Source organism: Melospiza melodia, chromosome 16 (assembly GCF_035770615.1).
Source record: "Melospiza melodia melodia isolate bMelMel2 chromosome 16, bMelMel2.pri, whole genome shotgun sequence".
Classification (NCBI taxonomy): domain Eukaryota; kingdom Metazoa; phylum Chordata; class Aves; order Passeriformes; family Passerellidae; genus Melospiza; species Melospiza melodia.
The window spans coordinates 5,020,852-5,154,283 of NC_086209.1; the positions used below are offsets into that span (position 1 = coordinate 5,020,852).

Below are 133,432 nucleotides of genomic sequence, written 5' to 3' on the forward strand. Positions count from 1 at the left end.
AGGCAGAACGCCCTGCCATGATCCCTGGCCTGGCTCCTCAGGCACCACTCATCCCCCTCTTCCTCGCAGCACTGACTGGCAGCACCATCCCCTGAGCCCCACAGAGCCACATGCACCCATTCCAAGATGGGGCAAGCAGAGAACTGGCCCCAGGCCACCCCATGAGGGGACAGAGGGACCCACAAGGACAGGCTGAGCCAGCTCCATCCCATTGCCAGCCCCGTGCATGCCCCCCCTGCCATGGGGCTCCCTATGGGTTCCCACTGTGTGTCCAGGCCAGACTTGCTTTGGGGAGCCCCATTTGGAGGCACCCTGGGCTCCCCAGCACCCGAGGCAATGCCAGTCAGGGAGGTACCAGCGTCTGAGCAGCAGCCACAGGCACTGGGTGGCCATGCCAGCCTCCTGCAGTGGTGGGTTTTTAAACAGCATCGACCTTCCTACGCAAATAAACCTTTCTGGGATTTTCGTGCTGTGTGCTGGGGATTTGTCTCTGCCAAGAACACTGCAGCCAGCTCCCACTCACAGCGTGGGGAGGGGACAAGGGCACAATGCCCTGTGGGGACAGGAGCCCTGACCCACCATTATACCCATACAGATATCATTACTCTCCACGGGTGATTTTTCTGACACAACTGATCACTGTCACATTTAACTCCCACGTGGGAGATGCCAGGAGTGCTGGGCAGGAGCCCCCTGCAAGCCCTCAGCCCCAAACCTCCTCACTTTCTGTCCCCACCCCAGCTCTGTGGGGTGCTCCCCACAGTCACCCCAGCCCTTTTCACCCACCTAGGCTTGGCCAGGGGACAGGACCCAAGATGAGGCGGAGCTGGGGGGGTCCCAGCTCTGTGGTGGAGCTCAGATACCCGAGCATGTGCAGCATCCCCAAGCAAACCTCCCTGCGTGGCCCCTGAGCCCCTTCACTCGGCTCCCTGGGCAGGAGCCAAGCTTACAGAGCTGCCAGCTGTCCTGGGGGGCTTACGCCAGCCCTGCAGTGCCACCCGGGGCCGGGGCTTTTGTCCCCAGCTGGTGCAGGGGTGGGCAGAGCCCGCAGCTGAGGGCTGAGCGCCCGAGCAAGCATCAATCTCCCTCTGTGCTCCCGGCCAAGTCTCACAGAGCAGCTCTGTTGGTACCTCGCAGCCCCATCGCCCTTCTGGGGCAGGGAGGAGAGAAAGCAAGCTGCACCACGCTGCTTTGGGGCTGGGGCTGCTCTTTAGGTGGGACAAATGAAGCTTCCCCAGGGTCTTGCTGCTGTTCCCACCCCAAACTGAGAGAGGACACAGCCAAGGGGAGACCTGTGAGGTATTTCACATCAGCACGGTGTCCCAGTTCCTTCACTCCCTGCTCTGGAGTCAGGACATCACATCTGAGCACTCAGTGTCTGTTTGGAGACAAACAATGCAGTCAGCCCTGAGCCATTCAGCTCCAGGAATTACCAAAAAAAAAAAGAAGAATGTAAAAACCCAACACATCCCTCCCAAGACAAAGCCCCCAGGTCCCAGGCACTGCTCGAGCAAGGGAAGCTCATTTCTGGCATCACACTTGGAAAGGCATAAGGGCAGCACCACCCCATGGCTCTGCAGGTATTTGTGGTTCAGTGTCCCTGGGGGCAGCTGCAGAGTCGGGAGCAGCACTCAGGCCCTGCCCTCGGTGCTCCCAGCAGCCCAGTTTGAACTGGGAGTCACTGGGACACCCTCACAGCTGCAGGGCTGCCACTGCCCTCCAGCACAAAGCTCCAGTGGGTGCCTCACATCTTGGGATGGGGGTTCTGAGCCCCATGTCCTCTCACAGCATGGCCAGGGACCAGCCCAGGTGGCTCAGCCCCTCAGCAAAGCCCACAGTCTTTGGACAGAATCAGTTTTTTATTTCCTGTTCAAGGCTGTGCATTGGTGGTGCACCCCAGTCACCACAGACAGCAGCTGTGGGCACAGCACCAACAGCCATGGCCATGTTAATTGCTGGTTTAAAAGGAAGTTAATGAAGTTAACACCAGGTTAATGGAACTCCCAGACAGCAAAATGAGCATCAGCAGCACTGGCAGCTTCCCAGCTCCTGCTTGCAGCAGGGCCAGGAGCACACACACACAGGTTGGGGACAGCTCAGCCCCTTGCCAGCCCCAGGGGACCATGTGGGGCCAAGGAAATGTGCCTTGGGCTGGGCACTGCAGTGACATGCCAGCCTGGCCCCTGCCCCACAACCACAGACAGCCTGACCCTGCTGGCACTGAGCTCTGCTGCTGTCCCTGGCAGCATCAGGGTGTCAAACCTTCCCTTCCCGCCCTCTCCCTCACCAGGGCCTCTCCCCACATCCCCAGCCTGGAGCTCCTGTGGGGCAGCTCCAAGTGCCAGAGGTTCAGCAAAGCATCCTGTGCACACAAAGCTGTGCCTGCAGGACAGCCTGTGCCAGCTGATCCCAGCCCCAAGGCCAGGGCAGTGCCACAGGAACAGGTGACAGCTCTCCTGGGGCTCTGAGCAACCTTTGCACATGGCCTGAGCACAGAATTCTTTTAAAGAAAATAGAAAGCTCCAAAAATCACCCAGGCAGCCCTGAGCAGGCCAGGGCTGCCCCTTTACAAGGGGGAAAACGGACACAAGTGGGAAAATGGACACAAGAGGAAATCACCAGGAGCTGGACTGGCATTGTGCCCTGCTGGGATTGGCCATGCCACGGGCACAGGGCCGTAACAGGACCTCCATGGCACAGGAGCCTGCTGGCACAGGTGCAGGGTGCTCTGGCAGTGTGGCTGTGCCAGCACCCCAGCCTTCAGCACAGCCCTGCAAGAGCTGTGCCCCCAACAGAGCATCCCCTGCCACTCCAGCTGTGGCATCACACCACAGCCTGTCACCTCCAGCTGCTCTGAGGGGCTGCACCATGGCCCTGCCAAACTGTCACAGACACCTTTTATGAAAAATCCTTTCCCGAGGGTTTTTCCTCCTGAGAAGCTGAGAGGCCTCAGGAACAAAATGTAAACAATGGTTATCTGCTGCTGTGGAATGCAACAGGTGCATCTGGGATTGGTCTCATTGGTTGTTTCTAATTAATGGCCAACCACAGTCCAGCTATCCAGACTGTCTTAGTCAGCCACAAGCCTTTGTTATCATTCCTCTTCTATTCTATTCTTTCTGATGAAATCCTTTCTTCTATTCTTTTAGTACAGTTTTAATATAATACATATAATAAAATAATAAATCAAGCTTTCTGAAACATGGAGTCAAGATTCTCATCTCTTCCCTCATCCTGGAACCCCTGTGAACACCAAACCCCACAGCACGGCTTGGGGACCAGCCTGCCCCACCCTGGGGACACCAGCCAGCACATGCAGCCCACACTGCACCCCAGAGCTCCCATCCCAAGGGGTGTGGGGTGCCAGGTTCTCCTGGGGACAGGCAGGACACCTGGGAAGCAGCAGGGAGGGAGTGCTTGGGCACAGAAAGCAGCAGGGATCAGCCCTGCAGCATCCAAGCTCTGGCAGTAGGGGATAACTGCCCAGCCCTGGAGAATCATTCAGCACAAGAGAAAACAAAGCCAGGAGGTTTTCCAGCCCCCAGAGTGTCTTGTTTTGCCCCACTTTGAGAGATGTCTGCGCTTCAGCTCCCCGAGGGACAAGGGGAGGACCCCAGCACTGAAACAAGGAGTGATTATCAGCCCGCGGGCTCTGAGGAGCTTTTGTTCCCTGGCTGTGGCAGAGCAGGGATGGGAGGACACCTAGCGAGCTGCCTCGGTGGCACCCTGAGCTCTGTGCCCTGCTGTGCCCTGCTGTGCTCCCATCCTGCCCTGGTGGGACCCACAAGAGCTCCAGGGGGCTCCAGGGCTGGTCCAGGGGGAGAGCTGGCTCCTCACATCCCATTTCCCACTGTGCCTTGGCAGCAGGAGCCTCCAGACTCCTTGACAGGCCACACGTGCAACCAAGGCTGCTCATGGCTGTGTCAGTCCTGCAAAAACAGGGATCGAATGCAGGGCTCAGCTCAGAGATGCTGGCTGGCACACAGGTGCCCTTTGCAGCTCTCCAGGTCCTGCTGACACCAGCACTGCCCCTTTCCAGAGGTTCTCATAGCAGTCACATGTAACTGGTGCAAATAGGGTGATGCCCAGTGACCATGACTTATTCTTGTGGCTGAACTTGTTGAAGAGAGACCAAAACCTTTGATTGCAAAGATCTGGATGGGCCCAAGTATCCCAAGCAGAAACAGACTGGATTCGACAGCACAGAGTCAACACAAGGAAGCAGAGAGGCAGCAAACAGCCAGGCCATAACACTCTGGATCAGGCTGGATCTGATCAAAGAGCACAGGGAGAGGTGCTCGGGAGGAGCTTCTCACAGTTTTTAAAGCAGACCTGAAAGGCCAGGGCCAAAACCAAGCCCTGAGCCCATGGGGTACAACCTCTCTTCCTCAGGACCCTGTACTGACAGAACACACACAGACCCACACTCTGCACCCACAGCAGCCCCCAGCCCCTCAGGCTGAGCACACAGAATCACTGAGGTTGGAAAAGATCTTTGAGTCTAACATATGCCAGAGCATGGCACGGATTGTCATGTCCAGTCCTTGAACACCTCCAGGGACAGTGAATCCACTTCTCTGGGCAGCCCATTCACCCTTTCTGTGAAGAAATTACTCCAGATGTGCACCCTGAACCTCCCCCGGCACAGCCTGTCCCTGAGATCCCGTCCCCATGACCCTGTCCCTGAGATCCTGTCCCTGTGATCTGTCCCTGTGACCCTGTCCCTGAGATCCCATCCCTGTGACCCTGTCCCTGAGATCCGTCCCTGAGATCCTGTCCTGTGATCCTGTCCCTGAGATCCATCCCTGAGATCCTGTCCCTGTGACCCTGTCCCTGAGATCCTGTCCCTGAGATCCTGTCCCTGTGACCCTGTCCCTGAGATCCGTCCCTGAGATCCATCCCTGAGATCCATCCCTGAGATCCTGTCCCTGTGATCCTGTCCCTGAGATCCTGTCCCTGTGATCCATCCCTGAGATCCATCTCTGTGATCCTGTCCCTGTGATCCATCCCTGTCCCCCGGGAGCAGAGCCTGTCCCCACCCAGCTCCCTCTCCTGCCACGGAGTTGTGCAGAGCCATAAGGACCCCCCTGAGCCTCCTTTCCTCCAGGCTGAGCCCCCACACCTCCCTCAGCCTCTCCTCACGGGATTTGTGCCCCAGACCCTTCCCCAGCTTTATTCCTTCAGCAGCTCCATGTCCTTCCTTGGCTGAGGGGCCAGAGCTGGGTCCGGGTGTGGCCTCAGCAGCGCCGAGCACAGGGGGACAAACACTGCCCTGGCCCTGGTCCACTCTATTGCGGTGCCGGCCGGGTGCCAGCGGTCTCTCGGCCAGCCGGGCCCCTGCACAGGGCCGGTGCCGCCCCGGGCGCGGCTCCCCCGGCACCTCCGGGCAGCAGCTCCGGCACAGCCCGACCGCGCCGCCATGGGCCCCTCACAGCGCTCACGTGACACCGCCACACCTGACCCGCGATAGGGGGCGGGCCGCTGCGCGCTCCGCAGCCCGGGATTGGCGGAGGGGCGGGCGGTTCCGCGAGGCGATTGGTTCCGCGGTCAGCCCTGCCCGCCGACTCCCTGAGGATTGGGCATGCGGGCTGTCAATCAGCGGCAGTCGGCGGCGCGGCGGGGCGATGGCGGCCGCGCGGTGGATGCTGCGCTGGGTCGCGGCGGCGGTGGCCGCGGTGGCGGCGGCGCTGGCGCTGGACAACGGCCTGGCGCGGACACCGCCCATGGGCTGGCTGCACTGGGAGCGCTTCCTCTGCGCCACCGACTGCGCCGCCGAGCCGCGCCGCTGCGTCAGGTACCGCCGCAGGGGCACGGGGAGCACGGGGCAGCGCAGTCACGGACAGCCGGCCCGGTGCCCGGCAGCCGCTGTGCCTTCCCGGGTAGCGGAGAGCCAGTCCCCGGCAGCCGCTGTGCCTTCCTGGGTACCGGACAGCCGGCCCGGTGTCCCGGCTCCCGCTGTGCCTTCCCAGGTAGCGGAGAGCCGGCCCGGTGCCCGGCAGCCGCTGTGCCTTCTCCGGTAGCGGGCAGCCGGCCCGGTTCTCCGGTCCCCGCTGTGCCTTCCCGGGTAGCAGAGAGCCGGCCCGGTGCCCCGGCAGCCGCTGTGCCATCCCCGGTAGCGGGCAGCCAGCCCCTGGCAGCCGCTGTGCCCTCCCCGCGCTGCCCCCGGCCGCTGTGCCCGGGGCTGTGCCGGTGGTTCACAGCTGACGTTCTCCGCTTTCTTTGCCGGTGGTGCCGTGGCCAGCGAGCAGCTGTTCGTGGAGATGGCTGACAGGATGGCTGCCGAGGGCTGGAGGGACGCCGGGTACGAGTTCATCTGCATCGACGACTGCTGGATGGCCCCGACGCGGGACAAGCAGGGCAGGCTGCAGGCGGACCCCAAGCGCTTCCCCGGGGGCATCCGCAAGCTGGCCGACTACGTGAGTGCCACCCGGTGTCACCCGGCGGGGAGCAGGGGAGGGCTGGCTGGGTGTCACTGCTGAGATAAGGCCCTGCCTGCCACTGTGGGGTTTTGCTTCCCTCGCTGCCCTAAATCCCCCTGCCTTGAGGCTGCCCCATGCCAGGGTCTGTTTCTGTCTGCAGGTTCACTCCAAGGGTCTGAAGTTGGGAATCTACAGCGATGTTGGGAGCAAGACCTGTGCTGGCTTCCCTGGCAGCTACAACCACTATGACCTGGATGCCCAGACATTTGCTTCCTGGGGTGTGGACCTGCTCAAGTTTGATGGCTGCAATTCTGAGTCACTGGATCTGCTGGCAGAAGGTGGGCACGGGCTCAAGGCAGCTATTCCCATGGCTGGGAATATTCTGCAGGCAGCAGCAATTCTAGGCCCAGCATCAGGCTCCAGGGATTTTCCCTTAGCATACTCATTTAAGGGACTTGCTTACAAAAGCAAATCTGAGGCTCTGTTCTCAAGGCCAAGGTGTTGAGTGTTGCTGTGTTAAGTGTTTTTACCTGCTCAGTCTCCTGGAGCTGCCCTTCAAACTCAGCTCAGAAAAGGAGCTGTGAGCCCAGAGCCTGGATCAGGCTGAGCACAGACCCATCAGCTGTGGGCTCTGGGAGGGCTGTGCTCCCTCCTCTTAACTCAGCACAGGCTTTGCCCTTCTCCAGGGCCTGTACTGCAGAGCCCAGAGCATCTCACACACTTAACCCTCAATCCCTGTGGTGGGGCCTTGTCAATGTGAATCAGCCTGAAGCTAGAAAAGTTTGTGTCAGCCACTAAAGGAGCAGTTAGGAGGGCTTTTAACAGATAAAAATGAAGGGAATTATGGCATAAAAATCCTACTGGGGTTTTCCTCTTAAAGCACACCAGTGTAAATACCACTTCAGAAGTGATTTGCACAAAGGCTGAAAGCTCAGCAGCTCCCTGTGCTGAGGCAACTTGGCCACAAGCCTCTTCTGAAGCACAGGCAAATCCCAGTGCCACAGGAGTGGATTTATGGGAAGAACACTTTAACTTAGAAAGCTTTTTCCTCTTGACTATGCTCTCTGACTGCTGGCACAGTCTGCACCACCACATTTGACAGCAGGAGCCCTGCACAAAGTCCTGTCTCTGGCTGGCAGGGAGAACCTGCCCAAGTGACAATGCCATCAGAGCCAGATGGTGGGGCATATGCCAACTGCCACAGACAGGAGCACAGCTCAGCACCCTGAGTGACAGCTGAGCTGAGAGCTCCTGCTGGATCATATGTGTAACCCAGATACAATGCAGTTGTACTGAAGCAGTTCCAGAGGAGAGAACAGACTTTTCATTCCCTCTCTGCCAATTGGAAGGGACTGAACAGGGCTGTTTGGGGACAAGGACAGGAAAAACTCGAGCTCTTGCATTCCTGCCCAGTCCATATGGCGCAAGGGCCTCGTGAGAACCTACTCCTACATCACCCAGCAAAGCTGCACTGCCTGATAGATACTGACTCGTGTTTCCTGGCTATCTAGAGGAAAAATGGCATACAGGAATGCTTTTAACCTCTTCCTCTGGCTGTATGTACAAAGGGATCAGCAGTCTTGGAGCAACAGCCTGCCCAAGCAAAGCTCCTGTCCCTGGGAGGCAGGTGACCAGCTGCAGACTTTAAATTCTCCTGTTCCCTCTGTGGTGTCTCAACCACAAAAATGTGTTCAATCTTAATTTTGCAAGAGTTGAACTGAAACCTGAACCTGTGACATTGGCTTAGTTCTGCTGTGTGACCAGGGAGGTTGTGTAAGCTCTGTCTGTGCTCCTCCTCTAGGGTACAGGCGCATGTCTGTGGCCCTGAACAGGACTGGAAGAAGCATTGTGTACTCCTGTGAGTGGCCTTTCTACCTCAGGCCTGTGCAGCAGGTAAGGAGTGCCTGCAAGGTTTATCCTGGGGCTCAAGTGGGAAGAGAAGAACATTTAACATTGCAAAACAGCACCCTGAGAAACTTGCTGCTCTCTGTTCTGACAGAGAACAAGGCTGTAAAATGGAAGAAAAAACCTTTTCTTCCAGAGCCTTGAAGCATTACTGAAGCAGTAGGATTCTGCAGCATGAAAGCACAGCCCAGATGGAGCATGCCAAAAAAACCACAGCATCCATCTGCTTCCTCTCTCCAAGGAGCCAAGCAGCAAACCACTGGCAGTGCAGACACACAGCCTAGCAGATAGCTCAGGGCAATTCCTCCTGGACACAGTGCTGCAGGCTCAGCCTTACAGACAGCTCTGGGGACCACCAGAGAGGCTTTGTGACATCCCCCACATTGTTCAGTGACAAATTTCTGCCAGCCAGGGTCTGGGATTGACACACTGCCCTCCACCCACACCTGGAATTAAATGCATTACTCATGAAAGGGTGTAAACCCAAGAAATAGCAATAATTACTGGGATATTACAGTTTGATCCCACGGGCCTTGTCACACCTTCAGTAAAATAAGGAAGGAATTTTCTAACAGAGCTGGTGGTCACAACTGTTCTCCCAAGGGGAGCAATAGTGTTGTCTGGACCATGTCAGAGTGGAGTTACTGGGCACAAAGCATCCAAGGGAATCAACATGCACTGCATCATTCAGATAGCTGGTGATGGAAGGTTCTCCCCCCTAAGCTACCTCTGGTCCAGTCTAGCCTTGCTGACACTTCTGTTGTACAGCCAGGTGCTCTGTCTAATCACACTCATTGTTCTGGCAGCCCAATTACACGGAGATCAAACAGTACTGCAACCACTGGAGGAACTTCTATGATGTCTATGACTCCTGGAGCAGCATCAAGAGTATCTTAGACTGGACAGCACTTCACCAGGACACCATTGTGAAGATAGCTGGGCCAGGGGGCTGGAATGATCCTGACATGGCAAGTACAGCAGCAACCACCCCACTTGAAGCATCAACAAAAAAACCTTCCCTCAGCTGCAGGCTGAGAATGGGAGGGGAGAGAACTGGGGGAGAAACACTGAGGGGAAGGGCTCTGATGGGACCTTAGGATCAGGATCTTGGTGAGAAGGTCCAGGGTGGAAAGGGAAAGAGAACTGCAGCTCTGGGTGGTACCAAGGAAGCACCATCTTTGTGTCACAGCCTCCACAAGCAGCACCAGCTCAGGACACAGGTGTGACATTGGGGGACAGTCTCCAAAGTGCTGATGTCCCACCACAGTGAAAACCCTTGGGTGCCAGCACTGCAAGAATCTGGATCCAAAAGCATTCTCAAACACTGCCTAGCCACTTAAAAGAGTTCCCTTCACTTCCAGCAGGGACTCAGCCTAAACTGCCACGCAGTCAGGCCTTGCTTTTCCCAACCGGCTGGTCCTGCTCCTGGCCCTCAGCCTATCTAGCCAGGCTCCAAAGAGAGGTCCCACCCTGTGATTTCCTGGTGCTGGTGGCCCAGATTGTCCCCAGCAGTTAGTGTTACCAGGCCCTTTTTGTTTGCTTGTCATAGCTGGTGATTGGAAACTTTGGGCTGAGCTGGGACCAGTCGGTGACTCAGATGGCCATGTGGGCCATCATGGCCGCCCCCCTGTTCATGTCCAACGACCTGCGGCACATCAGCCCCGAGGCCAAGTGGCTGCTCCAGAACAAAGAGGTGATTGCCATCAACCAGGACCCCCTGGGCAAGCAGGGATACCAGCTTTTCAAGGTACAGCAGGAGGGGGGCAGGGAGGGATGGAGAGGTGCTCAGGGTTTGGGAAAGGAGCCTATGTGTTCCTGAAGCCTGCTGGAACAGACAGGCACGAAGATCACCACTTCAGCCCTCCCACAGCCCTGGGTTTGTTTTGTTTTCTCCTTGGCAGGACAAGAACTTTCAGCTGTGGGAGCGGCCCCTGTCTGACCGAGCCTACGCTGTGGCAGTGCTGAACCAGCAGGAGATTGGAGGGCCCCAGAAATTCACCTTCTCCCTCACCTTCCTCGGCAATGGGCTGGCCTGCAACCCAGCCTGCTCCATCCAACAGGTGCTGCCAGCCAGCAGGGACTGTGGTGTGTACAGCTGGATGTCCTCCCTGAGCCTGGAGGTGAACCCCACAGGCACCGTGCTGCTCAAAGTCCTGCCACTCTAGGCAGCACAAAGACAATCTTTTCCTAAGCCTTAGGCTCTGTTTGAACTTGAGGCAGGAAATTGTTCTCCTCCTTCCGAGCAGGTGCCTTTCATCTCAGGCATTCATTATCTGAACCTTCCGCTGAATGTGACAAATTGCCATCACTCCATCATCAAGAGGTGACAGAGAAAGGGTGAAAGCAGAGCAGGGCCCCTTTCCCTGGCATCTCACCCAGCTCCTCCTCCAAGGGGCTGGAAGGGCTCCAGCAGGGCGGCAGCTCCTGTTTACACCCACTGCCACTACCGAGCAAGGAAAGGCAAGGGATGCACAGGCAGCACCTTACAGCTGTCCTGGAGCATTTTAGGGACAATAGGGAAACATACCTTGGCCACCTTGCTCTCTTTTCCAGACCAGGACACACAGTCCAAGAAAAGCTGCTTCCATCCCCACTAAAGAAACCAAACACTTGACTCAGAGCATGGACCTGGCACTTCCATCTTCTGACAACTCAGGGACTGACATGAACAGTTGCACTTCTCAGCAACTTCCTTGACAGCTGCTATCAGGCCTTAGGACTCAAGTTTTTGAGGGTTTCCCCTCACTCCAGGAATCTCTCACCAGTGGCTGTCACTTCCCTTTAGATGACAACTCCCTCTCTACCCCTTCCTATGGCCACTGGAGTCCCCTTGCTCCATGAATCCTGCCTCCCAGAAATCCCTGAGTGCTTGCTTCCCACTGCTGGCAGCAGCCTTTAGGTTGAATAACACGGGCTCTCCAAGACAGGAGATGAATAATCACTTAAGCAAACATCATGTGCAAATATATTTTCTGATTACAATACAATCAGGATTTCTTGATTTGTTCTTCTGTGATTAAGCACTTTGATTAAAATCCCTTTAAAATCTAAGCTTTTTCTTACTTGCAGTGTACAAGAGTACAGCATGGTATCTGAAATTAAATAATGATTTAGAAAACAGGCCAGTTTGTTCCAGTCATGTAAGCTTTTGTGACATTTGTAACCAGAAACAGCACTCAGTGAAACTGATGTAATACAGCTGTACAGTCCAACCCACAGGCCAATGCCACCACTGCCTACACAAATCTGACAATGCCATCACATCAGCCAATATTTAAATGGGCAAAACCACAGATTCCCTTACAGCTCAGTAACTGAGTGCTCTCAATCATGAGGAAGATGTGAAGAGGCATCTACCCATCCTCCAGCTCCATTTTCACTACAAGAAGTTGCCCGTAAGGGTGAACTCTGCATTGCATTCCCAGCACCTGCTAACAGCAGACTTCCTACTCACAGAAATGTTCCTCTCTAAGGGGAACTAAGCTGTCCTGGAGGCTGTCCCCACAATCTACCACACTCTGCTTGTTGCCCATTTGAAACTTCACTGCTGTGCTTGGCCTTCTTCCTTCAAGGAAGATGCAAAGGGAAGCCAGCAGCAGTTGGCACAGGGGAAGGCAGCTGAGGCCAGTTACACCCTGTGCCAGGGGCAACCACAGGCATGGAGCTGTCCCCCACCTCTCTGAGCTGCCACAGCTAATGGCACCTGCCTCATTACCTAGTTAAGGACCTGCCTAATGGTGCAGGTATCAAACCCACTGGCTGCTCCAAGGCCTTTGCTGCTCAGGGCAGTACAGCTGTCTGTAAAAAGGGGCCTACAGCCAAGTGCAGGGGCTGTTCAGGACAGTTCATCAACGAGCCTGCACCATGTTCATACACAGAAGTCACTGGCACTCATTACAGAACACCTCTTGAAAACACAGTAAAGAGATACCAGCTACTGGCAGGGAATTTTCAAAAGCCAGCTTAAAAACTGCTCTGTTAAATGGTTTTGCAAGCTCCTTGCTGAGCTGATGTACTCACAGCTCCCACCCCAAGAGAAAACACATGAAGAAAAGCAAGGGATCAATCTAATTACTTTAATACGGTCCGTAACGATGAGCAGGACGATGCTCAGAACTGGATCACCTGTCCCTGTAAGAAACAAGAGACAAGAGTGAGTTTATTCACCACTGAGTATTGCCCCCCTTTCTCAGCCACTCACAGAATACAAACTCACCTTTCTCTTCTTGTCTCCTCCCAGCTCAAAGTGCTTGCACCTCTTAATTGCCAGCATCCTCTTGGACCTGCAGTTGGGCTCCACACACTCCAGCCTCAGCACAATCTTCTTGGTGGTCTTGGCCTGGGAGGAGGAGCAGGGTGTTTCAATGAACCACACATCCCCAAGCAGACAAACTCTCAGGGAGAGCTTGTTCCCTGCACTCCTGAACATTCAGTTTGTTCCCAAAGCACAGAGGGAGAGTACAAACACAGGTAGGCTCCCTCCACTGAAAAGGATCAGTACAGGAGTGAAGTGGATTGGTATCTTCACAAAAAGGGCACTGGCAAAAGCATTCAGTGGGGCAGGGCTGGTTCCTGCAGGGATCAGCCATGCTGGAGAAATTTGTTCCACTGAACAGAGCAAGAAATTCACACTTTTACAGTGTGGAAGCACAGACCAGCAATGCTCAAGAGAAATCCAGAAGAAAATTGGACAGAAGAAACACCTGGAAGCAACACCACTGGCAAATTTCTCTGAAGGAGCAGTGACACAACAGGCTCAGTGCACACCTGCAGCTACTCAGAAGCTGGATGGAACCTAAAAGACTGCAGAGAGGAGAATCCAAAGCTGGGAGGCTGCTGTAGCAGCTGGACAGGGCTGTAACCAGCAGCTAAAAACCTCAGCCAAGCATCCATACAATGCTGACTGGGAAAAAACAGAAATGAGAATTGCAATGTACAGGTAGAGAGTGCCAGCAGTGCAGCTGCTTGGTGTACCCTGCTTGCAGAAGCATTTTCTGTGAGGTCTCCCCACTTCCTGGCACAAAGTCAACTTGAAACCCGCTGCCTCATTTTTCCTTCTTGCTGGAAGGCTTCCTGTGCACCTCCAGCAGGACACCAGGGCTTCCCAGCAAGGAGCCAAGCAGCATTATGAGCACAACTAAATAATTCACACAAACTAACAAACCCACCCACTGGGGTTTGCTTCTCTGCTGTAAATACCACACCAACCAAGCAGACAGCTCCTTTCCCTTTGGCAAGCCCTTCCCCTGGGGCAAGCAGTGAAGGAAACGTTCCTTTCACTGCAAATATCCCACTCCCCTGCAGCACCAAAGCTGAGAACCTGCTCTGCAAACACAGCCCAAGTCACCCTGCAAATGAGGAGCATCTCCATGAGACAGCACAGCAAGGAGACGAGCTGTGTTCTTGATGGGAGCTTACAAGGGAGATGGAGGATTTTACACGAGCACAGAGTGACAGGGCAGTGGGAAATGGCTTCACACTGACAGAGTAGGAAGAAATTCCTCCCTGCGAGGGTGGGGTTGCCCTTGCACAGGTTACCCAGAGAAGCTGTGGCTGCCCCTGGATCCCTGGCAGTGTCCAAGGCCAGGCTGGGACAGTGGAAGGTGGTCCTGCCATGGCAGGGGGCTGGAATACGATGGTCCCTTCCAACCCAAGGCATTCTGTGATGAGGAGGGGACACCTGCAGTGCCAGCACAGCACTGCCCTAGCACAGCCAGAGCAGAGAATGAGGAACCTCCCTCAGCTGGGCATGGGCTGCCAGGGAAGTTCCTATTCCTGAGGAGCAAACTCACTCACCTTTTTACGGAAGATGGGCTTTGTCTGGCCCCCGTACCCGCTCTGCTTCCGATCATAGCGCCTTTTTCCTGTGGGGAAAACAGCTCTGGTCAGGCAACAACCCAGGAGATGCTCCAGGCACAGCTGGCACTGCCTAAATCCCAGTACAGCCCAGCAGAACCAGTGCCACGGCTCTTGTGCTGTCCCCAAAAGTGGAACCTTCCCCTCACTGTGCGCCCAACAGACACACAAGGTCTAGGCACTTGATTTGTTCACAGTTCTGTGCAAAGAGTGATTCATGTTAATTCCTCAAAGCCAGCACACAAAGGGTTTAAAATATTTATACAGTCCTTTTCAGGTGATATTCGCATAATTAATCCACATCAGTACTGGCAGAGCTACCACTGGATTCACTTTCTTTCACATTTTAAACTCACAGCAGGGCTCTCCCTCGGGCTGGCCGGCCTGGGCTCCAGTTGCGCTTTCCCAGCCAGCTAGATTTACCCAGAGCACATTCCCTAATTAGTTAAACATTTCTATACGACAACCATCTGAAACCGCCTTGGGCTGACACGTCCTTAGTCTTTCTCCCTTTCTCATATTTTTATAGTTCCCTTTATTGTACAGCACATCCTTTAGGCCAAGCTGTCCTCCCCAGCCATACAAATGTTCCCAATGTACACCAGCCGTGCAGGGCACGCCACACCCGGCCCGCACTCAGCTCCCCTGGGCCCGGAGCGAGCCCGCGCTCACCCTGCGCGTAGAGCGAGTCCTTCCCCTTCTTGTACTGCGTGACCTTGTGCGGCTGGTGCTTCCCGCACTTCTTGCAGTACGTCCGGCGGGTTTTCGGCACGTTCACCTGGAGGAGAAGGAGAGAAGCCGGTCACGGCCGCTGCGCATACGCCACATCCCGCTCCCAAGGCCCCGCTCCCGCCCTCCCCCTTCCCTCGGGCCCTGCGCTGCCATCCGGGGATGGGTAAGCCCCGGCACCGGCCTGGCCGCCCAGCACGCACCCATGGCAGCGGAGGGAGCCCGGCCCGGCACAGCCGCGGGGCGGATGGTGGAGGATAGAGCCCGGCCCAGCCCCGGCACTCACCATTTTGACGGCGGCGGCCCGGAGAGGAGGAGCTGACCGGAAGCGGAAGTGAATGCGAGATGGGGACCATAGAGAGGAGCGCGCAGGGGCGCGCAGGGCACGGCGCCCCCTGGCGGCGGGAGGAGAGCAGCCATGGGCGGGAGGGCGGGTGTGGGACGGGGGTGTGAGCGTGGGGAACTGTGGGGTCCGCCGGGTGCAGGTGACATCCAGGTGTTCGAAACACAAACTGTGTGTCAAGAGTTCATTGTTAATGTTTAGGGCTTGACATGTTTCAGAGATCTCAGACCTGGGTGGAAGTTCACAAGGCTTGGGAAAAAGGATTTACCATTACAAAGAATGCAGAATTTAGGAGCACAAGAACAGTTAGCAGAGCTCTCAAGACAAGGATGCAACTAGCAAAGCTAACTGAACAACTGTGCTGAATCAGATCTGAGTGGATAAGAGAGATTCCAGATCACAGCACCAACTCTGGACCACCAATCCAAGAAACCCACTGACCCAAATGAAGGCTGAACATGTGGCCTAATTAATAAAGGATTTGAGGGAATCATTTAACATTACAAGAGAGCATACTAATGAATGATGTAATGTAGCTAATGAAGATTAATGTAGCCAATGAAGATTAATGTTTTCATATGCTAAAACGTTTAAACAGTAAAAGCTTTTGATAGTCGCTCTGCTGGCTTTGTGAATTTACCACCAAAACCTCTTTCCACACAGAACTCTAAATAAAAATACCTTGTTTCTATGTGGGGATCAGCTCCATCGGGTGAAAGAACCCGTTTTGGGGCAACATCCAACTCATCCAACACCCAGCACTGCCCAGAGCCCGGGGCAGGCTCCCGGCCTGGCGCCCCACGGCAATGACCCGGCTGTCTGCAGGAGGAAACACAAACGCTGCCTTTGAGTCACAAAACGAAAAAAGGGGAACCGAAAGGGTGGGGTTGGCCGGCCCCGTCCTTCCTCCCTGCGCACCCTGCCGTCTCTGCGGGTCCCTGCCGCCACAGGCACCCCGAGCGGCCGGGTGGGCGCGGCGGGCCCGGCGGGCCGGAGCGGCGGCGGCACGGGCGGTGAGTGAGGGACCGGGAGCCGTGGAGGGCAGCGCTGCCTCGGGCTCCTGGGCACCGATGGGCCCTGCTGATGTGCCTGAGGGGCAGCCGGGGTGGTGGGAGGCTCCATGTGGCTGTGCCGGTGGCCTCACACCTCTGCTGGGCTCCGTGAGGGCAGGGGAGCCGTGCTGGGCACAGCGCACACGGGGCGGGTGAGCCCAGCGGGCAGGGCAGGGCTCTGCCTGGTCCCACAGCCTGGCCAGTTCCAAGCGGGGGGCACCTGACCCTGTCACCCGGCCGGGGCTGTGGGGTGCAGGCAGGTAGAGGGGGTGCCAGGGGCTGCAGGCTGGCCTGGAGCAGGGAATCACAGTGGTGTGAGGCTGCCAAGGCTGCCAAGAGCAGGGTTGAGGCTCTGCCAGTGTCTTTGGCCATTGCTCTCCTGTGCTTTCCGCAGTGGGCACTGCTGGGGCGCAGCTCTGCCTTTGCTCTCAAGTCTCTCCCATGCAGGTTTCCACCTCTGTCCTTCCCACCTATGGTTTTTGACACCCTCAGCGCTGAACCTGAAACATGAGGGCTGTGAAGTTAACATGAGGGTGTGAAGTTTGTCACTCTGTCACCCTTCCCTCTTGTCCCAGGCATGCCAGCCCCACACCAGAGCTTGCCTGTGCAGGAGGGGTGGCCCTGGGACCATGGTGGGACACAGTGCGCGGTTGCATGAGGCCAGCAGCATGTGCCAGGCTGGTGGTGGTCTCAGAGCACGCTGGGCAGAGGTGTGAGCATGGCAGGAAGTCACACTGGCTGGAGGGGGGGACACAGGACATGCTCCCACACGCCCACTCATCCCGCACAGCAGTGCTGGCGGTGGGGCTGAGCCCTGCGGGGCACCCACAGGGACACAGTGGGTCTGGTGGCCCTGCTGAGGACAGGGAGGCTGTGCCATGATGGGGCACAACAGCCCTCTGAGACACTCATTGTCCTTTCCCCTCTGGCAGTTCCATCCAGAGGACACAGTGAGGACGTGTCCCACCTGCCTGGCACTGCTGGCCATGACCCCGCTGCTGTGACTGCAGGTAAAGCTCCAGGGAGCTGGAACTGCAGCTGGGATGGGATGGAGCCCAGGGCCCCTGTGCTCAGCCCCGTGTCTGTGCCAGGGAGGGCAGTGGGACCCTCCTGCTCTTGGGACACAGGATCAGCAGCCACACTTGATAAGGAGGGAAAATGAGGCTCAGGGCTACACGGTGGTTCTGGGGTCACTCTGCTCATCCACCACCCTGCCAGCAGTCTGGGGGCCAGGGGGGCCACACCAGCCACCTGCAGGGACCCCAGATCCCTCCTCCTGAGGCCTCAGTCAGCACACTGCTGTTTGTTCCAAAAGACTCCAAAATGCCTAATTTTTTAAGTTGGGCTTTTTTTGACCACCCAAACAAGCTGGGAAGGTCTGAGCCATAAGAGGCACAAGGAGGGAAGAGGGAAGCCTGGCAGAGGGAATCCTCCTGCTTGTCCCCAGCCTCTCTGGGTGCTGTGGGGCAGGGTCAGTACTGCAGCAGCAGGGGCTGTGCTGGGAGGGTCTGGGCATTGCCAGCAGATGGGAGGACACCTCTGCTCCTTGTCCCCAAGCTGGGGCTTGCCCTGGAGGGAGGCACAGTGTGTGGGATTGCGTCCTGGCATCTTTGTTCCCCACCTGACCGTGTTGTGAGTGAGCCAATGCCCGTCTCCTGTGTGTGGTGAATGGATGGAATACTCAGCTGGGGAATGGGGGCTGAACCCCTGTTTCTGGTCTACCTCTGAGCCTCCCCCTGAGGAGATGGGCTGTGGGGAGCAGGGGAGAAAAACAGCTTCTCCCAGGTTACTTTCCAAAGCTGTGCTTATAGGAGGAAAAAGGGGAACAAGGTGAGGGTGAAGGGGAAGCAGGGACTGTAGGTGGTCAGGCAGGAGACAGGAGCTGGGCTCCAGGGGCTCCCAGCTCAGCAGGGGCTGCACACAGCTCACCCATCAGCTCTCAGACTGCAGTCAGGTGCTGGTCACAGCCCACAGCTCCAGCCGCGTGGCTCTGGGGGTGCTGGGCCCACCTGGGGGTCACAGTTCTGAGTACAGCATGGAAATGGGCCAGGGAAATTTCCAGTCCCTAAAGGCTGGGCAGCAGTGGGATGCAGGGCTCTCATGAGCCCGTTCCTGCACTGCCCTTCCCTGGAAAGGCTCAGGGGAGCTTTGCTGATGGCTGGGGGAGGATTTAACCCCTCTGCCTGCTGGCTGGAGGCAGCCCTTCAAGCCTGGCCACTGACAAGTGCTGCTCAGAGGGGAGGAAGGGGAGTTGAGCTCCATCCCTGCACTCCTGCAGGTTCTGTGGACACACAGGGGAAGGATGACTTTGGGGCTACTCCGTGCTCTTGGCAGCACTGTGGCTTTTCAGGGCCAGGCCCTACCCACAGCTTTTTAGGGACTGGTCTCCCGTGACCAGCCCTTGCACGCTGCCAAGTCAGCACATCCCCAGCACGGAGAGGCTGCGGTGGGGCAGGAGGAAACGGGCCCACACAGGCTCACATGCACAGAGCCCGAGGGGAGGAGCTCCTGCGGGGTGTCACAGCCGCCCCGCTCCTCCCCGGGGCTCCGAGCTTCCCCCGTTTCTCTCTGTCTCCAGCTCTCTGTCCATCTTGCATATCGTGGGGGCCTCTTCAGCAGGAGAAGGAGCCATCCGGGTGGTGGCTTGGTCTGCAGGTTGGTGTGGGAGACGTCACATCACCAACAACCCACACTGACCTGCCCTCACCCCTCTGTGGCTGCTCCCCTCTGCTGTGGGGGTCCCAGCACCCCCTGTCTGCCCTTGCGGCGAGGGGCAGAGTGCACTGAGTGAGGTCCAGCAGGTTTTGGGCTGAGCAAACACCGTGTCAGCATTGTCTTACCCACAGCCAGCCTGTGAGCACAGCACGGGGGACACCAGGGGTTGACATGGCCAGTGTCATCCTGGAGAGCATCTTCCTGAAGCGCTCGCAGCAGAAGAAGAAAACATCTCCCCTCAACTTCAAGAAGCGCCTGTTCCTGCTGACAGAGAGCAAGCTGTCCTACTACGAGTATGACTTTGAGCGGGGGGTGAGTCTGCAGCCACAGGGGCTGGGCCAGTGTCCAGGGGTCACAGCTGTCCCTTGCCAGCACGTAGGCCAGGGGGTGGTTGGACAGGGAGAGGGGCTGGTTTGAGTCTCTCCAGGTCTCCACTTGGTGGCTGTTTGAACCAAGACTGTCTCTTGCAGCGCCGGGGCAGCAAGAAGGGCTCTGTGGACATTGAGAAGATCACCTGTGTGGAGACAGTGGCACCTGAAAACAACCCTCCCCCTGAGCGACAGGTCCCGGTGAGGAGGGTCCCTGGGGTGCTGGCAGTGGGGGACAGCCCTGCTTGGCATGGGGGGCTCTGTCCACACCATACCAGGGGTATAGCTTGATGCAGAACAAGGGGATGCCAAAAGCTGTGGGCCTGCTTCAGAGGAGATGCCAGCAGCTGAGTAAAAGGATGCCAGCATCCATCTTTGCATCTCTCTTCCAGAGGAAAGGGGAGGATTACAACAACATGGAGCAGATCTCAATCATCGAACGGTTCCCCTACCCCTTCCAGGTGAGTTTTCACTGCACCCTCTTTGCTGGCCCACTCTGCCTGGGGCAGGTCCTGAGGGAAGGACCCCACAGGGGCCTGGGGTCAAACATGGCATCACTGCCCTGGTGCCAGGTGTCGCTCAGCTGCTTGGAGACACTCTGCTGCTGTCCACACTGCTGGGACAGCCAGGTGAGCCTGTTTGAGCCCCGAGCCAGCTCTGTTTAAGATGGACACTTGCTTCTGGGCTCTATCCTGCCCCTTTCAGTCCCCTGGCTGATGCTGGAGGGATGCTGGCTGCACACTCAGCCCCCAGCCCAGCTGCCTGCCCTGCTGGCACCCAGGCACACCGAAAGTCAGAGAAGGAAGTGGAAAGTCTCGGGGGAGGGGGCTTATTTTTAACCTCTTTGTCACGGTCCCGCGAGCACCGAGCGGGGCCAGCAGACACCGGCGGGGCTGCCTCGGGGTGGCCCCAGGGCTCGGCTCCGCCCGTGCCTGCCTGAGAGCCCTGCCCGCGGCGCTGAGCTCAATGTTCCTGCAGGTGGTCTATGACGAGGGGCCCCTGTACATCTTCTCCCCGACGGAGGAGCTGCGCAAGCGCTGGATCCATCAGCTGAAGAGCGGTGAGTGCGGGGGCTCTGCAGCTCCCTGGGGAACCAGCAGGGCACAGCTGTGCCTGTGCCTGACCCTCAGTGCAGCCTCCCAGGGCTGCCTGGCTCATGGGTACCTGTCCCATGGCTGAGGAAGGAAGAGCAAGCTGATCCTGCCTGGGGCAGGTGAATGCTGTCATCCTCTGCAGCAGCACGGCTGAGGCTCCTTATGCCTTCTCACAAACCTGCTCCAAAGCAGCTCAAGCAGGCTCAGAAATGTTGAAGGCAAGAGGAAATAGCAGATGTGGCCATAGAGCTGTGCTGCCTTGACATGGGAGGGTTGGGTGCCCAGTGCTTTAGGAAACATGGACCACAAGCCTGCTGGGAGCCAGGGAGTATCATCCCCAAACCACCTCAAGACTTCCTCAGCGATGCTGAGCTAATGCTCAGCTGGGTGGGTGCTCCCTCCTCAAGTGTGTTCCAGCAGCACTGTGCCAAGGGGCTCCAACCACCCAAAATCTGCTGGAGCTGCCTGTGTGTGCCTCCTGGCACATGTGTGTGTGTGTTTCTGTGGCTTTGTGCTGGCAGGGTGGGATCAGCTGCTTGAGTTGACACGGGGAAGTTGGCTCGCGCGGGGCGGAAGAGGGGCAGGCTGATAACGGGGAAGTCGGTTATCTCACAGGAGCCCCAGCAGAGCAGCCAGTCCTCTCCCCACTTCCCTGCTGAGGGAGGAGGGTTGCTCTGCCAGCTCAAGCCAGTGTAGAATCCACAGGGAAAGGAGAGAAAATGCTGCCTTTTTCCTGACAGGATGTCCTCCTCTTACTCCACCAGAGAACGGGCTCTCTGCAGCCTGTGCAGCTGCTGGGCCAGCCCCAGGCTGTTGGCAGTGTTTAGGCACATCCAGTTGTCCCTCTAACCTGGGGAGAAGTGTGAGGAAGCTGGTCAGCCTGCCTGGCAAGGGAATATTCTCCCTGTCAGGGAAGTCTCTGAGCAGGCACAGGGTGGTGGCAGTGCCCTCCTCTTCCCATGGAAAAGCCAGGCACAGGTCTGGCCTCCTACCCCACTTCTGGGAAAAAAAGGGCTCAAAAGAGCTGTGAACCGTGGGCCAGAGCAGTCTGGGGGTTATTGGATATTTTGGCTGGCAGAAGGGCCAGGTCCTTCTGTGACTGGCTCCAAGCCCTTTTGCAGAGCTGCTCAAAAGCTTGGATCTGACATCCAAGCCTGGCCCTTCCCTGTGGCACAGGGATTGCACAGCCTCAGCACTGAAACAAGAGTGGTAAGCTGGGGAAAACCTGAACATCAGGGCTCAGGGGACTGCAGCACAGCTGAGAGGAAATGATTTCATGCAGCTGACCACTTGCACTGAGGGAGCAGAGAGCTCTTGCAGGAGGCTGGGGACACAGCCCTGGCTCTCACACATCTTCCCTCCTCTGCCACAGTGATTCGGTACAACAGCGACCTGGTGCAGAAGTACCACCCCTGCTTCTGGATCGATGGGCAGTACCTGTGCTGCTCCCAGACAGCCAAGAACGCCATGGGCTGCCAGATTCTGGAGAGCAGGAATGGCAGTAAGACACCAGGCACCCTCCCACTGCCTCATCCCCCTGCCCTGGGGAGCACTGCACACAGAGCCAGGGGTCTTTTCTCACCATGGCCCCTCCTCTGTTCCGAAGGTTTAAAAGTCGGGCGGTCGCATCGCAAGACAAAGAAGCCCCTTCCCCCAACTCCTGAGGAGGACCAGGTAAAGGCCAATGCCAGGGTTTGCTCCACACACAGTGCTGGAGAAAAGATCTCCCTGGCAAAAGCCAAAATGTTCAAGGACTGCTCAGAGACATACAGGCAGGACTCTGCTCTGGGGAGGGAAGTCAAGATGGTGACCTGAGGGAGAAGGAGCTTGAAGCAGGGGATGGAGCCCAAAGGCTTTTAGGGAAGTCAAATGATCTCAACCCTAAGGTTTCCCAGAGAGATTAAAGCCCTGATGTAGGCTGGAGGAGTCACAAGTTAAGCCAAAAGGTAAAGAGAAAACACTTACCTTTCTGTGGAGATGGGGAAAAATATTTTGATAAAAAGTCCAGGGAGAGTAAATGGGTATTCTGGTAGAGATACACATGGGAGCTGAGACAAACACTGCACTGACCTTGCCTGAGACCACTGCCCTCCCAGGCCTGGGAAGGGTCTCACGTGGTGTGTGTGCCAGCCTGACCATGTCCCTCTCCCTGTGGGAAGATGGTGATGAAGCCTCTGCCTCCCGAGCCAGCCCCCAGCACAGCAGGGGAGAGGAAGAAGGTGGTGGCCCTCTACAACTACGAGCCAATGAACGCCCAGGACCTGCAGCTGCACAAGGGCGAGGAGTACTTCATCCTGGAGGAGAGCCACCTGCCCTGGTGGAAAGCCCTTGACAAGAACGGGTGAGAGCTCCCACTGCCCATGGCCCTGGTGCTCAGGCACTGGTGGGCAAACACACCCCTTGGGCACCCCATGGGTGAGGAGAGGCTGCCTGCCCACCTGTGGGCTGCCCTGGGGAGGAGGGGGAGGAGGCTGAAACCAGCTGTGGTGTCAGTTCTTCCCAGATGGGTTTGCACCAAAGTTTTTGAGCCCATTTCTATCAGCCTCCTGAGACAGGAATATCCTTTCCCCTTGGCCTCTTCCATCAGAGTGTGACCAGCCCTTTTCTCTGCAGGAGGGAAGGATACATCCCCAGCAACTACGTCACTGAAACCAGAAATTCCCTGGAGATCTTTGAGTAAGAGAGGGCACAGGCACCTGGCGAGTTGCACGTGGTTGGAGACATTTTCCATTTGGTTGTTCCCCTCCACAGCTCGTGAGCCCAGCCTGGCTGGGTCATTCTCCCTCTTCCACATCCCCTGACAACCTCCAGCCCCTGGCAGCCATCCCTGCCCTGCTCTCTGCACTGCCTGTCCTGGCTGGGGACAGAGGTGGCTGTGGAGATCTCTCTGATGGCTGTGTCCCTGTTCCAGGTGGTACTCAAAGAATATCACTCGGAGCCAAGCAGAGCAACTGCTGAAACAGGAGGTAAGTGCTGCCTCCTGAGGCTGGGTCTGTTCTACACCAGCCCTCCATGGGCTGTTCTCACATTGTGTCCAGCATGGGACCAACCCTGGCTTTTCTGGGAGAGGAGTGTTGCCCCAACAGCCCCAGGAACCTTCCCTATCCCAGTGTGAGCTCCTCCAGGCAGCCACTTCAGGAGATTGCCTCCCATGCAGGAATTGGAAATAGGATTCCTCTGACTCCCTGCATCCTCTCCAGCCATGCTGTGATCTTCACTCACTTCAAGTTTTGCCTGTCACAGTCACACACAGTCCCCACAAACACCCAGTGCCCTTTCCCCTTTCTGTTTTAGGGTAAGGAAGGAGGCTTCATTGTCCGAGATTCCACCAGCAAGACAGGGAAATACACTGTCTCCGTCTATGCCAAGTCCTCTGCGTAAGTGCCTCTGAAAACAGCTTGTTCCTCCCTCAGAGGGCCCCTCCAGACACCCCTCACCCTCTGCCTCTCCTCCCCATGGCACTGACCTCATGTTCTCTCTCCAGAGACCCCCAAGGCACAATCCGCCACTACGTCGTCTGCTGCACCCCCCAGAATCAGTATTACCTGGCAGAGAAACACCTCTTCAACAGCATCCCAGAGCTCATCACCTACCACCAGCACAACTCTGCAGGTCAGTGCTCTGGAGACACAGTGAAGCCAGCAGTGTTTGCTCTGGCACCATGGTATCCCCACCTTCCTGTGCCAAAGGCAGGAGTTGTGTTCCCTGCTGGAATGTGGCATTCTCTGCTGCTGTGTTTCAGGGCTCATATCCAGACTGAAGTACCCCGTGTCTCAGCACAAGAAAAATGCTCCTTCCACAGCTGGCCTTGGCTATGGTAAGCCAGCCTGGGCTACCTCACAGTTCCCTGGTTAAAGGGTTTGTTTCTGCTGGCAGCAGCCTTCCCAGGCTGGGATCCTGACTGTCCCACAGCTCATAGCCTTCCCAGGAACCACTTCCCAACTGCCCTCTGGTGACAGTATTGACCAAAAGACTCCACAAGCTTCCTTGCACCCATCCCCTGGAGTTACAGGTCTCAGATGTTGTGGATTTTGTGGATGATTTTTCAGGCAGCAAATACCTGTGAGCTTTTCTTGGGCTTGCTAGATTGGCTGACTGGGAGCACCGTGCAGGGAGGTCACCTGTACCCACATTACCCTCACTCTCTTGTCCTAGGCTCGTGGGAGATTGACCCCAAGGATCTGACCTTCCTGAAGGAACTGGGGACGGGGCAGTTTGGAGTGGTGAAATATGGGAAATGGAGAGGCCAGTACAACGTTGCCATCAAGATGATCAGGGAGGGCTCCATGTCAGAGGATGAGTTCATTGATGAAGCCAAAGTCATGATGTAAGTGGTGAGCACCACGCAGGGCAGTGCTGGATGCTCCTTGCCAGAATGGCTGCACTCCTGGGAGGTGTGGAGGGACAGTCTTGGGCAGTCCCATACTCTGCAAAATGCATCCAAGATCTCACTGATTTTGTGCTGATTCCTTTGTGAGATTTTCCACTATCAGCTGAGCCAGAAACACCTTCCCTTTCCAAACTCTCTTTATTCACTTCCTTTGCTCCCTGGCTTTCTAGATGCTCAGAATTGCCTTTGTCCCTAACACAGGAACCTGTCTCACGAGAAGCTGGTGCAGCTCTACGGGGTCTGCACTAAGCAACGTCCCATCTTCATCATCACCGAGTACATGGCCAATGGCTGCCTCCTGAACTTCCTGAGGGAAACACGGCAGCGCTTCCAGCCCGCCCAGCTGCTGGAGATGTGCAAGGATGTCTGTGAAGCTATGGAGTACCTGGAATCCAAGCAGTTCCTGCACAGAGACCTGGTAGGGCTCTGGCTGCTTTGTTCAGGCAAAATCCCACTGGGGAAATTGCCCCTACATTGATAAATAAGGATGCTTGGAGGCCTCAGTTGCTCTCTGCTGAGGGCTTTCTAGCTTACCCCAGTCCAGGTGAACTTGCAGGAAAAGGTGTGGAGAATATTTGGTAGGTGGGGTTAAGATGAAGTTCACCTGCTACAGGGGGATGGGAGAGACAAGAGCAGGTAGAAGTAACTGCCTCCACCTCTGCATTCACAGGCTGCTCGAAACTGTCTGGTGAATGACCAAGGAATTGTGAAAGTGTCAGATTTTGGTCTTTCCAGGTCTGGTAGATGTGTCTGTGTTGCTTTCCTGTCTCAGTACTCCATCTCCTCCTTCCATCAATTCTACACTTTAGTCTTTGTCCCCACCACCCTCCAGCTCCGCTTTACTATTGTCTTCCCATTCCATCTGCTTGGCTCAACCTTCTGCCTCTCCACTTTCCACCATCCCTTTCTTACTTTCCCTGGCCCTTTCCCCCCTCTCTCTCTGTATCTTCTTTCCCACCCTCAAATCTCCTGGTTGCAGCTTTCTCTCCACATCCCCTTTTTGCTGTGCTTCCATGTCAGCAAATCTCTTCTGCAATCCTGGCTAACACGCACTTACTGCTGAAACCCAGTGCAGAGCTGCAGCCTCTGGTCATCCTGAGCTGCCCATTCCTTTTGAGCTTGTGGGAAGGAGGGAAATGTGAAATCCAGCTGAGGCACCCTGATCCATTTTCCTGCTGCAGGTATGTGCTGGATGATGAGTACACGAGCTCCATGGGGTCCAAGTTCCCAGTGCGGTGGTCTCCTCCTGAAGTGCTGCTGTACAGCAAGTTCAGCAGCAAGTCTGACGTCTGGTCCTTTGGTAAGGGCACAGCATTGCTGGTTTGGGGGTTGGGAACTCCTCTGCAAACCAGGTGCAGGCACAGGTGCTCCAATGCCATGAGCTCTCCGTGCTGTCCCCCCCAACAGGCGTCCTGATGTGGGAAGTTTACTCGCTGGGAAAGATGCCTTACGAGAGGTTTAACAACAGCGAGACAACCGAGCACGTCATCCAAGGCCTGCGCCTGTACCGGCCGCAGGCGGCCTCGGAGCGGGTCTACGCCATCATGTACAGCTGCTGGCATGAGGTGAGTGGGTCTGTGCCATCATGTACGGCTGCTGGCACGAGGTGAGTGCCTTCCACCCGTGTTGATGCCTCCAGCCACCCTGGTGGGGTGACAGCATCCCCAGGCCATGGCTGAGGCAGACTCGTGTTCCAGCTAGGCCCCCCTTTTGCCCCACAGAAGCCTGAGGAGCGCCCCACCTTCACCGTGCTGCTGAGCAGCATCCTGGACATGGCTGACGAGGAGTGCTGACCGTGGGCACTGCCCCTGACCCTGCCCAGCGCTGCCACTGCCCCGTGGGACACCCCTGCACACCGGCTGGCACGGTCCTCATGGACATGGGCATGCAGGAGCCTGGGGGAGCCCCATGGCTGCGCCCACAGCTCCATCACATGCTCAGAGCTTCAGCACATCCCTGGAGCTCCATCCCATGCTCAGAGCTCCATCACCGTCCCAGAACTCCATCAGCACCTTGGAGCTCCATCACATGCTCAGAGCTCCATCACGTGCTCAGAACTCCATCACATCCCCAAAACTCCATCAGTGCCTTGGAGCTCCATCCCATGCTCAGAGCTTCAGCACATCCCTGGAGCTCCATCATGTACTCAGAGCTCCATCACATCCCCAGAACTCCATCACATCCCCAGAACTCCATCAGTGCCTTAGAGCTCCATCAGCGCCTTGGAGCTCCATAATATGCTTGGAGCTCCATCGCATCCCTGGAGCTCCATCACCGCCCTGGAGCTCCAGCACATGCTCAGAGCTCCATCACGTCCCTGGAGTTTCATCACATCCCTGGAGCTCCATCACCGCCCGGGAGCCCCATCGCACCCCGCCCCGCCCCGGTCGGTCCCGGACAATAAAACGGTTCCAAGGCCTCCCCGTTGCGGCCGCTCCGCCCCGCCGGCAGGGGGCGCGCGGCGGGCGGGCGCGCAGGCGCGGCGCGGGCGGAAGGGGCGGGCGCGGCACCGGCGGCACGTGAAGGTCGCGGCGCGGCGGCACCGGGAGGGACCGGGGGCACACCGGGAGCGCCATGGACCCGCCGTCCGCCGCCGGGCTGGGCGGGGCCGACCCCCAGCTCCAGCGCTTCATCGAGGTGGAGACGCAGAAGCAGCGCTTCCAGCAGCTGGTGCACCAGATGACCGAGCTCTGCTGGGTACGGGCGGCGGGCAGGGCCGGCGGCTCCGGTGACCCGGTGGCGACGGTGGGGCGAGGCGGGCTGGGAGGCCGCGCAGACCTTTGTCCCCGGGGGGAGGAGGCTGATGGGGACAAAATGGAGCCTCCGTGGGAGCAGCCCCAGCTCCGGTGAGCACAGAGCGGGAGGGGGCGGCTCTCCGGGGCGGGCAGAGCACGCGTGGGGAGCGGCCGAGCCGGGCTGAGGGTCCCGAGGGGATCGGGGCCCCGAGGGCGGGAGATGGCCGCAGGCACGGCCCCGGTCGGGCTGCGGTACCAACGGGACCCCGCTGTGTGCAGGAGAAGTGCATGGACAAGCCGGGCCCCAAGCTGGACAGCCGGGCCGAGACGTGCTTCGTGAACTGCGTGGAGCGCTTCATCGACACGAGCCAGTTCATCCTGAACCGGCTGGAGCAGACGCAGAAATCCAAGTCGGCCTTCTCGGAGAGCCTGTCCGACTGAGCCGGACCCAGCCCCGCCAGGCCAGGCCCTCGCCCATGCCCACTCCTGGTCACTCCGCTGCCCCAGGGAGCCAGGATCAGCTCGGGGGGTAGGATTTGATTAAATGCCAGTCTCGGGGAAGTCGCAGCCAGATGAGAGCCCACAACAGACACACGGACGCTGCACGTCGGGGTGATGTGCTGCTCCCGGCCGTGCGGGCCAGCGGCCACCTTTGTGCCGGGACCCGGGAGGTTTGGAACGTGCCCCTGGGCTGAGCAGAGGCTGCTGATGCTCGTTTCACGGATGCTCCCAGCGCCGATGGGAAGCTCGGCTCTGGGTGAGGCCAGCCCGCCTTAAACGGTGCTGCACAAAGCAGCTCTCCTGGGCACATCCTCACCCGCCCCGGGCTCCATGGCTGGGACAGGCACCCTGAGCAAGAAGAGCGTGTTGGGAACAGTGATCATCCCAGGCAGTGCCACTGCTGGAAAATACTTCCAGGCTTCCATAGGTGAATCGTTCATATGGCCAAGTGACCAATTTTCACACTCTGCAGCACAACTCTGTCGATGCTGACTTGCTCCATTAACTGCTTTCCCTGGGTAAATGTAATAAATATTAACTGGGTCAATTTTTAATATGAGATTCTCCTTTTTTCAGGTAGATCACTACTAAGAATGGAAAATCTGGCCTTCTTGTCACTCCCCTTCCTTCCCAGTTACCCTATTTATGGTAAAATTAGTAGGAAGGAGACATAACTGTCTTCTGGCTAGAAGGCCTTTTCTGAATTCTGATTTGTTGCTCAATTAATTTGGTCCCATGAATCAGATTTGTTTCTGGGAGAGGCTGTGGCCTTTCCTCTTCCCCAAAAGGTTAACAGCTCCTGCTGTCCTGGAGAGTAGTTTCTTTAGAGAGACTAAATGCAGGGAATAACTAACCAGCTGCTTTATAACCTCGTGCACCTTCACCTCTGGAGGTCACTGGCAGGAGGCCTGTGGGTGTATTTTCTGGACCTCTGCCCCCAGGACACAAAGAGGAGCTTCAAACTGGAAAAACAACCAGTTACTGCTCAGCTCTCTGGGAAGGCAGCAGCATTTCAGCAGTGCTGATACGCTGCAGGGCTCTGGGAAGCCTGGAGTGACCCTGACAGTGGTCTGGAGCTGTACACAGGAGCCTGGTAAAGCAGTTCTGCACACAACCCACTGCAGGGCTGCTGGACAGAGCGTGTGAGCTCCCAGTGTGGGTGGCTTGTAGCCAGCAGCCTTCCTGGGAACAAACTCAGGATGTGTTCAGCAGCTATGCAGATGTAAACCCATGTCAGTGAGGACACAGCTGTCAAGTTATCTGTCAGAAACTTACCTCAGTAGCTAGGGACTAGGTTCCCAGAGTAGGTGATTCCCTCTCCTGTCCTAACCTGAGTTTCTCTGGAGCACTCACAGAGTTCTTCCTACCCCTGTGATCCTCCATGCCTTCCGGTGTTCACCCAGCTCTTGGTGTTAATGTATCACTCAGCACTTGGAAACTGAACAGATCAGTTTTTACTAGAACACAGGAAGCTTCGTCAACCTGCACAGCAGACATTGCACAAAGAGGTTGGTCCCTCTGTAAGAGCCACAGCAGCATGTGGCAGCACCACTGAAGTTTCCCAGTTTGGGCTGTATTCTGTTTTTGGATGTGAATCTGTAAATAAATTCTAGCAGAGTGAGCAAAACCAAGTACTTGACAGAGGAATTTTTGCATTAATACTCTGAATGTCACCCTTAAAGCCAGACATCCATCTTCTCTCTGTTCAACCTTAGCACCATGTTAGATCATTCTGTAACTGTTAATTCTGGGTGTAAAAACAATGTGAGCCTCCCCAGATGTGTGACCTGCCACAGAGTCAGGGTTAGCACTGTGTTAGTGCTGCAGGCCTCTCTCTGCACAGCTGAGCTCTGAGTCCTGATGAAGGAAAATTAATTCTTCACATAAAAGAAGAGTGAAGAAGCACAGGATGCCAGGAATGGGGCACTTCCCAGGGCTCCTGTCTGTACCACAGGAGGCTGCTGGCCCTGTCAGGCTGGTGGTGCCTGAGGCAGGCAGAGGGTAACTCACAGCTCCTGCAGCAGCACGTTCAGCCTTTGGCAGGGAGAGCAGGAAAACAGCAGTTCACATGCTTCCTCACCTGCTTTCACTTCTCCTCCTCCTCCTCCTGTGCACTCTGAGGGCCCTTGTCCTCTGAGGGCAGCAGGGGCTGGTGCTGACAGCACTGATGTCTGTCTGCAGTGCTCCAGGGAGGGTGTGGCTCTGCCCTGGCTGGCTGCAGGAAGAGGGGCAGGAGGCTGGGGGTGAAGGGCAGGTCCCTGAAGGCGTGCAGGAGGAAGATGCCCGACACGATGGTGAGGAAGCCGCTGATGGAGCCGATGATGTTGTCCAGCACCAGGTGCTGCCACTCCTTGAAGAGGATGGCTGAGCACGTCATGACTGCCGTGGTGAACAGCACGTAGTAAATGGGTGTGACCACAGAGGTGCTGAAAATGTCCAGGGCTTTGTTCAGATAGTTGATCTGGATGCTGATGCAGATCACCAGGCACACCAGGAGCACCCAGCCCAGGGGTTCCTTCAGGACTGGCTTCCCAGAGAACAATTCCTTGAGGGCAATCCCCAGGCCTTTGACACAGGATACAGACAGCGAGCCGATGGCAGAGCAGACCAAAACATAAACCAGGACGTTGCTCTGTCCATAACGGGGTCCAGCCACAAAGATGAGCAGAAGGGAGCTCACCAGGACACACACAGCAAACACAATGAATCCTTGGGAAAGAAGAATTCAAGAATTCCCATCAGAACACAGCAGCACCAGTCACAGATATGACTGAACAGCAAGGAGAGATGGAGACATCTCTACTGCCCCATCAGCCTTTCTGGCCTCCATCTGAGGGGAACAGGGTTAGAAAGCCTGAGCAAAACTGCAGAGACAACAACAGCTCATTACAGTGTGATCACAAGCCAGCCTGTTGGGGATACAGTCTGCTGGGAGTGGCAGGGGCACTGCCAGGCTCCACAGCACTAACAGAGCTGGGGGGCTTGTGACCAGTCCAGCAGGAGGCCCAGGAAGGTGACAGAAGGCTTGGGAAGCCGTGGCTGAACTCTGCAGACTGGTGGGATAAAAAGGAAAGTGCCACATCACAGGAATGCCCTGCCAGTGCTCCCCCTAATGAGCAGCAACATCTACCTCTGCTTTACTCCTCTCCTTATGCTGCCTTTCTCCATCTCTTTTGGCTTATCCTGCCATTTGTGCTATTGCCTACATTATATAAATACCAGGACTACCTGATCTTGGGCACAACTCCTTGAGTTCTTCTGCCTTGAGTTTTTCTGAATTTCCTCCTCTGTCTTCTCTCAGCCATACCACTACCACCCTTATGTACAGGAATTCCCTCTGCAATTCCTGGCACTGCCACAGGCCAATCCCTTCTGCTGACAGCTGCACCTCATTTCCCTGCTTCTCAATTTTTGCATCTATACATCACAGACAGTAAAAAAACAGCCCACTTGGTAACTACTAATAATTCCAGTGGGGTGTGCAGAACAAGAAACAGCTCAATTACCATTTAGTTCCGTTTTTTCCAATCTCTCCAAGTTGTATCCCACCTACTGTCATCAGCCTGAAGTCAATAGAAATCCTTTTATTTTAGTACCTGGATCTTTCAGCTTCTCTGCCATGGACTCCAGGCTGGAAACCTCTTCTTCCTGTGGAGCATGGATCACCATGACAGTGGAGCCCAGGATACTCAGGATGCAGCCAATCTTCCCATGAACATTCAGCTGCTCATTCAGGAAGATGGAAGAGAGAACTGCACTGAAAAGGCAAAAAAAAAAAAAAAGGCAAAAATCAAATCCAAAACCAGTCAGGACAAGAAATGGATACTTGAGGGCTGGTAGGTGAAGTAAGGCTGTTTCTGAGGCTGCTTACCTAACAAGGACACTCAGAGCACCCAGTGGAGTTACCAGTGTTGCAGGGGCAAAGGCATAGGCGGCGAAATTTGCTGCTTCTCCAATTCCCACTGCAAGAGAAACTCCTGTGAGCATCAAAGTGGGAGCAGTTCACCATAATACAAGCTTGAGTGTAGTCAGAAAAGCCTCAGCTTCCTCCTGAGCATGCTGTTTCTCTGAGGTATGTTCAGCAAGCAGGGAAGAACAGCACCAGCACCTTCTCTTGGGAAAAGAAGGCTCAGTGTTATGCACAGTGATCCTTAGTCACATGTGCCTCTACAGTGAGCAGCAACCACAGGAAAGTATTTCCATAATTTCCACAAAGCTGAAAGGTGTCTGTCCTTTTCCTGGAAAAGCTTTTACAGCTTTCTAAAGGATAAATCAGTTAGAGTTGGTTCTTAACATAGAAAAGTGTAAAGTAAAGCTGCTGAAACTGCTGCACACGGTGCTGGATGTGCAATTATCACTACATCCTCAGGGCAGGCCACCTCAGAAGCACTTAACCCAACCCAGCGAAACCAGCTCCTCAACACCTGCTTAGCACAGAAACTTGGTAATGCATGAAACTTCAGAATAGTTTAATTACAATGAGGTCAACATCATCATCAGAAACTTGGATAAAACTCAAGCAATCAGACTAAAATGGTAGTAACAAAACATGAATGGAAACAACCACAACCACACTCTTATAAGGGAAGGCTCTGGAGTGACCTAATTGTGGCCCTGTAGTGTGCAAAGGGAGCCTACAAGAAGAGCGAGACTTTTTACAAGGGCGTGTAGTGACAGGATAAGGGGGAATGGGTTGAAACTGAAGGAGAGTAGGTTTAGATAAGATACCAGGAATTGTTCCCTGTGAAAGTGGAGAGGCCCTGGCACAGGGTGTCCAGAGAAGCTGTGGCTGCCCCATCGCTGGCAGTGTCCAAGGCCAGGCTGGACATTAGGGCTTGGAGCAGCCTGGGATAGCGGGGGTTCCTACGGGAGGGGTTGGAACGAGATGATCTTTAAGGTCTCCACCACCCCAAACCACTCCGTGATCCCACGATAAATGTGGTAACACAGTCTGAGCGCGGTACTTACTGCACAGCAGCCCTGCCCACCACAGCCACTCCCGCAGGTACGCGTGCCCTCCTTGCCCTGAGTGCGGAGGAAACAAACGAGAAACCTCACATGAAACCAAACCAAACTCTGGTCCCGACCCTCGGGGGACCCAGCGGGGGCAGCGCCCCGGGAGCGGCCGTACCTGCCCGGGCGCGGCCGCACAGCCGGAGCAGCCCCTTCTTCTTCAGGACGAAGCTGCCGCCGATGAAGGCGCTGGAGGCCAGGGCCAGCCCCAGCCCCGCGCCGAACCCGGCCCCCATGGCCAGCGGCACCGGAGCGGGGCCGGAGCGGAAGGGGCGGTGCGGCGGGCTCGGCTTCCGCGGGGCGGGACCGGGCCGGGCCGGGAGCGGGGCTGAGGCGGCTCGGGCGGCCGGCCTGCCCTGGGGGCTCCGGTCTCCGTGCAGGAGCCTTCCCTCGGCGCCGTGACCGCGTGTTTGTGTTTGAGGCGGGATGAGCAAGGGCAAGGACGATGCTCCGCACGAACTCGAGAGCCAGTTCGTGCTGCGGCTGCCCCCGGTAAGCGCTCGGTCCGTCCGTCCCCTCACGGCCACACCGGGCTGAGCCCGGCTGCCCGGCCAGCACCGGCTGCCCCAGGCGGTGACAGGGCGGTGGGGTGGAAGGCTCGGGGTGTGGAAGCAGGCTGAGTGCTCTGGGGCCTGGGGAGCCCCTTCCCATCCTTTTGAGCGGGTTGTCCACGGCCTTCCCTGGAGAGGTGCTCCTGTCGCTCGGAGCTCCAGCTCCTGCTCCGGTTCAGAGACAACCTAGAGGGTTTGGAAGGACCTTTCTGTAAAGGTTTTGGCTCTTTAGTTGCAGTGGCGATATGTGTTCTCGTTGCTGTTTGTTATGTGCGTAAAGCTGAGATTCTTTTTCTGGTGCCCAGCGACAGGATGATAAACTAAAGCACGATTTCCACCTCACCAAAGGAAGAACTTTCCATTGAGAGTGGCAGGGCACTGAAACAGCTGGGCAGGGAGGCTGTGGGATCTCCCTCTCTGCAGACATCCCAAACCCACCTGGATGTGTCTGTGCATCACCTGCTTCGGGTGACCCTGCCTTGGCAGGGGAGTTGGACTGGGTCATCTCTTCTTCCATCCCCACTTATTCTGGGATTCTGTGTCCTGCTGGGACCACAAGGGCTTGGTGAGGGGAGCTCTAAGTGCCCACAGTGCTGTGGAGTCTGGCAGGTGTGTCTGTCAGGGACCTCGCACCACTGTCACAGCCAGGGGTATGGAGAGCACTGGGAACAGCAGAGCCACATTAACATGCTGTTGGGAGCAGGGTGCAGTTCACCGTGGGTCTTGCAGTTGCTGTCCAGCACGTGGATGGCAGGTGTTTAAAGCTGGGTAGGTTGGGCAGAAGCATTCAGTAACTCTTGGAGGAAGCACTCCAGCTCCTGAAGAATTCCCTTCTCAGGAATATGCCTCGACCGTGCGGCGAGCAGTCCAGTCTGGGAATGTCAACCTGAAGGACAGGCTCACCATTGAGCTGCATGGTGAGTGAGCAGCACCAGGCTTCTCCGCTGAAGCTGTGCCACCTGCACATGCTGTCCTGTGAAGTTGCTGCTGCCCAGGGCTGTATTTCCCGGGTGGCTGTTGGGGCACAGCACTGACCTGCCCCTGGTTCTCCCCAGCGGACGGGCGCCATGGCATTGTCCGTGTGGACCGGGTGCCACTGGCAGCCAAGCTGGTGGATCTGCCCTGCATCATCGAGAGCTTAAAAACCATTGACAAGAAAACCTTCTACAAGACAGCGGATATTTGCCAGGTATGAGCTGTCCTTCTTGCCTGCACCAACAGCTTAATTCATTACTTCCCCTCCAGGAAAACCCTTGTACATTTTGGCAGCTGGTCACCCATTATAACATGCCCAATTCCTGTATCTCACAGCATTAGCAGTTTAAAATTCCCCATTCCACTTGGTGTTTAGAAACGTCATTCCTGAAGTGTGAAATGTGATTGTCCTTGTGACAGTTTAACTGCTGCTGTGTCCAGCTGAGCTGGGGGTGCAGCTGTGTTTCCCACACCCTGTGCCCCTGAATTCCCTTGGCTGACAACGTGCAGTGGGCAGTCACTGTCCCTTCACATCCTTGTGCTCATGTGGGGATTCCAGATGCTTGTTTGCACTGTGGATGGTGATCTGTACCCACCTTTGGAAGAGCAAACAGTGACCACTGACCCCAAGGCAAACAAGAAGAAGGACAAGGACAGAGAGAAGAAATTCATATGGAACCATGGCAGTGAGTAGAGGCTGTGCCATCCCCTCCACCCCAGTACCCCACATCTGAGCTGAGTGCTCACAGTACTGGCAGTGCTGCTGCTCCTTGCCACGGCTCTCTCTGGTGCAGAAGGGATCTTCTCCCTTCTGACACGTGCTTCTCCCACTGCCTGACACATGAAATCTGTTTCCTCTGTCACAGTCACCCTTCCCCTGAAAAATGTACGGAAGCGGCGGTTCCGGAAGACAGCCAAGAAGAAGGTGAGTTGTTTCTCACCCAGATGCAGATGAAATACTCAAGGGCTAGGAGGGCAGAGACATTAGAGCTGTAGCTGTGATTGGTCCAGAAGTCGTGTGTTTTCTAACATTTGTTCACTTTTCCTTGCCTGAGATAGGGTGAGGGCAGGATAGTAGATTTAAACACTTCTTTGGGTGCTTCCTCTGTATTTTCCAAGATCCTCCTGAGAGAATAATTCTCTGTGCAGAGCACTGCTGGACCTCATTCCTGTGGCTGCCTTGCCAAACCACATCTCTTCCTGCTCATAGAGAAGAAAGGAAGAAAGACTCACATGGAAATGAGGCTTCACTCATTCCTGCTTTCCCAGCTTAAATCTTCTCTTTCTGCACGGCCCATTCCCTTCCCCAAATAGTACCACTGTCACTTCAGCTGGGGGAGTGACAACAGATGGAGCTCAGAGACTGTCTCTGTGCATATGCACAAGCCAGGCAAGGTGTTGGGGAGAGGCAGCACCCTGAGGCTGGGAAGACTTGTTCTTCACTCCTTTGCAGTTTCTGAGAACAGGGTTGAGTGTGATTTTGCATGACATTTGGGAAGCAAATTACTTGAGACATTCTTGTAGCCCACAGGAGAGATTTGATATCACTGCAGTAAAATTCCTGACTAATTTAAAAGTGAAAAATGAAGCCTTCTTTTGAGTGGGATGGGAAGGATTTGAGTTCACTTGAGTTGACCATCAACACCTCAAGGACTTTCTGCCTAGACACAGAAAGTCTTATGAAATACATAGTATAAACAGAAAAGTGAGAGCACTCAACCTACCAAGGTACAAAAAAGATGGGTTGTTATTGGGGAGTGCATAAATTACTTCACAGTTAAATATGAGCAAACTCTGAGCAGAGAGATAAGAAGGCCTTGAAACAGTGCTCTATCCAGAGGTGGAGCCTTGTAGTTGGCCAGCAGCAGCAGCATGCACAAGGCATTTCACAGTGTCTCTGTTCTCTGTCCCCTCTCTGGCCCAGTATATTGAGTCTCCTGATGTGGAAAAAGAGGTGAAACGTCTCCTGAGCACCGATGCTGAGGCTGTCAGTGTCCGTATCCTTTCAGTGGGGAAAAAGTTCAGGAGTGGGACAAGGACATGGGTGTGACATGGGCGTTCTGGGAAGAGCAGGTTGAGCTTTGTCCCATGGGTGTGGGACACTGGGACATCAACACACAAGAGGCACTGAAGTTTTGGAGCTTCATCTTTGCCTTGTTCAAAGTTTATTGTCTCCTCAGGGTGACCTTTCTTGTGGACTGTGTTGTTGTAGTGAGAAGGAACTGAAATAGTAGAGGAGAGGTCATTAGAAAAGAATTCTGGGATGTTTCATCCTGGGCATCCATAGGTACAAGGCCAGGCTGGTTGGAGTGGCAGTGATCTGCCATTTTTAGCCTCTTCCATCACAGCTGCATCTTCCAAGTTCCTCATTTTCCCTTGACTCACCTGTTCCTGCTGTCAGGCTGGGAAGTCATTGCTGAAGATGAAACAAAAGAAGTGGACAACCACGGTTCCCTCACCAGCCTGGACATCTCCTCCCCAGGGATGTCAGGGCATAAGCAAGGCCACGGCTCCTCAGGTGCAGTGGGGAAGGTTGTTTTATTTCTAGCTGTGGTCCCTGGCAGGCACAGGGCACTGGCAGCTCATCAGCTGTGTTTTAACTCTTTTGCCCCCAACTAGAACACGATGAACTGCGGGAGATATTTAATGATATCAGCAGCAGCAGTGAGGATGAAGATGAGAGGGATCATCACGATGATGAAGACCTGAACATCATGGACACTGAGGAGGACTTGGAGAGACAGCTGCAGGACAAGCTGAATGAGTCTGATGGGCAGCAGCAGGAGAATGAGGGGTCCAACCAGATTGGTGAGTGGCCAGCAGAGTATGGCAGAATTGTTGGGATGCCAGGCAGGCTGTGCTTCCCAGCTCTGCTGCTCCTCTGGGTCTGAGCTCACTCTCCCTTCCAGCCATGGGCATCCAGAAACAGATTGACAACCTGAAAAGTAAACTCCAGGAAACTCAAGACAGGAGGAAGCGCCAGGAAGATCTCATCATGAAAGTGGAGAACCTTGCCCTCAAGGTGAGAGCTCTCCTGGGGTCTCTTCAAACCTGCTTAACACTGGCTGGCCATTAGATCCATCAGGCTGATTTGGAAAAGCCAGGAGCCTTTGCCTGCTGGGTTAAAAATAGCTGTGGTGTGGCTGTACACACTCCAGCATCTCCCTGTGAAACTGGAGGAGACAAGGGGGTGGTTGATGTGTGGTAGCAGCACCCACTCTGCTGAGAGCACACTGCCAGCTGTGGTCTCCATGTTTGTGTCTGCAGACCCGTCTCCAGGCCGTGCTGGATGAGTTCAAGCAGCAAGAAGAGAGAGAGAAGCAGCAGGTGAGGAAAAGCCCACAGTGGAGTGGGAGGTACTGGGGCACAGCACTGCTCTAGGCTTGGCCTGACAGAGTTCCCCGAGTCTTCCAGCACAGCAGCTGCTGTGAACTCCAGGTTACAGCTCAGGTGGGGTTGTATCTGTACCTCACGTGGGGTTGTACCTCATCTGTAGTGCATGGAGCTTCCCAAGGCAAAAGGAGATACAAGGAGTGGGATTGACTGCAGTTTTCCCTCTGGAGCAGCCAAGCCATGCCCAGTCAGCAGTCCAGAGCTGCCAGGATTGCTGTCTGGGGTGAAACACAGCACACAAACCTGTTGGCACCCCTGTACAAGGCAGGCAGTGGCTGTAGGGTTGTGGCAGATTTCCTGCCTGGGCAGCTCTGTTCCAGCCTGGTGCCAAGGCAGGAGGTTCTCACTCTCAGATCCCTGTGGGCAGTGCCAGTCCTGTCCCAGAGGAGCCCAAGCACAGCCCCAGGCAGCACACAGGGAGAGCAGCCACTGCTGTGGGTAGAAGATGTGCGAGAATTTTCTCCTAGTAGAAGACATTAGAAAAAAGAGGTCTGGGATGTTTCATCCTGGGGATCCATAGGTACAAGGCCAGGCTGGTTGGAGTGGCAGTGATCTGCCATTTTTAGCCTCTTCCATCACAACTCCATCTTCCAAGTTCCTCATTTTCCCTTGACTCACCTGTTCCTACTGTGAGGCTGGGAAGTCATTGCTGAAGATGAAACAAAGGAAGGGCTGGGGTGCCTGGGGTCCCAGGTGTGCCTTGCTGTAACATGTCACTCTCTCTTCCCAGATGGCATCCCTGCAGGAGCAGCTGGAGTCCCTCATGGAGAAGTGAGCAGTGGGCTGGGTCTGTGAGCAGAGCTGGACGTGGTGGTCCCCTGCCACACTGAAGTCCTTGCTTTAGTCACACACTTCTGCTGCCACTTGAGCCACTTGTGCTGCTGGGCAGTGGTACAGGGTCCATATCCAGAGCTGATTTCACATCCACTGTGCTGGGTTTGGCTGGTGGAGCTAAAGAATTGGACTATGCCTGTGAGAGCAGCCAAAACACAGATTTCCTGTCAATAGTCAGCACTGGCCTCCCCAGGACAGCACAGTGCTGCTTTCTGCATCTTACTGAGTCTTGGGTTTGGTGGGCTGGGGCCTGGTAAGAGTTTGTTCTTGTGTTTGAGGAGTGCTTATATCTGCAAACCAAACTCAATAAAGTTTCCTTTTCAACCCTGGTCTGCTCCTTTGTGGTCTCCCAACCACACAGCCCCTGGCAGGGAGCCATGCCTGGGCATCTTTGGTGGGGCACTGCTGGCCTCCTTCCCCAAAGTGGTCTTCGTGGAGCTGGGTCAAAAGTGCTGGCACTTGGTGGGGGTATGGGGCCCTCCTGATCAGGGAGTTCCTGTAATTCCTCACAGACTCTGCAGGCAAATCCCAGATTAACCTGACAGGGTGGGAAGAGGATTAGAAGGGCGGTTACAGAAAGCAACAGAGGACACCAGGGGCTTCAGCAAGTGTGTGCTAGGAGGGGACACCCCTCTCACAACCCACGGGCAAGGCAAGAAGGCTCTGCCCCCAGCACAGAAAGGAAAAGCTCAGCAGGAGCCCTGGCAGATGATGTGGATGTCCAGATAATCAAGAAAGAGACACCTAAGGAAGGCGTGGAGCTCTAGAAGGGCCAGAGTGATCTGTGAGCAGCCATGGAAGAAACCTACCTGCTGAATGTGGAAGGGGTCAAAAAGAAGATTCTGCACGGAGGCCAAGGGCAGCTGCCGAAGCTGCAGGATGGGAGCAAGGTGAGTGGTCTGGGTTGTTCCTGCAGAGCCCTGGGAGAGGGAGTGGGTCTGACATCCCTGCCCATTTATGGTTCCCAGGCCTAGCTCCAGGTCTGGGAAGAGTCAGAGCCCTCAACAGGGGTGCAGGAGGGGCTGGTTTGGATTTTCAAAATTCAAAATTTTGAAATTTTCCCAGCCCAATTTCTCATAGTGACAGCTGGCAGTGCCCACAGCCTCACCCTGCACTGGGCCTGGGACACCTCCTCCCCCTGGCACCCTTGGGGCCCAGCAGCCCAGGTGGGTTGCTGAAATCTGCCTTTCCTGCCATGTGCCAAGCAGCAGTGAGATGTGCCACTGGGTTGTTCCTGGGAGATTCCCCAGCCTCTGGTCACTGTGGGTTCCACCACGTCCTGGAGCACACTGTGGGAGCTCTCTCTGCACAGGGCTGTAAAGGGGGATCCAAAGGGAGCAGTGAGCACAGCATGGATGGATGTTAAGACATTTGACCATCTGCTTGCTGTCTCAAGTGGGCAGGAAGCACAATGTCCTGCTGTGGAGGGGGAGCTGCCAGTCAGAGCAGCACAGTGCTGGGAGCAGGCTCAGCCCCACAGCTGAGGCCATGGTGGCCGCCAGGGGGTCTCACCTGGGCTCTCTCTGGGCCAGTTCACCTTCCACTTCCAGACGCTGAAGGACGACTTTGAGCGCACGGTGATCGACGACAGCCGGGAGGCCGGCATGCCCATGGAGATCATCGTGGGCAAGATGTTCAAGCTGGAGATCTGGGAGACGCTGCTCAGCTCCATGAGGATCGGGGAGGTGGCAGAGTTCTGGTGCGACGCCATTGTGAGTGAGGGGCCCCGAGATGCCCACTTCTCTCCTTCCTGCAGAGCCAGGACACAGACCCATGCATCCCAGAGATGCTCTGTCCTTCTCTGGTGCCAGCACAGCGTGTCCCTTGGCCTCTGCACTGAGCGGCTGCCCCAGACAAGGGGCTGAGCAGGGCGCTCCCTCCTTGCAGCACACAGGCATGTACGCCCTGGTCTCCAGGGGCATGAGGAGGATCGCAGAGGGACGGGACCCCCTGGAGGGCCAGAAGCACCGCTGTGGCATGGGCAACATGTTTGACTACCACAGCACGGGCTACGAGGACCTGGACGAGCTGCAGCGAACGCCTCAGCCTCTCATCTTCATCATGGAGCTGTTCCGGGTAAGGGGATGGCTGGGATGGCTGCCAGAGCGGGAACAGTGGGGACAGGCACTCAGCTCCTGCTGCCTGGGCAGGTGGAGGACCCCTCAGCGTACAAACGTGACACGTGGGCCATGAGCAAGGAGGAGAAGCTGGCAGCAGTGCCCGTGCTGCACAGCGAGGGCAACCGGCTGGTGCTGCGCAGGGAGTTTGCGCAGGCGGCCGCCAAGTACCAGGAGGCTGTCATCTGCCTCAGGAACCTGCAGGCCAAGGTGAGCAGCACCAGCACCCCCATCCCTGCCTGGGTCACTCCTCACAGTGTGCCCTGGGTGCCTGGGAGGGGATGGACACGGCTGTGAGGTGCTCTGGGTGCTGGGAGGGGCTGGACACGGCCGTGAGGTTGCCCTGGGTGCTGGGAGGGGATGGACACGGCTGTGAGGTGCTCTGGGTGCTGGGAGGGGATGGACACGGCCGTGAGCTGCCCTGGGTGCTGGGAGGGGCTGGACACGGCCGTGAGGTTGCCCTGGGTGCCTGGGAGGGGCTGGACACGGCCATGAGGTTGCCCTGGGTTGCAGGAGAAGCCATGGGAGGATGGCTGGCTGAAGCTGGAGAGCCTGGTCACACCGCTGGTGCTCAACTACTGCCAGTGCCAGCTGGAGCTCGGCGAGTACTACGAGGTGCTGGAGCACACCACGGAGCTCCTCCAGAAGCACAATGGTACCTGTGCCCTGCATCCCACCCCTGCTGTGCCCGTGGCTCTCAGGGACTCCGTGCTCTGAATCCCCCAGCTGTGACAATGCTCATCCTGTGTCCTGTGATAGTGCCTGTTTCACCTAGATCCCTGTGTCCCAGTCTGCCCCATCCACCACCATCCTTCCCCTTCCATCCCATGATGATCCCTGTGCATAGCCCAGGTGTCCCTGCCCTCCCTACAGGTGTGTCCACCCCACAGCCCACATGTGCTTGACATCTCCTGCTCCCCAGGCTCTCCAGCTCCTGTGGCTGGTGGTCCTGAGCTGCAGGACGCCCACTGAGGGCTCCTCTCTCCTGGCAGACAATGCCAAGGCCTATTTCAAGCGGGCAAAGGCCCACGCTGCAGTCTGGAACGAGAGGGAGGCGCGGGAGGACTTCCAGCGCGTGGCTCACCTCGACCCCTCCATGGCGGCCGCCGTGAAGAAGGAGCTGAAGCAGCTGGGGGAGAGGATGAGGAAGAAGCACGTGGAGGATCGGAAACGCTACCAGGGCCTCTTCCAGTCAGGCCAGGGCACGAAGGGCCGTGAGGGGAGGGAGAGCAGGGAGGTGGGTGATGGGGCACCTCAGGGGGAGGCTGGGCAGGGGGAGCAGGCTGCTGGGACTGGGGTCACAGAACAGCCCAGGGCTCCCCAGGCTGAACCAGGGACCCCCAGAGCTGCAGGTGAAGGGGCAGCACCAGGAGGAGAAGAAGCCCGAGGAGAACCTGTGGGAGAAGAGGTGGAAGGGAGGGATGAGACAGCAGTGGGCAAAGAAGAAGACCTGAGCACCTGTGGGGCAAAGCCAGAGAGCCCAGGAACAGAGGAGGAAGATGAGAAAGAGGAGGAGAGGGATGAGGAAGGAGAGGAAGGGGAAGAGGGGAAGAAAGAGGAAGAAAAAGAGGAGAAGAAAGAGGAAGAAAAAGAGGAGAGCAAAGAGGTAAAGGTAGAGAGGGGGACAGAGGAAGAAGATGGAAAATTGAAGGAGGAGAAGGAAGAAAAGGAAGACAAAGTGGAGGGGGAAGAGAAGGTGGAGAGGAGAGCAGAAAAAGAAGACGAGGAATTAAAAGAGGGTGAAGAAGTGGAGAAGGAAGAAGAAAACGAAGGAGAAGAGAGGGAGGAGGAGGCAGCAGTGAAAGGGAAAGAGGAGAAGGACAAAGAGAAAGAGTGTCTACCAGCAAAACCGGAGCAGCCTGGAGCAGGGCAATGTGGGACAACAGCGGGGACAAAGGCAGCGGGGCCAAAGCAGGGGCTGGAGGAAGGAGCCAGCAGAGCAGAGGCAGCTGGCACAGGCAGTGAGGCACAGCCAAAACCAGCCCCACATCTGGAGCCTCCCAGCGAGGGGCTGGGACCAGCTCAGGGGGCCCCAGGGCTGGAGGATGAAACACCTGGGCAGGCTGTGGAAGGGGTGAGCTGCAGGGAGCTGCAGGGAGCAGGCAGGGAACAAGAAAATGCTGGGGAAAGCAACATCCCTGCAGAGAGCTTCACCCCTGAGGAAGGTGAGGAGCTGGGTGCAGGGGCAGAAATGCCCCCTAAGGGGCAGAAATGCCCCACAGCTGCCAGAGAAGGGGGTGCTGCAGCCCTGGAGCAGGGCAGCAGAGAGCAGGGCAGTGCCCAGCCCTGAGCAGGGTCAGTTCCCCTGCTTGGGGACAGCTGCCAGGGCACTGACAGAGAGGCACAGCAGGGCAGCAGGGCTCCTGTGCCCGCAGGGCAGCCCCGGGGCTGGGGACAATGCTGTCCTCACCCTGCAGGCACAGCCCTGCCCGACTCCCCGGCTCCAGCCCTTTCAGCTGGTGCCACCGAGCTCTGCTGGCTGAGAAATAAAAGCTCTTCCCTGGCACCACGGGCTGGATTTGTTCCTGAGCGTGAGCAGCTTCCCTGAACACATCCCACAGCTCTGCCCTGCCCTGTGGCACAGGGATGGGGCAGCTTGTGGAGTCAAGGGGCTGCATTTCACCCCCTTAAACTCCCAAATGTGGGACAACAGGGGAGACCTGTCGTGAGTGTCCCCAAATTTCCCTGCAGTGGCACCGTGTCAGGCCTTTCCCAGCACTGCCAGCCCTGCCAGGCAGGGTGAGAGCCCAGCAATTGTCTGTCCTGGGCAGGCTTCACCATCAGCCAAGTGTGGGCAGGGCAGAGAGCCCGAGAGCCCCTGGCCTCACCCTGAACCTCTCTGAATCCCTCACTGTGCCACAAAGGCACAGCAAACACGGGCAGCACTTGGGGCACCCAGACACCTCTGGGCACTGAAAACTTGATGGAGCTGCAGGGAGAAAGGAGGGAGAGGACTGCCTTGCCCGCCCAGCAGCCTGCCTGGGGCTGAAGGGTTTCCTCAGCCAGAGCTCCTGGGGAATGAGGGACTGTCCCCACCCAGCCCCTGTCCCACCCCTCAGCAGCCACATGCACAGACCTTGCTGGGAGAGGATGAAGGTGGGGGCTGGGGGACACGCCTGGGGCTCTGCTCCCAGCTCCTGCTGTGCCTCAGGTGCTGGGGACAGCCATGGGGACAGTGCAGGCTCTGTCCCAGCAGCCCTGCACCACAGCACAGCCATGGGGCTGGCTCAGCCCAGACACACGGACAGAAGAGGCCAGAGCACTGATCCAGGCATCAGTATAAATACAAATTTATTCTCTTTCCAGAGCAGAGATGCCACAAAGCAGTGAGGACAGCAGCACCACAGTACATGGTTACCAGAGCATTAGCCAGCCTGCTCCCCTCCCTGACACATCCTGGCTCCCAAACACAGCCCAGGCACCCACCTGGCCACCTCTGCTCCCCCCAGCTGCCACTGGGACCAGCAGCTCTGTCCTCATCCTGCCCTTTTCCTTCTTCCCCCAAGGCTGGACACTCCTGAGCACACCCTGAGGCCAGGCCTCCCTCTGCTGCTCCCCACGTGGCTGCCATCCTGCCCCTGGCATAACAGAGGGGTCCAGCTGGGTCTCACAGGCTGGCCCGGCATCCCTGTCACCCACAGCATGCCCAAAGCCACCTAATGCCACCACACTGCCCTCCTGCCACCCAGCTGGCCAGCACAGGGGACAGCAAGGACAGCCACCCACGCTGTGCCAGTGGCACTGGAGCACTCCATGCTGCACAGCCCAGGCTGGAAGGCTCACACCGGGGTGGGCGCTGCTGCTCACCTCTGCCAGCAGCCCCGAGCCAAGCCCACAGCCCTGCTCACAGCCTCCCCGGAGAGTTCAGCACCGTGTCCTGTCCCAGCCAGCAACACCAGCCCTGCCTGTCCTTGCAAGCCCTGTTAAAAGGGATGTTTCACCCCTGCCCTGCCCCGAGGGCTCACACCTCTCAACTCTCCTCACCCTGTGGCTCCAGAGCACCAGGGCCATGTCAGCCCCTGCTCTGGGTCACCCTGCAGCACCTGCCTCTGCCTCCTTCTCGACATAACACAGCACAAATCAGCCAGCCCGAGGGAGCCACCAGGAGCCACCACCCTGGAGCTGCCCTGCCAGCTGGCACTGCCCCATGGCACCGCAGCCAGGAGGTGCCTGCCTGTCCTGCTTCCCTCCCACACCTGCATCACACCAAGGTGGCCCCAGGGCTGAGTATGGCTGGAGGAACCCTCCCAGCCAGGCAGGGAGCTGGGGCTGTGCAGGACCCTGCCATGGCCAAGGCACAGATGCCCAGGACAGCAGGCAGGGTGGAGCACCTGCTGTGGGTGCAGCTCCCTCACTGCAGCCCTGCAAGGCAGCCCCAGCAACAGGGAAAGGTGCTGGTGCCCCTGGGAGCTGGTCTGAAAGTGAAGGGCAGCTACACTTAAGGTATTAGAGTTTAATAGAGTGAGTCCATGAGAGGATTTAAGTACAGTATATATATATATATATATAATATATAGAAATATATGCAAATTAAACAATAAGGCTCTGTTATAAAGACCCTCTCAATATAAGGCTACTAGCTGGGCTGAAGCTCTAACATGGACTCAATCCCTACTCCATAAACCTCACAGACTCTCTCCTGGTGGTGTGTGCCTGGCTGGCTGCAGAGCCTTGGGTGGCAGAGCTCAAACCATAAGGCTGGCAGCTGGTCACTGTTAGAAAGAGTTATTTTAAAAATTGTGTAGCTCCAGGAGTGTTTTGGTGCCCACAGACCTGGAGGCTCCTGGGCGGGGATGAAGAGTGGGATGCTGAGCTCTGCATCCCCCGAGGGTGCCAGGGGACACTGGCAGTTTTCATGGCTTCAGTTCTTCCTTCTGAACCATCCCACCCAGGCTTGGACACTGTGGCCAGTGACCCAGCCAGCCTCCTGGGGAGCCCACAGCCCCACTCCTGCATGGCCTATGTTCCCCTGAGATCTTCTGGAGCTGGCAAGCATCCTGCACCACCAGCTCGGAGGGAGTCTGTGTGAGGTCTGCTGCAGCACAGGGAGCATGGCAGGGAGAGAGGGGAGGAAAGCAGCCAGGGAGCTGGTTAGGAAAAGCCTCTGGCTCACAGGAGGTGTTAGATAAGGGAGGTCATACCTGGAAGAGAAATAGACAGGTCAGGAGAACAGGAGCCAGAGCCAGCTGGTTAGAAGGGAGCTGCTGCAGAGCCAGCAGGATCCTGCTCAGGGATGGCAGAAAGTGGGCAAGAATCTGCATGGGCAGACCACCAGCTCAGGTTAGTGCTGGCACCAAGCAATGGCTCCCCCTGGCAAGAGACCAAGTGCTGCCCTGCACTGGGGCACAGAGGGAAGGAGCAGAATGACCAACACCAAACCCACTGGGTGAGTGGAGTGCCACCCACACACACATCCCTGCTGGGAGGAGCCATCCACCAGCAGCCAGGAGAGCCTGCACCATTGCTCCCATCTCAGCAGGCTGCTGGGGCCTCTCCTGCAGAGGGGTCTGACAGGGCTGAAGGCAGGAGGGGGCTCAAAGCTGTCACTGCAGGTGGTGCTGGCACTCTGTCCATCCTCACGGTGGGCTGCACGTCCTGAGCAGGGCAGGAGGCTGCCCTGCAGCTCATCACAGGGATCTGTTTGCTCTGGGCTTCTGGCAGCTCTCATGGCCTCTCCTTGCAGGTGTGACTCCTCCTCCTCCTCCATTCCCAGGCCACACACCCATCCCAGCAGCTCTGCAGCAGCAAAGCTCTTGGCTGAAGCACTGCAGGTCATCAGCTGTGCAGGGAAGCTGGGACTGGGGCAGGGCTCTGTGGGAAGCCTCACCTGAGGGAGCAGTGAGAAGTGAGGGAGGAGGATTTCACTCAAGTACCTCGGGAGCTGGGGAAGGCGCTCCGCAGCTTCTCCATGATGTCTTCCAGGCACATGCTGACCTCCTGGGTTTTGGCTTCCACCTCATCTGCAGTGGCAAGGAGGGCAGGGGGGTAGGAAAAGGCTCTCTGGACTCACACCTGGCTGCCAGCATCCCTGCAGGATGGCAGGGTGCAGGAACAAGGCAGCAGGGCCAGGAGCTCAGCCCAAGCCCACAGCTCACCTGCAGTTTCAGTGTCAGGGGTGTTGTGCTCTTTCTCCTTTGCCTGGCTCCCTTCTGACTGATGTGGAGATGAAGCCAAGGAGGAGGCTGCTGAACCATTGCCTTCTGACTCTGTGGGAGGCTGGAATGAGAAGAGTTGTTGTGAGAAGGCTGTCATGACCCTCTGTCCTTTGGCTCCCCCTTTGTGCCACTGTTCCAGCCCTGCTGTGGCAAAGCCCACCTGCAGCAGCAGCTCCCTCAGCCTGTGCAGCTGTGACTCCAGTTGCTTGTTGTGGTCCTCCAGGATCTGCATGCGTGTCTCCAGGCGGCTCTTGTGCTGCCGCAGGATCCGCGCCTCTGCCAGCAGCTCCTCGTTCCGCGGGTCCTGCGCTGACTCAGGAGAGCCCGAGGCCAAGGTTGGGGACTCCACTGCCTCGTCATGCTGCCACTTCAAACGTCTCAGCTCTCCCTGGAGGATCCTGCAGGACAGCCCAGGTCAGCATCCCCTCAATGCTGCCTGCAAACCCCCGGGAGCTGCACATCAGACGAAGCTCTGCCGTTTGTGAAGCTTTAGGGCCAGGATGCTGCACTGCAGGGTGGCCTGTGTGTGGTTCTGCCCCACACAGGGGATTTACAGATATGCAAACACTTACCAAGAGGCTGAAAACAAGGGCAGGGAAAGCACCACCTCCTCCTGAGCTGGTGTGCCCTGCCTGGAGCCTCACCCTGATCCACAAGAGCAGCACCACTGCTCATGAGGGGCTCAGGGACAAGAAAGGCAGAGTGCCCTGGGCTCACTTGAACTCATTTGGGGTTCAGGAGGGAACAGCTTCTCTGGATGTAGGAAGGAATATTTTGGGGCCAGAGAGAGCACACCTTCACTGAGTTTTAGTGCTTAGCTTAGCCCTCTCCAAACTGCCCTCTCAGCACCTGCAATCCCCAGCTCCAGCCCCAGCAGCATCCCCTGCCTCCACTCTGAGCTCTGCAAGGCCTCCCCAGCCCCTTCCCCCCTCCCAGGCCATAACCCCCACCTTCAGAGCTGCCCATGTCTGTACCTGTTCTCATCCTCCAGGTGGGCCAGGACTCTCTCCAGCTCTCCCTTGTCATCCATGTTGAGGCCTGCTGGGCCCTGCTGGCTGCCCCCAGGCTCCCTGTCCGTGATGGGGCTGGAGTGGCGCAGCAGGTACTGGTCCTCATCCCTGTTCCAGCAGGGGAGAAACACCTCATTAGGAAAACCATGGATTTGTGTGCCCCTGGGGAAGGACAGCATGGAGGAAGGCAGCTTCACAGGGGAGCTCCTGGCTGCTCCAGGCCCAGAGCTCAGAAGGGGCTCAGCATCCCTGATTTGTTGTTGGGGGAATGTGGTGTTTGTGAGGGTCTCCAGGATGAGGTGAGAGATGGGAATCTGACTCCATGTTCTCAGAAGGCTGATATTCTATTCTATTCTATTCTATTCTATTCTATTCTATTCTATTCTATTCTATTCTATTCTATTCTATTCTATTCTATTCTATTCTATTCTAATTTCTATTTCCATTCTATATTATTAAAAGAATGCTATACTAAAACTATACTAAAGAAATAGAGAAAAGAATACATCAGAAGGCTTAGCAAGAATGATAATGAAAGCTCATGATTGACTCCTCAGAGTCTGACACAACTAGACCGTGTTTAGCCATTAATTAAAAACAATTCACATGTTTAGATAAACAGTCTCCAAACCACATTCCAAAGCAATAAACCTTTAAAAAAACTGAGCCTTCTCCTCTTGCTAGGAGAAGAAATCCTAGCAAAGAGATTTTTCAGAAAAGATCACAGTAACAGGGGTGCCCAAGAGCCTCTCACTCAATGGCACTGGGAAGGAAAGCATTTCTGCACCCTGGCTAGGCGTGCATAGAGCCACAGGAGCCCTGACCCATCAGGAGGTGAGGAGCAGGGAAAGGAGAACTCACAGGCTGTCATCAGGGGACAGGCTGTCACTGAAGAAGGAACAGTTCTGGCTTTCCATCTCTGCAAGCCTGGAGGGAAGAGAAAAAGGTTGAGATATGGTCAGAGACACCCTAAATGTCTGCTCAGCTGCTTGCAGACCCTCTCTGCAGGGTGTCCCACCTGGCCTGCACCAATGTGTCCTTCTGCACAGGCTCTGAAGAGCTTTGCCTTTTAAAAAACCAAAATACACTGCTTCCCCGGCTGCAAGTCTCTAGAATAAAGAGCTGCTGCTGTGCAGTTGGCTCAGCCTCTTCTCTCACAAGCAAAGGAAAGGGATCCAAGAATTCCAGCTCCAGCCCAGGAGCTGAGCTACAAGTACAGGCTCCCTGAACCCCCTGGGTCCCCACAGTGAGGGCAGAGGCACCACAAACCACAGGGCAGCAGCAGTGGGAAGCTGGCAAACAGCTCTGGTGAGGACACAGAGCAGAACAACCAAGGGAGAACCCATCCAGCAGCTCACCCTGGGCAGAGCAGGAGGCTGCTTCACTCTGCTATCGAATGCATGGTCTTTGCTGCCAATTTACACAGCCCCAGCCACATCCCAGGCAGGTTTGCCTGGCTGTGCAGGGCGCTGGGGCAGCTGGAGGGGTCTGTGACCATCTGTGTGCCCCAAAGCCCCCCCACACCCATCAGGGCCATGCCCTGTGCCCCAGCAGGACAGCAGAGCCCTGGGGTACCTGCTGGCAAAGTGCTCGATCCTGGAGTGGGTGTCAGCGTGGGGTAACATCGGCGAGGAGGCTGGGCTGCAAGAGAGGCACACTGGTCAGCAGGCTTGGCACAGACTGAGCCCTCCTGGCTGAGAAGGGCCAGGGATGGGCTGGACACAGACTGAAATCTCTGTCCCTCCAAGAACAAGGTGGCAGATCACCCCCAGAGCAAGTGCTCCTCCAGCCCTCCCCCAGGAGCCCTGTATGAGCTGAGAAGCTCCTTCCATCCACAGAAGCCATGGCTCATTCTGGGCCTAGAGACAAAATGCAGGGCCCAGCAACTCACGTCTCGGAGCAGTCAGCCTCGAGCACAGACTGCACGGGCAGGTAACCCCTCTGGGGGTGCTTGCTGAAGTACTGCTTGGACCTGAACTTGTTCTTCAGTGTCGTGGCAAAGTCCCTCATGTTCTCACTGGATGTGGTCTGCAGAGACACAAATGTGACACAGGTGCCTGTTTAATGGACAGTGGGGCACCACAGCTCAGCACCCACAATAAGATATCACCCCAGGCTGGGCATGAGCTCCATGGGGGAAGAGGCAGATAAGGAAGCAAGGAGGGCACACAGCAGCTCTGTGAGCCCATCATGGGGCCTGGCACAGGCCAAGCTGGGCATTGGGGCCATGCATCCTGCTCACCACAAGCCCCAGAACAGGGACACAGGCAGCCTCCAGCATGCAGAGGGTGTAAAACTCCACAAGGGATCACTTGTGGGGCTGCACCAGCCCAAACATCACAAGGCTGCTACCCTGCTCTGTGCCAGGGCCCTCCCAGCCCAGCCCAGCTCCTTACTGGGGTGTAGTACTCCATGATGGGGTAGTGCAGCTTGTTGCCCTTGCTGGCTCGCCCCGTGAGGAAGCAGGTCTGGCAGATATCCACATTGAACTGCTTCAGGCTCCGATACCTGCAGAGGTCAAGAGGCCATAGGGAAGCACTGGAAGTCATCAAAACACGTGTTTAAAGGCCAAGAAGAAGTCAGTGGGAGGGGACAGAGGTGGCCTGAGTTGCTCTAACACCCCAGTGAACCAACAGTGCTGATGAAGTCCCCAGGAAAGCACTCTGCTCCTTCCCCTTAGCTGGCACCTGCTCTGCTCTGCCAGGAACACGGCTGGCTGCAGAGCTCCAGCTCCCCCCAGAGCAGCTCAGCTCTGTCCCTGGGGCCAGGGTCCCGTGACACAGCCCTTACCTGAAGCCCTTGATGGGGCACTGGCGGCACACAGAGCACTTGGTCTGGTGCTTCACCTGCTCGGCCATGGTGACCCGGTGCAGCACCGCCAGCCACACCATGGACTGGGGCTCCAGGTTGGCCCACTCCAGGAACTGGGACACCTCAATGGCAGACTTCCCATTGCTCTGGGGAGGGAGAGCAAGGGGCTGCTCAGAGCTGGGGCCTGGCTGCCATGGGGTGCAGGTCCCCTGTCGCCTCGGGAGCCTGTCCCCAGCACAGCCAGGGCCAGGGCCATCACCCCGCACTCACAAAGCGGAAGCAGCTGCGGATGCTGGGCTCCACATTGCTGCCCCCAAACGCTGCCACCTCCCCCAGCTGGCGAGGGACCTGGATGGCCTCGTGGAGCAGGACCCCCAGGTGCCGCTGGTCACACAGGCCCCCGGCGTTGGCCACCTGGCTGAAGAGATCTGCAGGGACACAGACACAGCTGAGAGCCCAGCAGGCATGGGGAGCAGGGTGTGGGGACACCAGGGACCCCACTGACCTCCCCCAGCACAGGGAACAGGGTGTGGGGCACCCCAGTGCCCACCCCCAGCAGAGACACACAGCTGGCAGCCCAGCAGTGGGCAGGCACAGGGTATGGGGCGTACCAGGGACCCCACTGCCCACCCACAGCACAGACACACAGCTGGCAGCCCAGCAGTGGGTAGGCATAGGGAGCAGAGCACACCAGGGACCCCACTGCCCACCCTCAGCACAGAGCTCAAATACAAGGAGAAACCTGAGCTATGATTAAATAACTTTTATCAGTGTCCTTCCAGCTCCTAATAATCAGTTTAGTGTCTTCTTCAGACATGCATCATCTATTAAACAGCCCCAGACAGCCTGTCTTCTGTGAATCAGCCTAATCCCTTCATTTAACCCCTTGGTGCTCCCTATGCTGCACAAGATTCCCCTCCACAATATTCCATGGTTAAAATGCAGTGAGGAAAACAATTTGCCTGAAACCTACTTCCCCCCAGCCATGCACCCCCTGGTATTTTCCTTCTGGAGAGCACTGGATAACTGTCCTGTGTGCCTTCTCTGCACTGCTCCTCACAGTGCCATGCAAGCAAGATCACTGCAGCACAGGCAGTGCACAACAACACCTCCTAATTTCAGTGGGTAGGCCTAGGGAGGGAGGGAGGGAGAGGTGATGATGCAAGCAGCTTAGTCACTGCAGGAAAGCTGTTTCCTTGCTCTTCCTGGGCAAGGAAGGTCTGAGCCAGGAAACAAAACCACTCCTGTCTTCCCAAAGTGAATTCACAGCAGGTTCTAGGGGAGGCAGACAAGGCACTCACACTGGAACTTCTCCTTGACCTCTGTCCCACACAGACACGCGATGCCCGTCTTGAAGGAGAGAGCCCTCATCTTCCCGCTGCGGCCACTGCAGGACGAGAGATTGCACAGCTCTGCAAGTGCCCCAGAGTGAGGGTTTTTTGTCAGGGGGGGATCATCAAGGCAAGCACACACCAGGCAGCCTCCCTCACTGCCAGCTGGAAGAGCAGCACGGGGGTATTGTATTTGCAGGGAGGAATGATGCATCTGACTCCATGTTCTCAGAAGGCTAATTTATTATTTTATGATACTATATTGTATTAAAGAATACTATACTATACTATACTAAAGAATACAGAAAATACTTACAGAATGCTACAAAGCTAATAATGAAAGCTCATGACTCTCTCCACAGTCCCAGCTTGGCACTGATTGGCCAATAAGTGAAAACAACTCACACCAGAAACCAATGAAACAATCCCCTGTGGCTAAACAATCTCCAAAAGCAAAACACAGGAGAAGCAAATGAGATAAGAATTGCTTCCCTTTTTCTCTGAGGCTTCTCAGCTTCCCAGGAGAAAAACCTTGGGCAAAGGGATTTTTCAGAGAATGCAAATGCCACATGGGGGTTTCCTCCCAGGCCTGGCAGCCCCAAAGCTTGGGGGACACGGAGGGACCTACTCTCCAAGCACATTCCAAAGGATCAAAACACGGGAGAAGCAAATGAGATAATAATTTATTTCTTTTTTCTCTGAGGCTTCGCAGCTTCCCAGGAGAAAAATCTTGAGCAAAGGGATTTTTAAATGCCACACAGGGGTTTCCTCCCAGGCCTGGCAGCCCCACAGCTCAGGGCACATGGAGGGACCTACTCTCCAAACACATTCCAAAGGAGCAAAACACAGGAGAAGCAAATGAGATAAGAATTGCTTCCCTTTTTCTCTGAGGCTTCTCAGCTTCCCAGGAGAAAAATCCTGAGCAAAGGGATTTTTCAGATGCCACACGGGGGTTTCCTCACAGGCCTGGCAGCTCAGGGGGAGGGAGAGGTACCTGTCAAAAACGTTGAGCAGCCAGTTGAGGCTCATGTCCACACAGAGGGGCACGTTGACCAGGATGCCCCTCTCCTCCTCCAGGCGCTCGTAGAGCGCAGTCAGGCAGTGGATCACCTCCACCACGTCCATCGCCCGCTCGCTGGGCTGCAGGTCGTGCTCGTTGAAGATTTCCAAAGCCGTGCCCAAGGTGACCATGTCCACTGCACAGAGGGAACAGAGGGAACAGAGGGACAGAGGGGAAATGAGAGAGATGCTGTCCTGCCCTAACCTGGGACAGTGTTGGTCCCACTGTGTTGGGAAAGATGCTGGTAAGGATGGGGCAGCTCCTAGAATTTCTCTCCTGCCTGTAAACTTGTCCCAAAATACCACATCTCCACCTTGAGCCATCATTCTCTGTGACCCCTCTTCCTCATTTCTGTGTCCAGCCATGGCCATGAAAATGCCCCCCAAGGAAGGCTCTGTGCAGAGCCCAGTGCTGGCCTCTCTGCATGGGCCAGGTCCCTGTGGGGCTGGTGTGGGGAGAGGAGGGGGCACAGACCCACACAGACCCTACAAGCAACTGTCCAGAGATGGATCAGTCCTGTCTCCAGCTCTGACAGGGTGAGGGAATTAAGGCACAAACCCAAAACAGGGCTAGGACAGTGTGAGCTGCCCTGCTTTCAGATTTCTATGACTGCAGGTTGTACGTGCTACTGTGTTAGCAGCCAGCAATACTTCTTTCCTGAAAGTCTTTCCATCTTTGAGACCTTTTTATATTCACAGTACCCAGAGGACTGTGTGCCTTTTCCACACTGTAAGTTCACTCTATGGATAAATCCTCCCTTCTCCTGTCAAAGCTGCTACACTCACACTGGGAAGCCCCAGTTTCCATGCCAGGGAGTATCACTCCTGCCCACCCTCGTGTCCACACTGCCCACGACTGCATATGGCTCTGATCCATCCCTCACTGCCTCTTTCCTACACAGCCACTCCACCAAACTTCTCGTGATGGGAAAGCTGCCTTGGCAATCTCCTTGCCCTTTTCTCAAGTATATCTTGAATAAAGAGCACTTATTCAAGTCACTTCTGGAATGGAAAGAAGGCAACCGTGCAGCACGTGAGATGCAAAACCAAGGATGCACAAGCAGCACACAGGAGAGCTCTCCTTTGCTCCTCATCCTTGTTTCCTCTCCACACCTTGCCTGCTGCAGCATGGACACCTTAACAGGGTGGCAAAAGCTTTCTTCCATTTGCATTACATCATCCCTGAATGCCCCTGGGTACAGGACAGCCTGATCACCACAGTGTTATGAGAATGCTCCACAGCCAGGGTTTGACTCTTTTGAGAACCCAAACTCCTCTTGCCCTGACTCACTGCCTCCTTCCAGCCCTCTCACAGGATGTCAAGAAGCACAGGTCTGCCTGGCCCCACTGCTGCTCCCCTTCATGAACAATTAATTCAGGAGGATTATTTCCCCCAGACTGCTGCTGCTCAATTTCGTCAAAGTCTTAGGTGAGAGGTTTTGTGAAAAGCTCTGAACAGCCAAGGATGCTGCATCTATCAGATTCCCACCTGCCTGCTTGCCAGTTCCACCAGAAACTCCTCAGCAGTTTCCAGGGAGCAGCTGCCTCTTGGAGAGATGTTTGAACTCCTGTTGTATCATGTTCACCTGGCTATGAATCCTCCAGTTTCACCAAGAGTGCAGAAGTCAGGTTTATTTGCTCCCTTCCTTCTCTTTCAGCGGTGCAGCCCTCTCTGTCCCTGCCAGGGAGGCTGGTTTCATCTCCCAGTTACACCCACACCTCCTCCATGCTCCTTTGGAGCTGCTTGGTGAGCTCCTGCCTGATCCCACAGCTTTATAACCCTGAGCTGGAGCACTTTGTTCTCACATCCCTTTGGACAGCACCTGCCCTTGGGTCATCTCCACCCCAAGCTGTATGAAAGGCGCTGACACAGACTGGCACATTTGCTCAGCTTCCCAAGCTCATCTCCCTGGTTTCTCCCCTCAGCTGCCCATCCCCTGGTGCCTCCTGCCTTTGATGTGCTGATAAAAGCCTGTGTTAGTTTAAGCCTTCACCAAGGGAGAGCAGCAGGAGGGGAGCCCTTCCCACACTCACGTCTCAGGGCTTTCTGCACCCGCCGCAGCTTCATGGCCGTGCGGTACGCCGAGAACTTGATGTTGTTCAAATCCGCTGCAGACACACAGGAAAACAAGAATTAAACCACAACACCCTGATCCCCCAGGGCAGGAAGCAGCAGCTGCAGCTCTCAGAGCCCAGCAGAGCACGTGCAGGACAGTGAGGAGCAGAGGCTGGCAGGGGTCACACCCCAGTGCTTTGGGGGACCCTGTGGGGAGCAGGTGGCCTGGGGCGATCTCACATGCACCCCACGCTGCAAAAAGGCAAATACTGCACAAAGAGTTCTGGGACAGCCTCCTTACCCAGCGTCTGGTACAACTCTGTCATCTTTGGGTGGTCCCAGCACGTCGTCTGGGCCTGGTGGCTGGAAGCAGAATAGATGGAGACCAAGAGTCAATGTGGTAACCAAAAGGTGCAGTGAGAGATTAAAAAAAGGACCTGGCCAGTGCTGGGAGCAAGTGTTTCAGTGTCTGCAGACACTGCTGCCTCCCCCTGAGCACACTCCCCCAGCACAGCAGCAGGAAGGATGCCCACAGCAGGATATCCCCACTTGCTGCCAGCCCCCTCCTTTCCTTCCAGCTGGGGTTTCCCCTCATCTTGGGCATCCCAGCAGGCAGGGAAAGCCTGGATCTGCCAGGCTGAGGAAGCCCTGCCTCACTGGAGGTGAGTTCTGCCCCCCTCTCCTCATTGCCCAGTTCCTGATCCCTCCAGGCCAGAGGAGGCCCCGGGCTGTGGCAGGGAACACTCACTTGATGTAGTATGGCACTTTGTTGGGGGAAATGGCTCGCTCCCAGGGCACCTGGACAGAGGCTGCAAGGAGAGAAACACCTGTCAGATCAACACCAAACGCTCCTCTGAGCTGCTGGTACTTCTGATGCCAGCCCTGGCACAGCAGGACTGTGCCAGCAGGTGGGTGCCTCTGAAAAGGCTGCACACCCCCAAATCACCAGCTGCAGGTGTTGGTGCAGGCAAGGGGATGATACCTATAAAAAAGGCACAACTGCTGGTCTTGTTAGAGACATCTCGCCTCTCGAGCCAGGGGCTGAGGTCAGAACTCAGGAAGAGACATTTCCTGATGTTTTGGATGATGCCCAAAGTAACCTTGTGGTGACCAGTGGGCAGGGCTCATAGCAGATGGGATTTGGGCACACAGACACAGCACTGCCTGTTATGACCAGGCTCAGACACCCAAAGCATCTGTTGTTCCTGCTCTGTGTGCCAGCTGCAGTGTCTTGGGAAGATGAGGATCCATCCCCTACCAGCTGCCTGCCACCCTGTGTTATACAGAGGATGGAAGCCATGGCATGACACTCAGATATTTTCCTTTTTCACAGGTAATGTATCAATTCCAGCAGCTGGAAAAGCCATTCTTCCATTCAGGTAGGAGTATGCAGCCTGCAGAGAGGAACAGGCCAGTGAACCCCGCTGACATCCAGAGACCCTGCAGGGCTCAGCATTCCCAAGGATGGAGCCCAGGCTCTGGAGCACAACCTGCTGCCCAGCCTTGGCAGGCTGAGAGCTGTCAGCCAACAGCTCTGATCTGTAAAAACAGCATCCCTCTGCCTTGCCACAGGAATGAAAGCCTCCTGAAAAGGCACATTTTCAGCCTCCAAATAACTAAGAGGGGATATGAGGCACTGCCTTTTCCTGCCATCTGTTGTCTTGCTCTGAGGCTGACACAGTCCCAGTGTCCCCTGGGAGCTGCTGTGAGTGTCACAGCTCTGTGCTCTGAAGGGAAACAACACTCAGATCCACCCTCGGTCCCACAGGGTGAGACAGCACAATGCCAGCTTTGGTGAGGCAGCACAATGCCAGCTGTGGAGATGCCTCCTGCTTTAGTCCCACAAGGTGAAACCAGTGCCAGCTTTGGAGGTGCCCCCTGCTTCAGCTCCCATGCACCAAACACCAGCCTGGGCACTTTTCCAGCCCTGTGCATGGCTCTGGGCTCAGCAAGAGGACTTTGCACCCTGTTTTGCTGTGCCACAGCCCAGGCTGCTGTGCAGAGGCAGCCTCATGGCAGAAACCAGGGGATCGCTCACGTACAGGAGAGGAAGTGCTGGGAGCCTGGTCCGAAGTCCCGGTGGGCATCTTGGAGCTGCTTCAGGCGTTCGTTTATGGAGGCCTGGAGAATTGAAAAACAGCTCACTGCCAGTCCAACAGGCATTTTGGATTGATGACCCGTTCAGGAAGGTTTGTGGGTGGACTCAGACATGCCCCAACACACAGATGCTCTCTGCAGATTCACCACTCTTTCCTCACCCTGAACTGATGCTCTTCTCTCCCAGGAACACCAGCTATACCATCCTGCTGTGCCAAACCTTACTTTATCCTCCTTGAAGGATGTCAGCAGTGAGAGCCCTTCCCAGCACCCTCCTGCCCATGGTTTATTTGCAGTGCTTGCTCCTGACTCCCTCCCACCTGCAGCTGTTTCCAGCGGGTGTTGATCTGCTCCAGGGTGCGGGAGCTCTCCATGCACAGGTGCACATCTGAGATGGCCAGCTGGTGTGCAAGGTCATTGACCACCTTCACCCCGTCCTTCATGGGGGACAGCTCCTCTTTGAACAGCTGGAGTGCAGCGGGGATGGGGACACAGAGCAGGGGAAGAAGGAAAAGAAGCAGGTGAGTAGCCAGGACTTGGATCTGATTCCTTTGCTGCAAGCTAGGGTGGGCTAGGGACTGCCAAGCCACTGCTGACCAACCCTGCCACAGGGTACCTTAGCAGGGGAAAAAATACCCAACCCAATCTGCAGCTCACTAGGCTGCAAGTTACTCCTGATAAATTGAATTATATTTAATGATTAAATTAAATTTAATGATAAAAAAAATGGGGGCTGCAGATTACTCCTGATAAATTCAATGGGAGTCTACAGATTATTCCTGATAAATGAAATGGGGAGCTGCAGATTACTCTTGATCATTAAATTAAATTTAATGATAAATGAAATGGGGGGCTGCAGATTACCCCTGATAAATAAAATGGGGGGCTGCAGATTACTCCTGATAAATAAAATGGGGGGCTGAAGATTACTCCTGATAAATTTAATGGGAGCTGCAGATTACTCCTGATAAATTAAATGGGGGGCTGAAGATTACTCCTGATAAATTTAATGGGGGCTGCAGATTACTCCTGATAAATTAAATGGGGGGTTGAAGATTACTCCTGATAAATTAAATGGGGGGCTGCAGATTACTCCTGATAAATTTAATGGGGGGCTGCAGATTACGCCTGATAAATTAAATGGGGGCTGCAGATTACTCCTGATAAATTAAATGGGGGGTTGAAGATTACTCCTGATAAATTTAATGGGGGCTGCAGATTACTCCTGATAAATTTAATGGGGGGCTGCAGATTACTCCTGATGAGTGAAATGGGGGGCTGCAGATTACTCCTGATAAATGAAATGGTGGGTGCAGATTACTCCTGATAAATGAAAAGGGGACAATGGCTCAGATATGCTGAGCCACTGTACCTGTGTAAGGTCTGTGCCATGACAAGGTGCTCAGGGCACTGCTGGCCAAACCCCCCTCACAAAGCAGGGGGGCTGTGGGAAGGAGCCCTTGGCCCTGGGATCCCAGGTGATGAGGCTGCCCTGGACTGAGCAGTGCATGGAGCAGCTCTGCCAAGGCTGGAGCCTCCCCAGAGCCAGAAGTACCTTGGTGGACTGGATGTGCTCGGGCAAGGAGTCGATGAAGAGGTCCCCGATGGGCTCCCAGGTGTCCCGCACGCTCTCAGCCTGGTCCAGGGTGGTGCTGAGCTCCTCCATGGCCCCTTTGATCTCCAGCAGCTGCTCCAGGGTGCGCTCGATGTGGCGGTGCTGGTCCACGCAGCGGGCTGTGAGCTTCTCCCAGAGCTCGCTGGCCACGTTGGCCTGCTTCCACACAAAGCGGCTGATGTTCTGGATGCGGTGCCGCGGAGACACATCTGGCAGGGACAGAGGGAGCAAAAATGAGAGCCCAGCCCAGGGCAGAGAGGGGCAAGGGGTGGAGGGAGGACAGGGAAATCGGAGATAAAATAATCGAGGGAAAACTGGGCAAAGGGAAGGAAAACAAGTAATAGTAGTATCCATAGCATCCATCTCTGCACCAGCTCCCCCTCTCCATCCTCACAGGCTGTGCTGCCTTCTAAAAACACAGAGCTACCCCAGAGCACATCTGGTGCTGCCTCATGAGGTGCCCCCATGATGGACTGCACAGGAGCCTTTTCCTGGGACAGCAATGCTGCTCTGTGCCAGTCTGACCCTTGGCCAAAGGACTGGGCACAGCCTGGGCATGGTGGTGTGGGGCAGAGCACTGGTGCGCTGCTCTGTGCCAGTCTGACCCTTGGCACTGGGCACAGCCTGGTCTCACACCATGGTGTGGGGCAGAGCACTGGTGCGCTGCTCTGTGCCAGTCTGACCCTTGGCACTGGGCACAGCCTGGTCTCACACCGTGGTGTGGGGCAGAGCACTGGTGTGCTGCTCTGTGCCACCACAGCCACCTCCATCCGACCCTCTCCGGGCCAGCCCAGGAGGAGCTGTGAAACCAGAGAACAAAAAGGGGGCAGCTCCACAGACCTTTGCTTTCCAAAGTTGGTTCTTCTAATTCCTCAAATGGGTGCTGGGAAAGGAAAGCCTGTGCTGACTCCAGGACAGAGTAAATGTATGGCCCCCGAGACTTCACTTCTTCCATGAAAGCCTGGAGAGCAAAGCACAGAGATCAGACAGCAGGCTAAGCCAGAAAGCTGTGCCCTGGCTGCCCCCTTGCCAAATGCTGCAGTGATTTATTCACCCCAAGGCACAAACCTCCCTGGAGGCACAGAGAGAAGTCAGTGTCAAGAGAAATATTTTTGCAGTTCGGGGAAGGAATGACCACCTGGCAGAGGGTGGCTCCTGCAGAGGTTTGGCCTGGAGTGGGGAGGCAGAGCAGCAAGCCCAGGATGGTGTGTTGAGCCAGGGCTGCACAGGAGGAGCTGTTTTATTTATGGTGCTTTCAGAGGCACTGCTTGGAGATGCTCTTCACTCGTGCAGTGAGAGCATGGCCACACTAACAATCCTTCCAGCAGCTGCTCAGCAACAGGTCCAGCTGCTGCAGGAGCAAGGAGAGGAACAGCAGGATGCCCCAGAGCAGCACATCTGTCAGAGGCACGCTGGTCTAGCATGTCCTCTCCTCCCCTGCACTGCAGCTCCCACACCAGTGCTGTCTGCTGATGGGCTGTTTGTGCACCAGCAAGGATGAGGGATAGCAGCAGTAAACACCTTAATTTTGTTTTCAAGGTAGAAACAACTAAAGCCCAACAGGCTCTGGCAGTGAGAAGAAAATGCTGTGAACTTGGGAGCAGGAGACTCTGATCTGCCAGGGTGTGTACCCCAGTTTCAGGTATGATGATAACATGTTCCTGCAGCCACAGGATTGCCCCTAGACCAGCTTTCCCAGGCTGCAGGATCCCAGAAGCAGAGGCCAGTGAGAGGGAGGACACAGGGAAGCCACTACAGAGGACAGGGCCCATCACCAGCTGCAGGTGACTCGAGGCTGTAATGTAGGTTTGCTGTCTAAAACCAGCTGGGCTCTGCCTTTTCTCAGAGCAGAGATGGAGTCCCTCAGGGGCTGGCTGTGGCGTGGCAGTGACAGAGGCAGGGCTGTGCACACACAGGGCAGGAGCAGGGGAGCAGCAGAACGCACCGCGTGTGTCTCCTTCTCCTGCTGCACCAGGAGAACATCGCCCCGCAGGGGCAGCTGCGCCGACAGCTCCTCATCCTTCTGCCCCAGCCAGTCTATGATCTCCTGCAGAGGCACCTGCAGCTTCCCACTGTGGTCAGAGAAGGCCTCCAGACGAGCCCTGGCAGGGGAGCAAGGACAGTGAGACAGACAGACAGGAGAGGAGCAGGTTCCCTGAGGAGGGGAAGCACAGCACCATGGCTGGGTGCTGACCCCAGGGACTGGCAGCACACATTAACATGTTAGCATGGGCTGGGCATGACCCCCAGGACATCCCCAGGGACTGGCAGCAACCTTAGCCAGGGGCTGTGCTGACCCCCAGCCAGCAGAGAGCCTACACTGCCAGGTGGGGTGAGGCAGAGGGAACAAGGACCTGGAGCCATTCCTCACCCTGAGCCCAGAGCACAGGACAGCCATTCTGCGTTTGCCCGTGGGTCAGAACTGCTCTGGCTAGCAAGGGGGGCTTGGAATGGCATTTACATGTCTGGGCAGCTTCCAGGAGCCTTGGATTAAGGCAGGAGACAATTAACATGCCCCAGTTAAGCTCTCTGTCATGCTGGAGCTGCAGACTCTGGCAGTCTGGAAGGCATGTTCCCCTCATGCAGGGGAGAGGGCTCCCAGTGAAGGGATGGGCACAGAGGAGGTGCAGGCAAAGCCATGGGGCAAAAAGAGAGAGCTGCAGAGGTGGCAGAGGACAGAGACAGCAGCAGAAAGAGGAGGGAAGGAGGGGAGGGAGGAGAGCTTGGGATGGGTAGAAATGGAGGAGATGCTTTCCAGCAAAAGGAGTTCAAAAGCCTGCGGACCAGAGGGGGAGCTGAGCCAAGGTCACTGTGAATTCATGTGCCTCATCAAGCAAAAGAGTTCAAAAGTCTCCTGACAGTCAGAAGCAGCAGGCAAGGCTGGGAGGCCAGGCCAGCCTGGGGCTCGCTGCAGGCACGACTCTTACCGAAGGCTGTGGGATTTTTTCTTGATCTCGTTCCAGCAAAGATTCATCTCCAGAGGGGCCTGGGGCCCGGCAGCACTGCTGGGAGCCCGGGGGGTCACACACGAGGGTCCTGCACCATCCTGGGAGGCTTCAACCTGGGCAGAAACAGAACCACACTGCATCCAGAGACTGCTGCCTGCTGCTTTGGGAACTTGCCTGGGGACACCCACCCCACTCTGCCCTGACCCTGACTGGATTTTTGACTCTCAAGGGGGCTGCCCTGCTCCTTGGGTGGTCTGTTAGCAGCTCCCAGGAAACTCCTGGGATGCAGTGCCAGTGTCACCTTGGATTTTTAAGATTTTCTAAGCCTTCTGATGTTGACATTCTTGTAGTGAACTTTCTCACACACTTTCTGTAAATAACTCATTGTTTTGCATTCCTTTATGGAGGAGGAGAAAGTTGATAAACTGTTGGTTTGTCCAGTGTCATTGGAGAGGTGGCACTGTCACCCTCCAATCCACTGTCACTCTTGGAAAACTATAAATGTTGGAGTCAGAAAATAAACTGCCCTTTTTTCTTCACCTTGAGAGCAGCAGTGTGAGCTTGTGTTCTTTCGTGTCCTACAGTGACAGTGCAGCTCCAGCAGCACTCAGAGCAAAGGTTGAAGGGAGGGTTCACTGCTCATCTCCTGTTCTCCTCAGCTATCCAGCAATGAGCTTATCTTGCTGAGAGCTGTTAAGCCAGAGCTGGTCCTTATGTGTCACAGAGCCTGCAGGGCTAATGATGATTTTTCCCATGTTACACAGAGCTGCTGTGCTTCGAGAGGAGGCTGATCCTGCTGTTCCCAGGGACCAAGGGGATCTGCCAACATCCTCTCTGCCATCCCCAGTGCTGGCACTTGCCACCTGCTCCTCTACAGAGGCTCCAGGATATTCCCTGCCTGCATGGCAAATCTGAGAAGCCACTTCTCCTCCACAGATGCTGCTTCTCCTCCGCAGCCCTCCAGAATGAGCAGCCGTGGGAAGGGTGCTGCAAAAGGCCATGGAGAGCAGACAGCAAATCCCAACCCAGCCAGGCAAGGGAGGCACATCCAGCTGGAAAAACTGGGTTCTGATCCCTGGACAACAAATCCTTGTTGGAATCCTCTCCTGAGCCTTCAGCACTGTATCATGCTCCTGCTCACAACACACTCTCTGCACGTGCTGGTGACAGCAACACACAGCATCAAAAGCCCCTGACACAGGACTCAGCAAGTGAGAGGGGATTTTCTCTCCAAAAAACACAGTTTGTTAAGCAAAACACATGGACGCTTCCCCATAAGTGAGACATCAATGAGCTGTGTTGGAGAAATGGCAGCATTTCGATCGAGTGCTGCTTTGATATCAGAGCTCGCTTGAGATAATTATCCCCAGGTGCTTAATCAACCATAATTAAATGTGTTAGTACTTTCTAAACAGCATACAACAGGCCAGATAAGGGCAGCTGCCTTGGGGGAAAAGCAGCAGCTCTTGCAAGGGGAATGTGTACATACATACTTGTCACTTGTGCTGTCCAAGGGCTCGTGGAGGTGTCTGGAGAAGCAATTCAGCCAAGCCGAGGGAAATAACAGGCAGGAGAAAACAACCAGACAAGGAATTTGGCTGCACAGCTAAAAATACCCCCTCCACACCAGTTCTCAGAGAAAAATCAAGTGATCGCCAAGAGTGGTGCTAAGTTGGATTCATCTAAAAACATCCAACAGGCTGTTCTCTGCCTCCCCGTCCTGCCACTCCAGAAACACCAGGAAAACAGAGAAAACCATCACCCACAGAGTTCACAGGATTCTTGGGGCCACAGATAATGATCCAGTGAAGCTAAAACTGCTGCTTGCACATAGAAAAACCAATACTCTGCATGCTCAGGTGCTCATGGCACTGAAGTAGGTCAGTGCCAGGGAACTCTCCAGCCCTCCCCTCTATCCCAGGGGATTCCAAAGGAAGGATCAGCTCTACCTGGGTGCCACCACAGCACAGCTCTGCAGACAACCCAGCCCTCCTGGCCTTATTGCACAAGTTAAAAGCCCACCACGCCTGCAGCTCCCAAACCTTGTAGACAATCACGTAGCAGTGACCAAGCAGAGAGCAGGTGTTGAACACCTGCTTCCCTAGGACAAGCCCCCTGCAAGCCAGCAGAGAGAAAAATAAATGCTTTCCTGTTGGGGAAGATGAAACAGGAAAGCCTTATAAATATGATTGCCTGGCAAAAGATTTGGAGAATATGGAAACTATAAGCAAGATTGAAATGAAAGCAAGCTTTGAGATACCTCAGTTACTGAAAAACAAAAAAACAATGGTGTGGCCAGCTGAAGGTAATCCCCTTTTGATGGAACAACACCCTCTGCTTGCAGACAGGCCCAAGGGTCAGAGCAGACCCTACAGCTTGGCAGAAGGGGCCCAAAGAGGAGTTTTTAGGGTTTAAAATGTAACACAGTATGGTGATGTAATGATTCTTATAGACTGTATGGAAATGCTGTAGGATTTGTATCTTGTACTAGATTGGTTAGTGAAAATCAGAATATTCAACTCAGAAGATGATTTATTGTATTGTAACGGGAACTTTGCTCGCTTGCCCCTCTTACTTGCTTACCCCTTTTTTGCTCTTATGCTTTTGCTCTCTTACCCTTTTACTTTTTCACCCTCTCATCCTCTGCACCCCTCTCTTAGATCTGCTCTGAGCTGTGTTTGGCAGCTCCCAGCAGGGCCCTGCACCCAGGCCCTGTGCAATGAACCCCAAATCCCAGCAGGGCCCTGCACCCAGGCCCTGTGCAATGAACCCCAAGTTCCAGCCCTGGCTGCAGAGATCTCTGTCTCTGTCAGTCCCAACCATGGTCCCCCCATCACTCCGACACTTTCCCTCTGAGCATCCCCTCAGCATCCCTTCCCCAGAGCCCCGGGCCCTCACCTGTTGCAGGTTTATGCAGTGTCTCCCGCGGGCTGTGGCCGCTGCCCCTCGCTGCTCCCAGCCCCGGCTCCGCCGGAGGAGCAGGCATCGCTCCCGCAGCGCCCCGGGCAGGAGCGGGCACGGCACGGCCCGGAGCCGGCACGGCCGGGCACTGACCCCCCAGGAATGCGCAGGGGGCGGCAGCCATCCCTGCCAGCCTCAATCCCAGCTTTGTCCAGCACATTCCAGCGGCCTCCAACCTGCCCCAACCCCGCGGCTGCCCTGGAGCACGGCGAGGGCAGGGATGTGCCCATGGGGACAGCCCCACGGGACAGCAGGTGTGTGCACGGCTGTGCTATTCACACGGCCTCTGAACAGAGAGAGGCTCTGAGACAAGCAGAGAAGAGGGGAAACACAATTCTTATCTCGCTTGCAGTGCCTCTGTTGCGCTAAAGTAGAATGCAATATGGAGATTGTTTACCCAGAGTGAGGATGCTTCATTCCCTTGGCCTGTCAGGGCCAGGTGTGTGTGTGTGTGTGGGACTGTCACAGGACAGTCAGGAGAGAATCAGAGATGAGTGCAGTTCTGGGCAGTTGTGAGCAAGAGTGAGTGCAGGGCAGATTCAGTTTAGATACAATGTACATAGTACAGTATAATAAAGTATTTCATTAGTAATTAATTAGCCTTCTGATGATGGAGTCAGATGCATCATTCTCTCTCCCTTTGTCGGAGTCACCTTTGATTTACAATACAGGGTCACTGGAAAAGCCATCTCTGCGAGGGCAGGGCAAAGGGGATGTGCTGGGATGCCCAGCACAGACCTTGGCTCCAATGCTGGAGCACACACAGCACACAGGGGTGTTTGCCAGGAAAGGGATTTATCCAGGAAACCATCCCATCAAGCCTCAGTGACCCAGAAGGTAAATAGGTTCTTGAGATCTGCCCTTGTTGTCCCCCACGTGTCCCTGCACAGTGTTGGGTACCAGCAGATGTTCATGCCAGCCTGGACCAAGTGCCAATAGTTTCTTTTTGCCAAAAAGCTCTGGGCTGGCTTCTTGTGTCCCCCACAGCCCTGACGCCCAGAATTTTTATCGTGCTCTCTTCCACCTACAGGGAGGGAAAGAAAAGCTCCCAGTATCTCCCCCTCTGTTCCCAGAGGGTGCTGCCCTCCCTGTGGGACCAGCACAGCCAGCTCCTCTCCTCTGCATCCCTCAGGTCCAACAGATGGGAGAGCAGCTCCCAGACTGGAGGAGGGGGCTGCAGTGAGTCCACAGCTGAGGAAGGGCTGTGTGCAGCCTGCCCAGAGCTCTCAGCAAGGACGGAGAAGCTGTTTCCTAGGCACCAACAGGGAGCTGTCATTAACACTGCTCCTGCTCCCCCTCCCCTCCTCTCTCCCAGCAAATCCCACAGGGCTCTGATCCCTGCTCAGCAGGTCAGGAAGGCTTTTCCCTGCTCATCCTGTTCTATCCCTCTCCCTCCTCACTTCATTTGCCAGGCTGTTTATCAACCACCCCTGGCCCACAGCGGCACTGTAGCAGCCACCCTGGGGCCAAGAAACCCTGACTGAGCCACCAAGAGCCTGCCCCTGCCTCATCCTTGCAGCTGGAGCCTCTCCAGAGACAGCTCTGCCTCCCCCCTGCACACCCCAGCTCCCTGAGGCAAACAGGTCCAGGCTGATGGTCAGCCAGAGCAGGGAGAGACCTCAGGCTCAGCCCTTGCTTCTCATGCTTGAAACACAACAAAAAAGGAAAAGGCAGAGCTGGGACCTGGTTTGTCCTGGGGAGAACACTGCCAGTGCCCAAGGGAACCTTTGGCAGTGCCCAGACAGGTGAGAGCACCCTGGGACCAAGGGCTAAAGAGGGATCCACAGCCTGGCAGAGCCCGGGCAGCCTCTCCCCACAGCAGAGGTGCCAAAGCACCTCATGCCAGCCCAGTGCAGAGCACAGGCAGCCTCACAGACAGCTGCCAGCACACCTTTCTGTCCTTCCATCTGCTCTGCCATTTACCCAGGGTCCCCAGAGACCTTCCTGCCCCTCTGCTGAGGAGCCTGGTGAAGGAGGAGGGACACCAAGATCTGTCCCTCGAGATAATTAGATTAGTAAGAGGTCAGATTCCTGCTCTGCCTTACAGCATCAATACAACCCACCAGGGGCTTATTTCCAATCTCCTCTCTGCAACCAGGAAGAGTAGAAAAGCTACATTTTCACCAAAAGCTGACATTCTTCCAAGTTTCCAGGAAAGAAAAAAAGCCCAACCAAATACATGAGAGGTGTTTACAGTAACCTCTCATTCTTTATTGTGGAAGAGCTCAGAGTCCAGCTCTGCAGGTCTCTCCTCCCCTGCTTTGGGGAAGGCTCTGCAGCAGCAGTGCCAGAGCAGAGCACACGCTCTCCTCCTGGAGTGATGGGGGCTGGAGCTTCAGCCTCCCCTTCCCCAGGAGCAGAGGGGCTGCTTTGCCCCCCAGAAAGCTGCAAGATGTGCACAAATCTGCCAGAGAAGGGCTCCAGGGGCAGCTCTTACCTGAGAGAGCGGGCGGGCAGGGCTGCTGTGCTGCGCCTGGGCCGGGAGGGGCCACTCAGGACACGGAGGGAGGACGTGGAGCCATTCCTGCATCACCAGGGGCTGCATCAGAGCTGATGGTCACGGGCATGGAGCACCTGAAAGGCAGCAGCAGAGTGCCTGGGTCAGCCTGCACCTCCTCACAGAGCAGAGCCCCTTCCCAGCTGCCTGCAGCGCTGCCTCCACGGCAGCTGGAGACTGAAGGAAGCATTTTTAATTTAATGTACTTCTACTGGTGCTACAATCTAGTTTCATCTAAGCATCCAACTCTTTTCTTCCACCTGGTTATGCAATTTGCTGTTAGTGAGTCCCACAGACTGCACTGCACTTTTAGAAAGGGTTGGGTTTCTTGAACTGTACAAGATGCCCATGGTTATAGAAAGGGACAGAGGATCTCACTAGCATGGCCATTGCTCTAGTTGTGGTTGAGATAACATTCACTTTCTTCCTAGTAGGTGGTACAGTATGGTTTTAATCCAGAACAACTTATGTTTAGACAGAACAGACATTTCCCCATAACAGACAACATTTTCAAACATATTTTTTCCTTTTATATTCAGAAGGCAAACTGCCTAGAGCCCCAGCTTCATGTATCTCATACTGTGAGCTAGCTTTTTATGAGATTTTGCTCATTATGAGCTATAAAATTCCCTTCATTATCCCCATTTTTGAACTGCATGACCTGTAAAGCCAGTTAGCAGTGGCCCCTGGACTATTCCATAGATCAGAAATGAGACCTCTGCTCACAATGCTGCTGGGTTTTGTTGTTTGGACTCTAAATGAGCTAAAACAAGGATTCATTTCATTGCCAGCACCATCTCAGCTTTATGGAAAGCCACGAGAAATAGAGCTCAGAGAAGACTTGGTGACTGCTTTCCTACTTTTACAAGGTGAAAATCACCTGCTCCAGCAGACAGAGCTCATGGCTGCCTGGAGATGAGGCTGCTTGCAGGGCAATGAGTGATGCTGATGGAAGGAGGCTGCTGGCTCCTTCACACCAGCTCAGCTGGACAGCTGGGGACCCTCCTGCTTGGCAGGGCAGGGCAGGATCAGGCAGCACGTCCTGCACTGACAGCAGCCACACTGCACAGCTGAGGAGAAACCCCCCTGGCCCTGTGCACGCTGCCCATGCCTGGCACCTCCACAGCCTCACTGCCCTGCCTGAGCCTCCTCTGCCCCTCTGCCCTCAATTACACACATTAAGAGATTATCCTGTGATTTTTTTTTTTTAATCTCTGAGCGATTTTTACAGCTATAATGCTCTCCCTTTCCAGCAGAACAGCCTGTGCTGAGCTCTCCAGCAGGCTGACAGTCCAAGGTCTCGTCCTCTCCCTCTCCTGCCCATTAGCACCAATGAGCACGGCAGGCTGTGCATCCCTGCTCCTTCCCCCATGCAGGCAAGGGATTATCAGGGGATGATGAGACCCACATTAATCATTATAAATTCCAGGGTCTTCAAAGCCCTGCAGCCTCTTGGTGCAAATTCACCACACCCAACCCCAAGGGTACAGAAGATTTCTGACAGAAGGTAGCACCACCTCCTTTTCCTCCAGTGCTTGTGCCATTTGGGCTTTGTTCCTCTAAATGACACTCAATCTAGCGGAGATACAATTCTCAGGGTGTGGAAAGCTATTTTTCCTCAAAGCCCCTGACAGAGGAATGCCCTTGAGCTCTTCCCCAGGACAGGGAAATCCATGGATTTTCCAGTGAGGTTCTGTGATATCTCACTATAGCTGCCATCCCGAGGCCTGGGTTTTCCTGTGCCACAGTGCAGTGAAACTGCAGAGGTGTGTGCTGGCCAGAGGAGTTCAGCCAGCCCCCCAACAGCACACACACACCCCTGGGCTCTCTGCCCTTAGCCTGGCCCCTGGCAGTGCCTGCCACCAGCACAGAGAGCAGGAGCAGTGCTGGGCAGGTCAGCAGCTCTGCTCTGAGTGCATTTTGCTGAGTGACAGCTGTGCATGCACAGGGCAGGTGCACTCTGAGACAGGGGTGGGTAACCCTGCTCCTGCAGGCATCCATGGAGTGTGTCCATGCTCCCTGCCAGCATCATGGAAATAAGGACAGGCATTGCTGCACTCCTGAGGGCTGGCTCCTTGAACTCCTCCAGGGATGGCAGAGCCCATCAGGACACAGATGGCACAGGGAGCTAAAGCCTGTCCAAGGCAGCAGTCACAGCACAAACTGAGTGCCAAGCAAAGGGCACTGCCCAGCCGTGTCCTGTGCATCACCTCCCTGCCAGGAACACCAGAGCAGGGTGGAGGGCAGTGCCTCAGCTGCCCTTTGGCACTCTGCAGCAGCAAACACAAAGCCCAGAGGTAGAGAACCCAGATGGGACTGAGCGAGCTGCACAGCAGGCAGCACAAAGGAGCACATTCAGGGGAGAGAGAGACAACCAGACAGAGAGGCACGTCTGCAGGCAAGCCAGCAGCTCCACGGGACCCCCTGCCAAATTCCCTGCTATTGCTGGAACCAAGCAAGGAGAAATGCTCTTGGATCTGCTCTGCTTCTCTGCTGAGGCACACAAAACAGCTCCAGTTCTGGCACTCCTACCTCAGTGCTTCATACAGCTCTGGGGCTGGGCACTGCAGCATGTGGAGCAGATTTTGTGGATGCTTCCTGGCTAAATTCCTGCTGCCTGATGCCTCCTCCTGTCCAGAGCCAAACCTGTGATCCACTTTGCCTCTCCCACACCACCATCCACCTTCTGAACTCTGCTGTAGGTTGGTGCTGGAGCCCCAGCACACAACAGCCAAGGTTCAACATCATTCAAACCAGACTGAAGTGCAGACAACAAAAACTCTCATCCCCACAGCCTACTCCAACCTCTAATTGAAAATGAGTTGAGAGGTTCTCCTTTGGAGGGCTCAGGAAACAACGTGGTCCGATACAAAGTGAGCTTGGTCCCCTGGGCACATTTCTGTGCAAGCAGAACAAGCATCAAGGCTCAGGTGAGAATTCCCACAGGTGGGCACTGCAAGAAGCAGCCGCAGAGTCCCCATGGAGCAGGGACTGGGGCACTGCACTCACACAGTGCAGACAGCAGGAAGGGAAACCCTTCCACTGGTGTCTCTCACCTGTCTGTGCTGGAGGAACCACTCCAGGCACAAAGGTGTCAGATCAGAGGCATCAGGTACAACCTCCTTACCTGGGGCTGTTTGGCATCCTCCCCCATGCAGAGCACACAACACTTGAATCTGCCCTCAGAACACCCTAAGAAATGAAGCAGTGCATGTTCCACAGTGCTGTGTGAGAGCTCCCAAACACTTCAGTACCCAAACCACTACCACAGCTGAGACCTTGATGATCCTCTAGCTGAAAAATGAGAAAGCAAAAAATCTGGATGTTACTTTTCAACAGATGAATGCTTGGGCATTAAAGGTACTAAAACCAAAATAATTGCCTTTTTTTCCTCTTCCTACTTGTTACAAATTCAGCATTGGAGAGCCTGTCCCACTCCCCCCTTTCCAGGCAGTCTGACAAAGGCAGCTGGAACAGCCTTTGCCCAGCCAGTCCTGCTCCAGCTCTGTCACACAACTCTGCACCACCCAGGGATCTCTGTGCCCTCTCTGCTTCCCAGACCTGCTGCAGCAGCACCCCTGGCTGGCTGGAGAGGCTGCCCCAGCTCCTCAGCACCTCTTCTCCATCCCAGCCAGAAGGAAGGCGACAGCTTGCCGCCAGTGCACATGGTGCACAGACTTCTCCAATTCTGCTGCATTTATTTAAAATCCTCCTGATAGAAACCCATATCCAAACTCCCCCAAACAGTTTGGGAATTCACAGTTCAGTTTGGGAATTCACACTGCAGCTGACCCTCCATGGCTAAAGCAAACCCCCAGGATTAGAAACCTGCCACAGGCAGTAGAGTGTAATGTTGAATTTCCAGATCAAGAGGTCTCTCAATCACAGGGTTTATGCTTTGAATTCCTAATTTCCTCCTAAACATTCTTCCCTGAAACTTTCCACTTCAGATCTTGGCCCATAAGGAAAAAAATATGGGAACATCTTGAGGCAAGGCAGCTCAGCTCAGCCTCTATCCCATGAGGAGGGTGGAAATACAAACATGTTCCCTGCTGCTGGAAATGTTAATGGCTTTGTTGTTGTTTAACTTACTGTACAGAGAAGTAATAACATTTTAGCTCAGCATGTTCGGTGTCCTTTCAGGGGAAAGGTGGGAGGTTTGTGGATATTTCAGAGTTCAGCTCCCATGTAGATGCTAACAAAGGCAGCATTCCCAGGCTGACAGACAGCAGGACTCCCTCGACAGCGTAACAACACATCCTGTTTCAGCAAAAAAAATTATTTTCTGCACTTGTAAGTAAATAATTTAAGCCTGAGATCGCAGGCCAGATGACCTACTTCCCAAGACCCCACTGGTCAAGGTTTGGTGAGAGAAAAGCAACCTTTGTCCCAGTGGGATCAACATCAAAACAACACAGAGCACTGGCCCTTCATCTCCATCTCTTTACAAACCCAGAATAGATACCCAAACACACTCCCACAAAAATCATCCCACCATTCTCCTGGTGTTATGTGCTCCCATGTACCCTGAAAGGGACTGTCAGCAATCTTCCACATGTGGGAGCATTTCCAACCCCATCATCTGAGGGTTAAAAATCCCAGGGGCCAAAGCTGGGCTTCACACTGCACTTCCACCAAAGAACCAGGGCCCCTTTATTAATTAAAATGAAGGGTGATTCAATTAAGCACCTGTGCATGAGAAGTAACATAAAACCTTGGTTTATCTGGTGGTGAGCAAGCAGCACAAGATGTGTTATTCACTGAGGGTGGGTCAAGTGGGGACTCTCACATCTAATGAGCTCCTTTCTTAAATGGCCACTTGGACTTGGAGCTCATAACCAAAATGTTATTTTAATTCAATGGATAAACAGGTGCCACACTTCTTAATAAGGAAGCAGCATCCTTTCCCCGGCTCACTCACTCTCCAATTTCCTAAGCAACAGAATACACACACTCACACAACCTCAAACTGAAAAATTTCCCCAGTTGGCTTTGCACTAGGAAACTGTGGTGATGATGATGTCCCCACCTCACCAGGTGAGTGTGGGTGTATGCCCACAACATGGTCATGCAACACTGACTACCCTTCTCTCGGCTCAAAAATAACTTAGGGAATTTTTTTACAGGAAGATTGAAAAACCTACATTTCTTTTGCATATCGTTTCAGACTCCCAGCTGGGTTTTAAGTTGCTCCCTCTAAAGCTCACTTTTCCTAGGAACTCTTCCCCTCTCTTAGCAGCTTAAAGTACTGAGATAATGACTCGAGCAGGCAGAGGAGCCAGCTGTGAGCCCACAGCCCCACTGGGCTGGGCACAGAGGAGCTGCTGCCTGCTAGACCTGACAGACAGAAGGAGCAGGAGAAGAGCAGGCAGCAACCTCCCAAAAGGGACAGCAGAACAGGGGGAAAACACTTGCTTAATGACTGAAAGAAGGTTGCACCGAGCATAAAAACTGAACATTCCTTCAGAAATGTGGCTCCTGTAGCCCTGAAACTGCCAATTTAAACCAGAAAAGACCTCAAGCTTTGCCTTTCTCCTCTAAGCACCTGAACCTCCCCTGCTGCTGGAAGCAGCAAACAAGTTTTGCTGCATTGTGAAAAGCACATCACCCATTTGCCAGGCTGTGTAACTGATCAACAACAGTGGGAAGAGCACACCCACGCTCAGCTCTGATGGCCAAGGCAATGCTGACTCCTGGCTGCCTTGGCACTTGGCTTCTCATTCTCATGTAAAGCTGGCACCTGCTTCTCCAAACTGAATGCTCTGCCTTGCCCCCAAGGTCGTTTTTACAATAAACTCCCTGCCAAAGCACAAGGCTCTCTGCCCTTCTGAGGCCATGAATTTAATGGCCAGGCTGTGTGCCCCATGGAGTCACATTTCCTTTCCTTACTTGAGATGTGGCAGAGTGACCTTATTCTTATGCAAAGGAAAATGGGATGGAGCAATTTTGGCTCAATTCTGAAAAGATTGGTTTCATCTTCATGAAAATGAGAGTTTTTTTGAAGACTGAGTTCTTTCTGGTCAGTGTGTCTTATTTCATGAGACTTATAATTCCTCTGTTATGCTTTTATCACAGACACCCAGGCTAAAGGGGAAACCTTGAATGTACTTCTAGAAACATGACTATATTCAGAAATAACCATATGTCTCCAGAACTCAGGACTTTTGTTTGAACCCATTCATTTAATCCCTTCCCTGCCTCACTTTGCTTGGTTTTGTGAAGAGCCACTCCAACCTGAGCAGCCCCATTCACAGTTCCAGCCCTGGCCACGTTTAGAGAGCAGCATTGATCTGCCTCAGGCATTAATCCAGAGGCATGATCCTCATCCCACCTCAGAGAGGACCTGAACACAGCACCACATCACAGCAACACTCCAACACTTCCCCTCCCAGCACTCCACATTCCTGGACACTGCTGCAAAGGGAGACCGTGGTCCTGTTCCTTTCCAGAGAGCCACCACATCCTTGCTGTCTCCAGAATCCTGCCTGGACAGCTCCCACAGCAGCAGGGAAAAGCTTCCAGCCCAGGGAGGGTGTGAGATGGCACCAGAGCCACATGTGAGTGCCGGGAGAATGGAAACACCCCCAGCACAGCTGAACCTGATGGCTGGGACCTCACACAGCTTCCTCAACAAGGGCACTGTGCTCAGGCAGGAAAGGCCATTAATGAGAATAACCAAACAAGAACTCCCACAGGTCCAAGGCAGAGAGGTGAGCAGCAGGAGAGGTGTGAGGGACCTTGGATTAGGGCACAAGGAAAACAAGCTGACCAAAAACTGACTAGACCTTTTTTACATCACTAAAACCCAAAATACATACAAACATTGGTTTCTCCCAGACAAAGCATGGCATTTAAGGGTATGGGGAAAATTGCTCCACACCCCTGTCACTGCACATGGGCAATCTCAGCACTGAAACCCCACAAATACAATGCTGGCACTTCCACCAGTGCACCTCCACAGCTGTGATGCTGTGCTGGAGGGAAGGCTGAAGGGAACAGGCTGGACTGGGCACCTGGAACAATCTGTGGCACCAAATCTTGAGAAAGCACAGCCCAGGCTGTCCTGTCTGGCTGGGAGAGGGAGGCAGAGCACTGAGCCCTGGGAGCAGGAGAGGTCCTGGGCTTCCTGCAGACAATCAGGGCTGCCTGCATCCAGGGGAAGGTCAGTGGTGGCAATACCAGCCCTTGAGAGGGAGGAGGAGGAAGGATGAGTGAAAGGAGCTGGGGGAGGGGAGGGCGGACACATAAAGGAGCGAGGCTGGACCGTGTAAGGTGCTGAACGGGAAGGGCAGAGCTGGGACTGTGGGCTGATGCTCGTGAGGAGTGTTTCGGTGCCCTGATCCTGCCAGGAAGATGCTAGAAGGCCACCACACGGCCTGCCCGGGGTAAATAAACACTGCCGGGGTAAATAACCCTTCAATGAGCAAAGCATCGCAGCCGGGCACACCGGGCTCTGCTGCTCGCCTCGGGAATCCGCAGCCCCAGCTGCTCCCCGGCCTCTCCCTCCTGGAGATGCTCTTGGCCGCTCTCCTGCTCCCACCCCGACACCCTTCTCTCCTTCTCCGCAAGTTTCCTCACCCGCACATGCACGGGCAGCGCTGCTGCCCAGGGACACGCACGCCCCAAAGAGCGCATTGCCCACTTTGAACCATCCATCCGAATTCTCCCTTTTCCCAGCCCAGGCAGGAACACGGGCATTTTGCCGTGGCCTACCTTGCGAGCGCGGCGGGTCCGGGCGGGCAGCGGGGCTGGCTGTGAATCAGCAGCGGAGCCCCTGGGGCAGGGCTGCATGCTGAGCCTCGGCACCGCTGCCTTCCTCCTCCTCCTCCTCCTCCTCCTCCACCGCCCCGGCTGCTGTGTTGCTATGCCATCACATCCCCGGCAGCAGCAGCAGCAGAGGCTCGCCCGGCTCACAGAGATCCCCTCGGATGGGCAGGGAGCAAGGACGGAGCCCCCCGAGCGCCCGGCCCTGCCAGAGCCCGGCCGAGAGCGAGGATGCCGGGCAGGGGAGGGAACAGCGGGGATGCGAAGATGGGCACGCACGGGAGGAGGAGGAGACAAAATACACATGGAAAGGGGGAGAGAAAAGGGAGGAGGGGAGAGGTGCAAACACACAGAGATCTGACCTCTGGGGAGCTGCCACGGGCTGCCGGGCTCAGCCACGCTTCCCTCTGCTCGCCGGCATCTCCCACCGGCTCTCATTTTAGGTTAGATATGGCCACGCGTGTGCTGGAAAATGCCAGGCACATTCGCCTCCTTCCTTAAGCACAATTTGGGTATCTGACATTAGATTTTTGTAATTTAAGAATAGCCCGTTTTAAAGTTAAAGAGCAAAAATAGGATTATCGCTTAATTTTGGATGTGCTTCCTGTTCTTCTTAGAAAAGAAAAATAAGTAAAGGAAGGAGGCAATTCTCATTCTCCTTTTAAATGTCAGGGTATCTTCTCTCAGCTCGCAAGAAACAGGAGGATTGGAGCTGCTAGCTTGGGTGAGGACGTAAACAGACACAGAGTTGGGGTTTTTGTCCATAGATAACAGTTTACAGTTCTGCAGATCATTCCACCCAAGGATTTCAAACTGCTCAAGCCACCAAGTGATGTTATTTTCATATAACACAAAAAGAAGCAGAATTCAATTACTTGGTGAAAAAGAGGATTCAAATGTAATCCCAGCTCTCTGTTTTAAGCACTAGTCTTTCTCAGCCTCTCCATGGGAAAATTAAAAGTCAGAAAATACAATAACTCTGGTCCTTGTCAGAATAGTCTTTAATGAGTCTTACCCCATTTTTCCCCAGAGCTGGCAGAATAAAGATGTTATTTTGCTGCTCACACAGTTATGTTATCCAGAAATATCAGTGCTGTTTATAAACATTTTCCATTTCTATACATTTATTCCCTGTCTCAGGCGTATTCCAAAATGCAGGTTCACTCAGAACCAGCACTGTAACAGCTTCACAACTCCAACATATTCCTGAAAAAAATCAATCCTGGTCAAGCCAGCAATGGAAATAACAACTGGCAAACTCTGCAGCATCACAGGGCCTCGTGTGGGTGTAAGGATGATGGTGCTGCACAGAAGGACAGTGCCCAAACCACCCCAGGGCTGTGCCCAGCTGGGTGGGGAGCCCACAAACACCTTCCTGCTAGTTTGGGCACCTTACAGAGCAAAACCTTAATCCCACACCATGGGGATGCAAACAAATCAAAAGTTTTTCTAGGTAACTAGTTTAAACATGGAAAATGTTTAAAACTCAAAATATCGTTGATCTTGTGTAAAATATGTTTGAGAGAGTCATCAGTAAACCAGTGAGCTCCTTGGGATGGTAGCAGCTAGAACCTGCAGCAGGTGGGTGCCTGAAGTTCTCCCTTGATCCCAGATGGGTGCACCAGGAGTCAGGAGCAGAGCACAGCGAGGCACAGAGAACTCCTGTAACCACACTGAAAGGAGATTTTTAAATAGCAACCTCCTTATCTTTGGTTCCAAAAGGAGCAACACTGAATACTTGGAGTACCAACCCAAGAATACTTATTCACTCCACACCTTCTGCTCTTAAAAGCTTCTTCAATAGCTCCTGCTTCCACAACAGCTGTACTGATGCAATAAAATCCCTCCTGGAAAGCTGTATTTAGACCAAAAAAAAAAAAACCAGATATGGATCAGAAGACAAAAATGAGCAGAGACTCTGCTGGGCTATTTTTGTGCACACAGACAAATAAGAAATCTTGGGTTAAATAAGGAGAGAGAGAGGAGGGAAATAACAGCAGAGTCTGGAAGGGCTGTCCAGGCAGCTCACAGACACCATCCTCCAGAGAGACAGGGCCAAATCCGATGGCAGCATGTGTCTGTCACCAGCAGCAGCTGTAAGGGACATGACAACATGGATAAACATATCAAGCCAATGTACACATGCACACAAGACAGACAGCAGCACAGAGATGTGAACAGACAGCATGAACCACAAAAACAAGGTGCTTTCCTGTACAAGCATCCTCAATTATTGATTGTTAAAATGCAGTAGAGAAAAAAATATCTCTTGTGTCAGTTTAGTTTAAATTATGAGGCAAACCAGAATCTCTGCTGGGAGAGTTGCTTCCAGGGCTGGAAACATCTTCCCAAGTCCTCCAATACTTTCTGTTTTAAGGATAAAATTAGGGCAAGGAGAGGAGGAATTCAGAACTCAAGGGGAACGAGGGAGACCAGCTCGGATGTGTCATAATCACAGTTTTCACATAAGCACTACAACTTTTTTAAGTGTATGGGAAGGTTTCTGAGATGAGAGGCTAAATTTGGTGTACTTTGAGTTCTGAAGAGAACTTAAGCCAAAAAAAAATCTCCCAAGGAGCTCCAAGAGCTGAGCTTCCAGAAGATACAGCGGTACTTACTTTATGTATTCCCCTAATGAAACATTTCAGTCATTTTCTGGTTTATAAAACAGCAAATATGTTCCTGTTAGGAAAACTAACAATGTCCACCCTCCCAACAGGGATATCTCAATATGAACAGTGCTAAATACAGTGTACAATCATACAATAGGTAAAAATTGGGACAAGTTTTATAAGGCTTGAACATAAAATTCACATATAGAGACACACAGACAGAATTTTTAGTTTGAAAGTTCTAAAAGCTATAAATAAGGGCTGTGTTTGCTTTCAGCCTAAATTCTGTATTACATTCTCAATATACAAAGCCATTACTATTAATCACTTGTAAGTTGAAATATCCATAACAACAATTATTCTTGCATTACCAACCAAACAAAAAACAGTACCTAAAATTCTGGCATTCGTATTTTCAACATAAAACTTCAGGGTTCAATATAATTAAAGGCTATTACTTTTACATTTTTCTTCCCATAAGTTCCCACCAATTAACTTTATCTTCTAAAATAGTGCTTGTCACAGGGAATTAGCTCCCAAAATGTGCTCTTTGAAACATCACATCTCCTGAAAGAGAAAGTTCATCTCTCTGGTACAGAAGAGAAAGTATTGTTACCATCCTTTGGAAACTTTGGTAAATTCTTTCCCTTTCAGAGTAAAGCTCAAATTTATCCATTTACCCAAATTAAAGTGTTTTGGCCAAGAACAGAATGTAGACTTATCCTTGTTAAAAGGAGAATACAGGCAGACAGCAAGAAGAGCACTTTCCCTAGAGCCATACACCCACAGTCCTTGTGGATCCATCTGCTGGAGAAGAGTTTAGTGAGAAGCTTGTGAGCCAGGACAAGGTCCCTTATGGCTTGAAAAAATTCCAATTTCTCCCCAAGAGTCTACAAATCCCTGTTTTCCTGAGACACAGGGCTCCCTCACCTGAGTCTCCTCCTCATTAAAGCATCAGACAGCGCTGTGCTCTCTCACAGCTGCCCACAGCCAGACAGCTGCAGCTCTGTTTTGATTCAGGATCATTGATCTCAGTGGTTGTGCTGTTCCTACCTGGGAGGGGAAGCCAGAGGAGCAGGTCTTGCACAAAGGGACAGACCTGGCCATCAATTCCAGTACATTAGACAGGCCAGCAGGCTGGGAGCAGAGCACAAAGAGCCTCCCTTCAACAAGGAGGAGCAAAACTAGAATTAGAGCCCTAAGAAAATAATTTTGTTGACTGGATATTGTACCATCCTGGGGGGCTTTTTTTTTCTTGTTTTGTTTAAATAACCGATATAAAATAAATAACTGTACCTCTTTTGCTAGCATCAATAAGCACAAAAACCTTCCCAGAGCAGATTCTACCCTGCTGAAAGCATTTAGAAAAGCAGCAGGGTACTTTCTAAACACATGGTACCTGGGGTGAGAGAGAAGAATGGGCAGAGAACTGATGCAAGCCATGCACTCAAACAGAATTAATCCCCCTTTTCATTTGTTCCCACACAGGCCTTGAAACAATCCCCCCAAATGAGAAATAGAGACTATGAGGGAGGAAGGAAATCTTTTCAGAGCAGCAAGTGCCAAAAGAAAGAGGCAAGGGTATCAAAAGAGTGTAAAAGAATTTGGGGGGAGAGATGGAGAAAGAAAAGAGAAAGGAGAAAATGGTAGAAAAGAAAGCAAAAGCATGCAGGAGAGGAGGGTAAGGCAGACAAGGCAGATTTCAGGGGCTGGTTTGTTCTTCAAAAGCTGTCAACACATTTACAATGTGCTTTCCATCCCCCTCCTGCTTTACTGGGCTGTGCACTCAAAGGAGCAGGAAAGCAATCACACAGGAACTGCTGAAGATTCACTTGGACACAGAACAGAGGTGCCCTGAGAGAAAGGAAACTGCTTAGTGATCCGTGCACAACAAACCATGATGGGGATGGTGCAGGGCCTGAGACTGGAGAGAGGGCTGGCAGGAAACCTGCAGAGAGCAGCCTCTTCCTGCAGAGATCACACTGGCAGCACTGACACTGGAGCAGAGCAAGCCAGGCTGCACAGGGATACAGCTGCACATCAAATGTATGTTCACAGCAGAAGCTTATCCCCGCATTCTTGAAAGGAAGAACCCAAAGGATTTGGGCAGAGAGTAAAATCTTTCAAAGTATCTGTTGCAATTTGCAGCCTAAACCCAGTGCCTGGAGCTCAGGCACATTACAGTGAGTTAAATATCCCCTGAGTGGGGCTGTGCTGGAACAGCCCATCCTGTGTCACGTTTCTGGCAGGTACCACAGCCTGCCTGATGCATGTTCACTCATTCAGCTGCAGAATGGGATCACGCCTCAGCCCACAGATTTCTCAACACTGTCAAGGTTAAAATGGTATTTAGAGCCTGTGTAGGTACCTACAGCCTCTTTTTTTTTTTTTTTTTTTTTTTTTTTTTTTTTTTTTTTTTCTTTAAGATCAACTGTTTTGGTTTCTACATTTGTGCAAGAGTGAGCCTGGAGATTAAAGCCTTTATTAAAAAAATCTTACCCTCTGTTATGCAGACTTTTTACTCCTACAAGACAGGAAGCTGAGAGGCTGAGAGGCAGAGAGGCATCCTCACAAGGTACACACATACCTTGCAGGATGGTATTTGTGTGCTTCAACACCTCCCTTGCCAACTATAATTACTTGGACAGGTCTAACAGCTACATTCAGTTCTCTCAGGAATCCTGTGCCCAAACCCACATCACCAAATGCTAACGACATAAAAGGTCTCCTTGGTCAAAAGGTTTGGTGGTATCCAGCCTTCTTCAGAACATAATTGTTGCTTCCATTTTAAAAAGCAGAGCTGTAATGAGGGAAACCCATTGGTAGAATATAAATCATCTTTCCTGGAAGAAAATACTTGAAGACTTTGTTCTTTCAAGATATTCATCATCCAGAGCAAGCTTTTTACCAATCTCTGTTGTTTTTCATCCAGACTAGATGCATCCTCTGACTAAAGAGCACATAAAGAGCTCCCTCACACACTCTCTCAGGAGCCATGGAGCTACAAATCAGCCCAGTGTGTATTATTAATGACAAGTTATCAGAAGATCTAGGACAACAGCCAGGCTGGAGTTTCTCTGTGCTGTGATTCTATGAAGAAAATGAACCCTTTGCCAGGTCAGACCCCGCAGTTTCCCTGCTCCTGTCTCCACTGTGCACAGATTTGTGATAAGCCATTTTGTCACAGCAGCCAGGAGGTGATTACCCTGCCCCAGAGGCCTCACAACTGAGCTCAGCCTAAAAGACAAAGGTAACCAAGGGAGGAGACACTGGGTAGAGGCACAAAAATCTCAAAGATTGTATCAAAAAAGGCAAAGTGGATTTAATTTTGGTGGCAGGTAAATGTTATTAGAAGAGTTCAGGAGCACCCATGTTGGCAGTTGCTAGAGCTGCAGTACAAGCCTCACAGATTCCATTTTCTGAGTGGTTACAGCTGTACCACCTTCTAAATCCTTGGGTCCTGATTTATTCATGGCATTAGGAATGCAAAATGCAAGCAGAGGGAAGTAGGCCAACAAAAGAATAGAAAGCAGGGATACAGAGGAACCAGTTTCTTCATTCCAGCTGAAAACAGGTTGAAATTATTAACTCTTTCAGAGCAAGCTCTCTCTGGAAGGGCAGTAGACTCTGATGCATAAAGGTGCACAAATGAGTCTCCCACCACAAAATTAAAATGATGAACAGGAACACAAAGCAAACATGGCTTCAGAAGAAGATTTCAGATTAACTCTAGCCCAAGGCATCTGGATTTTCAGATGCATAATGCTCCCTGTGTCTGACAGGGAGGGGTTAATGGCTTTGGTTGTGTGACCAGATGTTCAGCTGGTGCAACTCAACACAGATCCATTAGAAATTAGTGGAGCTGGGGCTGCTTACCCCAGACAGGGTTCTGGCCCACTACTTTGAAATCCTATTTAATACCCACTAAAAGATTTTTCCAAAGGGAGAGGCCTCACATTTTGAAATCAGATTAAAAGCTACTAGCAATGCTACAGGAGGAGTTAAACTGAAATGGCCACTGCCATGGCCTGTTCATGATATTACAAAACCCCTAAATCAAAAGCCTGCAGAAGCCTCATGATAACACCCCAGCACAGCTGTTTCTGCTGCTATTTCATAGTGTCCACCTACCTTACAATGGGCTGAAACAGACATGAGAGGTAAATCACTCATTTGTCACTTACCAGGAAATGGATGGGTCTTGACTGTGTCCATTTTAGTGCTCAGAGCAGCTGTGGTCAGCCAAGTCTTTGAGCACATGCTTTTAACAGAAAATAGTCTGCAAAATTTGCTGTGATGATTCAAATGCAAAGAGCAAGCAGGGGGAAAAAGATAAGAAAATAGAAAAGGTACAGTTGTACATTTCTCCATAAAAGGGCCATTCTTACACTCAAGTGCAATGCTACTCAGAGGGGGAAAAAAAGAGAAGAAAAATGTCCAAATGTCAAAAAAGACAAGAGTTACCACAGCATAAAGAGGCTAAAAGTCATCTCTGGTGCCCAATAATACCAGGCACATTTTTGCTGCATAGGATGGATTTTAAACAGGCTGGATCTTGTCCATCCAACAAAACAAACAAACAAACAAACCCATTAAAAAACCCCTGACATTAAAATGATCTGTCCTGTTGCTGTAGTTCTGCACTTCTAAGTGCCCAGCCCGTGTACTTGAATGTCAAAACTGTACAGAGTTTGCTTAAATACTTTCACAACCCAGGGTATAACAAAGACCTGTGATGCTGCAAGTCCTCCATAACATGATTCTGTGTTTCCTCAACCAAACACCAACCCCAAGGGAAAACTGATGTCAGCACCAGTAACTGTAAAACATTCAGTATATCCTCAAGGATTCTCTATAAGCCCCTTTAAATACATTTACACACATCACACACACTCTTAAGAACCCTGGCATCTTCCACAAGTGAAATGAAGGCTCTGGCAGCTGACAGGAATGCACCTTCCACAAACTCCAAATTCCAAACAGGAATCCTTGTCTTCCTGGCTCTTGCCTCTTTGAGATGTTCACAGCCTTTCCAGCATAAGTGGAAATAATATTTCCAACACCTTTTGAGGGTAGCTTCACAGAAAAATAATACTAGTTATATGTTGGGGCCACATCTTGAAACATATCCACTTGGAGGAATTTTTAATAGGTGGAGTTTCTCCTGTTGAAAAAATAGCATCAGGGTTTTGAAGGTCTGTTTCTCCTGACAAAAATTAGCAAGCAGCACTTACACTTCTTGGGATAAGAGAGATGAAAGAGAAGGGCAATACTTTAGACATTAACCAGATGTACTTGAGCTGAGAACTCTGGTACTCAACCAGGCTGATTTTGAGGGGATGAAGAAAGCAAACATCTTGAGTGGCTCCAGAGTTGCTCTCAAGACTGATTCCTTTACTAAATCAAAGCACAGATTCACAATGCAAAATTCACCATCATCTAACCCAGCTCTCAAGTGGTTACAACCTTGTTTCACAGCAGAAAAATAAAGTTCATTCAGATTTTGGAAACCTCAGTTCAGCTTCTACTCAGACTTAAAATGAAATTACAGGAGAAGATACATTTTGTAAGAGTTTTTTCAAAATGACACATGAGAAATACTTTACAGAATATATATTATACATATGTACTCAATATACAACACCTACCAAGCTAAAAACACAAAAAGGGAAAGTTACATTTGCACTTATCAATACAGAAAATGGTGAGCTGGTGGCAACACTGTGGAAGCGCCCACACCAATAAATCAACTGAACTCCAGTTCAGTGTACTTTCCAGCTGTACTAGAACATCATTAGAGCCACAGTTAGCAAAAAAACTGTTCCTTAAGCCTCAAAATGAAAATTAATTTCAGGAAGGTCAGATTGGTCAGTCTGTTAAAAGTCATGCAGAGTACAAGAGGGGATTGGGAAGCTCACATTGCTCCAATCCAAGACATACACAGCATCCCTGAAAGGCTGATGGAGTTATTTCCCATTACCTGCTGCTGAGGAAGGCAAAGCAGGTCAGAGGTCAACATTACTTATAAATGAAGCATCACTGCTTACTGCAGTTTTGAGATGGAAAATGTTTGTTTCTCAATCAGAACAGATACTCCAACAAACACAGACCAGGGTGAAAAAGGTGGATGTCACACAGCTTCAGACCAGAGAAGTTTAGCAGGGACAAGAGGGGGTTCAGTGTTAGTGAACCAAGGCAGCCTCAACATCTGTGACTTCACTTTCATAAGAGAGATGTCAGTACAAAAGTGCAGGTAAGAGTCAATGCTCTGTTTCTCTCCTCTGAGAAAGGAAGAATCAGTGACACAGTCCTTTAGAGTCTGCAGGTCTGCTCCAGATGACAGAAGAAGTGCAGTGTGCCCCAGGTCACACTTCCACATTCCCTGCTTTGCTGCGGATCTGGGAAACCCGACTGATGCTGCTCTCAATGAACACCTTCAGCCCCTTCAGACCCTGGGAGTAGAGATATTCCAGATACCAGTCCCACTTCTTCCCCTGCAAACCAGAAAGAAGAGTCAGATGTGCAGAACAAAGCTTTGCCTTTCTTAAGCCAATTTGGAAAGGTCTGCAAACTCTGCCTTCCTGTGGGACAAAATCCACATGTTGGGTGACATCTGTGAACACCCACAGGTACAGGGTCACCTGCTGGTCCTAAATGCCCACAATTACATCCTTAGACTGAATCATGATCTCTAATACTGCAAGTTTTTATAAATCCTACTTCTAGAAAAAGAAAAGTCTATTGGATCAACAGGGAATAAGTCAGGAACTCCATGAACATGGCTATTAAAGCCTTCTCCCATCACTAGTGGGGATTCCTCCAGATCAGGTTTGAAGTACTCTGTGGCATAGGAAAGGAAACCAACTGCCACTGTATTTGCTCAGTGAAGATTCCTGTTCAAAGCTGTAACAAAGCTACTCATCTGTCTCAGAAATAAAATATGAAGCAGAATTTGAATTATCAATTAACTTTAGGTTCATCAAAAATAACTTTTTCTGGAGCCTGCAGAGAGCAATAAACAGCCCTGTCCTGGCACTGCACTGACTCATGAAGGAAATACATAAAATCTCAAATCACTAGCCACAGATACTTCACTTCTCAGGTGTTGATGTCCTCTTGTTTGGCCCTGTTAAGAGACTGAATCACAGCCTACAGCTGGAATTTTTCCCCTTCCAAAATTTTTCTAGCACACTTGTGAGTTTGGTGATTATAACTTCATCCTCTTCAACACAGCTGCTGAAATTTACCTGCTTTATTTACTGAAACAAGAAATCTTACCTTAATTAATTTGAAGTTGAAGGTGGTATCTTCAGGACAAATCTTAAGGAAAGGGAATAAAAAAATATCAAGTCAGATAAAAAGTATGTCCAGGGTTGATAGGTCTCTGCTAAATCAGGTCTAAATAGGTCTCCTAAATCAGGAAGTGCAGGTATGCAAAGAAATTCAGAGATTTTTAATCCTGCTTCAGAGGGGGCTTCCAGCATGATACCCTGTGCATAAGTGGCAAAGAAACATCTGGACCCTCTTGTCCTGTGCTGCAGCATTATAGGACAGCAACAGGGAATATTCACAGGTATCTCTACAGTGTAAAAGTCTCCATTTCTAAACGTCAGAAATTCTCAAGAATGAGCAAGGGGAGAGAAGTGACACTGAGATCAGTGTTTGTTCCCCCAGTGCTGCAGAGCAGTGCCCTCTGGTGCCCAGCACTGCTCAGGAAAATGTGTCCCTGCAGCTCAACATTATTTCCTTCTGCCTCAAAACACATTTGACACAGCTGTTAAGCAAAATTTCTTCTAGTTCTACAGTAGGAAGAGAATGCAAGAATTCCCCACCAGAAGGTTTTGGGGTTTTTTCAGGAATTTTGAGGTTGGGTGTTTTTTGGTTTTGTGTTATGGTTGTTGGTTTGTAGTTAGGGTTTTTTTAAATGTGCAAAACTTATAAAGAAAAATTAGGAAGGTGTGCCAGGGAAAGTTTAGGTTGGATATCAGGAAAATGTTCTTCCCACTGAGGGTGACTGGGCACTGGAAGGGGCTCTCCAGGGAAGTGGTGACAGCACCAAACCAGACAGAATGCAAGAAGTGTCTGGAAAACACTCCCAGGCACAGGGTGGGGTTCTTAGGCTGCCCTCTGCAGAGGCAGGAGTTGGACTTGATGATCTTTTTGTGTGTCCCTTCCACTGCAGCATATTCCATGATTCTAGGAAGCCTCAGAACAAGAATTATGTGGACAAAAGATATGAGATATATACAATCTCTTTCCTTGGTCCAACAAAACCAAAATAGCTTCCTTGAGCAAAGACAAAAGCTGAGTTTAATCAGCAGTAAGACACAAACTAGCTTGATTCAGGACACTGAGCACACAACAAAGGCAAATAAGTGTTCCTAACCAGAATTCTTTGCTTCAACTTCTCAGGTGCCCCTTGCTGCATTCCAGGAGTCACACCTACACTTGCCTCGAGCCTGCCAGCAATTCTCACACCAAACTGGCATCTCTGTGCAGCCCTTGGACAGCCTACAAAACCTGGCTTCTTGGAGCAGCACACACATCTTGGGACAATAACAGCTCTGGCAAACTGCTCTCTCCACTCTTCAGCAGCTGCACTGAGCACAGGAGGGCACCCACAGTTCAAGGAAACTCCTGGCAGAACTCACCAGACAATGCAAGACAGCTCCATGTTATCTCACCTCTGTGCTTGAAGCAGCTGCTTGTATTTCTGTTTTAGTAAGCAAAAAAGCTACCACAACAGCCAGAAAGCACTGCTAACAAATTCTAGCATGAACAGCTGTGTACAATTTAACCATGCATTTCTTGACTTTCTAGAGTTTAAATATTTAGGTCACACTGTCTATTTTGTGGGGCAGAATGCACCTTTGGTAAGCTTTTACTGAAGTGTCATTTATTTCATTAATTAGCTATTTTAGTTCTATCATGAGTACAAATTCACATCCAAAACTGCTAGAATCATACATTCAACTGCTTTCATAGCACACAAAGAAAATTCAATTGGCTCTTCAAATTGTGCCAATAATCTAACAAACACAGAATGCCACAGCAGCTTTTGAAAGCTCAGTTGCCTCTACTACTCAGCCAGGATACAGAGACACTTCTCTACAGAAACAGTCAAGACAGAACATGGTGTGCCATGTAAGATCCACATCTTGGCCTACACCATTACCTGCTGCAGGAATTTAATAGAGTAGCCCATCATGGCAGGATGATAGACAATGTTAAAGCTGGTTTTTACTTCCTTCACTGCAGTTTTACTCAGCAGTTTATCATCCATACGAAGACCTTGAGGATGAATATCCTTCTGGAATGCACTGGATGTCCACAGACAGCCCACCATAGCTATTATGTACTGGTTGTACTCTTGGTATGTCTGGTTACTGAACTTGTACTGCAGGATTTTCTGAGGGGGGAAAAAGAAAAATCAATAAATAACATCCTCAAAGCAGCTGTGTGCTCCCTCCAGTCCTTAAAAGATGGCCATTAGCACACCTCCCCTCCACTCAAGCCAATTCCTTGCTGAAGTCTGTTCTAGCACATGACAGATGTGTCCACAATACCTTTTTACTCAGCTCATTTTCTTTTGCAGCCACTAAGTTGGCTCGATACCTGAAAAAAAAAAAAAAGCCAAAATAAAGACCAAGTTAGGGGCCTATAAATTTTTACTACATGCCTGTGTTGAAAAAAGCTGGAGGAATGTATCAAGAAAACTTATTTCCACCATGAGAAAGATCATCAAACTTTATTGGTGAAAGAGAGAGACATGAAAAAGGATTCAAAGGGACTTTATCACTTGGCAGAGTAGGGACATATCTAATAATATCAGTCTCTTAAATGATTCACACATGACCAGTTTGCCTGGGACAGTCACCTTCATAAATGCAACACACAAGAATGGACATCCAGCCTTTAAATCAGCAGAGAAATGCAGTGTGTTTTTAAGAAGGGAGACTTTCATTCACTAAGCAAAGAAACAGAAGCCACTGGAAGTAATGCAACTTGACAGTTGTTCTATATAATAAGCACTAGCTCTTCTTATTTCCTAGAGACCTCCTGTCATGTTAATTACCCTGCAGATTCCTTAGAGAAAAAGCCACATGGAGAGCCCTGCACCAGCTGTCAGCTATTGGCCACTCTTCTCCTCAGATGCAGCCACTGGAACTAACAAGGCCAAGAAGTGCAGCCTTGGTGGTGGATCCTGCAGAGCAACAAACAATGCTGCCTTTGGCCTTGCCAGCAGCATGAGGCAGTCCCAAATTCCTGGAGTTTGGAGGTGGAAGAAGTGCTTCCTACTCAGCACATGGGTACATGGCAGAACTTGTAAGGAAATACTCAAGTGTAGTAGCCAAAGAAGAGGAGTGAGAAGTTGTATAGTTACTACCATTAATCCCAGCTGGCTGACTTTAGTTCCCTCAAAACAATAGGGGAACTTCTTCCTTCACATATCAAAGATACGGAAATAATACCAGGAGAGAGGTCAGAGTCCTGCTATCTTGGGTAACAGACTTGAAAAAAAAAAAGGAACTACAACTGTAAGATCCTTTGTCATGAAAGCTGGACACAAGTGGAATTTTTACCTTTACCTTGCACAGCAAGAAGTAGATCCCAGGTTTTTACAACAAAGTCATTTCATTTCCAAAAGACTGAAAGAAGACAAGGAGTCCCTGCAGCCCACCCCTGTTGTAGTACCTGTACATAATGTAGCAGAGATGATTCAAGTTGACAGAATCCATGCTGAGCAGTGCTGGGTAGAAAACCCCAGCAGGAGGCATTATCAGCAAAGGCAGGTTGTACTTCAGGTACATGTCACACACCTGCAGGAATGAAACACATCCAGGCTGATTATTAGTGCCAAAGTAATGGTTATTACAAACTGCCAAGGGGGTTAGAGCAACAGAGAGCATGACACTGAGCTCCAACCAGATCCATCCAGAAGGGAAGGCCAGGGGGTCTTACACAAGTGTTGTTACCCATCAGTTTTGTGCATTTTTAGTGGACAAATTCAGTTACAGATAGATCCCAGAACTGCCACTGTTTTTACAGCTATTCCCAACCTGAACTGTAGGAGCTGTTGCTGTTGTTACAGCATGGCTGGAGTTCACAATAAGCACAACTACACAGAGGACACGAGGAAGCTGGAGAATACTTAAAGCTATTTGATGCTGTTCAGTTTGTCTACAGTACAAATTAGAAAAAAAAACCCCACATTTTTAAGGAAACATTTAATGAAAAAGAACCAAGATAAAGTTGTGTGAAATTGAATTGATCACTGCTCTTTTCTTTAAGTCACCATTAAAAAAGCAGGTTATGGCCTGCTGTTAATTCTCCTTCCTCAGTTCACCTCTGAATTTAGAGCAACCACTTTCTAGCAGCATATTTACTTCTGCTTGTGGATACAACAACAGCAGTTTTCACCTGCAGATCTACCAAGTACATGGAATATTCTGGCATTGAATCACAAAGTTCTGTAAACTAGAATGAGGAAGATGTTTTTATGCTCTAGCTTAAAAATGCAGACAGCCTTAGGAGTACTTGAAAAGAAAGACAAAATGACTGGGATACCCACAGTGCCATAGAAATCCAGAATGAAGTAGAGCAAGAAGGTGGAATTGTTTTCCAAACGCAGTCCAACAGTAGAGATCCATCCCACAAAGTGAACCAGCTCAGCCACCACGTTCACCAGTCCAGACAGGGTGGTGTTCCTGCAGCAAAGACATGGCACAACATTACAGAAACCTCTTTGCAAACAGCAGCATGGAAAATGGTGAAACAAAATTGACATTTATGCTTTTGCCCCATCAAATACTCAACAACAGACACTTGTTCTTCAATACAGGCAGCAAGAAGTTATCAGCACCATATGAACACCCAGTTGTCAGTGCTATGAGGATTTTGAATTCTGGACACTTCAATTTCCAGTGTCAGCAGAAATACTTCTAAAGAAAGACAAAGAACAGGCCTGACAAGGTAGCTTACAACATAGCAGAATCATAACTGTATTATTAACCTTCTGCTTGGTCTTTAGGCTGGGTGTTGGGGCTAGAATATAGATCTAAATACCAGATCTAAATACCACTGCTCATTACCAGTGAGCAATGCACAGAACATGGCTCACATTCTTTAAAGACAAACTTACACAGAAGAAATCTCCAAATCCATTTGAAACACACGGGAATTTAACCAGTTCTGCAGCAGCTCCTTCAGGCTCTCAAGAACACTGCACTGCAATAGGCAAAAAGAAATCAGGTTGATGTTAATTCATGCAAGAGAATAATTCCAAACAAAGAATGCCTTGAGAAATGGCATATCCAAGGAAAGGTACTAGGAGTTTCTCAGGAGCAGTGACATAGCTGCATGGCCCCTAGAACTGATTGTATGTGTTGTATATAGCTTTTCCTGGAGAATGTGAACTTCAAGTACTGAAAAAACTGCAATAAAACTGTTTAAACAAGTAGTTAAAACTGCAATAAAACAAATCAACTATTGTGTTGTGTGCTATCAGTTCTTTTTATCTCCAGTGCCCCAGCTTAATTCCAGTCAAAAAAGGAAGCTATCTTAAAGCACCTATTTCTTAAAGAAGTTAAACTGTAAGTATATGTTTTATCCTGTTTGGGCACAGACTTCTCAAAAAGATGTTTCCTATAGAGTCCCTCAACATCTAACACAAGTACAGATAGCAGAATTAACTAGAAGTAAAGAGCCATTGTGTTCACTTGAATTACCTTAAAGTAAATAGATGATGTGAAAAAGAGCTGTGCCAGGGGATCAAAGAGATATGGCTTAATGTCTGAAAAAAATGAGAAAGCAGTATGATATCAGTGCACAAATTCTGTGCCCTGACATATCCCCAAGGTCCAAGCTCACCCAAAGGATCTGAGACACACACCAGAGAAACTGCTGAGGGGGATCCAGCTCACGAGCCCGAGGATTTCTGAGCGGCAGCAGACGCCATCCCAGAGGGGAATGGTCTTATACAGGAACTCTTCACAGGCAGCAAATCCCTCCTGAAAAGCAGAAGAGAAGCATTCAAAAAGTTATCTGGCTGCAGTCTGCCATGCTCACATCACTCTGGAGAAAGCAAGAGGCTCACAGCTCCTTCCTGCCATACTTGCCAGGACATTCAAATTATCATTCTTAGATTATTTTTCCTGCAGAAAACAAGGCCATTTCCAGAATACTGACTTGCCATAAGTAAAGGTATTTTTATCACTTGAGTCACTGTCTCAGAAATACTACAGGAAACAGGTAAGTGCCAGAAGCTCTTTAAGGGAAGACTTTTTGAAACCCTTGGCTTCCAGAAAACACACTTACCTGCAAGAAACATTCTGCCTTGTAGGCAGTTTCCAGGAAGCTCCTGAATTCTTCTTCATGTGGGTTATCAACCACACACCAGGTGCATTCTGAAAAGGAGAGAATACTGTACTTAAATATGAGCACAGCAAGAACAAGCACAATGAGAAACCAAATTCAGCTCTCCTCCAGTAGCTGATTTAACACTCTATGGTTATCACTGTAAATCTGAATAGCACAGAACCATTACTGCAAAGTGAAAAGCCTCAGACATCCCTTAGCTCCCTACCTCACAAGATAATACTGAAGTTCTTACCTTCCTGGAGCCTCTGGCCCATCCAATAGTAGAGCCTCAGGTAAATAGATTCATCTTTCACACAATTCATGTAGTGAAGCAACAAGGGGTTTGTTAGCACTGAACCCATCTGGGAAGGAAACTGCAAGAAAAAAAGAAATAAAGAATTATTCAGTATTTGCATCAATAAACTGCCAGAGAACCTCATGTCCAATCTTTTTATCACCACAAGACCATTCACAGGACTCATCCAATCTCCTCAGTCAGGACTAGAAGCTCTGTTAGAATTAGGTAGCTCACACACTACTCACATATAAATAGGGCACAGAAGGCCATTCTTTGATCTACCAAAACATTCACCAATGTTTCCTGAAACTCACCTCTAGACAGTGGATATTCTGTAGGAGCTGAGGGAAGGTCTGCAGCTGCTCCACTGGAAAAGACTCGTTTGGACTGCACAAATAAAAACAGCTCTTTTCTCTGTCCTCATCTAAATGCTTTGTGCTTGAACTGCTTGCAGGTATAACCAACTGGGCATTCCATTTCTGTAGAAAGGAAACACAAATGACTCAGTTCCCAAGGCAATTGGCTGTACTCATGAACAATGTTCCCAGAAAGACCCAGTTTTACAAAAAAGGTACCCAGGTTTTCATTATAATTGATTGTTGCATCTCTCTATAGTTACTCCCCACTTTCCAGTGCTGAAATAAAGGCAGACTGCCATTATTTGCCAATATTCATAATGAGAAGCACTACTTGGCACCTTCTAGGGTGCCCATAACATACCCTCTTTCGTGACTGAGGCTGAGATGTGCCCAAAAACACTGCCTGGGACAGAGGAGAAGTTCCTTTGTTTCTCTGCCTCACTGCAGTGATTACTGCTTTCCATGGGCCCTCTGAGTTCTTGAAGTAAGTCTGGAAACAGAAATCAGACACCCATGCAAGAAGTTAAGCTAAGACAAAGCAATAGAAAGATCACTTTCTATTCTGATAAACATCACCACAGTCATGTAGAGACACTCAACTCTACTTGACAGATTTTCACAGCACAGAACTCTCATCATTCCTCCAGTTTCATCACCTTTGGGCCACAATTCAACTGTTGGGCTTTAATTTCCTTTGGAAACAACGTCCCCCATTTCAGAAGGGATCTCCAATACTTCTATTTTATAATCTTAATTCAATCATCAACTCATAGATTAAATCTCAAGTATACCTTAAATTTAAACACGACCAAAGTATGCTCAGTTAATAGAAAAATTTTCTGAATTCAGCATAAGTGACACCCACATAACAGAACAATGCCATGAGCAACCAAATACTCAAATTAATCTAGATATTACTACAGAAAACTGGAAAAGCTAACACCTTTTCTGCACAATTTTTTTTGACATTTCAATGCCAAGCAGTCTTTAAATTCTAATCAAATGCCAAACCATCACAATTCAGATTGGCTTGGACCTAGTTAATCAAGCTTTTATTATACAACACTGTGTTCATAAAGACAGTTGAAGAAATATTTGGCATCTAGTTGCTGGTAATTTACTGCACTTCTAAAAAATGCAAGTGTGCATGCTAAAAAATGTAAATTCTCCAACAGATGACTGTGCAGCACAATGCAAAGTAAAAATTTAGAGAACAATATAAGTACACAAGCAGATTGAAATAAATTTTATTGAAACTCAATTTGTCTGCATATAAATTAAATGTCCGTTCCAAAAAACCAACAAAAATCTCAAACATTTAAGTCTATCCCACTGAAATAAAATTTTGTTGCACAATTTAGGTCTCCCCAGATGCTGTTTTCTCTTCTATATCTGGTTCTGCTACATGTTTCTGCTTGGTCAAAGGGCTGAGCACACACACAGGCTCTCTAAAAGGGGAATTATTTTTTTGCTGTTCCTTGCAGCTCTGACAAATCAGTTTCCTACATTTTTTTACCTGCTTTTTTCTCTCTCCTATGACAAAGACTTTCCAAGTGCAGAGCTCTTGTTCACTGTCATCTGTTCACTGTCATTTGTAGTTGAGAATGGCAGCAATTAGAACAATACCTTGACAAATTAGACAGTTTGTTTCCTTCAGAACATAATATTGTGTGAAGTAATAATAATGAAACCCAGCAGGAACACCAAAAGAAGGATTAAAGTAATCCTCATAAAATAAAGGTAGATGTCATTCCTTACCAAATCATCTCATTATGATGAAAAGGAAAGAAAACACAAGGCAAAGAATCCTCATCTAAACCTGATTTTACTCAGTGAAAAGAGAAAATGGAATTAATCTTCACCAGTAAATCTGCTATAGCTTAAATAGAAAGCTCCATACAAATACTGCAGTAAATCCTGGTTTTGAACTGACTCAATCTAATTCCTTACCTTCATTTTCCCAGGAAGGGTTATGGTCACCTGTTCTGGGCAGAAAAGTTTGTAAAGTGACAGCAGAGCTTGCAGATGAGACTGCATTCCCTATAAAATAGCAGAACAAGAGGGAAAACACATGAGGAATGTTTTTAATACAGAAACTGAATGCTGTATTTTAGAAGCAAAAAACCCCAGTGATCAGTAAAGTTAAATTCCAGAGTTACACATGATTAAGTAACCTTAGATAAACAACAGAAACTGACAGACACAACAGAAACTGGGTCAATGAAATAACAATAGAAAGAGGACTGAAGACCTTTCTGTAGTCATAACTGATAGAAAGGAATTTAACAAAATGATAAGAAATAGTCTTCTGCTGTCTAAAAAACATGTTATTATCGCAATGTTTTTTTTTCTTTTACCAAAAGGGGCAAGTCCTCTACAATCTTACATTTTTCAGACATTTTTGGCACCACTTGAAAAAGGAAGATGAATAGAAAATTAAAGACTGTAATAGATAAATGAAGGTGCCCTTTGCTTCAGAGATTTTACCATACATGGTCACATTGAACTCTGCATATATCACTGCATGTGCTCACAAAACACACATGAAAATTAGGGATGCACATGCAAGAGAGAAATTTTGATGCCACAAAGACCAAAACCTACAATTCCAAGTCCAATCATTCCTCTCCACTGTGTAAGGACACTAGTTTTACAAAGTGCATTATTAACCACAGTTCAAACTCTACAAGATCTGAAATAAACTCACCATTTTTGCTTGGAGGTCAAGCAGGATCCTAATCCGAAAAGGCCTGACTGGAAATAAAATTAAGAATATAAAGGATTTTAAAAATATCATAACAGACATCTAAGCAAAAGTTATATAAGTAACATTTTTATAAAGCAAGCAGAACTAATAATTCTTATTTCTAGGGTGATAGAGAGGTTTCCAATTCAGCAAGTGTTACACCAAGTTTTCCCTGAGCTACCCCTCACTCTTCCTTGCATTAAAAGCACAGTGTTGGCTAATTGGAAGAAAAGGCAGCACCAGCAAACAGAATCAGAAATAAATGGCATTTCAGCTCACACAGATGAGACTCACCATTTTCCTTCCTGGTCAGCAGGTAGAGCACGTGGCAGATATAGGGGCACTGCAAAAAGGGCATCATGAGCTCTCCTGCTGCTGCAGACACACAGCCAGGACACACAAAAGCCAGCACAAAGACAGCCCCACACAGCAACTTCATTTAAAACTTCATCTGCACTGTGAGCAGCCCTGACTGTAACCAAGCTGCTTAATTAACTCAGATCATTTCTTTTGGAACATGGTCTAGAAATTACAAGAGTCAGCAGTGGAAGTGCAATTACATTTTCAAAAGGAAAGGCACCTTTGAGCCAAAATACTTTTTAGAGCTTTTAACTGTAGTTGAGGCTGTAAAGAGTCTTAAATTAGTTTCAAACCAACTCTGATGCACTTTCCAACTGACCCATCATATCTGAAAAAGCTATTTCAAACATTAAGAACTTAATACCAGTTTTATGGAAAGATTATAAATGAAGTTAATCTAAAACCATTAAAAACATTACAAGAAATATAACTCAGAACTTTGGGAACTTGTTTTAACCATCAAATATCCTAAAGTGAAAGAATATTACCAACTTCATACCTAACATGACTGCCAAGATTATCTTATTATGCACTGAACCCAAACACTTTGAAATTCCTGGATTTTACAGTTGCCATATGGCAGAAATTGCCTGAATGCTTGTTCTCTTTTAAGCTACATTTCAAATTAATTAAGTAGAACAGCAATTAGCTTCTCACCTTAAATAAACACTGCTCTAATTTTTTTCCTTTTTTTTTTTCTTTTTGCCCAAGGTGTACAAGTCAGTTTCTGCCCAGGAGCAGGAGACTTTACCTGCAGATGTCTGACAATCCCAGAGACCACTGTTACTCTTGGGAATTTATACAGAATAAATGGTGACACTCTTGTGATACAGCATAGCAATTCTTGGAAACATGTTAAACACACAGACCCCAGCAATCTTACAGTGCTTGCCTGTTCATGGACCTAAATCACCCAGCAATCTTATAATGCAAAGAGAAAAAAAGAAATCCAACCATCAGAAAATGATCTCTAATCAACACCTACTCCAGACTAATTCTAGCATTAATATGTATACTATTAATGAACATTTAGGTTTATTTTATCAGTTCCATGTGTTCTTCAGCTCTCCTTACCAACTTCTCATCTTGCAGGAAGGAGAAGAAGAAACCATAGAGGGCATTAAGCTGTTCCTTGTGATCAATGAAGTCAAACATTGTGATCAGCCACTTCAAAAAAAGCATCTACAGAGAGGAAAAAAAACCACATTACATTAAGTGATGGGCAAAAGCAAGGCAGGGGAATCAGAATCCAGCTCCAGAGACATGATCAGTAAGGATACACACCATTGTCGAGGATAACCAGAGAGCTACAAACAGTTCAGGGGTATTCAGATGAAGAAAGTCTGCCAAGGGATTCACCAGGTAATCAACTGACCCCATCACTGCTGCTGGCAACTGGGTTTTTGGTTTCTAGAACCATGGGACCCTATTGGTGTATCAGTGGTGATTGGGAGAGGGAATCCAATAAACAGGGCACACATGGGCTCAGCCTGGAGAAAAGGAGGTTCATGGGGGACCTTCCCACTCTTTACAACCCCCTGAAAAGAGGCTGAAGTGAGGCAGGGGCCAATCTCTTCTCCCAAGCAAAAAAAGAATAGTCAAGAAGAAACAAGCAACAAGTTCTGCCAAGGAGGTTGAGATGGGATAATAGGTGAAATTTCATCACAAAAGGGTTGTCAAGCACTGGAACACACTGCCAGGAAGTGGCTGAATCACCATCCCTGGAGGGATTTAAAAGATGTGCAGCTGTGGCTCTTGGCACATGGTTGGTTTGGCAGCAGTAGGTTAATAGTTGGATTCTGTGTCTTAATCTTTGCCCATCTAAATGATTCTACCACATAAACCTTTGAGCAGACCATGTGAACATAAAAAAAAGAGTCTTTCCCTAATGTTAACTCATGTTGCCACAACCAAGGTGCACATGACCTGAGGGATACCTCACTGAAATTAAAGGATGCCTCACACAGCAGAAGTATTTCACAGAAATCTTGGTGGAGACACCATTCCTGAGGAGTTCAAAGATACAAGACAAGCAGGAACCAAATCTCCACAGACAGTTTTAATGTGTTCTTTGGTTCCCATTGCCACTCTAGCAATGGCATCTCTGCCAGTCTTGGTAAACAACAGTATCTTGGGTAAGACCTTGTATAATAAAACCTCAGGATTTTTGATTCCTCAAAATAACCTGTTCTTATGATTCCTGTGCAGAAGCAATACCTACTGTAAACACTTACTAAGTTACCTGGATGTTGCCTGAGCATTTGCCAACACAGAGCCAAGACACAGCTGTAACCACAGAATTTTCTGGTATCACTGAGGCAGGAATCAGGCTCTTCAACAAACGAGTATTCACTGTATCAGCTGGAAAAAAAAACAATTTCAAGTAAGATGGTGCTCATGTACCAGGTTCTTCAATATTGTTTTGCAGCTTAAGTCAAAATTCCCTCTGGACTAAATTATTTAGAGCTTTCTTGCTCAAAGTAATGGTGTGTATGAATTTAGCAAGGACTTACCTATACCTCAAAATGATGACAAATAATTCATTTCAGCTTAACAAAATAAAATGGAAACTACACCAAATTATGCCAGAAAAAATAATTTTATGCTATAATACCACAAACACATTATCTCAGCAGGTTTGATTAGAGGGGAAAGGCACATTCACAGAAGTACAGAGGGGATTTGATTAGAGGGGAAAGGCACATTCACAGAATTATAGAAATGCTGTACCAAATCTGCCACTGAGCACCACCTTCAGCAGAATCTCAAACCCTTCAGGGGGCAGCCCTTGTTCCAGGGCAGTGCTTTCCACAGCATCCAAGTGTTCCTGCACAACAGTCTTCTTCTTCAGTGCAACAGAGTCTTGAGCTAGGAAAAACAAACAGGACAAGCACAGGAATAAGGAACTTCTGAACAGAAATTAAATAAAAGCTTCTCTGAACTGTCCCTGCACATACCCCTTTTTTCTTGACATAGTAACAAAGCAGAAAAAATTTTAAGACATTAAAGAAACATTGCATAGCTCAGGGGTAAAGCGGGAAAAGAGAAGTGAAATTACTCTAAAATCATTGATATTATAATAAGAAATACGTAGAGAGACCTCTTAGAAAAGCACGTAGTGACAGGACAAAGGAATGGCTTCAAACTGAAGGAGGTTTAGATGAGATATTGGGATAAAATTGTTTACTGTGAGGGTGGTGAGGCCCTGGCTGAGGTTGCCCAGAGAAGCTGTGGCTGCCCCATCCCTGAAAGTGTTCAAGGCCAGGCTGGATGGGGCCCTGAGAAACTTGATCTACTGGAGGGTTTGGTCCTTCCAATCCAAGCCATTCTATACTATTCCTTTTTGTTTAACATTGTAATAACACAAAACTTCTAAGACATTAAAGAAATAATACATAGCTCAGGCATTAAAGAGGGAAAACAGATATATTTTTTTTAATTAAGAATGCAATCTTCTCAATCCTAGATAAACACCCCAAAAAGTTTCCTCACCTTTCTGAAAGTAGCTCAAAGCTTGCTCTAGAGACCCTTCCTGGCTCTCACATTTCTGATCACCAGCAGATTGATTATTCTGCAAACTTTTTTCAGAGTCAGTTTTCCCTCCCTTTCGCCAGGCAGAGAGATCAGTTTGGCTTTTATTGGGAATGGACAGAGGCTGCTTTGGGGTCTTGGAACTCCTCCTTCGCTGCATCTTTTCAGACTCCCAGATGAGACTGGAGAATTTTACTCATTTGTCATGTGAGAGCAAATCCTTCCTTAGGTAAGAAAAGAGATCAGCTGAGGAATGTCAGAGAGCTGGTTCCCTGCAAGAAAAAGAAACATTTATTTTCCTGACAAGCAGATTTTAGAGGCATCCTGCATAACATGAGTAAATTCAAAAGAAATAGTTTAGAGCTCACTGCTCCCTAAAAGATCAGACAAGATCCTCAAAGATGTAAAGACAACAGTGTATCAAAACTCTCATCTTACATTAAAAAGGAAAAAATACCCAAGTAAAAATTAACACAAGCTCCTTTCAAGTTAAACATTATCTGATACAATCTTATATAGCTTTTTGATTAAAAAAGTCAACATAACCAGAAATTTAACATAACACAAACAAGTTTTCTTCTAAGTGAATTTTGTACATTATTATTTTCCTTACTTTGATTGCATGTGCCAATACAACCCAGTCAACAAGTCATGATTCTCTGCAAGGTTAGGTACAGATTGTAGAGGATCATAACAACACTTTTCTTCCTATTTCACAAAAATTAGATTCTTCTGCAGCCTTCCTACGAACCAGCTTGGATTGGAAAAACTAAGAAATCTGGGTAAACCTCCAAATGAGATACAAGAGCTACCAACAGTGCCAAACTGCACAGGTGTAGGTGAAATACACCCACAAAAAGTGGCATTTTCGCCTCAAAATGCTGGAGAGATCAACCTTTTACCCACAAAATAGGAAATTTTGCTACAATTTCCTGAACTTGGTAGACTGTGTACCCCTGTCCCTGGATTGCTGGAACGTGTATTTCCTGAGACATTAAAACACAATGACTTTCAATTCATACTCCTCTCACTTCCTTACGAGGTTACAATCATCGTTATTTCCCTATAGGCGTGTTTGTCACTTTCCTGTGCAGCAAAGCTCGGTGACCACACTGGAGTACAGCACCAGATTTCTCTCAGCTCCCTCACCACTTCCCTACATGTGTTTTGTTGTCTTTTGTCCTGCAGTTCTACCAGAAAGGTTTGGAGAAGGAGAGAGCGGCTGGAAGGGCAGTTCTGGCTCTCAGCGAGCCCCTCGGTGCCCACACAGAGAGTGCGGCAGCAGCACCCGTCACCGTCACCCTCACCCTCCTCCTCAGCAGCCCCCACCGTAACACCCCCAGAGCTGCCCGGGGCATCCTGAGGGGACGGAGGTGGCGAGGCCGGCCCGGCGGAAGGCACTGACCGCCCCCTCACACAGCCGCTGCCCTGGTCAGTGAGTGCCCCTCTCATGGCCACTGCCCACTGACCCTCCCTCTGCCCTGGGTACCGACCCCCGCCGCCACAGCCACAGGCCCTCCCGCTGCCCTGGGTACCGACCCCCGCCGCCATAGCCACTGACCCTCCCGCTGCCCTGGCCACCGAGTGCCCCTCTCATGGCCACTGACCATTGACCCTCCCGCTGCCCCGGGTAGCGACGCCCGCCGCCACAGCCACTGACCCGCCCGCCACCACAGCCACTCACCACCCCACTAAGGGCCCGTCTCTCGGGGCAGCACGGACCAATGCAGGGCAGTTGGCCCTCCTGCCGCCCCGGTCACCCTTCCCACGGCCGCCGCCCACCAGCTCCAACCGTTCCTGCATTCAAACCCTGCCGCCACCGCCCGCACATGCGCACCGACCGCCTGTGGTCCCGCCCATCCGCACAGCTGCGCATGCGCGGCACCGCCACAGCGTGGGGGGGGCGGGAATGACGGCGGCGCTTCCGCCCTTCCTGCACCGGGCACCTCTGCGCATGCGCAGTGCGTGGAGGGCGGGAACTCGCCGTGAGGGGTTGAGTCCCTCCCTTCAGTGTGTCCGTGTGCGTCGGGGTGGGAGCGGCAGCCTAAGGCTACGTTTTAAAATAGAGAGGCGGGGAAAAAAAGGCACAAATAAAGCGAAGCAGTAACCCCGAGGCCGAGCGAAATGAAATAGAAAGAAAGAATTAAAGGGGAAAAAAAAAAAAGGAAGAGTAAAATAGCATCGAGGTCTTAGAGAAAGAGCGGATCTGTTCTTGTCACTTCCAGCGTGCACAGATGGCTGGAAGAGTCCAAAAATAGCTGTTTAATGCTGGGGGGCAGTGACAGAGGTCAGCCCGCTAAGATAAATACAGAATTCGTGTTACTGGGCTCCCAAGATGAGTTATCTCGCTCTGTAACAAAGAACGTGCAGCCGCTGCTGCGGGTCAGTTGTTCATTTCCATGCAAATGTGAAAAAAGGGTTTTTTTAGTAGTCACTGAACAGTCTGAAGCTTTTACAGAGATAGGCTTTGTTCCATGGGATGCTTTATTATTATCATCTCTACAAGCTCCAGCGAGGAATGTTACAAAAGATAAACACAACAATTGTTCCCAAAGGTTTCCTGGGCTGGATGCCCAGGTGAAAGGGCTGCAGCAGTTCAGTCGTGTTTCCTGGGAATGCATAGCATGGTGTGGCTTTGAGTTGGTGGTATTTTTATTTGGTTTTGAATTAAAACAATTAATAACCTGTCGGAGCATGGTAGTTAAAGCATCTTCTGGGAAGTAAAGGAAATTCTGTGTATATATTTTGGATGAACTTGAGATAGTCTGTGAAGATGAGAAGCAGGTGAAAAGAACCTGCTGGTTCCTTCGCTCAGGGTGCACATCTGATAAAAGAGATTTAGTCCATCTGGAGCTCTGGGATGTGGCTTTTTCAGCATATGTATGTATATTTTGCTGCTAAAACAGATACAGCCATATATATATATATACACACATATAGGGCTGCCTCTGTTTTAGCAGCAAAATTCAGGAGAAAACTGTATGAACATTCATCACCAATTTTTATAGAGATACAATGCTGACAGTTTACTGGAATTGCCTTTTCTCACTGCTGCACTGAACTGTAGCAGAACTTTATTTGAGGCTGTTTCGGTAAAATACCCAAATGTCTCTTTTAATTATCTGTGGTTATTAATATAAAACCAAGTAGAATTTCTCTGACTTCCACTCTGCATCACATTGTCTCTCAAATTGCCTGACATGATTCTGCCCATTTTAGGTGGAGTTTTTGACCAGAGGGAAATGTTTTCAGACACATCTCTCAAATAAATTTGTTTCTGTAAAGACATTTTTCTCCAAATTTCAAAAAGTTTATTTTTGTGACTAAATTAAAAAAAAAAAAAAAAAAAGAAAGAAAGAAAAAAAAAACTGAGAACAGACAAACATTAAGAAAACCAGACAAATTACAGAGGTAACACATGCTCCGTATGACACTCTAAGATTTCAGATACAACACAGGGATTCAGGCTCTGTAACAGGACTTATCCCAGCTCACTGAGGCTGTATGTGGGATGAGCAGTGAGGTACTGCAATTGTTCAGACCCACATCTATCAGAAATAAACAGCAATTCTATAAAGTCACAGTAGCTGTGGGGGCGGGGGGGAAAGGAACTTGCAAGGAACTGGGGAGCACAATGCTACTTGCCAACATCAGAGAGATACTTTGGAGTTCTTTGGGCAGTTCTCCTCCCCATCCCATCTTCTCTGCCAAGAAGGGTAAAGAGATGCCACTGCCTTGTGTGAAGCAGGCAAAAAAACCCCTACTGTTATCAGGCCATTGTCCCAGTTTTGGAGCCTCTGCACAGAAATCAAAGAAGATGTAAACAGAGCATCCCATGTTTTCTCTGGATAAGCATTCCATAGAAAGGACTGGGCACAGAGGCAGCAAAGCCCAAGGAACCCCTCTCTCCAACACAGCAAACAGCACTTTTTTGGTAACAGGGTCCCTTTTACCCCTTAACCATGGAAAGGGAAGTGCAGATGTGTGTGTGGGGCAGCACAGGGACACTGCTCATGGCCTGCCCACCCTCTGCTCCGGGCAGCAGCAGCACCAGGCCAGCTCTGCTGCTGCTCAGGACCATGTGCCCACTGCAGCAGTGCCAGGGTGGCCTGAGTGCCTGCCCAGATGAGGGGTCTCAGGATGGTTTGCAGCTCCTGCTGAGGCCAGCACTGCTCCAGCCGGGTTGCTGACTGCCTTCAAGCTGTCCCTGTGGAAGCTAAGCTTGTGTTTTTCTACATTACAGGGCAGCAGCAAAAGCAAGACTACAGTGTAGACATACCTTGTATCTCTCAGACCCCAAGCGCAACTTTATTTAGACAGACAGACAAAAAAAAAAAAAAAAAAAAAAAAAAGCAAGTAGGTAAATAAAAACCAAATTTTCTGGGTGAGTTTGGAGAGAGCTGCCTCGAGGGTCCGTGTTTCCTCACATGCACTCAGCTAGGATACCTTCACTTTGCCTTTCTCGGGAGCTGCTTCATGGATGAGTGGCTGCTCATCGCCGTTCACCGACAGCATCCTCTTGTCGGGCGGCAGCTCCTCGGGCTGCCGGGCGATCAGCAGGCGGCAGGTGAGCAGGATCCCAAACACCAGGGCGTGGGCATAGCGCTTCAGGGGGTCCCCCACCAGCTGGTGGAAGAAGAGCACGGCCAGCACCAGGAGCAGGAGCAGGAAGTTGGCCACGTCCTTGGGGCGACCGGGCACCAGTGTCATGACAATGCCGCACGCCACTTCCAGGGCGCCGATGCTCTTGCGGAGCAGGATGGAGCTGACTCCCATCTTCTTGAGCATGGGCAGGGCCCGCACGTAGCTTTTGTATGCTCGTTTCTGGAACCAAGCAGCCAAGGACATCGTGTGAGAAAGGGAAGGCAAAGGTGACTTCCATTGAAACAGATTGATGTGCAACACGATCTAAAAATTATTTCAATTGTCACAGACCCCTCTGGCACAATACCCAATCTGTAAAGCTTCTGTTTGGGGGTGTATTAAACCATCAATCTGCAATTCCACCTCTCTGAGCTGTTGTCTCTTCACTGGAAAACAGTTCTGCAATCTCTCATCCATCTTTGGAACTACAACCAGGCCAGGTGTACCTTACCCCAAAATCTGAGGTTCTGATTGCTGGAATTAGTAGTGCAGAACCCTGTTATTAAAACAAACCTCTTTCTAAGAGTACCTTGTGCTTTAAAATTGACTAATACACCAAATCCCTCCAAAGCCAAAGCACAACAAGTAAATACAAGTCTCTTTCTACTCCAAAGCAATTTAAAATATTCCAAAGCAACTTACAGTAGATATGGGCAGTGCAGGCTTAGGGTGGGACTAAACATCAAAGCTGAGATTCACCAGTCCTATCCTGTCCTTACATACCTTTATGAACCTTTCTTTCCTCAGGTGAAAGCAAGCTGACATTTGACATTTTTGTTATGCTGGATTTAGAAGCAGTGTAAACTGCATGTCTCAGCCTGCTTACACAGCTGCCTTATTCTTTTGGGTAGAAAACCAACTTTTGTCCTTACACATGTCTAGGTTCTTGCATTTGAACATGAGGTGCTGGGGGCCTCACTGTTTCGTTTGTTTTTTGTTTTTCTCTTTTTGTTTTGCAATCAAGTATTTCCTTTATAAATATATATTTTAATAAGGCTCCTATATTCAGTGTGATACACTGAAATTATTTCCACTTATACTTGAGAATAATATCCCTGAAGACATTCTTGCTATTGTGTTTTCAGTGTGAGGGAAATGGAAGCCAAATCTCAGTTACAGGATTGTTCAGCTCTCACAGGCACTGATCAGACTGTGGATTTACTTCCATACAATTTTGGAAACCTACATTACAGTCATACAGAACTTTCCCACGTCTCCATAGATTTTGATGCTTCCTTCTGAGAGGAACTGATACTTCACAGGTGGTTAAAAAATATCCAGCATTGTCATTTTTGCTACAAAATAACTAAAGATCTTGTGACACATTTACTCCAAGTGTTTGTATTGTAAGGATGTATTTTAAACCATCAGTGACTAAAACATCAGAACAGAGTATTTTTAAACAGTTGTGAAAAATACAACATTTTTAAGAAATGCACTATAAGCATGTCCTAGAGTACTCTGGTATTTTAGGTATTTTAATAGGCAAGCTAATGTGTTTTCTGCCAAATGAAAAACTACAAGTTTGGTGGTCAGAGGTTCTCTGTTTGCTGGGGGCAAAAAGCCATCGTTATGGATTAGCAAGGTCAGGTTTTCCCTGTCTGCATGACCTGACAGACCACCACAGCATGCAGCCCAACAAATGCAGGAGAGCCTAATGAGCCATGAATATGTAACATGAATATGGACTATGAAGAATAATGGTACTGCCTAATGTCTGCTTTATAAAACCAGAGATCATCCCTACCTGTAGGCCTGACTCTTGATAAAGTAGAAGGAGACACAGAAGTGAAATATTTTACAGAGCAAGCATTTTGCAAGGCTCCTAAAGTCTCTGTGCTTTTTTTTTTTTTTTTTTTTTTTTTTTTTTTTTTTTTTTCTGTAGCAGAAGCTTAAGAGCTTTGTTTTCTAGGGGTTGTACCTCATGTGTCTCTTGCCCATGAATTACTTCTTGGGGATTTTCCTCTGTGAGATCCCTGTGCTGGGCTGCAGACTAAGCACTGCAATTCAGACGTTATTTGAGAGCTAAGGAAAAGCAGCTGGGCAGGTGGAGCAAAGGGAGAGAACAGAATGTGCTGGAAACTTCCAGCAGTATTTTTTTTAAGGGCACAAAAATTATAGTAATCTTTTCAACCACCACAATGAATAACTGGGAAAGGGGGTGGGGGGGAGAAGGATAATAAATAAACACAGATGAGGAAGCAAAATGTGGCAGCCAATCCCTCACCTGCCTGCAGCTCACAGAGCTCTGCAGCAGGGCTGGCCCTGAGCAGAGAGGAGCATAAACCAGTTCACCAGGTGAGAAATGCACAAGTGACTTCTCTGTCCTCTCCTCACCCCTTTCCTCTTAGGCAAGAGGGGGAGAAGCTCATTTCCCAGGCCAAAGAGAATAATAAGAAGACTATTAATAATACCTCCCTCTGCCAGCTAAGAATCTCAAGCTTTTCACAATCATTAATTAATCCCTGCACAAGTCTGATGAGGTAGGGACAGCCAGTGTCATTATCCTTGCTTTAAAGCATGGAATTTTGAGGATGAACATCTGCCGGAGCAGGCATCTGCTTTTCCCACCCCCATCCAGTGGATAGGTTTCCCCTCGGGGATCAGCTGTCCCTGCTGCACGTCTGGCACTCCTGCAGGCCTTGTTTTTCCAGCCCCTTGTGTCCCCATCTCCTGCAGGCCGTGTGTGCTGTGCCACCCCATCCCCGCCTCTCCTCCCCATCCTTTTCCACCGGAGGTTTCTCCGTGGATGGGCTCAGCCGGAGCCAGGCGAGGGCTGCCAGGATACCCTGGGCACTGCCTTTTATTGGCTTCCCTCCATGTCGATCAAGCAATGAGTCAGATCAGCTTCTTCCCCCTCCTGGCCTCGCTCGGGGTCCCAGGGCAGTCACCCCCTGCGTCCCCCCACTCCTGCTGCAAGGCGGGAGAGCCCCACAGCAGCTCCCTGCGTGCTGCCCGACTTACCATCTCATTGTAGGCATCCCTGCTGAGCCGGGGCGTCAGCTTGATCGTCCCCATAAAGACGAAGAAGAGCCCCAGGGCCACCGAGAGGGCGACGATGGTGATGGTCCTGGGAGATGCCATGGAGCCGCAGGGATCCGCTCCTAGCGAGGCCTTGTGGCTCCGGCTGGCAGCCCGGGTGGGAGGGAGTCCGTCACCATTGAAGGCTGTAGGAATAAAGCTGCAGAGGCAGGAGGATGACAGCGGGAGGGGATTCAGCCTCCTCCACTCGGCAACCCCTGGGTCCTAAAGCCCTGCAGCCAGCGACAGGCGGCTCCAGCGCCGGAGCGCAAGGGGAACTCATCCATCCTCTTGTTTCCTTGCGTGCTCCACAAATCGCCCACAGAAAGCCGAAACTGAGGCAATTCTGGGGATGTGGGATGGCAGCCAAAGGCAGAGCACAGTCATTCCTTAGCGGGAAAACGAGGACATGTTAGCAGAGGGCACAGGAGTAACGTGCTTTGAAGGAGAAGTGGGCTGGGGTCTCTTGTACAGAGAGAACATTCTGTTTCAGATATTAAAACTACATAGCAAACAACATATTGCTTCATATATTTGCACCAGGAAAGAAAAAGAAATGTTTTGTCCCTGTGGCTCTCCTGGAACCTGATGCTCAAAAAGGAAGATGAGGCCACGTGTGTCACCTTGATAAAACCTATCCTGTATGATCAGCTATCCACAGGCTGGTGGAAAGGTTTTCTGATCCTCTGGTACTTTTTGATTTAAAGTTATTGTCTCCCCTGCAATTATGCAACAAATTTCCTTTTGACCAAAACCTAGTGGAAATATATTCAGATCTCATAGTGAGAAACCAAGGTATAATTGCACAAAACAGAACTGCTGAAATATTGCATCCTTTGTATAGAATGAAAGCAAGAGGCTGCAACAGTGTGTAAAAACCTACACTCATGGGATAGTACAAAAGTGACACTTCCTCTGCCTGTCAGGAATCTCATGATCACTCCCTTTATGGTGCAGTAATTCTTAAATCCTAAACACATGTATTTTGACCCCCATGGCTTGAGAAATGGTTGCTGTTATTATTCAAAGCTGAGGTCTGGAATTAAAAGTCTGAAAAATACAGGCAACTCTCCCAGTTTCCTTGGGAGTTTTTCAGCCTTGACTCCAAACATTCTGGGACTCACACAACACGATGGAACTCTGCTCACTCAGACTCCCCTCCCCATTACAGCAGCTCCATCTCTGGAAGAGCTGGAGAAATAAAACATTGTAAGCAGGACAGGACACATACAAAACAGAAGAAAAATTTTAATTAGCTATAGCAGAACATCCTGAAAAGGAAAAACATTGCAGCTGACATTTTCTCAGGGCACTTCATATTTAGGCATCAGGAATCATTAGTGGAGAAGGGGGAGGCAGATGTGAAAAGAGAGACACTGAAATCTGTTCTCTTTATTTTGTTTTATAGAAAATCTCATTGTCCAAGCTGGTGCCTCCTCTAGGCAGGGATCCCAACAAGGGAATCCCTAAGTTTTCATACTCTTCCAACCTAAATGTCCCACAACAGCTCTGACCAGTGGAAAATTAGAGTCTGGTGTCTTCTCATTGCTCATTGGTTTGTGCAGAGTCTGTGGTTGAGAAGCCAGGGCCGTGTCCTTTGTTAGGCACAAGGTCAGCGCCCATTCACGGCTCCTTGCCTGGGGCTCCAGTGATTTCCCACTATCCAGGGCACAACTTGCAGCTCGATCACCGAGCTACAGATTCCTCACCGCAGGGAAGGGTCTTTTCCAGGCTTCTTTAACCAGCAGCCCAAGGTTTGCAGGGGAAGGAAGGGTGATGAAATGCTACAGGGAACCTTTTCACCCCAGAAATCCAAGTAGTTTTTTACAGAACAGTATTGCTAGGCAACCCAAACTAAGAGAAAAAACAAAATTATTTATTTTTATACAACTTCACAGAAAATAAATTAAAATCCTAACTACACTGGCTCTTCAGGACAGGAGGATGTTGCTCCCCAAGCTCTCAGAGCTCATTCCTGCCTCCTTGTCAGCGGGTGAACAGCAGCACCAGCTCACAATGAACAGTGTGAGGAAACATGTCAAAAGGAATAGCCATCACAGGGGCAAATGGCTCCCCTGCCAGCTTCTTCCGTGGGTCAGGTGGGCAGCACAGCCTGTGGAAAGCAAAGAGCATCCTTTAGACCAGCAGCAGAAGCCTTCCCACCACTGGTATCACAATGCAAGGGGACCCACAAAGGAGGCATCATGTGTTTGACAAACATTCCTCAAAACCTGCAGCTGACACTGGCAGAGGTGTGGAACCATCAATACTGAATCCCCAACCAGCTCTGAAGACCTCAGGGACAAGCTGAATAGTCAGTGGCAAGTCAGACACAATTTTCAGTTTTGCACTGCCCTTATGGCTGCCTGCAGAGAGATTTATCACCTGGGTGTACCCCAGCTAAGGGCTGAGCAGATAAAGTTACATGATTAACCCCTAAACAGGTGACAAATCCTTTTGGTTTCACTTTCTTGATGAAGGGCCAACCTTCCTGCAGTGAACCCCATGGACCAGAGTCTGCATCTCACATCCAGATGTGCTTTTTTTTCCCAGAGGGGTGCACAGTGTGCCATGTTTGAATTATTTTCTATTCCTCACTGATGCCTTGTTTGGACTTAACAGGGTCTGTCACTGAGAGAGAGGAGGAGAGTGCTCACTCGAGGAAGTTCCTCATGGCTTCCCCCTCTGGCTTGCAGGAGATGTAGAGCAGCCTGCGGATGGCGCTGCAGTTCCGGATGGCTCGAACGACCCTGTAGTCTGCAAACACAAACAGCCTGCTTTCCCTCCACCCCCGGAGCTCTGCAGCAGGAATGACTGCACAGCACCACAGAACTGTCAAAAATACAGATGCTTATTCTGCCATGTTCTGTCTCAGATGAAGTCTCTCAGGAGGCCACGGGTGTGACCCACACTGCTGACAGCTTAGCCAGGTTGGCAGGCAGGGCAGAGCAATGGGAGAAGTCCCTCTGCTTCCCATGAAAGAAAAAGTGTTAATTAAGCAAAGGCATATAAACCCTTCCACACACACTTGTGAGAGTGCATCTGGGCACCAGGACAGTGTGTGACTTCCCAGTACACACTCCAGGGGAGACCACTGAGACAGACTGAGGGCTGGGTTGTTCAGCCTGGGGAAAAGAAGGTAAGCAAGGATACATTTACTACCTTCAGGAACCTCATGGGGCACTACAGATAACTGAGAATCTTCTCAAAGGGGCATGAGAAGCAATAGATGTATGGCAGCAAGGGAAAACCCTGATTAAATATATTAAGGAAAATATTTTCAGGGGAGGGGATACACCCTTGGAGAAATTCAACCCTCAGCTAGACTTTACATCCCTATGCAACCTCATCCAACTCTGAAGTTGGCCTTGCTATAGTTGGGAGATTACACCACAAACCTCCAGAGGTCCCTTCTCTCTTAAATAATTGTGTGAGCCTGTGAAAGATGGAAAAAGGATTAGAGCTAAAGAGAAAGCATGAAGGCACTGAAAACAGCAGACTTAGAGAATTTAGCTGCTGTCAGTAACAAGAAACAAGAGACTAAACAAGGGAAGGGTTTGGAGCCAGTATAACAGGTCCCACAGAACTTGTTCAAAGCTCTCTGTTTACAAGATGAAAACAAATAGCATTTTCTCTCACGTAGGCCAGCCCGAGAAGGGTTCACCACAGCAACAAGCGGTCGGGCATCCTCCCACGATGCCAGGAGCTGTGGTAACACAGCCTCTGCCTTTCCACTGTGAAACTCACAGTTTGAGATCCCTGTGAAACAAAAAAGCAACCACATGAACTGAGTCTCACCAAGAGCTGGGTATAACATGATATTCACACACTCTTTGCTGTGTGAAAGTAACTGGTTAGGGTCCCTCTGCTCAATTCTACTCTAGTTTTTCAGCATTTAGTTTGAAACTTTTTGCCACAGCGAGTTTGAACTCACCATTGAATGCTGCATTCCACTCAGCATCCTCTACTGCCTTCTCCACCACCTCGACACCAATAACCTTGGACACTCGGTGAGCCAGAGAGAGACCAATTGTGCCTGGAAACAGGGGAAACAAAAATTCCCCATACACTCATGCTGAAGAAACAGGTGAGCATCAGCTGTGGAATGCAAAGCTCTGGGGAGCCCAGGAGCCCACCTGTTCCACAGCAGATGTCAAGGAGCACAGTGTCCCCAGCAGCCTGGCAGAGCTCCCCCACTGCCTGGTACAGAAGCTCTGCCCCAGCCGTGTTGACCTGGAAGAAGGCGTCCGGGGAGATGCGGAACCTGAGGCCGAGCAGCTCCTCGGAGATGTGCGCTGCCCCGTGCAGGAGCTGGTACGGGGACTGCTCGTGGGAGCAGCGTGTCATGGTGCTGCCAGGGCACACAAAGAAAATCTGTGAGAGGGCAGCAGAGGGGAGCTGCTTTCCATTCCTATGGGCAGCAGAGGATGGTTCTTCCCCTCATCAACTTATATTTCATGTGAGCCTTTCAACGAGATTAAAGTATTTGGATTCTTTGTAAGGGATCTGTGACTTGCACAGATTCATTAAAAGGATCAAAATTACTTAGCAGAAGGCAGCATTCCTCTGGTCTATTCCCCAGTTTTGCTGCTAATGTGATTTACTGTTTTGGGATAATCACTGGAAGTTTTTTCTTTAAGTTTCCCAGACTCATAATTCCCATAAGGCAGAGCCATTGTGTGTTCAAGAAAGTCTGGAAAAATAAAAGATGGGGTCATCTTAAAGTCACATCTTCAAGAAAGATGCAAACATCTGTCATTCTCTTCCAGCACTCCCTGAACTGGTGCAATTTGAATTGGGCCAGAAAGGGTAGAAGAAGGAGGTGGCTTTGTTTCCACTCATTCCCCCTGTCGAGGCACTTACCTCTCTTGGAAATAAAGTGAAGTCAAGGCACAGACTGCTCCAGGCCCACTTGTGAAGAACTCCTTCAGCAACGCTTTCTGAGCAGCCAGCGCCTCCTGTCAAGAGTGAGAAAAGAAAAGCTCTTTGGGTACTCTGATTAGAGCCCTCTCCCCAGCACCACAGCCAGCAGGCTCAGCTCAGCCAGATGTGCCTCCTGCCCTGTCCCAAGGTGCTCACCTGGCCCAGCTGCTGGGGGTGGAAGGTGATGATGGCCATGGTGTGGCCACAGCGGCTGGTACGGACCACGAGCTCTCTCCAGTGCCCACCTTCATGGAACAGGATGCAGGGGTCCAGGGGGGAGTGACAGATGAACTCCTCATAGCACTGAGGGGAGGGGAAATGGCACCTTTAGTACCACGAAGACAAGTGCCCTGCTCTTAGCCCCCCAGACAGGCAGCCCTTCCACCACTGTGGTCTGCTTTTTCTGTTTGATATCAATGCACTGGCTGAATGCTCCTTCCAGGCTCTTGAAAGACAACACATTTTAATAATTTCAATTTGCAATTCTTATGTATTTTAATAGACTGGCAGGAATTCATTGTCACTTGGACAATGTGACAATTAACTTCATTACTCAGGATGCTTTATGGGCTGCAATATTGATATATGAGTTTTTATAAATGTATTTATCCATCAACTAGAATCAGGCATGAAAATTTCAGAACATGAAAATGGACTTGAAAACACAGCATCATAACAATTACAGTGTTCTCCCAAGTAAGAGCTATTGGAACCTCTCTATTCCACAGTGAAGGGACAGACATGACTTGTTTATTTACCTGGGCTACTTGTTTATGTTTTGAGGGTATGTTCTCCACATGGTTGGCTTTCACACAGACAATATTCTTTTCTGTAGAGAGATGGACAGGAATTTAATTGCTCTGGTTCAGGGCACGTAAACCATTATAGCATCTGACATGATAAACTGTGGAGAGTCCTTTCCCCATTTCCACAGCCTTCCAGCAGTTTTCTCTGAGTTTCTTGTCCTGCACTGACCTCTGCCAGTTCCCACATACAACCCCACAGTTTTGGGGTTCCCATCTGGTCCTCGGTTCACAGAGAAAGTTGATTTGTTTCGGTAGCCATTAATGATGGGCTGAGAGAGAAAAGAAGGAAAAGCAAAGCCTTGGATTAAAAGAAAAAGCAATGGAGGAAAGCCAAACCCCAGCCTGGTCATTCTGTTGCCAGCATGTGAAGGTGTATGTGAATGGGCAAAACACAGAAACAGAGCTTGGGCACCAGAACCCCAGCACTGCCCCTTGGGCACAAGAAGAGGCTCTCTGTGACAATGGTGACAGGTTTAACAGAGAGGCCTTAGGCACAAAAAAGGGTTCCTAAGCACTGGGCTTATTTCACGCTCGGGCAGTCACAAGCTGCAAAGCACAAGTTAGCAAGGACTGACTCAGGACTGACACATTCTCTGCGGGCAAATTATGCCCCTCAGGAGACTCTTGAGCTGGTGAGGCAGAGACTGTTCATGGCTCAGAGGGAAGAGCATTCCCATGGGACACTCACCGAAGGGACTACAGGCTGCAGAGGACAGCAGAGCCCACCAGGTTTCTGTGCATCGATGCCCAGCTCCTCAAGACGAGATGCCAGTGTCTGCAAAGTCTTCCTCTGGCTTTCATACTTCACCTGCAGAGGAGTTCTAAGGCAGAAACACTCTCACAGGACCACACGATGGTGGGCAGCTCTTCATCACCCACCTCTGAGGAGTCCAACAAGAGGAAAAACTGCAAGTGAAAATATAGCCCCAGAGGAACTCTGCCCTTTTCATAACCACAGCTGCTTGGAGAAACAGGAAGAGTGAAAAATCCTGTGCCTATGATCCCCAAATGCTGGCCTGAAACACTTTGTCTGACCTGAAGCCCAGAGCAGTCCCATAGAGGACAGGATCACCGTGCAAATGCCCATCCTCTGTACTGCCAGGAACCTCCCAGTTCCATCCTTCACAACAACAGGATTAAAGCAGCAGTAAATGGAGTCTGAACAGTTTGCAGCATTAAGTTGCGAAGGAATACTGCTCAAGGGGATAGGAGGGACAACTTGGGCAACACAACAGAGAAAAGTCTGTGTAAACACATCTTACCTGGAGCTGCTCTTGGTAGGGAAGTCTCCACAGTGGTGTCACTGCATTTGCTAACCTGGAAAGCACAAGGCAGTGCCCTCATTCCTGCTGCATAACATCCCTGTCAGCTGCTTCATGGGCAGGCCTGTTCTGGTGTGGGCTCTGCACCAAGCAGTGAACACCCAGGGTACCACAGTGGAATGCACAGTTTGTGTGCAGCAGGAGGGAATTTCAAACTGCCCAATCTCACTGACCCGGCCACCCATACAGAAGTGGTTTAGAGATAAACCTCAGAACTTGCCACTATTCATATCCAAAGCAGAACAAGCAAGAACAAAACACATCTAAACTGGTTAAAAAACCCCCAAACATATATATCCTAAAAAGACCCCCAAAACAGAGGTGAGACTGGTATGATTCACACACTCATAACTGACTCTCTGAGCCCATGGGGAACACCACCTCACAGCTGGATAAATTGCAGCTATTGCTTACCTACGATTTTTGGAGCTGCTTCCAAAGCACCCAGTGCCAACTACTCTGAGATCCAGGACTGCAAATCAAATGGACTATCACTTTTTGCTTGCCAGTTTGGCAACTTATCCGCTCCTTTCCTCTCAGAACTTTTCATTTTTCTTCTCCACTATCCCCTACTCCAGGCAAACGAGCTGAGCCCTGGCTCTTCTATTCCTACCGAGTGGAAATAAACCCTGTAACCCACCACATTCGCAGCTGCAGGTGCTCGCTGCTTTGAAAGAAGGCTTGGTCATTTTGGAAAAGCCGTACCTCTCCTCCCAGGAAGGCTCTGGCGGGCTGCAGCTCACCCTGGCCTTTTCCTTCCGTGCCCACGGTGTCGCTGTGGTTGTTGTCACCGGGCAGCGCAGGGCGAGCGGCGGCGGGCGGAGGCGGCAGCGCGGCGGCCTCAGAACGGAGCACAGAGCCATGGCGGGGGCGAGAGGCTGCGGGGGAGCCGGGCCCGCTCCGGGCAGCACAGGAACCCGCTCCGGGCAGCACAGGGACCCGCTCCGGGCTGCACAGGGATCCGCTCCGGGCAGCACAGGGACCCGCTCCGGGCTGCACAGGGATCCGCTCCGGGCTGCACAGGGCCCCGCTCCGGGCAGCACAGGAACCCGCTCCGGGCAGCACAGGAACCCGCTCCGGGCAGCACAGGAACCCGCTCCGGGCAGCACAGGGACCCGCTCCGGGCTGCACAGGGATCCGCTCCGGGCTGCACAGGGCCCCGCTCCGGGCAGCACAGGAACCCGCTCCGGGTAGCACAGGGCCCCGCTCCGGGCAGCACAGGGCCCCGCTCCGGGCAGTGACAGGGATCCGCTCCGGGCTGCACAGGGATCCGCTCCGGGCAGCACAGGGATCCGCTCCGGGCAGCACAGGAACCCGCTCCGGGCAGCACAGGGACCCGCTCCGGGCTGCACAGGGATCCGCTCCGGGTAGCACAGGGACCCGCTCCGGGCTGCACAGGGCCCCGCTCCGGGCAGCACAGGGATCCGCTCCGGGCTGCACAGGGATCCGCTCCGGGCAGCACAGGGACCCGCTCCGGGCAGCACAGGAACCCGCTCCGGGCAGCACAGGGCCCCGCTCCGGGCAGCACAGGGCCCCGCTCCGGGCTGCACAGGGACCCGCTCCGGGCTGCACAGGGATCCGCTCCGGGCAGCACAGGAACCCGCTCAGGGCAGCACAGGGATCCGCTCCGGGCAGCACAGGAACCCGCTCCGGGCTGCACAGGGACCCGCTCCGGGCTGCACAGGAACCCGCTCCGGGCAGCACAGGGATCCGCTCCGGGCTGCACAGGGATCCGCTCCGGGCAGCACAGGAACCCGCTCCGGGCAGCACAGGGCCCCGCTCCGGGCAGCACAGGAACCCGCTCCGGGCAGTGACAGGAACCCGCTCCGGGCAGGATCCGCTCCGGGCAGCACAGGGCCCCGCTCCGGGCAGCACAGGAACCCGCTCCGGGCAGCACAGGAACCCGCTCCGGGCAGCACAGGGACCCGCTCCGGGCAGTGACAGGGCCCCGCTCCGGGCAGCACAGGGCCCCGCTCCGGGTAGCACAGGGATCCGCTCCGGGCAGTGACAGGGACCCGCTCCGGGTAGCACAGGGATCCGCTCCGGGTAGCACAGGGACCCGCTCCGGGCAGTGACAGGGACCCGCTCCGGGTAGCACAGGGATCCGCTCCGGGTAGCACAGGGACCCGCTCCGGGCAGTGACAGGGCCCCGCTCCGGGCAGCACAGGGACCCGCTCCGGGCAGGATCCGCTCCGGGCAGTGACAGGAACCCGCTCCGGGCAGGATCCGCTCCGGGTAGCACAGGAACCCGCTCCGGGTAGCACAGGGCCCCGCTCCGGGCAGCACAGGGATCCGCTCCGGGTAGCACAGGGCCCCGCTCCGGGCAGCACAGGGATCCGCTCCGGGCAGCACAGGGCCCCGCTCCGGGCAGTGACAGGAACCCGCTCCGGGCAGCACAGGGCCCCGCTCCGGCCGCGGCACCGGCGGAAGGGGCGCGGTGAGAGCCCCGGGCCCGGCCCCGCTCTCCCCGCCCGACGCTGGGAGGGAGGGCTGAGCTTTCAGCCCTGGCCTGGTCGGACGCGGGTAGCGAAGTGTCACGGCAGCTGCGTGGCCATTGTGAAAAACGCCAATTGTTTTTAGAATTTTAAAAGTTTAATGGTAAAAAAATGGATATAAAAATAGTAATACAATTAGAGTAATAAAAATTTGAACAATTGGGGTTAGGACAGTACGAGACAATAAAAACAAAGAGACAGTCCGGGTCCCTCTTTCTGGGCAAAATAAACCCAAGAAAGGGCCCACGTTAACAGAGGATTAACCCTTAAAAGCAATAGCCTGCTGCATATTCATACATCTCATACATGATGCATAACTTCCATTCAAACAAAGGATTCTGTCTGGTCAGTGTCAACTTCTTCCTCTTAATCCTGATGTCTTCAGGGCTGAGCGAGGCAGGAAGAAGTTCGTTTCTTCTGATAATGGAGTAATAAATTCTCTTTCTCTGAAAGATTTAGGTGTCCTTTGGCTGCTATCTCGGTGTGAGTACCTTATTCCACTCTTTGAATAAAGTATCCTACATAGCATAGTTTCTATTTTAACATTATGTTATAACCTAAAGCTATATTTAACACACTACTTAAGAAAATTAATACAGCATAACTTTCTAACATAATACATATTAATATTTGGGAAAAGCCAATCATAAAATACGTATTTTTCACAGCCCTGCTGAGCTGGCCCGGGACAGACTGAAGGCTGAGTGCCACCTGCCATCGAGCCTGTCCGATGGGATACCCACGACTGCGGTGTGGCTGCCGTGTCACTGCAGTTGGGTACATGTGGTTTATATGGACAGGAGTGCGAGAACGGCCTCTCAGCCAGCCCCGGCCGTGCCTCCAGCAGCTGCTCAGGGAACAGCGGGGACCAGGCAAGCACAAATGGTCCCATGCCCACTTAATCTCTCCATCACGAAATATTGTCAGCTGGAGATTTTCCAAGTCAGGCATGGCTTATTTGTTTAGGGACCCCAAGAGTTCTCTTGTCCAAGTGTTTACCTGTCACCCTTTGATGTCACCTAAAATTCCTGCCGCCACAGGTTCTTTGGCCAAGGGGCTCACCCACCCATTGCTACCATTTGGATGAATTGTTCTTCTGTGAACCTGGCTGCTGCGGTTTCCCCCGAGAGCTGCAGAGCCTGGCCCTCTCCCTGCCCGGTCCCGGTCCCCCTTCCCATCCCATCCCGTCCCATTCCGGTGGGGCCGGAGCAGGACCGCGGGTCCTCCACTCCGCAAGGGGGCGCAACAGGGTTCGGGCCCGCTGCACGCCTGGGGCGCTGCTCGCCGCGCCTGGCCACGCCCCATGGGCGGGGCCTGTGCCCGCATAGCCGCGCCCACCGTGGGTGGTGTCAGCTGGGAGCTCTGTCCGCAGGAGCCGCGCCCTCGCCACGCCCCCTGTCCACGAGCCGCCGGCGCGGGCGCTGATTGGTCGGCGGCGCGGGGCGGTGCGGGCGCTGATTGGCCGGCGGCGCGCGGCGGAGCGCGGCCGGGCGCGGCGCGTCAGTTCCGCGCTGGGCCCGCGATGCTGTCGGCGGGCGGCGGCTCCGGCCCCGGCGGGGCGGGCGGCTCCGGGCCGGGGCTCGGCGGCGACGGCGATTTTCTGTCGCGGTACCGCCTGGTGTCGGCCAAGCTGCGGCGGCGGTTCCTGCGGAAGCCGAACGTGGCGGAGGCGGCGGAGCAGTTCGCGGCGCTGGCGCGGGAGCTGCGCGCCCAGGAGAGCCTGCCCTACGCCGCCTGGTGCCAGCTGGCCGTGGCGCGCTGCGCCCAGAGCCTGTTCCACGGCCCCGCCGAGGCGGCCGCGCTGGCCGAGGCCGCGCGTCTCTTCCTGCGCCAGGAGCGGGACCTGCGGCAGCGCCTGGGCTTGCGCGGCGGCTTCGGCGAGCACGTGGCGGCGGCGCAGAGCTGCGGGGCCTTCGCCGCCCGCCTGCACCTGGAGCGGGGGCAGCCCGCGCTGGCGGCCGGGCCGTGCCTGGAGCTGGCGGCGGCGCTCCGCGACACGGGACAGCCCGCCCGCGCCGCCGCGCCCCTGCAGCGGGCGGCGGAGCTCCTGACGGCGGCGCGGCTGCCGCTGCAGGCCCTGCGCTGCCTGGCCGAGCGCGCCTCCTGCCTGCTGCTGGCCCGCGACTACGCCGGGGCGCTGGCCGCGCTGACGCGGGCGCAGGCGCTGGCCGGGGCCGGGCTGGGCGGTGCGGCCGGGGCCGGGGCCGCGCCCGGCGGAGCCTTCCTGGACGTGCTGGCGCGCTGCGAGGTGTCGCGGGTGCTGCTGCTGCTCCTGCTGCAGCCGCCGCCCGCCAAGCTGCTGCCCGAGCACGCCCGCACGCTGGAGCAGTACTGCTGGGAGGCGCCCGACGGCGGAGCGGGCACCGGGAGCGGCTCCGGGAGCGGCGGGGGGCTGCCGCCGGCCGCCAGCTACCTGCCGGCAGAGCTGTTCCTGCTGCTGCAGTCGGCGGTGCTGGCGTGCCAGGAGAAGGACGCGGAGGCGCTGAAGGCGCTGCAGGCCGAGCTGTGGCCGCTGCTGAGCGCCGAGCAGAACCATCTGCTGCACCTGGTGCTGCAGGAGATGCTGAGCCCCGCCGGACAGGGGCTCTGAGCTGGGACAGGTCGGACTGGTCGCTTCAGCCGGTGCCAGCACAGACTCTATTCCGTTATTTATTTTTAATACGAGTTGAAGTAATGGTTGGTGAGAGAATGCGTTCATCTATCTACACGTCTGCCTTCTGTCATAGTAAACTGCTCACTGTATGTACTGAAAGTTGTCGTGCTTGGAAAAAGTGTAAGCCTAAAGCAGAAAGGCCATTTCAGGGCAGAAGGAAGCTGTTCATTAAAAGACTGTCTGCAATTTGCATGTGTTGGAGGATTTGGGTATCTGAATCAAATGTCATTAGAGGTGCTTTTTCTAAAAAATCAAACAAAAATCCTCCGTATAAAAATAGGTTTTCATTTTTCCCCTTCCTGAAAACAACTGACACTGCAGCCAGCACAAGGCCCTGAGTTTTGTGGTGGATGAAAGGAGTTGGTCACTGACCTGCAAGTGGTTCCTAGGGTGGTGGTGGCTTGACTCCAGTCTCCGTGGCAGCTGTTAACCCAGGGAACTGAGCCTGCACGGTGGCAAATCCACTTCATCTGAGGGAATTTGGGAAGGGAATTAATGGTGGAGGTGGTGAAGTTACACGAGTTCTTGGAATGTGGGCTATTTGTTCAATTCGTTTTTGCTGTTATCCGTCTGCTCTCGGGCACTTCTGTCTCTTGCTTTCTGCTTCTTGGGACCTTTAGGTAAGGGCAGCTAGTGAGGAAAAAAACCCTTTAGAGGGGAAAAGACCCTGCTGTATTTGGTTCCTTCAGCTGTTGGGTACAGGCCTTGCTAAATTCCATCAGTGCTAATACACAGCCTCAGGCAGGGCAGGCTCTATCCTGGAGGCTGGAGATGCCCCGGGGTGAGCGTGTTGGGGGGATAAAGAGCAGTTCCAGGGTACCCAGCTAGTGGTGAGAGAAACAAACGCTCTCAGCCAGCACTTCCAGAGACCCTGCAGAGGCTGAGGCTTTTGGAAAGAGGGCAATCCCGTTTGTACACCTGGGAGAGAAGCCAGAGGTTAGAGGTAATTGTGTTAAACAGTGGCATTACATCTGATTTTAATATTTGGGTCTGGAGACAGCAGTTTTTCCAAACGCTCTCCCAGTGTTTGTTTTTCAAGTGTTTCTCACCTTCCACACTTAAATAACGAAGAACTTGCCATTTTCCCTTTTGAAACGCAAACAGAGACGCTGCTAATTTTAAGAAGCCTTAGTTACCACAACCCTCTTTTGACAAGGTAAAATGGTAGTAGAGAAAGACTCGAACTGGATGCTATTTTATGGCTAAGCTAGCCGTGAATGCGCCAGGCCGAGAGGCAAAACTAAAACCCAATGTGGGGAAACTCCTTATGTCCGCGTCCTTTTCAAACTCCATCGGACGGAACTGCGGCTCTGTAGCCGCCGTGGCGCCGGGGGCGGGCGGAAGGCGGCGGAAGGGGCGCGGCGCGGGCGGTGCCGGTGCCGGTGACGCGGCGCGCGGGGCCCGGCGGGACGGGGCGGTCGGTGCGGCGCGATCAGCACGCGGCGCGGCCATGGCGGACGGGGACGGTGCGCAGCGGTGGGGACCGGCGGGGGCGCGGGCAGCCCGGGCGGGGAGCGGCGCGGGGAGGGCTCGGGGCCGGCGCGGCGCCGCTCGGGGAGGGCTCTGCGGGCGGCTGTGCCCCGCCGGGCCTTTGCCCCTCTGCCCCTCTGCTCTCCCGGGCCTGCCGCCGCTCACTCCCGGCGTGTCGCTCCCGCAGGTTCCAGCGTGAAGAAGCGGCGGAAGAAGGAGAAGCGGGCGCTCACCGATGATGATGTAGCGGTGAGCGCGGGGAGGAATGGGGGGTGGGTCAGGCCGTGCTCGGGGGGCTCCCCCAGCCCCATCCGTGGGGACGCGTCCCGGGTACCGTGGGTAGGGCCCGGCGGGGCTCTCCCCGCTCATCCCGGCGGCAGCGCGGCCGCCCCGCGTGGAGCCAGCGGAGCCTCCCGGGAGGAATGGGGGGTGGATCGGGCCGTGCTCGGGGTGCGATGGGGTTCTCCCAGCCCCATCCGTGGGGCTCCCCCAGCCCTATCCGCAGGGACGCGTTCCGGTACCGTGGGTAGGGCCGGGCCGGGCTCTCCCCGCTCATCCCGACGGGATCGCGGCCGCCCCGCGTGGTGCGAGCGGAGCCTCCCGGGCCACGTGGAGAGCGCGGCGGGAACGCGGCCCGCCGGCTTCCCCCGCTCTGACCCCGCTTAACTTCGCCCCCCCCCAGGACATCCAGCACACCGAGGACTTTCTGATCAAGCCCGAGTCGCGGGTGGCCCAGCTGGACACGTCGCAGTGGCCCCTGCTGCTGAAGGTAGGGCGGCTTTGCTCGGCCTCGTGGCCCGTCCGAGTTCCCGCTGCTTTTGTCCTCTGCGCCTGGAGGTGTAACCGCGCTGCTGGAGAGGCACACGTGGTGCTCTGCCGCCAGAAATCGTGTTACAGTGTCTCTCCAGCAGTATCGTTTAAGTTCAGTGAGTTTTTCCGTGCTTTGGAAAGATCCCGCCATATTTTTGGAGTTTTTCATTTGGGTCTGATTACGGCCTGTGGCGTGTGTAGGGTTCCATGTTGCTTTTGCTGAGTTTCTGGGGAGTGTTCGGTTTATCCTGGATTGTCAATGCATATATTGTGCTGCTTTCCCATCTCCTTCAGTCCGGGATTTCTATTTTTTTAGATTTTTGTAAAATAATACCGTGTTTTCATTGTTGGGTCATTTTCATTTTGGAAGTGGTTCTGTCACTTAAATGTAAAAATCAGACCTGGTTATGTGGGAGATGTACTGCAGCACAACAGCACTGAAATCAAGGGACCTTAAAAAGACTTGTAACTTCTGCTTGGATTTTGTAGAACTTCGACAAGTTGAATGTGAGGACAGCACACTACACACCTCTTCCTTCCGGTGCTAATCCCCTGAAGAGAGAGATTTCTGACTATGTTAGGTGAGTGCAATACTGGCCATAGTGGTTTATTTTTCTTGCACAGTTAATACCTTCAAAATATTTTCTGTCTGGATTCCCCTTGTACCTTTCTTCTTCACTGCAGAATCAGTAAACATTTAAATAGGACCCACTGATCTCTCCCTTTAAAGTTTTCTTTTTTCTGGGGTTGTAGCAGGTCTGATAAACATGCAGACCACCTAAGGAATTCTCTGGGGTCTTCAGAAAAGTCCCTTGGCCTGCTGGGCTTTGAAACTGCTTGGAGTTTGTAGAATTTGGGTTTTTTTTATAAGTGCATGGGAGAATTCTTTGCCCATGGATTATATCACCTGTTGTGCATGGATGGAGTAGGTCATTGTCAGCTTACTGAGAGCTCATCGCTTGCCTGGCTGTATAAAAATACATTTCTTTGCAGCCAGGACAGTATTTCAAAGTTCCTGCACTGTTGCCATGTATGCCCTGATGCTTATCTCCCATTCCCTGCCCTTTTGCACCCCAGGTCTGGCTTTATTAACCTGGACAAGCCCTCCAACCCATCCTCTCACGAGGTGGTGGCGTGGATCCGGCGCATCCTGCGCGTGGAGAAGACGGGGCACAGTGGCACCCTGGACCCCAAGGTGACAGGGTGCCTCATTGTGTGCATCGAGAGGGCCACAAGGCTGGTCAAATCCCAGCAGAGTGCAGGTTTGTTCCATGCTCAGGGCCATTTGCAGTGACTGGGGATGTGTGAAGTGCTTTTGGAGACAAAATGGAGGTTTCTAAAACTTCAAAAGTTCAGTCTTAGTCTTCAGTGCCTTGACATTAAGGGTTATTTCAAACCACATGTTGTCTCAGGTGGTTTTTTCATTGCTTCTCTGGTGCTTGGGCTGATACAAGTCAGTGAAAACACCTCTGACGTGGTTTGATGTACCAGTTGAACTTAGGGCCTCTTCTAGTCCAGAGAAGAAATAAATACAGCTTAGATTTATTTCCCTGGAAGAAGAACCAACTCTTAATAAACCATGCCCATTTCCTAGAAGGGATGGTAGGATTTCAGGGTTCTGGGGATGTGTGGCTGTTGAGCAGGGTGGACCTTGAGGTCAACATCAAATGCCAGTGGCCGTTCCTGACTGCTCTTGTCATTCTTTCAGGCAAAGAGTATGTGGGAATTGTTCGGCTGCACAATGCCATTGAGAGTGAGGCCCAGCTGGCCAGGGTAAGTCTCACATGCTCTCAGCCATGCTGGGCACTGGTGGGAGATGAGAGGCCAGGAGTGGAGCTCAGGTGTGCTGTGTGTGAGGTGATGACACAGTTTATCCATTCTCTGAGTGCAGTGGAGCTGCCCTCCTGCAGCACCCAGCTCCTGTTCTAGGCTCTGGGTGCTGTGCAGCCTCCAGACACCCTGCAGTGTCCCAGTGTCCTGCTGGGGGCTGCTGGATGTGTGGCTGGCTGCCTGCAGGGGGGGAGCAGGGCTGGCAGGGTTGGAGCCCCTCCTGGGGGGCTCCAGCCTCACTGGGACGAGGGATGGTGTCTGATCACATGCTGCCATCTAATGGAAAAACCCTGGCTGTGTTCACTGGCATCTCGACCACATCACTGGCTTGGATTTGCTGTATTAAATATGGATAAAAATTAGGGTAAACCTTGTGGTTTCTCACTCTTGGAAGTGGTCACAGTTGCTGCAGACTCCAAGGTGCTCCTGCATTAGGGCACAAGTGTAAACTCTTGCTTCTCCTTCCTCCCTCAGGCCATTGAAACCCTGACAGGTGCCCTGTTCCAGAGGCCCCCCCTCATTGCTGCTGTCAAGCGACAGCTGAGAGTCAGAACCATCTACGAGAGCAAGCTGGTGGAGTATGATCCTGAGAGAAGATTAGGTAAAACAGGGCTTTCCTGCCTTCTTCCTATGAAACAGACAACTGATAAAATTTTCTGTGAAATGGGCTGCTTTTGGCACATGTCTTAAGACCTAAATCCTCCCATTGTCCAGCAGTAACTGCTTCATGCATTGCTTTGGTGTGCTGGGAAGCAAATCCCATCTCTTTTTGTGCTGCTGCACCCTTCACAGAAGAGCCAAATGATGTCAATTAGATGGCATTAGCTCTCAGGGCAAAGATGACCTTCATCTATCACCCCATGCTGATGGCTCTGGGAAGGGTTGGGCATGCAGCTTCTCTTAAAGGATGTGGTTTATTTTCTGCTTAAATGTTGGGGTGCACTAAGTCCTGGCTGGGTGATAACAGGGGTGTGACAGACCCCCCTTTTGAGCTCCACAGAATCCCAGGCACGAGTGGAGGAACAAAAAGGCAGCAGCACGGGCCCTGGGGTGGAACTGGGGTAACTTTATTCGATGGCAAAACCCTGAACTGAGGGCAGACAGGAACACAAGGCAGGGAATACAATGTGTAAACCAATGGAGGGTTTCAAGGCAGGAGAACAGCTTAAGTAAACCAATGGGGTTTCAAAGGATACAGAACTGACAGGGAGGTTTCTAAAGGGAAGGGCAGGTTCGGGGAGGGATTGACATTTAATGGAAGGAGGAGTAAGGAGGGTTCTGGGGAAAAGAGCAGGGACAGGAGGGGTTGACAGCTGGGATGGGGAGGTTGAAACTTGGCAGGGAGTGGCCAGGTAACAAACAGAAAAACTAGCACTTAACTGAATAGAATAACAATGAGGGAACAAATCTAATTTTAGAAACATAAGATACAAAATGGCTTGTGCCACTCTAAAGACAGGAGGAGGACAATGCAAGGAAGGATTGCAAAACCACAAATTAAACAGTGAATATACCAAATAAAGAAAACGCTCTACAACCTCTAAATCTCTCTATCCTGCCCTGCCTTTCAGGTATCTTCTGGGTGAGCTGTGAAGCAGGCACGTACATCAGAACCCTCTGTGTGCACCTGGGGCTGCTGCTGGGCGTGGGGGGCCAGATGCAGGAGCTGCGCAGAGTCCGCTCGGGCATCCTGGGAGAGACGGTACAGTGGCACCTCAAATGTAGCCACCCCTTTGACATGGGCACAATTGCAGCAGCTCCTGGGGACTCTGGGAGCTCCACAGTGTTAGGAGGAGGTTTGTGCATAGCCCAGAGCAGTGAGAGCTCTTGCTGTGGATGGTCTGTAACCAAAGTGTTGAGTTCAGTTCAGGATGTTGCTCCTGTTCTGGTAATTAAACTTTGGGACAGTGAGTGACTGGGAAGTGCACTGTGGTGGCTGAAGGTTTGTTTTATGTCACCTGTGTTTCTCAGCCTACAGACCCTGGTGTCCATGAGTTCAGGAGTGTGAACAGCTCAGGGAATGGGGTTCATTGGAATGAGCCTGGGAGGTCCAGTCTTGTGAGATCTTGGACACTTGTACAGTCTTTTCTTTCAGGTCATAGAGAGATCCTGCTGCTGGTCCAAACTCCAGAACTAATTTATTTTTTTGCAAAGCAGCAGTATCAGAGTGCAAGTGCTTCCCCACCCATCTGTGCTCTTGGCACTATAACCACTGGGTCATTTCGGAATTCCAGGTGTTGGGTGCTCACAGTTTTCTCAGAATTTATTCCATGTCACAGGTTAAAGAGCTGGTTAATTAAGAGTTTCATGTGGGCAAACCTTAGGCTGTAGATCCAAGTGCTGTCTGAGATTAGGAAGGTCCAAGTCTGGCAGCTCAAGCCAGGCTGATCTCAAGCTGCTGATGGAAAGTATTCTTTCCTCTCTTAAGTTGTGTTTTCATGCTTGTGGTGGGTGTCTGGTTTCACTCCCTATTTGCTCTTGGACTTCAGCTGTTCTCTTGTGCATGGTGGGAGAGTTTAGAAGGGTTTTGCCTTTGCAGGACAACATGGTGACCATGCATGATGTGCTGGATGCTCAGTGGCAGTATGACAACAACAAGGACGACAGCTACCTGAGGAGGGTCATCCTGCCCCTGGAGAAACTGCTGACCTCACACAAGAGGCTCGTCATGAAAGACAGTGCAGTGAGTTCCTGAGGCAGTGCCAGGGGACTGACAGACACTGCAAGGTGTCCCCCTGACTTGTGCAGCTGGTAGAACACACAGGGGATCAGCAGCCATGGGATATCCAGTGCTGTCCTGATGGTGACTTGTGTAGATCCTCATGTGGCTGCTGCCAGAGCAGCACTAAGGGGCAGGAGCCATGAATTAAATACAGAATCTGCTCTCCTCACTTAAAGAGGACAATGATGGTTATGAGAGATCTGCCTCACCTGTTGTTTGCTGTGATGAGTGCTTTACTTTCTCCTTACAAAGCTCCCAAGTTTTATGTAGTGGACAAAATCCCTGTTTACTTAGGGATGATATTGCTGGGATGGTAATGTCAGTGGGAATCTAAAAATTAGAGACACTTCATACTTTGATTCTCATAGTAACTTCTAAGCTCTTCCATTCCCTACATTTTCAGGTTAATGCCATTTGCTATGGAGCCAAGATCATGCTGCCTGGTGTTCTGAGGTATGAGGATGGGATTGAGCTTAATCAGGAGATTGTTGTCATCACCACAAAAGGAGAAGCCATCTGCCTAGGTATGGAATGCCTCCTTCTCCTTGTGTCCAGCTAACTGCAGAAATAACAGAATGTGTGACAGTAAGAGCACCACAAATTAGTTCCTGTGTGCAGAAGGTTTTATTAGTGCTTCCTGATGGAGAATGTGGGCCCAAGGCAGCTGGTTTTGGGCACGATGTTGCAAAGCAGTGGCTGCATCAGTCCCGGGCCAGGTGTGAGGGGTTCAGCAGCTGTGTGATGCTCAGGTGTGCTCATGTGAGGTGATGACACAGTTTATCCATTCTCTGAGTGCAGCGGAGCTGCCCTCCTGCAGCACCCAGCTCCTGTTCTAGGCTCTGGGTGCTGTGCAGCCTCCAGACACCCTGCAGTGTCCCAGTGTCCTGCTGGGGGCTGCTGGATGTGTGGCTGGCTGCCTGCAGGGGGGGAGCAGGGCTGACAGGGTTGGAGCCCCTCCTGGGGGGCTCCAGCCTCACTGGGACGAGGGATGGTGTCTGATCACATGCTGCCACCAGGCACAGCACACCTCCTGGAGATCAGTGCAAAGGGACTCCAGCAGTAACCAGGGTCTTCAGAGAAGCTGTGTGACATCCACTGAGTCCTTGGGGTGACACTGGTGGGGGTGTTGGTCATCTTGGTGCTGCCAGAGGCAGAACAGGCTGTCCCAGTTCTGCTGTTCAGGAGTTACTGACCCCCATGCCTGCTTCTGCAGCCATTGCCCTGATGACCACAGCTGTCATTTCCACGTGTGACCACGGCGTGGTGGCAAAGATCAAGAGAGTGATCATGGAGAGAGACACCTACCCCAGGAAATGGGGGCTGGGCCCCAAGGTGAGTGTGGGCCTGGGGCCAGTCCCAGGGCACTGGTGGGGGCCCAGCCATTGGGATGTGGGGCTCTGGGACCCTTGGGCACAGCTGTGCCTTCTGCAGGGCCTTGCTGTAATTCTGCTGTGGTCTCCTGGAGCTGTGATGGTGGCAGTTCCAGTGCCAGCTGTGGCAGACCAGTGCTGGTGGGAGTGAGGCTTTCCCTCCCAAAAGAGTCTGGGGGCCACTGCTGGTGTTCAGGCATGGGCTCCTCAGCTCTGCACAGCACCAGCCCTCCTCTGGGGAAGAGCCACATGATGTGAAGTGGATGGCATTAGCACTCTGTGCAAAGATGACCTTCATCCATCACCCCTTGCTGATGGCTCTGGAGGGGCTGGGCAGGAGCTTCTTTTCTTTCTGTTGCTTAAATGCACACTAAACTGTGCCTGAAGTGGGAACACCCAGTGTTGGGTTCCTCTCCCAACATGTGGTATGTTGGTATGTGGTAATAGCTCAGCTGCAGCCAGGCTGGCCTGGTGCAGGTTGGACTCAGAGCTCTGTGCCTGCCAAGTTGCTCATCCCATTCCTGTGGTTCAGGTGAAAGCTTTGGGGCTGCTAGCACATCTGTCTCATGGCAAAGGTGGGGTAATACAGGATGCTTCAAGCATTTTGGAGTCCTTTGTAAAACCCCACAAACAAGTGGTCCAACTCAAATGCTGCAGGTTCAGGCTGGAAGAACCCAGTCAAAGATCCAGACTCCATGATGTGCAGTTGTGTTACTGTTGCTGTGACTCCCCCATCAAATTAGCCATTATCTACTGATAAAGATGCCTCTTGTCTGATTTAGGCTTCTGTGCCGGGGATGTTTTGTCTCATTTGTTTTAAGGTCCTTGGAACAGTGGTAAATAGATGATGCTGTAGTTGCTGGCTTGTAGCTGGATTCCCTCCTCTTAGCTTGAGGGAGGATTTTCCCTACCTGGAGCTGCAGTTTGATTTGTGGCACTTTGCTTTCAGGCCAGTCAGAAGAAGATGATGATCCAGAAGGGTCTGCTGGACAAGCATGGAAAGCCCAATGAGAGCACACCAGAGTCCTGGAAGATGGAATATGTGGATTACAGGTGGGTATTGGGTGTGTGCCTCCCACAGGGTTGTTCAGAGGGGACCAAGGGCTGGGCTGGATGCTGCTATTTGTGCATGCATCCTGTTAGGCTTGGCCTGTGGGGTGCAGTTGCATCTCTTGAAGTGCTCTTGGGCAGTGTTGGAAGGAGGCCCTGAGCAGACAGTTATCCCTTTTTAGCCTGCAGTGGTTTTAGAGGGAGTCAGTCTGCTAAATCAAAAGGGGAGGCCGTGCTGTGCCCAGCCCAGCTGGCCCTGGTGCAGGCTGCAGGTCTCTCCTACACCAGCTTCCCCCAGCTCTGGGGTGGTTGCAGAGCCCTGGTGAGGGGACAGGGATTTGTACAGGCCAGAGCAGCACGAGGCAGTGACTGTCCTGGGCAACACTGGGATCTTTTCTTTCAGGGATGCTTCCAGGAAAGAAGCAGCTGCTGATCACCAGGCTGTTTCAGAGGTGGACAGGGCTGCAAAAGTGAGTATTGCCAGTACTCTCTTTTTTCATGCCCTTGTTATTCCCATTATCTGCACACACCTTGCACCTGCACTTTGGTCCAATGATGATTTTTAGTCCAGGGTTTTCCATGCCCTTTGTTAGGCACAAGGTCAGTGCCCATTCACAGTTCCTTGCCTGGGACTGCAGCAATTTCCTACCACCCAGGGCATGATTTGCAGCTCAGACACCAAGCTACTGGCCCTGGGCAAATTCTTCAACACAGCACAAGAAATTATATTGTATGGAGCCACAACAGAGATTTGTTGTGCCAGAGAACCTTTTTGGAGACGACAAAGAGCTGCAGAAATGTCCATGCAAGAGTTGCACCTAAAATTAGCTAACTCAGGGTTTTGCATGCCCTTGGAAAGGTGCAGCAGTGTTTTAAACTAATATTTGGGATACAGGAAACACAGAAAAATACAAGGGGCACTTCTGGCAGAAGCAGATCCTAGACGGAGTCTGCAAATCACCCTGTTGTTAAATGAAGTTGTATTGAATCAGGCAGGCAGTTTTCCCCTCACCTGAGCTCTGTTGGAAGGTGTTGGTGTGTCTGACAGTGTGTTCCCCCAACAGAGAAAGAGAGACTCAGAGAGTGAAAACGAGGAAGCTGTGACCCCTCCATCCCCTGCCACCCCACCACCAGAGGAGCTGAGCAAAAAGGAAAAGAAAAAGAGGAAGAAAGAGAAGAAAGCCCAAGAGGCAGCTGAGAGTGGGGGAGAACAAATTGAGAGGGTATGTAATGGGGTACTGCCATGGTCCCAGCATGGTAGAGATTGCTGTGTGTCCCTGATCACCTCCAGGATTAGTGCACCAGCAGCCTGCAGTGTGTGTCCACAGAGTGCCAGGCTTTCCACAGCAGAGGAGGATGGTTTAGAGGTGCATTTTAAACTGAACTGGTGGTTGGAGATAGGGCAGGTGGCCCAGGACAGTTGGGGGGTTCCTGCCAGGCCCCCTCTGTGCTCTGGTGCCCTGTGGGAGGATGGTGCTGGGGTGTGCCGTGGGGACTGCACTGCTTTGCTCTTTGTTCTTCCTGAAATGGGCACTGGGGGATTCCTTTTTGATGGCTTCCTGACCTTCCCAACCTCTCCACAGACCAGTGAGAGCAGCAGCAAGAAGAAGAAGAAGAAGAAACACAAGGAGGTAGAAGAGAGCTCGGATTAAGCAGCTAGGTGTGTCCAAAGCAAGCAACCTCATCAGTGAGGAGGAGGAGTTTTAGGCCTTGAGAAGAGGAGAACTGGCTGTGTGGCAGAGGAACCAGCAAGTTCAAGTTCTTCTCTGCTGTTTATATGAGTGAGGGGGTGTTTGCCCTGCTCAGGTGCCCCTCTTTTCATCCTGTTTTAAGGGTTGCCAGAGGAGCAGGGTGCCTCACTGTCCCTGCACTGGATTGATCTCTAAAGCTGAGCACCATGATGCCAACAGAAGTGGTATCTTCAGGGAAACTGTAGCTTCTGGCTCTTCCTTGGTCTCTGTTTTCACCTTAGTGAGGGTGGAATAATCTGTCTCCCCCCTCATGTACTGCCTCTTTCTTCCTTTTCTCTCAAGACTGAGGCTGTTACCTGACAGTTAAAGAATGTGTTGCTTCCTGGAGGAGTGGCTTTGTCACAGCCCATGTGCATGGGTTTCCATGGGGACAGATCAGTTATTTCTGAAGGACTGTGTTTTGTTTTAACCTGGCCACATGCTTGGCTTCACCTTCAGTTAAATGAGAACAAACAGTCCACTCAGATTGTTTTTCACTCCTTTTTTGACCTTTATCATGAAAGGATTAGAGAATTTAATTCCCCCTTTTTGCTTATACCACGAGGCTGTGCTTGTTCATGGTGTGCTGATTGCCAGGCCCAGCAGCCTCAGGGACCTGGGCAGTGTGTCCCTTTGGCTGGCTCTTTGCTCTTCTCTACCCTTTGTTGGACTGCAAAGCTTTTGGTTGCCTTGCCTGGTTCTGATGCCCAGTGTGCTGTGAAGGCTGGAGGGCAGCAGGTGACCAGGAGGTGACCAACATGTTCTTCATGCTGCTGGGGCTGGAGTCCTCCTGAGGGAAAGCTTGGTCAGAGGCAGCTCTGCCAAGGGGCATTCATTGGCTGTGGGCTTGAACGGTTTCAGATAAATCTGTTGTATTGCTAAGCTATCTGGAATTACTTGCTGGGGGCAGAAGGTCTCTCCTCTGTCACAGGGGTAGTGCTGAGCCAGAATTGAGTTCCTTTTAATGAGGAAGAACCTCAGGCTGTTTTGTTCTGAGTTTGATCCCTGCAGAGATTCTGTTAACTGTTGGTTTAACCTTGTGCACTGCTTTAGTCTTAATGGTCTATGCTCCCCTCCAGTGCTGGAGATGCAGACAGAGGGGACAGCAGCTGGTGGGTGTTACAACCTGAGCACGGGGAAAAAAAAAGGTCCATTTTTATTTACTCTTTTTTTACAAAAAAAATAATAAAACTTCCAGTTTTGAACAGGTGATTTTTTTGCTCCTTTGGTTCCTCCCAAAAGGTCAGTGGCATTCATGGGGCAGATTTTACCACACACCCAGCCTCTGCTCCTCTCCTGAAGAAGCTGCTGGGGTAGAGAAATGGTCATGTTGATGAGCCTTTGTCATTGCTTTGTCAGTGCCCAGCCTGAGAGGTAAAACACCAGCCATGGCAATGTTTCAGCACACATTTATTGCTGCTCATTGTTTCCCTGCAGTGGATCAGAACAAAGGTCCCTATTGCACATAGATTTTTATTTTTGGCATCCTTAAAAAAAAAATTGCACAAGACTTTTTAACCACCTTCCCCTTGCCCCTATAGCTGACTGAACACACAAATGAGATTTTTCACCTACATGGATGTGGTGATACTTCCCAGACATGGTGGTGTGGGGCTTGTGAGTCAGTACAAACCCCGGGGTCAGCATGGCTTTTGTGTTTGCATACAGTGTGAGAGACACCCTAGACTGGAAAACATGCCTGGATGATCTTTGTAGACACTTTTCTACTGCATGCAACAGATAGTTGTGGCTGGATGTAATTTACCCATTGAAGAATCCCTCGGGGGTTTGGTCTGTGGGACTGGCTCAGCTGCTGCCCAGTTTCTCTGCCAGGCAGGAACAATCCAAGCTGCACGGTGAGAATTCCAATACAGTGAGGTTTTACACCTATGGCTGCACAGGATGAATGAGAAAACTCCAGCCTGGGAACATGGGGTGAGGCCTGCCTGGGGGTGCTCATGCCACATTCATCATCTTCCCCATTTGTGAGAGGTACCCCTTGGGTGGAGGAGCTCTGATCTGGGAGAAGCTCCCTAAGACTTAGATTTCCTTGAAGCCTCATGGCCTCCAGGAAGGGTTTTGAGTTGTGTGCATTCCTGCCATATCAGGAGCAATCTGTCTGTTCTGCCACATCCCTTGGGACTGCTGCAGGGAGGATCAGCTGGGTGCTACAGCAGGACTGTGCTTTCCCTTGCCCCGGGAGGGCAGGGAGCTGTGCTCTGCGCTATCCTGGGCTCTGCTGTAGCCACTGCCCTGCCCTGCAGTGCCACAAGAGGTGGCTCACCCCCGGGCAGCCTCTGCCCTGTGTTTGTTCCCCCAGGAGAGGAGCTGTGGGCACCCTGTGAGAGTGTGAACCGAGACCATGTCCGTGGAGCAGCAGAGGGGAGTTGTGCTGGGCTGTGTGGGCAGGGGAGGCTGAGGAGGTGTTTCCCAGTGGCTGCAGGATGGTTGATGGAAGGTGCCCTGTCAGTAGACCCAGGAGACGGGCACCCACTGTGGGGAGCTGCAGGCCTGCTCAAAGGCCTCCTGCAGCAGCTGCAGGCTCTCTTCCACACCGTTGTTGACCAGGGACAGGTCGAAGTAGTGCGCGTAGCGGCTGCGGATGCTCTCCGAGTCCTTGCGGAGCTGCTGCAGCGCCTCTGACTGCAAGGGACAGCACAGTGCTCAGCAAGGACCTTCACAGCACACCCAACCAGCAAACACCCTCCCAACACCTCCCAGAACAGCTCCAGTGCTTGGAAAGTACCAGAGCCTCTGACTGCAAGGGACAGCACAGTGCTCAGCAGGGACCTTCACAGCACACCCAACCAGCTAACACCCTCCCAACACCTCCCAGAACAGCTCCAGTGCTTGGGGCCTCTGACTGCAAGGGACAGCACAGTGCTCAGCAGGGACCTTCACAGCACACCTGACAGCAAACAGCCTCCCAACACCTCCCAAAACAGCTCCAGTGCTTGGGGCCTCTGACTGCAAGGGACAGCACAGTGCTCAGCAGGGACCTTCACAGCACACCCAACCAGCTAACACCCTCCCAACACCTCCCAGAACAGCTCCAGTGCTTGGGAAGTACCAGCACAGAGAATGCTTAGAGCTTGTCTGATGGGCCAGGAGCTGTTGTGTGGTCTCTGGGCTTGTGTCTGGGGCTTTTGCTGGGCTTTGTGTGGTGCTGGGAACATCAGGTTAGCTGCTGGAGTGAGGCCAGGCCTGCTGGCTCTCTGTTTACCTCTGAAATGCTCTGTGGCAGCTCCCAGGGAGAAGGCTGACAAGCAGCAGGCTGCTCAGTGCTCTGGTGGGCATTGTCACCAGCTCCAGGCTGCCTTGGAGGTGGGATCCCTGCAGGATGCTCCCTTCCCACAGGCTGACCAGAACAGCACCAGCTGGCAGAGCTCTACCTGCCTCTGCACTGCTTTTGGCTGGGGTTTAGTGCTGCACTTCAATAGGAAAAGCAAAGCTGCCTCTTCCCTCCTGCCCAGCTTGTAGGGACAGCCCAGGGGTGCATGAGCAGCTCTGCCCCTGGCACTGAGGTCCAGACCATTTCCATGTATTTCCCTAATGGAGCATGAAAGACAGGCAGCTTCTGTGCCTGGGGAGGAGGGACAGCTTGGGGTGCAGTGCTCACTGAGCTCTGCTCTGTGCAGATTTAAATAGATCTAAAAGGGTACTATTCGATTATATTAATTATATCTATTATGTAATTAAATATATTATTAATAGATGAAATAGACATATTAATAGACCCAAAGCAGACCAATCTTTATGTCCTTCCCTTCTTTTTTTTGTTAGACCAGTTGGGTATATATCACAATACTGATACTTTTAGTGGCCAGCACTAAAAACATTACAGATGGCACAGTAATATTTGTAATACCACACCCTCCCTCAGGGCACAGCAAGCTTCTCTCTTTAAGGTGTTCAGTTCAACACTGACAAACTTTAAATATAATTATTACCCTAGGGGCAAAAACAAAAAATTAAGATACTGCTCAGCTACCTTCATCTTGAGAGAGTTACTGAAAATATTCATCTA

The 133,432-nt window shown here is 52.1% G+C and overlaps 14 protein-coding genes and 5 non-coding genes across 19 annotated transcripts in view; 12 read left to right on the top strand and 7 right to left on the bottom strand.

The window, feature by feature from the left end:
- Nucleotides 1-5,624: 5,624 nt before the first annotated feature.
- On the top strand, nt 5,625-11,445 carry GLA (galactosidase alpha). Its single transcript, XM_063170377.1, has 7 exons — nt 5,625-5,794; nt 6,242-6,416; nt 6,580-6,757; nt 8,221-8,312; nt 9,131-9,292; nt 9,874-10,071; nt 10,226-11,445. Exons 1-7 carry the CDS (start codon nt 5,625-5,627, stop codon nt 10,487-10,489), a joined length of 1,239 nt encoding a protein of 412 aa, XP_063026447.1. The 3' UTR covers nt 10,490-11,445.
- A 941-nt stretch (nt 11,446-12,386) lies between these two features.
- Nucleotides 12,387-15,251, bottom strand: RPL36A (ribosomal protein L36a). Its single transcript, XM_063170378.1, has 5 exons — nt 15,196-15,251; nt 14,853-14,958; nt 14,121-14,188; nt 12,541-12,663; nt 12,387-12,455 (listed from the first exon to the last, which is right to left on the bottom strand). The coding sequence occupies exons 1-5, from the start codon at nt 15,196-15,198 to the stop codon at nt 12,435-12,437; spliced, it is 321 nt and encodes a 106-aa protein (XP_063026448.1). The 5' UTR covers nt 15,199-15,251; the 3' UTR covers nt 12,387-12,434.
- A 983-nt stretch (nt 15,252-16,234) lies between these two features.
- Nucleotides 16,235-27,281, top strand: BTK (Bruton tyrosine kinase). Its single transcript, XM_063170379.1, has 20 exons — nt 16,235-16,265; nt 17,237-17,314; nt 19,151-19,331; nt 19,490-19,588; nt 19,780-19,848; nt 20,366-20,447; nt 21,854-21,982; nt 22,088-22,155; nt 22,641-22,822; nt 23,095-23,157; nt 23,393-23,447; nt 23,776-23,858; nt 23,966-24,093; nt 24,224-24,298; nt 24,637-24,808; nt 25,073-25,289; nt 25,542-25,606; nt 26,053-26,171; nt 26,279-26,436; nt 26,593-27,281. Exons 3-20 carry the CDS (start codon nt 19,191-19,193, stop codon nt 26,662-26,664), a joined length of 1,977 nt encoding a protein of 658 aa, XP_063026449.1. The 5' UTR covers nt 16,235-16,265; nt 17,237-17,314; nt 19,151-19,190; the 3' UTR covers nt 26,665-27,281.
- Nucleotides 27,282-27,392: 111 nt separating this feature from the next.
- TIMM8A (translocase of inner mitochondrial membrane 8A) lies at nt 27,393-28,661 on the top strand. Its single transcript, XM_063170381.1, has 2 exons — nt 27,393-27,568; nt 27,886-28,661. The coding sequence occupies exons 1-2, from the start codon at nt 27,446-27,448 to the stop codon at nt 28,045-28,047; spliced, it is 285 nt and encodes a 94-aa protein (XP_063026451.1). The 5' UTR covers nt 27,393-27,445; the 3' UTR covers nt 28,048-28,661.
- An 877-nt stretch (nt 28,662-29,538) lies between these two features.
- On the bottom strand, nt 29,539-33,370 carry LOC134425624 (magnesium transporter NIPA2-like). The gene is made up of 5 exons (XM_063170380.1): nt 33,239-33,370; nt 33,076-33,132; nt 31,979-32,069; nt 31,704-31,864; nt 29,539-30,816 (listed from the first exon to the last, which is right to left on the bottom strand). Exons 1-5 carry the CDS (start codon nt 33,354-33,356, stop codon nt 30,194-30,196), a joined length of 1,050 nt encoding a protein of 349 aa, XP_063026450.1. The 5' UTR covers nt 33,357-33,370; the 3' UTR covers nt 29,539-30,193.
- A 62-nt stretch (nt 33,371-33,432) lies between these two features.
- TAF7L (TATA-box binding protein associated factor 7 like) lies at nt 33,433-39,197 on the top strand. The gene is made up of 11 exons (XM_063170382.1): nt 33,433-33,612; nt 34,510-34,588; nt 34,727-34,860; nt 35,206-35,332; nt 35,513-35,571; nt 36,571-36,643; nt 37,048-37,164; nt 37,266-37,454; nt 37,556-37,668; nt 37,914-37,973; nt 38,770-39,197. The coding sequence occupies exons 1-11, from the start codon at nt 33,547-33,549 to the stop codon at nt 38,812-38,814; spliced, it is 1,062 nt and encodes a 353-aa protein (XP_063026452.1). The 5' UTR covers nt 33,433-33,546; the 3' UTR covers nt 38,815-39,197.
- Nucleotides 39,198-39,452: 255 nt separating this feature from the next.
- On the top strand, nt 39,453-42,444 carry LOC134425886 (aryl-hydrocarbon-interacting protein-like 1). The gene is made up of 7 exons (XM_063170904.1): nt 39,453-39,763; nt 40,406-40,585; nt 40,761-40,949; nt 41,024-41,200; nt 41,504-41,645; nt 41,983-42,227; nt 42,325-42,444. The coding sequence occupies exons 1-7, from the start codon at nt 39,668-39,670 to the stop codon at nt 42,442-42,444; spliced, it is 1,149 nt and encodes a 382-aa protein (XP_063026974.1). The 5' UTR covers nt 39,453-39,667.
- Nucleotides 42,445-44,256: 1,812 nt separating this feature from the next.
- On the bottom strand, nt 44,257-75,540 carry DRP2 (dystrophin related protein 2). The gene is made up of 24 exons (XM_063170383.1): nt 75,244-75,540; nt 67,471-67,607; nt 62,052-62,185; nt 61,070-61,226; nt 59,965-60,085; nt 59,065-59,333; nt 57,830-57,976; nt 57,455-57,533; nt 56,161-56,221; nt 55,714-55,775; nt 55,391-55,465; nt 53,292-53,493; nt 52,268-52,353; nt 51,237-51,394; nt 50,946-51,112; nt 50,552-50,663; nt 50,047-50,183; nt 49,731-49,796; nt 49,017-49,082; nt 48,120-48,263; nt 47,306-47,543; nt 47,086-47,206; nt 46,864-46,950; nt 44,257-46,131 (listed from the first exon to the last, which is right to left on the bottom strand). Exons 2-24 carry the CDS (start codon nt 67,576-67,578, stop codon nt 46,112-46,114), a joined length of 2,817 nt encoding a protein of 938 aa, XP_063026453.1. The 5' UTR covers nt 67,579-67,607; nt 75,244-75,540; the 3' UTR covers nt 44,257-46,111.
- A 7,882-nt stretch (nt 75,541-83,422) lies between these two features.
- CENPI (centromere protein I) lies at nt 83,423-100,384 on the bottom strand. The gene is made up of 21 exons (XM_063170945.1): nt 100,282-100,384; nt 98,521-98,831; nt 97,759-97,896; nt 97,271-97,389; nt 96,103-96,210; nt 94,963-95,011; nt 94,630-94,676; nt 93,873-93,962; nt 92,284-92,412; nt 91,878-92,042; nt 91,519-91,639; nt 91,224-91,312; nt 90,799-90,916; nt 90,635-90,699; nt 90,049-90,134; nt 89,479-89,614; nt 88,602-88,726; nt 87,473-87,521; nt 87,082-87,315; nt 85,185-85,226; nt 83,423-84,400 (listed from the first exon to the last, which is right to left on the bottom strand). Exons 2-21 carry the CDS (start codon nt 98,717-98,719, stop codon nt 84,272-84,274), a joined length of 2,238 nt encoding a protein of 745 aa, XP_063027015.1. The 5' UTR covers nt 98,720-98,831; nt 100,282-100,384; the 3' UTR covers nt 83,423-84,271.
- A 1,463-nt stretch (nt 100,385-101,847) lies between these two features.
- Nucleotides 101,848-106,457, bottom strand: TMEM35A (transmembrane protein 35A). Its single transcript, XM_063170384.1, has 2 exons — nt 106,168-106,457; nt 101,848-103,383 (listed from the first exon to the last, which is right to left on the bottom strand). Exons 1-2 carry the CDS (start codon nt 106,285-106,287, stop codon nt 102,997-102,999), a joined length of 507 nt encoding a protein of 168 aa, XP_063026454.1. The 5' UTR covers nt 106,288-106,457; the 3' UTR covers nt 101,848-102,996.
- Nucleotides 106,458-108,079: 1,622 nt separating this feature from the next.
- TRMT2B (tRNA methyltransferase 2 homolog B) lies at nt 108,080-114,141 on the bottom strand. The gene is made up of 12 exons (XM_063170385.1): nt 113,981-114,141; nt 113,216-113,270; nt 112,642-112,761; nt 112,123-112,222; nt 111,906-111,976; nt 111,304-111,450; nt 111,088-111,182; nt 110,361-110,575; nt 110,159-110,260; nt 109,864-109,983; nt 108,882-108,981; nt 108,080-108,337 (listed from the first exon to the last, which is right to left on the bottom strand). The coding sequence occupies exons 1-12, from the start codon at nt 114,136-114,138 to the stop codon at nt 108,211-108,213; spliced, it is 1,410 nt and encodes a 469-aa protein (XP_063026455.1). The 5' UTR covers nt 114,139-114,141; the 3' UTR covers nt 108,080-108,210.
- A 3,151-nt stretch (nt 114,142-117,292) lies between these two features.
- LOC134425923 (40-kDa huntingtin-associated protein-like) lies at nt 117,293-118,613 on the top strand. The gene has a single exon (XM_063170946.1). The coding sequence runs from the start codon at nt 117,293-117,295 to the stop codon at nt 118,358-118,360; it is 1,068 nt and encodes a 355-aa protein (XP_063027016.1). The 3' UTR covers nt 118,361-118,613.
- A 1,211-nt stretch (nt 118,614-119,824) lies between these two features.
- On the top strand, nt 119,825-130,617 carry DKC1 (dyskerin pseudouridine synthase 1). The gene is made up of 15 exons (XM_063170386.1): nt 119,825-119,889; nt 120,081-120,142; nt 120,576-120,662; nt 121,193-121,284; nt 121,781-121,965; nt 122,412-122,476; nt 123,008-123,134; nt 124,105-124,235; nt 125,073-125,216; nt 125,659-125,779; nt 126,469-126,587; nt 127,575-127,678; nt 128,079-128,145; nt 128,740-128,898; nt 129,259-130,617. The coding sequence occupies exons 1-15, from the start codon at nt 119,874-119,876 to the stop codon at nt 129,325-129,327; spliced, it is 1,548 nt and encodes a 515-aa protein (XP_063026456.1). The 5' UTR covers nt 119,825-119,873; the 3' UTR covers nt 129,328-130,617.
- On the top strand, nt 122,556-122,799 carry LOC134425950 (small nucleolar RNA SNORD17). The gene has a single exon (XR_010029818.1). It is a non-coding gene; the product is annotated as a small nucleolar RNA SNORD17 (small nucleolar RNA).
- LOC134425953 (small nucleolar RNA SNORD83) lies at nt 123,330-123,405 on the top strand. The gene has a single exon (XR_010029821.1). It is a non-coding gene; the product is annotated as a small nucleolar RNA SNORD83 (small nucleolar RNA).
- On the top strand, nt 124,379-124,513 carry LOC134425956 (small nucleolar RNA SNORA36 family). Its single transcript, XR_010029824.1, has one exon. It is a non-coding gene; the product is annotated as a small nucleolar RNA SNORA36 family (small nucleolar RNA).
- Nucleotides 126,015-126,258, top strand: LOC134425951 (small nucleolar RNA SNORD17). Its single transcript, XR_010029819.1, has one exon. It is a non-coding gene; the product is annotated as a small nucleolar RNA SNORD17 (small nucleolar RNA).
- LOC134425949 (small nucleolar RNA SNORD83) lies at nt 126,870-126,945 on the top strand. Its single transcript, XR_010029817.1, has one exon. It is a non-coding gene; the product is annotated as a small nucleolar RNA SNORD83 (small nucleolar RNA).
- A 181-nt stretch (nt 130,618-130,798) lies between the features above and the next one.
- MPP1 (MAGUK p55 scaffold protein 1) overlaps nt 130,799-133,432 on the bottom strand; it is an 18,707-nt gene continuing 16,073 nt past the window's right edge. The window contains exon 12 of the mRNA XM_063170387.1: nt 130,799-132,048. Within this exon, the coding sequence (XP_063026457.1) occupies nt 131,872-132,048 (177 nt within the window). The 3' untranslated portion in view covers nt 130,799-131,871. The remainder of the gene's footprint in view (nt 132,049-133,432) is intronic.

What these genes read in the sequence shown, in the direction of transcription:
- DKC1 (XM_063170386.1), top strand. An exon ending in TCACCGATGATGATGTAGCG is followed by an intron (nt 120,143 to 120,575) that starts GTGAGCGCGGGG and finishes GCCCCCCCCCAG; the next exon opens with GACATCCAGCACACCGAGGA. An exon ending in TGATCCTGAGAGAAGATTAG is followed by an intron (nt 123,135 to 124,104) that starts GTAAAACAGGGC and finishes CCTGCCTTTCAG; the next exon opens with GTATCTTCTGGGTGAGCTGT.
- TAF7L (XM_063170382.1), top strand. Translation starts at nt 33,547, where the DNA reads ATGAGCAAGGGCAAGGACGATGCTCCGCACGAACTCGAGAGCCAGTTC. An exon ending in GCAAGGCCACGGCTCCTCAG is followed by an intron (nt 37,165 to 37,265) that starts GTGCAGTGGGGA and finishes GCCCCCAACTAG; the next exon opens with AACACGATGAACTGCGGGAG. An exon ending in AAGAGAGAGAGAAGCAGCAG is followed by an intron (nt 37,974 to 38,769) that starts GTGAGGAAAAGC and finishes CTCTCTTCCCAG; the next exon opens with ATGGCATCCCTGCAGGAGCA.
- LOC134425886 (XM_063170904.1), top strand. Translation starts at nt 39,668, where the DNA reads ATGGAAGAAACCTACCTGCTGAATGTGGAAGGGGTCAAAAAGAAGATT. An exon ending in AGCTGCAGGATGGGAGCAAG is followed by an intron (nt 39,764 to 40,405) that starts GTGAGTGGTCTG and finishes TCTCTGGGCCAG; the next exon opens with TTCACCTTCCACTTCCAGAC. An exon ending in AGGGGAGGGAGAGCAGGGAG is followed by an intron (nt 42,228 to 42,324) that starts GTGGGTGATGGG and finishes AGGCTGAACCAG; the next exon opens with GGACCCCCAGAGCTGCAGGT.
- LOC134425923 (XM_063170946.1), top strand. Translation starts at nt 117,293, where the DNA reads ATGCTGTCGGCGGGCGGCGGCTCCGGCCCCGGCGGGGCGGGCGGCTCC.
- LOC134425624 (XM_063170380.1), bottom strand. Translation starts at nt 33,356, where the DNA reads ATGGGGGCCGGGTTCGGCGCGGGGCTGGGGCTGGCCCTGGCCTCCAGC. An exon ending in GTGCGGCCGCGCCCGGGCAG is followed by an intron (nt 33,133 to 33,238) that starts GTACGGCCGCTC and finishes CTCCGCACTCAG; the next exon opens with GGCAAGGAGGGCACGCGTAC. An exon ending in GTGGGCAGGGCTGCTGTGCA is followed by an intron (nt 32,070 to 33,075) that starts GTAAGTACCGCG and finishes TTTCTCTTGCAG; the next exon opens with TGGGAATTGGAGAAGCAGCA.
- TIMM8A (XM_063170381.1), top strand. Translation starts at nt 27,446, where the DNA reads ATGGACCCGCCGTCCGCCGCCGGGCTGGGCGGGGCCGACCCCCAGCTC. An exon ending in AGATGACCGAGCTCTGCTGG is followed by an intron (nt 27,569 to 27,885) that starts GTACGGGCGGCG and finishes CGCTGTGTGCAG; the next exon opens with GAGAAGTGCATGGACAAGCC.
- TRMT2B (XM_063170385.1), bottom strand. Translation starts at nt 114,138, where the DNA reads ATGGCTCTGTGCTCCGTTCTGAGGCCGCCGCGCTGCCGCCTCCGCCCG. An exon ending in TGCAGCCTGTAGTCCCTTCG is followed by an intron (nt 112,223 to 112,641) that starts GTGAGTGTCCCA and finishes TTTCTCTCTCAG; the next exon opens with CCCATCATTAATGGCTACCG. An exon ending in CCCTTCTCGGGCTGGCCTAC is followed by an intron (nt 108,982 to 109,863) that starts GTGAGAGAAAAT and finishes TTGTGTTTGCAG; the next exon opens with ACTACAGGGTCGTTCGAGCC.
- BTK (XM_063170379.1), top strand. Translation starts at nt 19,191, where the DNA reads ATGGCCAGTGTCATCCTGGAGAGCATCTTCCTGAAGCGCTCGCAGCAG. An exon ending in AGCAACTGCTGAAACAGGAG is followed by an intron (nt 23,448 to 23,775) that starts GTAAGTGCTGCC and finishes TTTCTGTTTTAG; the next exon opens with GGTAAGGAAGGAGGCTTCAT. An exon ending in GATGAAGCCAAAGTCATGAT is followed by an intron (nt 24,809 to 25,072) that starts GTAAGTGGTGAG and finishes TCCCTAACACAG; the next exon opens with GAACCTGTCTCACGAGAAGC.
- GLA (XM_063170377.1), top strand. Translation starts at nt 5,625, where the DNA reads ATGGCGGCCGCGCGGTGGATGCTGCGCTGGGTCGCGGCGGCGGTGGCC. An exon ending in TCCGCAAGCTGGCCGACTAC is followed by an intron (nt 6,417 to 6,579) that starts GTGAGTGCCACC and finishes TTCTGTCTGCAG; the next exon opens with GTTCACTCCAAGGGTCTGAA. An exon ending in ACTGGATCTGCTGGCAGAAG is followed by an intron (nt 6,758 to 8,220) that starts GTGGGCACGGGC and finishes CTCCTCCTCTAG; the next exon opens with GGTACAGGCGCATGTCTGTG.
- RPL36A (XM_063170378.1), bottom strand. An exon ending in GGACTCGCTCTACGCGCAGG is followed by an intron (nt 14,189 to 14,852) that starts GTGAGCGCGGGC and finishes TTTTCCCCACAG; the next exon opens with GAAAAAGGCGCTATGATCGG. An exon ending in AGCCCATCTTCCGTAAAAAG is followed by an intron (nt 12,664 to 14,120) that starts GTGAGTGAGTTT and finishes TCCTCCTCCCAG; the next exon opens with GCCAAGACCACCAAGAAGAT.
- TMEM35A (XM_063170384.1), bottom strand. Translation starts at nt 106,287, where the DNA reads ATGGCATCTCCCAGGACCATCACCATCGTCGCCCTCTCGGTGGCCCTG. An exon ending in GGGATGCCTACAATGAGATG is followed by an intron (nt 103,384 to 106,167) that starts GTAAGTCGGGCA and finishes GCTTGGTTCCAG; the next exon opens with AAACGAGCATACAAAAGCTA.
- CENPI (XM_063170945.1), bottom strand. Translation starts at nt 98,719, where the DNA reads ATGCAGCGAAGGAGGAGTTCCAAGACCCCAAAGCAGCCTCTGTCCATT. An exon ending in GGGCCAGAGGCTCCAGGAAG is followed by an intron (nt 91,313 to 91,518) that starts GTAAGAACTTCA and finishes TCTCCTTTTCAG; the next exon opens with AATGCACCTGGTGTGTGGTT. An exon ending in CATCATCTATTTACTTTAAG is followed by an intron (nt 90,135 to 90,634) that starts GTAATTCAAGTG and finishes TGCCTATTGCAG; the next exon opens with TGCAGTGTTCTTGAGAGCCT.
- DRP2 (XM_063170383.1), bottom strand. Translation starts at nt 67,578, where the DNA reads ATGCAGCCCCTGGTGATGCAGGAATGGCTCCACGTCCTCCCTCCGTGT. An exon ending in AGGAGAAGGAGACACACGCG is followed by an intron (nt 60,086 to 61,069) that starts GTGCGTTCTGCT and finishes TTTGCTCTCCAG; the next exon opens with GCTTTCATGGAAGAAGTGAA. An exon ending in CTCCCAGCACTTCCTCTCCT is followed by an intron (nt 56,222 to 57,454) that starts GTACGTGAGCGA and finishes CTCTCCTTGCAG; the next exon opens with CCTCTGTCCAGGTGCCCTGG.